Source organism: Anastrepha obliqua, chromosome 1 (assembly GCF_027943255.1).
Source record: "Anastrepha obliqua isolate idAnaObli1 chromosome 1, idAnaObli1_1.0, whole genome shotgun sequence".
NCBI classification, from domain to species: Eukaryota; Metazoa; Arthropoda; class Insecta; order Diptera; family Tephritidae; genus Anastrepha; species Anastrepha obliqua.
This window is the reverse complement of record NC_072892.1, coordinates 61,614,140-61,736,035: the sequence shown is the minus strand read 5'-3', so window position 1 is coordinate 61,736,035 and position 121,896 is coordinate 61,614,140. Positions and strand designations below refer to the sequence as shown.

The window sequence follows — 121,896 nt, the reverse complement described above, 5'->3', positions numbered from 1 at the left end:
ACGCTAAATTATTCGTCCTAGTCGGCAGTCACGCCCAGTAATTTTTCCTTCTTTACAACAATTTAAGTTTGTTTCATTATGGTTTTTGCGTTTACTCCAATTAAACGTTACAGAGTTACACAAGTTTTAAAATGCCCTAATTTCTGTTGACTCCATGCGCATGTCACATGACTATTTTCGTTCCTTCGTATATAATTTAAATTCCTTGGATAACCTCATTTTAAAAACACACCACTGTTAAACATCCACCGGCTTAATGCGTTCGTAACCTGTTGTAATCAGTCCGCGTTGCAACTCTGGTTTTACTTTTGTAATTTTCTCATTCTCCCTTTTTCTGCATTTGACAGCTTGATCAGTTTAATGGTGAAAAAATGCCAACCTGTAAAATATCTTTGCGTTTGCGCTGTTTGTTGTTTGACAAATTAATTAAAATTCAAACAAATGACCGCTAAATTATAAAGTGTAAAATAAAAATAGTAAATTGTAGGTGCAAATCATTTGAATGTAAAGTGTAGTGTTTTTGAAAGTATGGAATTGTTTCAAAATGCTGGGTAGCGTAAGACTCATTCCAAGGACGTTAAAACAAAAGAAAAGAGGCGTAAGGAATTTTCTAATTATGTGAATTCATATGAATGAAATTTCATATTAAAGTACTAAAAATCGGAAATCGCAAACCTAAAAACGCTGCCTTTTTTTGAGAATAACAAAGCATTGATCAAAGGTATCGTTTAACAAAAATAATTTGGTCACCAATCACATACCTCTTCATTTGGTAATTTGACATTTTTTCTCAATGAAAACCGGACTGGTTAGTTCATTTGTGCGTTCGCTTAGAAACAGCCATGGCCAATACAAATAAGAATACGTAAAACGTTGTGTATGCAGGCTCTGTTACAGCTAAAGCAATCCAGTGCCGAAGAGCAATTAAAAAAACACGTAGAAAAACAATAAAAGAAAAAGTGTAGAAACAACAAACGTGTAGGCCGCAGCAGCCAAAGTGGTAAGCGGAGTACCGCGTTAGGTGTGTAGGAAAAACTTGATTTTACGTGCCTCCCTTCATTGCTTTGCCGATACAAAAACAGACAATAAACAAACTCCAAACTATTAACTTGGGATTTTTTGTGCTGGTGAATGATCTACAAGTGCGGCTGCGTACTCTTCACAACGGTTGATAAAGAAGCATTCGCATTTGTGCACCGATGGCCCACCATAATTAAATCTAAGACACGCGACAAGCAAGTTTACCAACTACCTTTGGCGTGTAACAACAGTATTGTGGAGTTTGAAGCTATCATCATTTTAAATTTGCGCGCTCAGTGAGATTGCAGGTTAGCAACCAAATTTAATTTTGCCATCATGTTCGTGTCATAATTAATACCAACTTTTTTTCAGTTTTCACATCAATTATGCATCACCATCATCCACTATCACCCTCACAGTCTGCTGCAGGTGCACCTTCTGCTGGCAGCAATGGAGCGGCCTCCGCGCTGCCTAATGTAAGCGCCAACAACACTGTAGCTGGTCCTGGCAGTGGTAATGGGCCCAGCACTAGTGCAGGCACTTCACATGTGCAGCAGCGACGTCGAAAGAAACGCCCGAACTATGGTACACGCACAGTGGAGGTTCGTCGCGGTTACAATGGATTCGGTTTTACCATATCTGGCCAGCAGCCCTGCCGTCTATCGTGTATAGTTGCCAATTCACCAGCAGACCAGGCTGGACTACGCGCTGGTGATTTTCTAATATCGGTTAATGGTTTAAACGTGTCAAAGTTACCACACGAAACTGTTGTGCAATTGATTGGCAATTCATTTGGCAGTATACGGATGCAGATAGCTGAGAACTATTACTCGGATAGTTCGGATGAGGAGAATGCAGCGCTCATGCTGCAGCAACAATCGGCTGTCGCGGGATTGAATGGTGTGCTCTCCAGCCAGTTTGGTTTAGCTGGAGGTGGCGCACGCGCTAAGCCCCGTTATCTGCATCACAAAGCGAAGATGCATCGATTGCGCAATTCGCCACAAAAGAAGCGCTCTGTGACTTTACAGCAGCAACAACAATTGGCGCGTGCCGAACAGCTTTCAAAGTGTGTGTCTGCACTCAAACCGATGGAACTACAGAAATTGCGTCCGCTCATTGAGGATCTACCGCTGCCTGCAGGTGGATCTGCGTATGTATTGCCAAGTGGTAGCGCACCAAAAGTAGCTGCAGCTGCTGTAGCAACTTCGTCCAACTCTGGCGCCGACTTGGCAAATGTAAATGCCATGGCGCGTGCACCGGCTGCTGCGTTGGAATATCGCGCAATTGTCGGTTATTTGGGCACTATCGAAATGCCGAAACAAATTTCGAATAGTTCAAAATTGCAGACAGTCCGCTCTTGCATACGCAAATTACGGCAGGAAAAGCGGCAACCCAACATGGTATTAATGACTATACTGCCCGACTGTCTGCGTCTACAAGCGGCGAACGGCAATACACTTGCAAGTTACGCCTCTGAACGCTTAAACTATGTGAGCTCATCATCGGAAAGTGAGAATCGTTTCTTCGGTTTGGTCACCAGTGCCGTGCACACCTCACAAATGGACGAAGAAGATGAAGATGACGACGATCTGCACAATGACGCAATGAATGCACGCAATGGTCAAGCAGCAGTAGGTGCTGGTGGCAATAATGGGAATGCGCACATCAGTATTTCGAATAGTTGCCATGTTTTTGTAGTGGACACAAAGTTGTGTGAGCATCAGACGCATATGCCGCGCGCTGCCGAATTTCGTATACACTGTACACGCGATCCCATATCAAGTCTGTGCCTGGAGTTCCCAAATAACTCCGAATACGTCGTGAATCTCATACGCAGCATGTATACAATGCGCATAATGCCACCGGTGGTCAGACATCATGCGGCCGAGGATCTTATGAATGGAGGAGGTGGCGGGGGGCCAGCAGCGGCTGCGCATTCACCACAGCCCAGTAATCATAGCGAGATCTCAACAACCACATCGAATTCGGATTCGGGCATAGGATTTCACAATGACTGCAACAACATCTCTGATCGCATACTAGTGGTGGACTTTCCCGGTGCGCCGGAGCTACGCATGCGGCCAATGAGCGCACGTCCGATGGGCATATTCAACAACTTCGACAATGTTATAGATAAGCGACCAGCTGCACGCGCAATGCCTGAAGCGAACACACCACCCGAGAGCGCTGCTGGTGCATCCAATAGCAGCAGCGTGCATTGCCAAGTGGCATGTCCAAATCTACTCGCTAACTTCAATCTCATCAAGAGCCCTGCCACGTCGCTACAAACAACACGCTCTTGTGATGATGTGCTGGCGTTGGTCGAACGCAGCGCAGACGATGGCGAGGCAGCCATTTTAGATCAGCAGCAGCTAGCCGTACCTCATGCATCCATGGACGATATTTCATTGCACTCTGCCGCTCCCTCAGCGTCTGCCATAAGCTGTTCCGCTGCTGATGATCATCTCTTTCTACATCCTGCCGCGTGTATGCTGGCGATGCAACATCAAAAACTACGTCCCACTGCAAGCCAAGTGTATACGTTACTGCAGGATTGCCTATCGCGCGCGCGCATTTCACGGCAATCAACCGCGGATACGTTACATAGTAAGCAACAAAATGCGCAAAGCAGCAGCATAACTGGTGCAGCTGCACCACCGCCAAATAAGCGGCATTCAATTGGCTTTCAAGCATCAGATATTGCGCCGCCGGCTTCAACGCTCACTGGCGGGAATTTTGATACGAATATATGGAAAAGTTTGCAAGACTTACGCGATAATAACGGCAAGGAACAGTCAAATGTGCCACGCATGCTGGATGGCATCAACAGTGAACCAGATCTGCTGGTAAGTTCGTAAGCATATACAGAGTGGATTTTAATGAATTTGCTACATTAGTCTGATAGTTAAAAGAATAACTACTTTTCTAAGCGTTTCTTTTTGCGAATTTTTGAGTGTCGAATGGCGATGACCTTATCTTCCATAAGAAAACACTTTGTGAATAGATTAATTTAGATAAAAATCGCAATTTAAATTTCAAGATTTAGCGACTGATAAGACACAAGAATAAAATGTACTAAACAAATAATTTAGGGCCGTCCTCAATATTAAACAACTCGAAATCCAAGCCCATTGTGGACATGAAACATGAAATGATAGAAAATGTTTGAAAAAATATTTGGGAGGTTATGAGTAAAAGATTAAGGCCAGTAAACAGTGATGAATCTGCGGGGGTGGGGTATATCTTGATGGCATGGCCGCATTACTACTCTTGATACTGTTTTTGCATCATTACTAACCTCTGTCAATGTCCGTGAAGCTTCACTCTTTATGCAAATTGCATACATAATCGCTTATCCAATTCATGATTCCTGTGAGACTGATTCCGGTTATTGGTTTTAAACCCTGTGGGGTAACCGCTGATCTGCGGTTGGCCAATTCATCGCCAATTTCATTTCCTTGAACACCGCGGTGTCCTGGAACCTATATAACTACAAGCTTATTCCCTATTGCAACAGAATTGTGCTCTTCTTACATTTTTGAACAATATTAGAAGTTTGCTTTGCATTCTCCAGAGCCCTTAGTGCAGCCTGATTATCAGACTCCAATCTGTTTGCCGCTACATCTCCTCTCAATGATCCATTCTGCTACTTTCAGAGTGACAAAACTCGAATGATTTCAGTTTTGATAAGGGATTATCGAAAAAGTTCTCCTTGTTGGAGGCCACACAAATTACTGCACGAATCACCCCGCTCTGAATATATGGAAAATGTGTACGGCACTTCATACATTGAAATTTTACTTTTGTTAATACTTTTTGTCTATACAAACTAACGAAATTGGAAACGGTACTTTTCCGTTTCGACTTATTTCTGGCGTTTAAGTTGAATTTATTATTATAAGAGCGTACAATTGTTGGCGCATGCCGATGATATCGACATCATCGGCCTTAACAACCGCGCTGTTAGTTCTGCCTTCTCCAAACTATATAAAGATTCAAAGCGTATGGGTCTGGCGCACTCGCGTATCGGCACCCACGTCATTGTTGACAGCCATGATTTCGAAGTTGTAAAAGACTTCGTATACTTAGAAACCAGCATTAACACCGATAACGATGTCATCCTTGAAATCCAACTTAGAATCCAACAAGTGCTACTTTGGACTAAGTAGGCAATTGAGTAGTAAAGTCCTCTTCGACGAATAAAACTAACACTCAGCGATGCTTGGAGTGTTTGAGAGAAAGATTCTGCGTAAGATTTTTGGACCTTTGCACGTTGGCAACGGCTAATATCGCAGGCGGTGGAATGATGAGCTGTATGAGCTTTACGACGACATAGACATAGCGCAGCGAATAAAGATCCAGCGGCTACGCAGTAAAAGTGTTTGATGCGGTACCAGCTGGTGGTAGCAGAGGAAGAGGAAGGCCTCCTTTGCGTTAGAAAGATCCGGTGGAGAAGGACTTGGCTTCACTTGGTGTGTCCAACTGGCGCCGGTTAGCTCTAGAAAGAAACGACTGGTGCGTTTTGTTAAACTCGGCCAAATCGCGCAAGCGGTTATAGCGCGAATTAAGAAGAAGAAGAAGTTGAAATTTCAGCTTAGGTGTATTAAAAGATTTATAGTAGAATTTTATGGCAAATATTTTTGTAGTACATTTTAACCCGTTACGGCTATATTTTGCTCTTTCCCTCAAAAGAGTACCCATCTGTTGAGGAGTTAGAAGGCTAAAATGCTTCACAAATATGTTGCTCGTAATTTTATTTATTTTTTTTTTAAATAAAACTGCTGAACAAATCATACATCTCATATCTAAGGATTACATACATAGTTTCCGATGCCGGGTTACCTCAAGAATGCGCAAAAAATGTAAAACGTTGTTAAGGGGTCATAAAATTTGACGTCTAATAAACTTTCAAATCGTCGATACACAATTTTTTCTTCTCCCCTCTACTGGAATATGTTCCATATAATATTTCCGAAACTTTGTTATTTTAGAAAAACTTAAATTTTGTCTTATAGTGATTTAAAAAATATTGAAAGCAAAATATGAATACTAATTGGTTCTAATTGTGTGGCTACCACTGTATACATACATATGTATATAAACGCTCATGCAGTCTGAATTATTCGTGCTTGTCAATATATTTCTACCAGTATTCGCTTTTGCGTTTTTCCATTTCCTTATCAGCAGAAACTAACTGATAAGCTAACAAAAAATTCTCAAAACTTTAAGTGAGTACACTCGAAAATGTATCAAAGCTCATTTGGTTGTCCAGTCAACGTATTCATGCCATGCCCTATATACCTATATATATAATTGGCGCGTACACCCTTTTTGGGTGTTTGGCTGAGCTCCTTCTCCTATTTGTGGTGTGCGTCTTGATGTTGTTCCACAAATGGAGGGACCTACAGTTTTAAGCCGACTCCGAACGGCAGATATTTTTATGAGGAGCTTTTTCATGGCAGAAATACACTCGGAGGTTTGCCATTGCCTGCCGAAGGGAAACCGCTATTAGAAAAATGTGCCCTAGAGAGCATAGAAATTTTCGAATTTCTCGAGAATTTTAGCCTTATTCAAAAATGCTTGAAAATTTTAATTATGATTCAAAGGCAAATTCTCCAAAAAAATATTCAAATATATTTTGTTAGGAAAGCAAATTGAATTTAAATCCAAACCTTGGAGCTTTCACAGGCGTCAAGGCTCAATAAATTTTAAGCTTCTAATCCAATTTCGCTTTTCTTAATTTCTTAGTTGCTCAGTTTTGAAGCATTCTGTAAACCGCCGGCGTTTCTATACATCATAAACATAATCTCATTCTCTTTTGTAATCAAACTTTTCTTCGGTAAAGCATGAAAGACAGTCAAGTGATAAAATTGTTGGCCATCTATTGCGATCTTGGTCCTACCCAATCCTTCTGACGCTGATCTGCTGCAATGCTTGAGACGTGGTGTGAGATGTTTAGATTAGATAGCACTCACTATCCTTATTGGTAAGAATGAAAAGGATTTCAGTAAATGGATAAGCTAACAAGAGATGATTATATTGCCTTAGCTATTCGGCTCTATAGTCTTACGATTAGGTACTGAGTGGGTAAATTAAGAGCGAAGCAAGTATTGGGGAGTAATAGAGGGCTTAGATACTTGAAACCATTTTGTAATACTTACAACAGAAAGGACTTTCAAGTATTTGGTTAGTCTAACATTAGGCTACTTACTGATTACTTACCCAGTCAAAATTGCACTTTCGCACATAGATCGCTTAGATGCGTCTACAGAGAGGGTTACATTGGCACCTTTGGCTTAAGAATGATGAGCTGTCAGAGCATATTTTCTGTAAATTTACAGCATTGGGCAGACAGCGATTAGAACACTATAACTCCTGTGTAATCTCGAGGCTTCGGGTTGCTCTTCAGACCAAATACGGCAAATTTGCTTATTTATGTAGCCATTAAGCCAAAAACGACCTCATCGCTGAGCACCAGAAGTTGTCAATGAATACTGAATAAATGATGTATTTAATTTGACAGTAGTTACGCGAAATCTGTCAAAAAAAACCCCCTATTGGAAAAGTACCTCCAATCTAATCACTCTTTACAAGATACCCTTAAGGTTGCGGTGTCCATTCATTTTGCCACTTCCAGTATTTTATTTATCCATCCAAATTATATTACAGTTTTAAAGTTTCTCACCTCATAGAGGTACAGATATTGAATACTTAATCACCAAATGTTTAAAAGCAAAAACATTATCGAGCATGCAATCTTCACTAACTAAGCATACCTCCAAAGAGCTGGTAGCGTTCATGCGTGGCGGCGCTCGACTTTCGCAAGACGCCACTATCGCCAGTCAGTATCCCCTCACCTCCCTGTTTAGAGACATTTTTTCAAGCGAATTTTTGCAAAGGAAACATGATGAGTGTCTATGAGTACTCAGTAACGCGACTGCTATTCCAACTGACTACACGTAAACGTCGAAATAGCTCCTCGAAAAAGCTGCGCGTGTTCACTAAAAATATAGCATTAAAAGAATTAAGCGCAATTTGTGTAAGACGACATGCAGTGGTTGTGATTTGTAAAAAAAAGACAAAAAAATGCGTGGCTGTGATTTGTAAAAACAAAATCAAGAAAAACTCTGATTTTTTAATTTTACTACATACGTACATATCCACATGCATTGCACTGATAAAGGAAATAATTGTGTATGCAAATGTGGTAATTTTTGAGATTTGTGTGAGCTAAAAAGACAGAATAAATAAGTGGCCACTCCCGGTGGCTTGTGAGTTCAGTCGCGTCAGTGGGGTCATCACTTAACTTGGCGGTTATTCATATGGGAATTTGGTGTGTGGTATCTTGATATCTGCATACATATGTATGCGTGTATACTCCCTGTAGGCGATTGGACTATTGCAAGACTAGTGCGGTATCAGCTCTTTTATAGACAATACCAGTTTTGCTTATTATAGGGTGCTACACCAAAAAACAAAAAATTGCAGGTTTTCCATCAGAATTATAAAGTTTATTATATTCTAAAACTCACCAAAATTGTCTGACCAAATATTGAGATTTAAGTGAGATTCGAAAATACTTCCAAAAATGGAGTTTCTTATAAATAAAATTAGTTTTAAGAATTTTTTCCCCAAAAACCAACTCAGATGATAGAAGAGTTTAAGATTAGAGCGTTTGCATATGTTAGGTTAGCTTATGTGAAGTGGCTGTCCCTCGACGCACCTAGGCCAGTTAGAGGCTCCATGTGATACCACCTTAACTATCCTAGCCTTACTCTACTTGGTCCTCTCTAAACCATTTTGTGGTCTTTATAAAGCGTGTTATGCTAGCTAGTTTGAGATTCGCAACATCCGCAATGTTGTCCAGAAAAGCGAGACCGAGCAATCTCAACCGTTTTCTACACAGAGCCGTGAGCCCGCATAGAAGTTGTTCGACTGTCTCTTCCTCGTCTATATTGACAGCGTCTACAATAGTTATTGAATGGTGTTCGTAATCTACTGCCTTGTCTTCCTACACCCTTTTTGGGTGTTTGGCCGAGCTCCTCCTCCTATTTGTGGTGTGAGTCTTGATGTTGTTCCACAAATGGAGAAACCTACAGTTTCACGCCGACTCCGAACGGCAGATATTTTTATGAGGAGCTTTTTCATGGCAGAAATACCCTCGGAGGTTTGCCATTGCCTTGCAAGGGGCGACCGCTATTAGAAAAATCTTTTTCTTCATTTGGTGTTTCATCGAGATTCGAACCTACGTTCTCTCCGTAAATTCCGAATGGTAGTCACGCACCAACCCATTCGGCTACGGCAGCCGCCTATGTCGAGCTTGTCCTGACTAATTTGAAGCGAGGAGCGCAATCTAGCTAACTCATCCATGTTGCAGTTACCTTTAATGTTACTACCCTAATGTAGATGTTGGGCTCTATTAGAGAGACGAAGCATTGCCGTTATTTATGGCATAAGATCTGATTCATGCGCTTGATAGATAGATACAGTAGCACTTTCGCATTATGATTCTCTACTCGCCATAATACCTCATGCAGACCCAGTTCTTTCAACAAACCTAACACGGTACTTTTCTAGCCGTATCAGATGATATAGCATAACATTCGAGAAGCGCAAGTGATGATTTCTCCGGAGAAAATCGCAGAATCTGCAGGAGTCGTTAGACCATATCCCGAGTCTGTGCAGATGACTGCGTAGTCTGCAATGACCAGAAAGAGTGCGAGTAATTTAATGTACCCCAATCAAGTGCCGACTAATTTCTCTGATTGTTCATTTATTCGCATAACATCGATTTTTCAGGACATCCATTTAAAGTCCAGCGTAGTCAACTTGTCCAGCGTAGATCAACCAATTGAGGTTATAAAGACGGCCTTAGTGTGCGAAAAAGTAATCATTCGAGGGGTTTTACGGCATGATGTGACATCCTGCAAAAAACAAAGATCATCTATGGCAAAAAGTACGTGGTTATCACAAATTTACAGCGCTCACTGCTTCACAAGATGGCGCTCAGTAGCGTTTTCGGGAAAAATGGACCACCACCCCAAAATCTGCGACAAAGTTTCACCATCTATATTTACATTGGCTTTTCGATAGCCGGCATTGAAGGATTTCCGATTTGTAAAATATTAAAAAAATTGTCTGTCAAAAAAGATGATTTATCTGCCGAATTGAACGTCGAGTTCGAGCTTAAATTAAGAAGCAATAACGATTCGGATGAGCGTTTGCCTTCAAATGATGGTAAAATTAAACTTTGTAAGCGAAAAATTCTCATAATCAACAGTCGTAGAAAATAAGTAAGAACCAAGATGCCCAAATCTTAGTCCCGCGAGAGCAAGGCAGCTAAGGAGAAGGTGCCGAGATGTATCCACCTCATTCTCCATACAGCTGACGCAAAAAGAACTCGAAGTAATTCCAAGTCTTATGGCATGCATTCCTCGCTGTTAGCGACCTGTGAGGACACCCACGAAGTTTGGGAGCTGACATTTTGTCATCCTCAGAAGATCCCTCGACCGCCTCCGATCCACACGTGGCCAGAAGGATTTCGCGACCTTACACGTCTGTGTACTTGCCCAGCTCTCGCCGAATTGATCAGAAGCCCATCGTTCCAGGAGTAGAGCGCAGGTTATGAAGGGGATCACAATCCTCTCCTTTCGCGGATAAACTATCTCACAGGTCCCGTGTCTGGCCAGCTCATCGCATCGCAGTTTCTCGCAATGTCGCTATGACCAGTTACCCAGATGAGCCTATGTCAAAGAATTCGGATGCGAAGTCAAACCAGGCATACCCTGGCCAGTTTCGAATGCACCGTAATTGATCCCAGGGCCCTACTGGTCGCTTGGCCGGAGTAAATATTTACTTCTAGCGAGAAAGCTGCCAGTGTTGAAATGACCTGTGATCATATTTTTTTAATTCGTACCATTTCGGGTAATAGGCAACTAATTCACTTTTGGTCTACATTCCTATGCATGAAAGATGCACATGACTGCAATTTGTTGCGATTTTTTATCAAGAGAAAGAAGAAGAAAAGAAAATTGCGAAAGCGAATATGAGTACGGAAAAATAGTGCAAATTCATGCTGACCAATCGCGCTGACGTCATCGATGTTTTGATGTTTTGTGTTGATTTTGTTTTTAATGTGATTTTTCCTGTTGTCGCTCCCTTTGTTTTTTTTTTTTTATTTTTGTGTGCGCAAGGGATTTTTGTGTCGTCGTGTTGCGTTGCTATAATTGTTTTACAACCTCTATTCTACACAATGCAATTCAGTACATTAATTGCTTTAATTAAATTTCAACCAATTAATAAATTTACACAAACAATCGCACTCGGCCAGCGCGAGTGTCTGTCCCCAGATGCTCAGTTAGTCAGTCGACAGCCCAAGTGACTTAGATACTGCAACGACAATATTTTTGTTATTGTACTGGAATTGCTCAAGTGACCTTTTGTCAATTTGTTGCTCCTTGCCGCGCTCGTTATCGTCGCCACTATTTAGGTGTGCGTTTGTGTGTGTGCGGACACATTTTTCGATATAGTATCTCATAAATTTATGTTGTTATTGTAACTCGTGCTCGCATTGCTACTCTGATCGTGTATGAGATTTTCTTTTGTCAATCAAAAACTTTTACGTTTCAGTTTCTGACGACTTGTGGTTGTGCTGGCAGGTCAGACTTTTATTTTACGCGCATGCAGTTGCGTTGCCATTAAAAAGTAAAAACTAAAAGCTAAAGAAAAATGTATTATTATTATTTTTTATTAAAATAAAATAAAACAATAACCAAACTACCATCGCCAGTGCGCTGTGCTTGGCTGGCAGGCCCAGCTGTGTTCTAATTAGTGCCTAATGTGCCGCCGTCCACGCGCATTTTTTTAAATTTATTTTGTTTGTGTGTTTATTTGAGAAAACTTCCGATGCTGCATACTGCCACGCCGCCGATTACTTCCTCAATGCAAAATTTATGGCGATTTATTTTCAATTTACAAATGTTTATTGTCAATAAAATATAAGAAGTATTATTATCATCATTTATAATTTTTAATATATATTTATATCTTCGTTTAAATTGCAAATCCGTGTGTGTGAGGTTACCAAATTTTAGAGGAGTGCATAAAACTGTCTGTTGGTGCATCGTTCGGTAGTGCCCGGATTCGACCCATTTCAGACTACTTTTAGAAAATATTTTTTTATTAATGACATGCAAATCTCATTTTAGGCACGAATGCCAGTTACGAGGTTTTGCAAAATCATGACACGCGATTCTGCTCAGGATGTCAAATAACGAAAATAAAAAAAAAAATTTATATAAAATAAATTTAATAAAAATTAAACCAAAATATTACCAACAAAAAGTTTAAACGAACAGAATAATCAAAAAAACAAAATCAACACTAAATAGGCATAATAAATAAAAAATGACCACAAAAGGTAGAAAGTAAAATTGCAAGTTATGAAAAAAAGTACTGTAAATAAAATTTTTAGTTATGGTACAGTAAAAAACCACAAATAAGAAAATTTAAAAAATACTGTCGAAAAATATAAAATTAAAATAGGTATGTACGAGTTCGAGTATATGCAAACAAGCAGCAGAAAAAAGTTTTTTTTTATTTTTTAGTTACACACAGATAAAAATAAATTAACAAAAAAGGCAAGGATTAAATCTAAATATTAGGAACATTTTGGAGCAAAAGTGCAGAAAATAATATTTTCAGTTACGACAAAAAACAAAAAATGATATAAAAACTAAAAAATTTAGAAAGTGTTTAAAATAGTGCCGAAAATTCGAAAGTATAATAAAAATAGTATCAAAATAATATAACACAAATTGGACATCATGGGTAAAAAAAATTTGCACAAGTGAAAAACGTACTTATTATTTAAAATAGCAAATTTCATTGAAAATAACTTTACATGAAATCAAAGCAAAAAATTTTAAATGATGAAAAATCCAGTGAGGTAAACAAATTTTCAACAATTAAGGCAAACAATAACACATGGGCTGAAAAATCCCGGGCCTAACAAAAAAAAACACTTTTTTTGTTCAAAATTTGTTTCGTTCATCAACGTAATTTCCATCAAGAACAACGCAATCATTCCAGCCCCGCTCTAACATTTCAATACCACTTTTGTAGAACGATTTATCTTTTGGCTCGAAATAAATAGACTTCCGTTTCAGCGGTAACCTCTTCATTCGAGCGAAATTTCTTACCGGCGACTATTTTTTTTAGGTCTGCGAACAGCCCGTAGTCGTTAGGAGCCAAATCTGGGGAATGTGGGGAGTGGTGGAGGTGGGAACCATTCGAAGTTGAATTGATGTAGTTTTGCCATTGTTCAGCATCATCAACACGTTTTTGTTTTTGGTCAACAGTGAACAAACGCGGCACCCACTTTGAACAGAGCATTATCATAATCAAATCCTCATGCAATATGAAGCCGACACGTTCTTTTGATATCTTTACGATGTACGATGGGTTTTTTATGTTTTCTAGTGTTACCGCCTCATTTGGACTCGACTGATACACTGCGTTGTGCATCATCGGTGTCTCTACGACCACGTTTGAAGTCAGCCAACCATCGTTTTATTGTTGTCTCTGATGGAGCGGAGTCCCCATAACACTTTTCAAGCCATTGCTTCGCTTCAACGGTGTTTTTTCGCCCATTAAAAAGCCGTGTAAAATTATAGCACGAAATTCTTTTTGATGCATTGTTTTGTAAAAAAGAAAAGTAGCGTCACTCTTAGCATAATAACACACGAACAATGAATAGAATGTGATGAAATTTTAACAGCTGTATTTTTATGATTAGTACTACCTGAAAAGGAGGTAAATGCAATAAAACTAGTGTAATTTATATGTTAGGCCTGTGATTTTTCAGCCCAGGTGTTAAATATGAAATTAATGAAATTAATTAATTAATTATGAAAACAAATTAATTTATGATCTATAAAATATTCCATCTAAAAAATCTAAGTCCAATATGAAAGAATTTAAAACAGAAAATTTGAAATAAAGTAAAATTAAGAGAGTAAGCTTTAAAATGTGTGCGCTCGTAATATTTTTTTTCATTTTTTTTTTTTCAAGTTTATAAAAAATATCAAAATCATATTTCATTCAAAAATTGATCAAATTCGTAAATTAAGCTATGTAATATAAATAAAGGCAAAAGCCGTAGCAAAAAATAAAAAAGGAAAATATTTCATTAAAAAAATTTTCAAAACGTTAAATTAAATGAAAAAGAGCTGTAAAATAAATATTTGCCCAAAACGTTACAATACAAAAAAAAAAACAAATCTTCAATGGAAAGCAACAACACTCACATCACTTGCTCACTCACCCCTCTAGTGTCTGGTACATTTGAGACAGTGTAAAATTAACATAAATAAAAATCAATACCATTTTGAATGCATCAAAATCACAACCACCGCGCAAATACTCGTAAAAACAAGTATTTACATTACTAATTACACATTCGGTACGCGTTTTTTTTTAATTTGTTTTACTTTTTTATTATAATTTTTTTTTTTTTTCAACAATTTCGCAATAAAAGAAAGTACCGCCTTACAACGGGCTTCCTTGCGCTGATGTGTTTGTTTACATTTGAAGGGCGTCTCACGCACAAACTCACTTCCCACTCTCACCCCTCTAGGCTGTTCTCCTTATCACCATTTTTTGTTGCTGTGAATACTTTATGATGCCGCCAGCGGTAATGAGTTTATCGACTGTCCAAGTTTATTTGTAAACAAAACATCCCACATACGAGTACATACATATAAATTACTCTACATCAACCCACCTACTACGTGTGCGCGTGTACAGTTGTGCGTGCGTGTGCATAATTCATCTACGAATGGATACAATATCTGTTTTGTGCAAAATTCTTCAGATGACACCCTCACTCACCTGAACGGACAATGAACAGTATGTTGGAGCTCGTTTGTGGTTTATATTCGGAGGAGAATGAGCCGGTAAGTGGTAATCTTTAGTGCCGCAGATAATCTGAAATGCAAATATAACTTAGTGCGCAAATAGACCCATTGAAATTGATAAGTGATGACTACTAATTTCGCCATATTGATTTTACCAATACAGAAGACTAATGTTATAGAGACCTATTACATTTTTTAAAAAAGTTTACAAAAACATCGTTCAGTATTTTTCAATGATTTTTCCTTTTTTAAATAGTAAGCTTTCAGTCAACTATAGAACCTCATTCAAATGGCTGCTTTCGCTGGCTCAATTTAATTTTCAAGGAACTCTTTGCGAACCTTTTGCATTTGTATTTAATTTTTATTTAGTATTGGTTTAATTCTCAGTTAATGACCGCAGAAAAGTTAATAGATGAACTGAGAAAGCGTCCCCAGTTATGGGATATGAAAAAAAAAGCGGTTGCGTATTTGCGGTTAGAATTTGAGCTAAGAATTTTTATTTATTTATTTTTTACCTTGACAGCTAAAATAACATTCGTTAGAAGTTCAGTTTTTGATTAGATATTTCATAAATTGGTCGCTTTTCGGTTCAAAGAATTTAGAAAGTACCGAATAGCCGAAATTTTGATATAGAAATTGGCCACCAGGGGGCTGAGTTTGAATACAGTACAACAATTCTGCTAACTTCATCCATGAGTTCCACTGTAATTGCTTACATATGTTACGCCCTCCATCCAGAGAAACTCACAAAAATGGATTGACTGAATGGACTACTGGACTAATTGACAAAAAGCCTGTTGAGATTTAATAGCGAAGTTACAAGAAACATGATGGGTGTATTAACTGGTCATTGTTTAATAGGTAACCACGCCAGAAGGATAATACTCCTATACTACGATTTTTGTAGAAGCTGTCTTAAGGCCGTCGTCTCATTTGAAATGGTGTTTTTTTGGGTGTTTCTTTAAAAGCGTGTAAAACGGAATCGAAACAAGAAATTTTATTTTTGTTTTAAGTATGTTATTTTTTGATCCGTTAGAAAATAAAAAAAAATGTTTGCCATACGAGGTTCGTTCAAAAAGTTGTCAGTCTTCTAAAGAAAAGTATGTCGCTGGCGACACGGATTCCAGGACTTACAGGTGACACCCAAAAAACACCATATCAAATGAGGCGAGGTCCTTAACACAAGAGAAGAGGAAGCAATCAGACACCTCCTATGCGAGTGTGAAGGTTTAGCCCGAGGGAGATTTCGCACTCTTGGTACTGCATTTTTAACAGATGTAGCAGATTTAGCGCATCTAAAACTAACGAAGCTTTGCTTGTTTATAAAATCTGTAGGGATAAGTTCCACAATAGATATACTACAGGTCTAAATTTCTCTTTGCGACAGCCACCCTACCTACCTACCTATGCGCGTTGGCCGTTAAAAAATTCTCAGCGCATAAAAACATATGTACATAATATAAATCATATGATATATATGTATGTGTATGTGTGTGCATGATGGAGTATACCATTTTAGCGTACAACAGTAAACCACAATGCTAATGTAAATTTTTTAATGGTGAAAAATTAACTTGACCACCAGAACGCACAACCTTTTGCATGCATTTAATACGTATGGTACGCAGGTATGTTTGTATGTACATGAATATATGTATATGTGTACACCAGCCAAGTGTAAAATAAAGCACATTATTAAAGTCAAATGCGACAAGTGGAGTCAATTGCAATTATGAACTTTAAATTTTTGATTATTTCCCATGAACTCTTTAACTAAAACTGTGTGCTTCATAAAATTCAGATGCCAGCATTAAGGGCAAAAGTGCACATACCGTGGCCAAATTGTAACGTATTTTTGCCGCACGAAATGTCCATGCCAGAACTAACAAAAATGTTCCCCTGTTTTTAAACATTCACGGACATAATAAAAAAATACATACACACATGCATATTTATAATTAATAACATACATCTACATGCATGCATATGTGAAGGTATTTCGCGGTGGTGGTTAGATCCTGTTGCCACAGCGCCGACATTCCTATACGCCCTTACATGTATGTACATACATATATATGTATACGCCATGCACTGTGCTTAGAGCACTTCCACCTGTCACACTGGCTTTGGCGCGCGGCAGCGTCTAGCATGCGCCACGGTCACTGCACACACAATCGGCTGGATTATTAGAGTGTTTTGTGTTTTAGAGCGTATGAGCGCCGGTTGCAACCTGTTACCCTGAAATGGCGCATTCTGTGTAGCAGGTGGACGTAGCAGTAATGCAAAGCGATTTAAAGGCCTTTAATTTTTTTTCTTTTTTTTTATTAAAAATCTTCGCTTAATTTTTATACGGGCTTTCTAACAGATGGAAAATTTCCTGAAAAAAATTCATTGATTCGATAAAATAAAGTATTTTTAGAGTCTTGATGAAATGGAGGTGCATTGATAAAAACAACAATAAATACATAGGCCTTGAAAAATATTTAAGAACAATACGTTGGCAGCCCCAAATAAGAATATCTTACTGAATGCGGTATATAGCTTAGTGAATATACGAAGGTTCGAATCTCCATGACTGAAACAGCAAAATGAAGAAAAATTTGTTCCTAATTGTCGACAGACAATGGCAAATGGCAAACCTCCGAGTGTATTTCTGCCATGAAAAAGCTCTCCATAAAAACCAAGTCTTTCGGAGTCGGCTTAATACAGTAAGTCCTGCCATTTGTAAAACAATATCAAGGAGGAGTAACAACACACCACAAATAGGAGCAAGAACTCGGTCAAACACCTAACAGAAGTGTAGGAGCCAATTATTTATTTATTTTTACCGAATACAGTGCTATAGCGGTGTTTTCTAGATTTGCATAAATAGTGTGTTTTAATAGCTTGAGAATTTAAAATAATAATACAAAACAGAAATGTTGTTGGAATGATTTTTTTTATTATAATCTGGTGGAGAATTCATGGATTTTTTTTTTTTAACATGATATCCGGCATACGTCCGCCGCGGCTACGAGTTACATAGTCCATTCGATTTCCAATTCTTTCCGATAAATCTGAATTATAAATTTAAATGAGCCAAATTAGCGGTGTCTTCTTCAACACTTCGCGCAATGAACTTCGCAAAGAGATTTATTTTTTTATTTTTAAGTAAATTTTCACAATTTAGAAGCGTTGCTCTGGCGTTAAACGATTCATAATGACTAGCCAAATCTTACTGAAATGTCAAAAAATGTCAATACGGATTGCCATTCTCAGCTGTCAATCCAAATTTAGTTTTAATCTCATATTTTCACACAATGAGTATTGGACCTTATTGCCTTATATCGTGTGACGCTACATGAAATTTCCTCGATTTTCAGAGTAAGATATTTCCAAAAAACAAAAAAGAAAAAAATTTGGTTAAATAAGGCATAGCCAGAGCAGAAATACGATTTTTTGGAATACGAATTATTCGTCATGAAGATCTATATACTTTTGCATGCGTTTGAACCAATTGTCGAAGCACTTTTGCCACTCTGAATGAGGTACCTCCAAAACATGCATTCTGAATGCCGCAACCGCTTCTTCAGGTGTCGAAAAACGTTGACCTCTCAGTTTGTTTTTTACGTACGGGAATAAAAAGAAGTCATTCGGTGCCAAGTCAGGACTATACGGCGGATGACCCATTAATTCGATGTTTTGGGTGCTTAAAAATGCAGTTATTTGAGCCGATGTGTGAGAGCTCGTATTGTCCGGATGAAGAGTGATCCGTCTTTGGCGATTGGTTTTCCTAATTTCTTGGAAGACAACTGGCAAACAAATGGTTGTGTACCACTCAGAATTTACTGTTCTGCGCTGTTCTAGTGGTACGGTTGCGACATGTCCAGTTTTTCCGAAAAACAGGCGACCATTTGCTTGGAAGTGCTTCGTGCGCAAACAACTTTTGTTGGATTTGGCATCATCACACTCATACGGTCGACTGCTGTTTACTTTCGGGCTCATACGCGTAAATCCATGATTCATCACCTGTCACGATGTCATAGACGTGTTTCGAAGCCCCGCGATCGTATTTTTTGAGCATTTCCTTCGTCCAATCGACACGAGCCTTTTTTAGAGCGATTGACAAATTGTGTGGGATCCAACGCGAACAAATTTTTTTGAAAGTCAAATGTTTATGCAATATTGAATGCATGCTGGTCCAACTAATGCCTAAGATTGTCTCAATCTCACAATAGGTCACATGACGATCTTGCAATATCAGTTCGCGCACAGCATCAATGGTTTTCGGAACAACAACTGATTTCGGACTACCTTCACGAAATTCGTCTTGGAGTGAACTACGACCACGATTGAATTCACCATACCATGAATAAACACTGGTCCTTGATGGAGCTTCATCGCCAAAAAATGAATTAAGTTCATCCATGCAATGTTGCTGAGTTAATCCACATCGAAAGTTGTAAAAAATAATCGCACGAAAATGTTCACGATTTAATTCCATTTTTGGACCGAGATGAATCTTTTAAGTTACTGTAAACAACACAAATAGCGCTGGTATTTCAAAACGTTCTGAGTACGTAAAAGCCAAAAAATGTCAAACTTTGCGATCTAGCTGTCAGTTGCCAGATTGCAACACCAGGGTTGCCAAATCCTGCCAAATAAAAGGCACCCCTCGTATCACGACCGCAGCTTTATCGAGCGACCTAATTCAATACGAGGATTCCCTTTAATAGTTTTCGCCAATTTCAGAATTGACTGTTTTAAGTTTCTTTAGTAGTAAAGTTGCGATATGGCCAGAGTTACCGAAAAATCCAGGCGATCATTGACATTGAGGTGCTTCTTCCGTATTTCAAACATATGGCTCCACGGCGGAGAATAGAAGTAGAGGGAACACCCAGGCATATAGAAATTATTCCGCAGTGTATTTAAACCCAATGATGACATTCAAAAAAACTGTCACAAATGGCAATATACTTTCAGAAAGTCTACCAACTCTCAACGATTCAGGTTAAAGAAGGAAACATTTTGGCACCGCAATAAACGCGAACTCATGTGTCTGAATGGAAGATGAGACTGGCAGGAGCTCCTCAGACTTCGCAAAACTTAACCATGCACAGCCAGGAGATTGTTAGTTGGCCACATCTTTATCAGGTGACATGTGAACCTTTTCAGCGCTCATCACTAAGAACGATAGATTACCTGGCAATCCGAAGCAAAATTGTAAGAGTAAATTCGGCTGACACGTCACCGAAGTTTCGGCAGCCGAATTCTGCCCGCTCATTTCACACGTATTCACACGCTCATCTAATTAGTTGTTGTTCCGACAGGAACGAAGTAACTGATTTGTTTCGTATATCGCCAACACAATCCCAGTTTTTTGTTTTTTGTTAATAAACCGCCGTCATAAGCTAGATAACATCAGCAAATCAGCTGATTCCTTCTAAATCGTTCAGAGCCGGTTAACGGTCTGATGTTGGCGAAACCTCTGCATTCTGTGCTTCGTGGTTCACCACAATGATTTCTGTTGTACCGTCGAGTGCAAAGAAGGGGCTGGAACTTAAGGATAATTCTGGAAAAGAAGGCAGGAATTTGTGGATTCCCAGTTTCTTAAGTGATCTGAGCAAACATGAGTTAAAGATACGGCAATTACGTTGACTGGTTCGAATAGGAAGGGGACTTGAACCATGTTAATCTTTCGCTTAGGTATGTCGATGTAGTCTATAGACAACCACTTCAACCTATCCTAATCTTACCAAGATCTCATATTTTCGCCGCTCAATTTTGAAATGAGTGCAAGTGGAACTGAAATCCCCATTCGATATTACGGTAATCGATAACGAATGAGTTTCTAAATTTGTGTACAAACATAACAGGGTTTGAGGTATTTTCTGTAATACTATTATCATCTAGCCACTTAATCGTTCCTTTCCTGTATGAATTTTTTTGGCTGAAGGTCGTTTGATTTTTCGACCTATTAATTTAAGCTTTCAAAATTAATTTGATTACTTCTGCACATAAATTTATTTATTAATCTCTGCAGAAGTTGCCTAAATTTGTTCAAACGCTTATTTTATACAAAAAATAATAACTTTAAAGTAATTCAAATTCCTATCATTTTCAAATTTTATTTCAACAAGTAAGTTATTTCAAATTGCAACAAATCTACATTTACTTTGCATTAATTAATGGCATTTCGTAAAGTTATTAACGCAATGCAACTGACGGAATTTTTGTTTTTGTATTATTATTTTCCTGCTTATTTCGTTTTTAGTAACCATCTGATATACTCGTATGAAGGTATGCCTGCTATGAGTAACCACCACCACCGTCACCAACACCACGGCACAGTACTCATATAGGTGTATCAACGAAAATGCCAGTATCGTTTCACTGTGGGCAATCGTTGATAAAATCAAATGAAAATTTACTGAAAGCGGAATTGTTTTTTTTTACTGGTATCTATCAATACATGGCTTTTAACAAAATATTAATTTTATCATTTTTTGCTTTTATATCTGTATATCTTGATCTTGCGTAGACAAATTTAATATTTAATTTTATTTAATTTTTTTTAATTAATTTCATTAAGATGTATTCTTAAGATAAATAATTATTAGAACGAAGCTGGTCGATAAAATTGAGCAAACATATTTTACCAGAAATCAGATTTTGGCCTACATATATTTGAGGTTATGTAGCATCGTGATTTCGTTATTTTTTTCATTTCTTGTGTTAAAGGACCATGAGACGCAAAATTAATCACCCAATTTTGTTTTTGAATAACTTTTTTTCTAAATAAAACACAAAATGATTTTGGGTGATGGAAATCTTTATTTTGACCTTTGTCTGTTTGTATACTATTCTGTATCTGTATCTAGTTCACAAGTGTCAAATATGATTGACGTACGACGCCATTTGCAAAAATTATAAATCTTCCGATAGGATGATTAATTTTGTGCCACCTTGTACAAGTCTTCTGCTTTCAAATGTCGTTGAATTTATTCCAATATTGAAAAAACAGGTGACAGTGAAATAAACACACGTCACTTCGATTTGATGCGTAAAAATCGAATGCTTCCCCTCGTTCTTTAAAAATGGCAAATGGCGTTACATTTTAAGATAAACTCAAAGAAGTCATTAAGTGAAAAGGAAGAGGAAAATGTATTATACACCAGGCTTGATTCTTCTTCTTTTGCAGCTCAATGTAGCTTCGAATCATTTAAGCACCATCCCTATATTTCAGGTTTAGGCTTTTCAGATTTTGCAAGAACTCGAAAACTCCATATAAAAAACGTCGAATAATTTCAAGAAATGCTCAAATTAAATTTATCTTATAGAATACGCAGTTCTTAAGAATTGTGCTACGCTTATTACAAGTATCTTCTAGTTTTTTAAATTTCTTTGTTTTGAGCAAGCACTAGTCAGCTCAGGTTTGACAGAGTGGTCATCTTCTTCTTTGAGACAGCCAAGTATCAAATGTCAAAATTTCTTTGACGTTTTCCTGGAACTAATGGCAAAATTTTTATATTTGCTTTTTAGAAGTCTGTTTTAACCTTAAAACTGCAAAAAGGTCTTCCAGGAAAAAATTACAGAGGATGTTAAAGTGAAGTTGGTTATTTACGACTATCTTGAAGGCGAAGGTAAAATATTTTTTTTTTTTTTTAATTATCGATTGATTAAAAAAAATTATGAATTAGCCCCAAAAAAAAAAATGATTTATTTTTTATTTTTTTTTTATTAAAATCTAAAAAGATAATGTAAGAAAATTTTTTATAATTTAGATTTTAATAAATCTAAAATAGATTATAGTAAATTTAAAATCTAAAAAAAAAAAATTACATAAATAAACAATGTAAATATTTTTTTAATTAATAAAAAAAATATTTTTGGAAGCCAATTCATAACTTAACAATTTTTTTTTATTATTTTTTTAGAAATAAAATACAATAAAAATAAAAAATATTTTACATTATTATGATTATTATTAAACGATTCATGATGACTTGCCAAATCTTAATGAACAGAAAAAGTCAACAGAGTTTGCCATTCTCAGCTGTCAAACCATGGTTATCGAATCGATAGTTCTCTTGCCGCTATAAACACCCGTTATATACCATAAATATTTTTCGAAAAATATCTCCTTTTAACCACTGTGCGCCGCAAGTATAAAACAGCAGTAACAAAACGCTAACCACCAGCATTACTGTGTTTCAGGCTATACAATCAGTTTGCATACACTCACACACACACGCACACAATCAAATGTACAATCCGGCGATACAACTTAATGCTAGTTTCAATTTCAATTTTACTGATGACTTTTTTCGCTTTTTACGCTGTTGTTGTGGACTGGTTGCTGACATTTGCTTAGTACAATTGACTGTTGTTCGGCATTTAGCGGCTGCTTTTTGGTGGATGATTAGTTGGCTTGCGCTGGCGGTTGTAAACATTCGACAAATTCGTGTAAGCCGCAACTCTGAATCAGTCTTTGAACGTGACCCAAACGTGGTAGTACTTACATAGCCGTGTCCGGTGGTAATTCGATTGTATGCGTACGACAACGACGCGAAAGAAAGCTAATCGAGCGCAAGCAATATTAATGTGAAATTGTTTAAGTATTCCGAACGGAATACAACGCATTGATTTGTTTTTGTAAAAAGTGAATAATTTGCACAAAGTGAAACGCTGAGTTGAATTTTCAAAACCAAAAATAAAATAAAATTAAAAATACTAATTAATTAACAATTTAAGTTTCAAAAAACCAAAGGGCCTGGTGGTTAACAAATAATTTATAATTATTTTCACTGTGAAAAAACAAACAAGAAAAATTTAGTTTGTTTGCAAAAATGAATTTGTAAGTTCATTTAATTGATAACTAAGCGAATCATTTGTTTTAAAGTCAAGTGGTGTTAAATTTTTAATGGAAACGAACGAGCTAAAAATTAAAAAAATAAATTTTAAATAATAATTTAATTTAATAATTTAAAAAAATTTATGTTGGGGTGTTTCTCAAACCAACGATAGTGGGTGGTTTGAGCCACAAAAGACATAAAATTGCTCTAATTTTTTCGGATTCTTTTATTTAATTTTTTTTATGTTTCTGTTTTTTTGTTTGCTTGAATTTTTCTAATTTTTTTTTGTTTTGCTCGGATTTTGTTTATAGCTTTTTTTGTGTTATAAAATATAAAAATAAGCACTCATACTCGTCCCAAGCACAAACAATTTGTGTTCTGTACTACACAAATTAATTATGAGCCAGGTTGTTACAGGAGCTAAAACTTGCGTTTATCAGTATAAATCAGGGTGAAAATAGTAGTCAATACAGTCTCACAAAAAAGTGCAGTCTTATTATAACTCTAAAGCTCGCATCAATTCCTTCGAAGTAAGTCGAGTTTGTTTGAATTTTCAAATAAATTGAATACTCGTAAACGGAAAAATCCCGAAAAAAAATATTGCAAATAATTAAAACTATTAATTTTTGATATGGCAATACTGGCTTTTTAACAGAAAAAAGTCACTTACATTCTTAAATCTTTTGCATCACCGCTCGAAATGCGCAATGTACTCAAAATACCTTACGTCCTTAAAGCTTTGCATCGGCAAGACTTTACTGTTTGTTCTAATGAAAAAGAATATTACTGGGCTACCAAAATTATTTTTTTTCCTCAAACTTTAACAAAAAAATAATTTATGGTGTATTAGTCCAGCGAATGATGCAAAAGGGTTACGGATATTGCTTGGAGCTGCGTTTTTCTACTCATCACTCACTTAACCCCATTGAGCCTCCGTTGCTAGCAAGAATAAAGCGGCGAAAGTCAGCATGGGTCGCTTAACTGGTGATATTTTCAAATTCTAATCCTTATTAAATTTAGTACTCATTTTACTGCTGAATACTTTCAATCAATGTGGCATGCCTTTGTTTGACTTGACGTGAAAGTTCAGCGGTGTTTTTACCGATCTGGTTCGCCTCAATGCCTCAAGTCAGCCAAACGTTTTAGATCCATTTTGTTGGGGGCCTTGAAAATGGCTTTACCTGTTGATTCAGAGAATAATATTGTGAAGTTCAGCACCAAGTGATAAATAAAAAAAAGAAAAGTAAAGGGGAAGAAATCTAAAGGCTTCCAATTCAGATTTTTTAAATTAAAGAGGCCTTTAGATGCGTACTTTGTTTTGGGCACAAACAAATTAGCGAAAAAAGTTGTGGAATCCGCTACTACTTAACCTGAGCTTTTTTCAACGACTCTGCAAATAAACTAAGGTTAGGTTACACGGTTGCCTTCGAAGTAGGAATGGGGTTACTTGGACAGTGACTTTAATTCGTTTATTACTTACTACCATTCGACGAAGAAATAGGGGTGGACAGCATGGAGAATAAGGATGATATTTGAACGATGACAATTAAGAATTACGCTACATGAAAATTCTTCACACGCCTAATATCCAAACCTAACATCTCTTTAAACGTATTTAAAAAGTGAGATCAAAGCTGTATGATTCTTAACCTCATGTGAATGCAAGTCAGCTGAGGAACAGGTGCAGATATGGATTCTCTTCATTATCCGTCAGTTGAACTCGAATGTATATATTAGTCCGACCGCATGGATATCTATCGCGTGGTGGCCGGTTTAGTTATCCACAATTAGCGAGAGTTGCGGCCTTAGAAGCTACTTCTAGCGCTGCCGATCCCGATATGGCTAAGGGACTCGCGGCCTTCCATGCCAGGGTTTTCGACAAAATGACTGATTGAGGCCCACCAGTCACTCCTACCTTTTCATAGCATTTAGAAACCAGCTCCCGAGTTCCCTGAGCAACCAGCTCATCAGTCATAGAGTTTATTGCAATGACTCTGTCAGCTTTTACCCACACAAGTTTTATAGCGAAGTGATCAGATGCTACCGAAAGGGAAAGCGGGCATTCACTTATTAAGCATACCATTTGTGAGCCTCAGACCTTGATAGCCGCCTGGCTCTCAGAAGTAATGTTTATCTACTTGGGCACAAGAGATCTAAGGGTCAAAGTGCAAATCTCCTTTTGCTCTATTTTATTACTTCATTAAAGGGTATTACACTAGGGAGGAATCAATCGTCTGTTTCGTTAATAGTAACTACTTCTGCTTCAAAACACTGCAGTGATTCTTTAGTATAATTTTGGACTTTATCGGGAGCTACTTGCAGATGACTACTTCACCAACATTTAGTTTCAACTTCGAGCGCTCCAAGAATAGGTTCGCTAAGCCCTATTTCCAGATGCTTTGCTCCCTTAGGAGACTCCGTTGGGGAAGAATCTGCTGCGTACCAATTTTGGTATTCAATGGTTAGCTACCTCCTTGCACGAACTGAAAGTTATTATGAATTTTAGAGTGCTTGTACGGAAATTAAACTTAAAGCCCACCCATATTAAGCATATCGCGGCGGTAATGTCTTCAGGGTTGTCCGAAATTAACCACTGTTTCCAATTACTTTCCCTTTGTACTTTCTAAATCTGTTTAGCCAACATAGCTATCGAATCTTCGCAGGCGATGACTCCATATACAATAACATTCTTAATTTTTTAATAGTTTCATAAAGCCAGTAAGTTAAATTAGGTGAAAAGCACCACTGTGTACTCATAGCCGCCCTGCAGACATAGGGAAACGAATTGATACGACTTTTTCTTAATCCTCACCTCAATGTAGAGTCTTCACAAACATATTTCTGTCGGAAATTAGTCGCAAGTATTGCGAAAGCATTTCCCAAGTAATTGTCGCATACATTGTCGCGGTGTTCAGCCGACCCCTCCACCTATTTGTAGTGTGTGTGTTCATGTTTTTCTATAAGTGGAGGGGCCTAATGTTCTATGCCGCCTCCAAACGGCATTTCATTTTTTTATGAGGAGCTTTTCCAATAGAGAAATATGACGGCCGTTTGAATAAAAACTAATATACTTAATTGTTTATTTTTCGACATAGTCTCCTTTTTTTATTTTTCGACCAAGTCTCCTTTTAGACTTATACACTTCGCCCAACGCTGTTCTAGTTTGTTGATCCGTTCAGAATAATAGAATTTCTTCAAGTCTGAAAAATTGCCAGTCGTTTCCGCAATCAGTTCCTCGTTTGAATGAAATCTTTTTCCTACCAACCATTTCTTCATATTGGAGAACAAATAGTAGTTCCAAAGATCCGAGAGAGCCAAGTGTGGAGAATAAAGGGAATATGAAACGAGTTCCATTTCCATTAGGGTTCCATTTGCTGCTGCGTTGTCGTGATGGAAAAGGAATATCACCAATTTCCTCGATTGGAATGAATGCCAAACACAAAGAAATAGACCGATCTGGCTGAAGTTTGGTGTGTGTGCTTCCAACAGTTGCTACTAATTAAACATAACCTCGCTACGCGCCAGTAGTGGCATCTCTCCGACTTTGCACGGACTTTTCAAATGACCCTCGTACACTCAGCGGTTTTTCATTGAAATTATTAGAAAACATCTGTTTTATTATTTAAGCTTCGAAGCAGGGCCCTGCCGAATAATACTCACGCAAAAACCCATTCAGCGCGCCCCCATGCCAATTTCTCAGAAATTTTAAGACCAAGAAAGAATAAAAAGAAAATTTGTTCCCATATATTATTGCCATTTATGTGAATACTTGCTTACATGGAATTCCCGTTAGAACCGATTAATTAAGAATTCCACCCCACCACATTCTTAACGCCATGCGTTCACCGCGCTGTCACTTTCAACGCATTATTCACCTAACAAATTTTGGGATTGAAAAAACGCGAACAGTTTTACTTACCTCACTAATTTTTCAATGAACAATTTCGGTGAAACTTGTGCTTTCTTCGCAATCAATTTTCTTTTTCTTTTTTTTGCAATAACATATATTGCCAAATTCAAATCATAATACCGAAATAATTCGTGAATTACATTTTTAAGTCGACATACAAATAAACGAAGAATCGCACCGCTAATCTATGAAAAACACAGCGGAATTGTTTACTATACACTTAATAAATACTTAAAAAAAAAGTTTCTCGATTTAAAAATAACTCGAAAAATAATAAACATTTTATTATCGTACGAATCTTTGACGTTAAAATATTGTTTAGTGTATTTTTTCCACTGAAATGCTCACACACCATGACGCCGTGTAAAAGAGAGAGGAAACTGCAAGGGAAAACTATCACGAGGTTTTACTAAATTCTATTGAATAATAATAGAAAATAATAATTAAAAAAAAAAAGAAATAATCATTCGCATTTTTGCTGAAATATATTTTCATATAAATAAATTGGGATTTCTGTTTAATGCCAAAATAATACCAATCAATTAACAATACGCAGATTACTAATAAAGGAAACAATTTTCGTTCGAACAATGACGCCTCGGGTGACGCCACTAACTATTGTACTACACATCTAACAATGCCTGCCTAGCCTCACCAGTCTCCCCAGCGGTTGTCTGGTGATAATTAATACCACTTAGCGGTCATAAGCAGTTTTCTACTGCACAAATAGTGAGCGCTAATCGAGGCTAATAGATGCCTAAAAGATGCGAGGCAAGAGTGCGACGATTTATTTTGCTTTTAGGCTAAAGTGCCAACAACTGGCGGCATTCCAAAAATACCTAAAACAGTTCAAAATACCGCAGGTGCAAAATATTTTTAAAACGCAATGTGTGCGCACTGGCAGAAATTAAAGCAGACGATCGATTGGCCATAAATTTACGCGAAACTTGGAAGTGAAAATGTTTTGAAGAAACACAAAAAAAAAACAGCACAGGGTGACCCATCTAGCGTTTGGAGTCCTCGTATAAATAAAAGACGCTTGAATATATTTCAATTGATTAATTTTTCTATTGGAAAGAGTAGACTTTTGCATTAAATACATAAACACCATTTCTATCAAATGACTTTAACGGCTGACTTCACAGCAGCCCATTCCGTTTACTTAGTTTCTCAGTACCTTTTTCCGAGTTGTTGGCCGCCGTAGCCGAATGGGTTGGTGCGTGGCTACCATTCGGGAGTTCGGAGGTTCGAATCTCCGTAAATGAAAATGAAAAAAGATGGTAGAAACAGTTTTTTTCTAATGGCGGTCGCCCCTCGGCAGGCAATGGCAAACTTCCGACTCCAGACTTTATCCATGCTCAGTACATCGGATCCATACAACCTAAGTCTGATTCTAGAAAACACCGAACAGCTTCAAAGAAAATGCTCTGCAGTAACTCTCGCGACAGGATATGCATATTGTGCCGCAAATAATTCCCATGGTAGCCATATGCTGACCACAGATGTTGTGCGCTGTGATTACACCCACCACTACCCTCAGGGGGCGGAATTCAAACGCTTGATAAACCATCCTGAATAAAATGCCTATTGAAACAGCAAAAAACACACACTTCGTATATAAAGGGTAATCCAACTACACACTTGTTTTCAAGAATAATACAACCCAGTAAAGAAGTATCTAACCAGCACCAACTTTTCGGAGTTTTACTTCAAGAGAGATGCCCATTTTCGCTTTGAGTATACGTTACACCAACGAGCGAATTGTTACTGAATTATCTGAAATCAGCAAATAAGCACCCCAAAACCTGCATCAAACAGTCATTCTCCGCAGCTGCATGACGCCTCTCCATACTCACATCCGATCCTCACATGTGAGAATTTTGTTTGTCGTTGCGGTGAAAATGAGCCTCGTGAGTAAACATGATTTTTCGGCCTAATTCGAGATGTAATTCAAGCTGCTCTTAGAACCAAATTAAAAAGCGATATAAAGTGGACAATCGTTAACCTTCAAATACTGAGCTCTTTCGACCTTACTTGGGAATAATCTCAGATATTTGTGCAAAATCTTGAAATCAGTGACGAGTCGATGTTTCCACATTTTCGTCGCATGATGTGACTCCGAAAACTGTTAGTATGGCCAACTAGCATGTTGTTCAAGTCTTAGCCTCATAAGAGTAATACTGCTGTGGTGCAGACTAAGATACTCCAGATGCCCTCTAAGTTAGATTGAATCTCACCACTTGGAAATCTATCGCAAGTTGCGGCTATGTTAGCCTTAGAAGCTCGCTGGAGTGGCTCCGATCTTCACGCGGCTCACTTTAAAAATAAGCCTGTAATATTTGTGATGTTATGCAAGCACAAAACAATTCGCATAATTCTAAAGAGGTACATATAGTAAGTTAAAAAAGTTTTGCCACAGTGAGCTTGTTTACATTCTTCGCAAAGTTTTACATGCCAATTTTTTTCGCTAATTTTGTATAAAAATGTATAATTGTATGAACTATCTTCAACAAAGCAACACATTTCAAAGTTACAAAATTTATTTATAAAATAATAAAAATGAAAAATTATGAAATTTTCAACCAATTCGAACGTCTTACTCAGAATTTAATATTTTTTATATATATATTTTATTTATTTTTATTTGCGCAAATTTTATATAAAAATTTAGTTCGTACTATAACAAAACCGACATACATATTTCAAAGATGCAAAATTTATTGATAAAACGATAAAGAAATGAAGATATTCACAACAAATTTTCGAGCTTTTAATCAGAATTTTTTGTTTTATTTTTATTTTATTATTATTATTATAATTTTTTTTTATATAAGCAATTTTTTAGCATATTAAGTTCTAGTGCACGTTTGAAGTTGTTGAAAATTTCCATCTATTTTTAATATATTTTTTTACTGACGATCTTATACATTTTCTGCGATTCAGCTCTTGAACGCTTGAGACCATCAGCAAAAAATTTGTAAAAGTCAACGTGAATTTCATACAATACTTGCGCTTTGCTCCGCTTGAATTAAATGGGCTATAAAACTGCAGGTAGGTAGGTAGGTAGGTAGGGTGGTTGTCGCAAGACACACTTAGACCTTCGGCAGGTCCATTGTGATACCACTGGAGCTTATCCTTACTCTACGTGTTCCTTTTCAAACCATCCGGTTGCTTTAATAAACGAGCAGAGCTTCGTTAGTTTTAGATGGGCTATGTCCGCTACATCGGTTAGAAATGCTGCATCGAGAGTACGCAGCCTTCTCATAGCTAGGCTTTCACACTCACACCTCTTCTTCTGTATTAAGACAGCTTCTACAGAAATCGAAGTAAGGGAGTCCTAACCTTCTAGCGTGGCTGCCTATTAAGCAATGACCAGTTAGAACACCTATCATTTTTCTTATAGATTCTCTGTTGAATCGTAGCAAGATCTTCGATCGACCGCTGTTCCAGTTCGGCCATGTCTGTCTGCTTAGTTCGCATGTTGTGAGGTTTTGCCAGATTGTATTTACCTTTTTGATGGTTTCCCTGTCTATAAGTAATTTACAAGTGGCTATGGGCATGGGTATCAGCGCCTTATCCGGTTCGAGACCGAGCGTTGTACCGGTTCTTGCAAGTTCGTCCGCCTTACAATTTCCTGCAATGTTTCTGTGGCCTGGCACCCAGATAAGGTGCACCTTGTAGCACTTAGATACGTCATCTAGTAGTTTAAAACATTCTAGAACTGTTTTTGACGAGTGTGTTTTTGATTCCAGCGCTTTTATTGCTGCTTGACTGTCCGAGTAAATGAAGACTTCATTTGCGGATAATACTCTCGTTTTTATCTCTTTAAGTCCCTCTTTTATGGCAGTGACTTCCGCCTGAAATACACTGCAATGATCAGGCAAGCGAAATGATTGGCATACTCCGAGTTTGTCGGAGTAGACCCCTCCGCCTACTTGGTTGTCTAGTTTTGAGCCATCTGTGTAGATGTTTAAGTCATTTATCTTGACAATGAGCCCGTTATCCCATTCCTCTTTGGAAGGAAATACTGTGACAAAGGATTTATCGAAATTGATGTCCTTGGTCCTACAGAAATCCGTTGTGCTGGGAATGCAGGGGAATTGTTCTAAAATTGAGGAGTGCCCTCTTTGGTACGTTCTGAGTAGGCCGATTTCTCTTAGTCTGAAAGTTGCTTTGGCAGCTGTTTGCTTACCGTACTGCTCTATTGGTAGAATGTTAAGAATAATATTTAGTGCATCTGTGGGTGTGGTTCTGAGGGCCCCGCAGATGCAAAGACTGGCCATTCTTTGTTCGTGTGCCATGGTTCTTTTGACATACAATTTATCTAAAGCTGGCCACCATACTAATATGCCGTATGTTAGGATTGGTCTGACAATTGCCGTGTAAAGCCAGTATACGATAGATGGGGAGAGACCCCAACTTAGTCCTATTAGCTGTTTACAAGAGTATAGTGCTATTGTCGCTCTTTTTACTCTATCTTCGACATTTGCCTTCCATGTTAGCTTTCGGTCTAGTATTAGACCTAGGTAGCGGGCCTCATCACTGAATGACAGTGCCGTTCCACCTAGAGTCGGAGGAGTTATATTTGGAATTTTGTGTTTCCTGGTAAATAGGATGAGTTCAGTTTTATTGGGGTTGACGCTTAGCCCATTTGCTTTTGACCAGTTTTCAACCATGTTTAGTAAATCCTGCATGACTTCTATGAGTGTATTGGGGAATTTCCCCCTTACTACCAAACTGCATATCAAAACAAAAATTTCCTGATTATTGCTTAGATTTTTACCAAAGTTTAAAACTTCGATTTATACGGCTTTTCTTATACTAAAAACTATATTTGTACACAAAATTAATAAAAAAAGATTTAGCATGGCAAACATTGTGACTATTGTAAATGAAAAAGAACTGCCAAAACTTTTTGGACTGACTGTAAGAAGCTGTCAGTGTCAAACAAACCAACGGCACAAAAACCCACTTATATTTGCTACACCCTGTATTTGTATATGCGCAACTGCTGATTAAATGTATTGTTGTTTGGAAATTTTTCGAGCAGATACGCAATCGACGTCACATACCGTGGAAAAACACAAAAACTGGGAGCAATAGAAAAATTGGCTTCTTCCCTTAGCGCTTTTAAATACACGTCGCTCCCTAATGTATGAGCGTAAGGCGAAAATAATCAATACTTGCGAAAAATGTAAGCTATTTAAAAATCAACTAAGTAAATAATAGAGCTGCAAATTACCCGAAAACCATAAACAAAACATTATTTTGCAATAAATTTGGCGAAGTGCTCGTAATCACCGTGCAAACGCCAAATCAGTGCCACGCACCAGGTCTAGAAGACATTCCTGAAATTCCATTCAAATTTATAGGCTTGCGCTTAGAATTATCAAAATACAGAATTACGTTTAGTTGTTGTTTTATTTCGCAAATTTCGTTACACGCCGCCCTGCAAGTCAAATAATTTCCAAACACTCTGCAATGCGCAATTAAATGAAATCATACCCAATAATCCATAAGCCTTAGGCCGATCAGCTAGTGATGAGTGGGTACGAAAAATATTGCCTGTGCGTTGAGGGTCATTAGAATTTTTTAATTAGCGAACATTTTTATATCAGCATTGCATTTTACTGAAGCGAATCGAACTTACAAATTGCTCATCCACAAGCGTTCCAAAAGCATTCGTAAGCATTCATAATTATGTGCCAGTGTATGTGCATATGGCTTTAGCCAGCCTGAATCTGCGGTCTATTTTCGGCGCACTTACTAATCTAATTGTTATCGTGATTTCATTCAAATCTTTATTTTGCGTGCTTTTGCACTAAGAGGGGGTTTCAAGCTATTCTGCATAGGTTTTTCTAATTCTACGAAACATCAAATATTTGACAGGGTCTATCAAAGGGGGGCGCCGTGAGCGGGTGAACTTGTGCGTGACTACTATTAGTTTCTTTCCGAGTCTTTTTTGCATTAAACAACGACTTAAAGTAACGCCATGAAAAGAAATCCAGGGAGTTAAATCGACCATTTCTAGAGATTAGGTGATTGCTAATCCAGTCCTTAGCGGTAGGATAATCACCTACCCTGTCAGAAAGCAAATGGGTTAACGCAACCAACGCAATACTAAGTCTTGTCGAGGCCCTATGCTCCCGAGTGGAGTGAGCAAGGAAAAAAAATGTACTCCTTCAAAGTATCATTTATTTGAACTGCTATATGGCATACGTCACAATCTTGTCAGAACTATAAATCACTGAGGTCAAAGTCAACAATATGGACCGTAAGATAAGATGGTGACTATTTCCATGCCTTACATCCAACACCAGCAGACATTTTCTTCAAACATTTTGCAGAATACAATCGGAGAATTTTTGGTGCTTCAAATGGTCAAGAGTTTCACTTTTTGCGTCAATTTGATTTTATCAGATTTTTAAGCAAAATTTGTCATAATTGGAGCGAGAGAACAGACTCCCAATTCCAGTGAACGTTGTGCAATCGACTGGTTCGATTTATTTTGAACTAAGGCGACAATTGTTTCGGTACTTTGCCCCCTTGGCACAGGAACATTTAATAAGGAGTATGTGGACTTGAATTTATCCAGTGCATATGGTAGGGAAAGACAGTTTGGTGGGACGCTTATGCGACCAAGAGTTGAAGCGACCACCAAACTATTATAATAGAATTTCGGTAGTAATTTTTTCAGTATTTGCTCGTTCATAAACTTTATCCTCATCATCTACATAAATATAAACTTTAATTGGCATTTTAACATAAAAAAATATAAGTGTTAAAATATTTAATTGGGATATCCCCAGTTGAAGCCCCATTTTATGTATGTATTTTCATCAATAGCTGAGACTGGTTTTAGAAAATGCATGACAACTATGTTAATGAAGTTACGGCAGTCAAGGTTGTATGATATATGAATTATGTGACTCATGGAACATAACTATCAAGATAAGTGGGCTGTTCGTACCTTTTTACGTCTTCCTCAAAAGGGCTCCAGCTGTACGGCACTTTGTGTCACACAGCACATTCAATAATAAACTCGTTTTTTTATTCTTTGTTTACTTTCCATCTCTCGGCGATATGTATTATTTTGTTGGTGTTCGTCAGCCTCCATTAAGGTACATGTCTGAACAGTGTAAAATGAAATAGAAGCACGAGTGCGTTGAACAAAGTTTATTAAGCATTCGTGCTTATATTTCATTCTACACTCAAACGCTCCTATTTAGAACCCCTTTTCAATCAGACTGAAAATTTTCATTACTTACAAAAATTTTCTCCGAATACATAAAATTTGAATTTGCGTAGATTGTTGATGAGTTCATATAGTTTATGAATTAATTTATTTGGCTTACAACATTTTAAGTAGTGATGCTGGTATTGTGGCATGAATAGGGCGAATGCCTTCCACTTTTAGTTAGCCTTCGCGTGAATATTTAAGACCAATTGGTGAAAGTATTTCTATAATAATGTCTACTCATTGTTTTTAATTAGGGCCATAAAACCAGGTGCCTATACCTTTTCTTAAAAATATTTATTATATTTACTGGATTATTTGGGAAAAATAATATAATCATAGCAAACATGTTTTTTAGTATTAAAATATGATTTTTCTTTTCCCAAAATAACCACAAGCCAATTTGATTAGATCACGACGGACTTTTAAAGGACGGACCCCTATTCCAGAAATATGAATTGGTAAAAATTAAACTGTTGGGAAATCAAATTTTGATATTTATTGCTTTATGAAAATTGTAAGGTTTAGTTTCTGATATAAAAATTGTTTGTGGTTTCTTTGTACGCATGGTCGTCTGGGTTTTGTAACATATAACATAGAACGTCCAAAGGTGAATCGAATCAACCTACAAAATCGAAATTGGAAAATTTGGCACATTCATGCATCTGGCATAAGTAAGACATATATCTTTCAGACTTATTGTTGTTGTAGCAGCTTACCAACACTCTTGTCCAACTTCGCTCAGTTATTCCTTCAGTCATCCATACCTACATCCTTTGTTTAGCGGTTGGCCGAGCTTTTTCTCCAATTTATGATGTGTATTTCGATGATGACCTAAAGACGGCGAGTACCTACAGTTTCATGCCATCGTCGCACAACAGATGGTTTTTATATTTTTAATTAATACCTATAAAAAACTTCACGGTGCGTAAAATTTAAGAAAAAAATTCCAATTTCAATTAAAAAAAATTTTATTTTAAACAAAATTGTTTTGCGGAAAAAATTTATAACGCTCTTTTTATATCTTTTTTTATTCAAAATTAACGTCATACTTTGATGTTAACCAAATTTTTCTGAAAAAAAAAAATTAACTTGCTGCAAATAGGAAAATAGCAAAACATTTCTTCTAATCATAACACACATAACGCCGACGTAAATAACAGTTTCCTATATTCTTCCCGCCCTTTTCAGTAAAAATTCCATTCATAAATTGAGAAATTATTTTTTTTTTTGCGTTTCAGCTTCATAAACAAATGCAAGATTTTGCTGATTTTCTATATATTTGAATAAAACATAAGATAAAGTCATTGCCCATTGACCGTGAAACGGTCGGGCATCAAAGGTGCACAGATTTATAGATTTTGATATAAGTTTTTTTTTACTTTTGCTTTGATTTTGCTTCACCTTGTAACCATTTCATGATCGAATTTTATATTAGTAAATCAATGAAATATTTTACTCGGCGCCCAGCAGCAGCAGGTGGAATGATTTTGGAAAATTAATCAAAACAAAAGTGTTTGTATATTAACTGTATATCAGAAAAACCCTGACTGCAATGTGAAAATGGTTTTAATAAAGCGTTTTTCAGTAAGAGCGCTTCAACTTTTGAACTTTTTTGAATAAAACACAAACGGTTTGACTTTTTGAACTAATTTTTTTTTTTATTATCGAGTTTGAACATATACATTTAAGTATGAAATTCAATTTCTTTTGCATGACCACCGCGTGCATGTTTTACGAAGTCCAATCGTTGAACCCAATTTTCGACCACTCTTTTGCATAAATCGGCCGAAATTCCAGCAATTTCGCGTTCAATATTGGCTCTGAGCTCACAAATCGTCGCCGGCTTGTTACTGTAGACCAATGACTTCACATAACCCCAAAAAAAATAGTCTAAAGGCGTCAAATCACACGAGCGCGGCGACCATTCGACCGGTCCATTTCTGGAAATAATGCGCTCATCGTACTTACTCTTCAACAAATCAATTGTAGCATGTGCTGTGTGGCTTGTGGCCCCGTCCTGTTGAAACCACATGTCGTCGAAGTCCATACCATTCAATTGCGGCCAAAAATAATCGTTTATCATGTCGCGGTATCGATTTCCATTCACAGTAACGTGGCGACCGCCGGCATGTAAAGCACACCAAACAGTTACTCTTTGTGGGTACATTGGTTTTTCGGCAATCTCTCTTGGATTATCTTTCGCCCAAATGCGGAAATTCTGCTTATTGACGAATCCACTGAGGTGAAAATGTGCGTCCTCACTGAAGATGAAGTGCGCGATATGCATTTTGATTTGAACGCCCGTTTTCATAATAAGCCTGAATAACTTTAACGCGTTGCTCAAGTGTGTAGCGTTCCATGATGAAGTGTATACTAATGAAGTTTACAAATGACAAGCGAAAAATAAAAAATATTGCGTCGTTCGCCCTCCCTATCAGAAAAAAGTTGAAGCGCACCTATTGAAAAACGCTTTAGCTTTGCAGTATTCACAGTATTTGGTAGAGCTTTTTTATGGGCTATCAGCTTACAATCAATCGAACATAGGCGGATAGGTCAACAAAATTTATGAAAGAGCTTAGCCAACACATGTCAGCATCCTTAAGTAGGAAAGTTTGTCTATTGTAAACGTTTCTCCAAAGCTGTGTAAAAACTATTTCTTAGTTAGCAGATACCGGTATTTTTCACTGGAATCCCCCTATGAAACTTTTAGGGACTACTGAGCATTATCTCTGCTATTATTGAAAAAAAAAACGAATCTGAGGATTTCTTCGAAAATTACAAAAAAAATTAAACTATTTTTCCCTAAAAAAAAATAAAAAAAAACCAAATTAAATTTTTTTGAAAAAAATTTAAAAAAAATTAAATTTTTTTGAAAAAAATTAAACACGAAAAATTGTTTTTAAATAAAAGAAAAACATTTAAGGTATATTTTATCTTAAAAAATAAAAGAACCGAAGGTATTTGGCTTAAAAAACTTCTCCTAAAAATTTTCAACATTGAATAAATCCCTGAACTATAAAGTTTTCTTAAAACTTTTTTTTATCAAATTTTTTTCAGTTTACTTCTCCTTATACACAAGACTGCAAATAAACTAATATTCCAAAAATTTAAATCCACGTCCAAAATACTTGGGCCTTTTGATATCAAATCGCTCTTTATCTTATGAAGCCGTTGCGTTTTGAGAGATTCAACTGTATGCCCTTGTCTGATTTTTTTTTCAAATTGTATGGATTATGCCTTATCGATATTATGGAGTGTTCCCGTCAAGCATGTTGTATGGAAAAAATGGTTTTTGTTTTTTTTCTATTCGCACATATTTAACCAGTTTACTTGTTATAGTTACACACATACATACATGTATAAATATATGTGCATATAATAAATTGATGGCTGTAAGGTCGTTGGGTTGTGCTGAAATGAAGCAAAATTCTCAGTAATTCGTTCGCACAGTTTTTGATACTTTTCCATAGAATTGCCTGGCATACACACAGAGGTACATAGTAAATGATGCAATAAATTCAACACCGCATCATTTACTCAACCAATCTATAGGCTTTTACAAAACAATTATCCCAGCGAGCATATTTTTCTATAGTATGTGCATACATACATACTATATACATGTTCTTATATACATGCATACATATGAACACACTACATTTTCATACATACCTTTTTAGATGCATAGATACACACCAGGCAATTAGTCACACTTATTGACAAAACTTTTTTCACTATGACTTATTTGTTAGCCAACAGCTCTTCCATTACTATTTTTATTTCTATTCCGAATGACTGTCAGCAGTTCCGTCGCATTTTAATTATCACTTTCATAATCACGAAATAAATTTTTTTTTATTAATTCAAGTGACAACAAGTCGTTAGTCGTTTCTTCTTTTACGAGCCTTAAACTATGGATATGTATGTATGTATTTACATAGTTGTAAATTTTTTTATATTCAATTTCCTCACGCATTTTATATTATTCTCATGTAAACATGTACTTATGTCTATATACAGGGTGGGCCAAATGAGAGCTATGAATGTTTAACTTGTATATATATACATATATAATTGGCGCGTACACCCTTTTTGGGTGTTTGGCCGAGCTCCTCCTCCTATTTTTGGTGTGCGTCTTGATGTTGTTCTACAAAATGGAGGGACTTACAGTTTTAAGCCGACTCCGACCGGCAGATATTTTTATAAGGAGATTTTTCATGGCAGAAATACACTCGGAGGTTTGCCATTGCCTACCGAGGGGCGACCAAGAAACTTTTTCTTAATTTTGGTGTTTCACCGAGATTCGAACCTACGTTTACCATTTGCGCTTTATAAATTAGATGGCAACGCATACACTAATAATTTTGATTGAAGCCTTGTTCATTCTTTTGAACACATCCTGTTTGTTACCGATATCCTAACCTTTAATAAATTTGGTTATTCATTTCACTTGTTTCTAAAATTATATGGCAACGCTTTTTATAATTGTTTTTGGATTAAAGCTACTTAGATATATGGGTATACATAATTTTTTACAATTAATACATTTTTGTAATCCATTTTACATTTCTAAAAAACAGGTGGCAGCACCAGCTAAAAATATTGTTTTCTTCAAGCTTTCATTTGATACATATACCTTAATATTTTTGAGATATAACTTATGTTTTTCTTAAAAATATTATCCTTGGTACCCGTGCTGTTAATTCCTGTCTGATTTTTAATAAGTTTTTTTTTTAATACCAACGTGTGGCAACACCAGCTAAAGATATTGTTTTATTCAAGCCTTCATTTGACACCTATACCCTAATATTCAACTGAAATGTGTGATATATATTATATATATATATTTTTTTATAAAAAAAATCAGGTGGCAACGCAATCAAAAAAATTGGTTTTGAGATATATTTTTCTTAAAAATTGTTGCCTTGGTACCCATGGTTTAGTACCTTTGTCTGTTTTTTAATAAGCTACTCTTTTTTAAATAACAACAGGTGGCAACACCCAACTAAAAGTATTTTTTCGGCAGTAATACAGTGAAACCTCGAACACATCGTCAGCCAGCTTTCGTCCGTCCAAGAGAGGTGTCCCTCAAAAAAGGGTAACTTCTTCCGATACATAAGAGTTGGGATAGAGAAAGTGTCCACTTAAGAGAGGTCTCTGTTAAATATATCATACTACTGTTCGAACATCCCATATTCTTTCATAAATTAAAAAAAAATTACTAATATGTAAAATTACTATAATTACATTTTTTTCTTAACCCTTAACTGGTATCGTGGGGGCCGCGCAGCCCCCACGCGTTTTATTTTTTTGAATTATGATTATTATAAATTTTATTTTATTGAAGTATATGAATAAAAACTTATTAATTTCATAAAACAAGCTTGTTATTTGTCCTATCAAAATAATTCTTGAAAAAAATTTTAGACATTTGTATCCTAGAATCTAATTTTAATAGTTCACTAGTTTCGTTAGTCAAATTTACGATACCAGTTAAGGGTTAATTCTATTATTCTTATTTTTTTATTATTGTTTTATTGTTCGCACGTCTCATATTCTTTCATAAATTTTTCCAAAAAAAAGTATGGCAAAAAGAAATTTTAAATTGTTAATTATTACTATGATAAATTACTTTTTTTTTCTTCTTTTTGGCATAGACAGAGCTTAGTTAATTGAACCATAACCTAAAAAAATAAACAAGAATCTATCGAATCCATGCATTTCTTGCGGAAGTTTTTAACGTTCGAGTAAAAAGTTACTTGAGAGAAAATGTCGAATCCGAAACTAATTTGCTGTTCCACAGTTTGCCATAAAAAGTTGTCGATCATTGTTATATAAGAACCCCCGAAAAAGGTGTCTAGTGTTTCGCCTCATTTTCGATTACTATTACGGCTATAAGAAAGCAACAAACAATGCATATGGATGGGTATTGCTATTATTAAAGCAGTTTACTAGGCCCTGCTGCCTACCAGTGCGGTGTAGTCACCGATCGTCATTGTATCACTCAGCTGGAGGGGTGTAATTGATGCAATCTAAAGTTTTGCTTGTTGACATAACAACTTGAATGAAAATACGCTTCATTCGACATCATCTGCATCATAGCATCGTTGGCAGGAATAGAAAAACATATGTAAATATAAAAAAATATAATTTTAACGCGTTTATATTTTCCCAAGGACACAATTACAACCTGCAAAAAAAGCAAACAATTGTGTTAGAAAAAAAATAAAAAAAACATTATTTGTGTTTCACATTAGTTGTTCTTAGTTGGCCCACCTTGTACCTAAGCCACTCACTTAATAATTATTCATGACGTAAACTGCATTAACTTTTTGTATTTCAAACCGGTTTCTTGACACATTAACAAAAACCCCATTCATTAGCGCACCTCAACAGCTCACCAGTTCTGTCTTGCCGGCACGATTTGGTCTGTCCTGTCCTGACGTCTCATTGATTCGTCATTGGTTTTTGTGTGTGACTGTGTGGCCTACACACCTTTGTATGTACATCCTATGTGTCTACATAAATACATACATACATATATTTTCATATTTCATATATCACAGGCACTGCATAATGTCGTCTGACACCTTCTGCCACCTCCACAATACACACACACATTCCGCACAACACTCAAGTGCCAAAAAATATATTTGTATGTATTTTCTACTTTCACACACTTGCACATACATACATACATACGTATATTCAACCCAAAACATATGTGCTTATGTATGTGTAAGTCTAAATTCCACTGTCATGATAATCAAGTAATTGAAAAAATATTTTCATAAAATCATCATGCAATCAATGAAAAGTGAGCAATGAGCGTTTAATTGTTTGCTTTATTTATTATTTGTTCATTCAGATAAGCTTTGCTTTTATATGAATGAACTTGACGATATTCTATGCTATACTTTAACTGTAATATTTACATAGTTTGTTTTGATGTTTATAAATTCCATTTTTAAAAATAGAGTAACGTTTTTTTGATTTTGAAGGCTTCATTCTTATAATACGAGTAATAATACGTAATATTTGTGTGAAAAGTGCAACCTTCACTGGTTTAGGCGTTTTGTTTTTGCTGCATAGAACGTAAATTTTTGTGGCGTACCAAAATATCAATTAGATTTTTGAGAAAGTGTTTCACGGTGAATATCAGGGTTGGACATTTTGCACTACCCTCAAATTTTTCAGTGGAACTTACAATTACGGTTTCATTATCACAAAATCTTCAGTTTTTCAGTGTTTTAACTATCCGCATTATATTGCGGACTATATTGCATTAATTATTTACCCTGGCCAATAGCCGTTGGTAGTTTTTCAATGACTGAAGAAAATTAATTTTTTTTTTTTACAATTTATGATATTGTGATGGAATCCATAGCCTTTGGGCACTTTTCGATGGCAGCCGCCAAGTGCTCAAATATAAAAGCTTTTCGAATAAGAGGTGTTATTTTTATATTCAAAGGAAAATGCTTTTTTTTAATATAAATGGTCGGATGTTTATTTCATTATAAAGAGGAAGGTATGCCGTTTATTGTGGAAAATAATATCAGGCAAATGACCACCACGACCACGCTTACAGGACAATATCCTTTTCATGAAATTTTCCATAACCGAATTGCAAAGTGGCTCCCCTATGTCCTCGATAGCCTCACGAATTCCATCTTTAAGGTCTTGAATCGACCCTGGGCTGTTGGCGTAGACCCTTCTCTTTCACTTGGCCTCAAAGAAAAAAGTCACAAGGTGTTAAGTCACAAGATCTCGGTGGCCAATTGTAATCACCTCTTCGAGAGATAAATAACACAGTCTTGAAACTTTTCCCGTAAAAAAATCAATGGTTTAGTTGCTTGTGTGGCACGTAGCGCCGTCTTGTTGAAAGTAAACGTTGTCCAGATCAATACCATCCAATTCCGTCCATAAAAAATCTTAATCATCTCTCGATAGCGCAATGCATTCACTCATAACACCTGTTATTGGAATACCATTTACTTCAATTTATAAAGGATTTTTCACCTGCTCAGTAAACACCCTTTTTGTTCTCGGCATTCTTCTTGTTGTTGTTGGTTGTAGACTAAAAACTAGAACAATTGCAAGCAACGGAGTTGCTATGTGTGAACACGACGTGAAACACCAGAAGAAAATCCGCAAAGTTGAATGCGATCTGGGGTGCTTGCCCCATGCAGGTTGGCTTTGCTTGCTGTTCTTGCTCTGATTGGCTCTGAAAACTTGTATAGCCAAATGAGCACTTTGACGCTGTCATAACAATCAGATGATTCGTAAAAGGAAAAAGGAGACAGAAATGTTAGCCATTTTCAATAATACATAATACATTTTTGAATTATGAATTTAACTAGAAGCTGTGAAAAAATATTGCTAATTTTTCTTTTAATAGTAAAAATGTACAAGATAAGACGCCAAACACGCCAAAGGCGAAAGTTTTGGGTGCGCGAATTATATTTAGATCAGCTTTGCGCAAGCTTGCAAGAGTCGAGGAACAATTCAAGGATGATACCTACTATATACATCTATGCTTTTCAATGACATTCTTTAAATTTTCTTCAAACATTTTTGAAAAGCAAATGTAAATAATTCGCCTAAAATTCACAAATGAAGCTAAACCAAATCAAATTAAATGAAAGGCAGGGGTGGGTGTTCAAATCCTAATGTCAAAAGCGTTGCAAATAGAACATTTAGCTATTGAAACTTCGCGGTACTTTCAAGCGCTTCAAGCGGCATATATTTCATATTGTTCTATTCATTCTGTCTTCTTTTTGTTTGGCTGTTGCCCAGTGAAATTAATCATAAAAACTGTAAAGTTCGTTAGTACAATTTAGAAAATAGAAACGTAGCACATATACAGGGACATATGTTAGCAGTACATGATGATTGTTTTTTTTTTTTAATATTTACTACAGTGGCCACACAAACCTTTGCAATTTTCCCCCAAATTACTGGGGTTTAACTTACCAAATCTTTCTAAAAATTAAGAACTCTAGAGAATAGAAAATAATGCTTCATAAATGAACATTTTTTCAGCAAAAAATTATTAAAAAATCCGTTTTTAACACCAAATCCTACGATTAGCACCATCTATTCGGGCACATGTCTTTCTGCTAATTCCAACTCTACTCTGACGCTCCAAACGAACATCCTAGGCAATAATAATCAATGTTTTGGTCATGAGTTAATTGCTTATATTTAGCGCACATTTTTCAAGTCGTTATGTTTAACGCACGATTTCTCACACAAACACATCTAATAAAGCAAAATAAAAATTTAAATAATTTCGACTGGAATAGGAAAAAACTTTCCTCCGAAGGCCATGACTGTATGTTTTCCGAGTCGTTATGTTTAACGCACGATTTCTCACACAAACACATCTAATAAAGCAAAATAAAAATTTAAATAATTTCGACTGGAATAGGAAAAAACTTTCCTCCGAAGGCCATGACTGTATGTTTTCCGAGTTAGATTTTTTACATTTTGTTTTTTATTTATTTTTGTTTTTTTTTTTTTGTTCATGCTTTTACTAAAACCATATGAATCAAATTTTTAAACTTTTCGCAAAATTTTAAAACCTAAAAATTTTCATCTAAATTGTAAACTTTTTTAGCAAAATTAGTAATTACAAATTTTAAGTTTCTTTTTCGGACGGTTTTATGCCCCCATTCTATATAAAAATACAGTTCTTGTGGAAGAAAAGGCGTAAGACAGTTTACAAAAAATAAAAAGGAATTAACTCGAGTTGTCAGAAATTACACTTGTGCCCTCACCGATCAGATTATGTCCTAGGCACACCTTATTCCGATAGATCTGCATATCAAGAAGATAGCAACCGTGAGTGCATTTAGGTAAGAGGAAGTGGTTCGCTGGAAGGAAAACACGTATCGCCATGTCAGTCTATTATTGCGGCAAACTCAGTACACCCTGAAGAGGACTGATTACATCGTCCTGACGGTAACATTCAATAGGAATTTTGCCACTCTCTTTCCATCTCAGGAGAAATGGAGTAAGGGATTCTTACTGTACGTTTTTCTAGTGTCTGCAGTGTCTTGCAGGCAAAGGTACTGGCAATTGGGGAAGCTTGTAGGCTACTAATCGCAAACTTCTCTTTTAAGTGTAATATCGCTGTTCCAGGCACTGGATTCGGCTACAACAACCTCTAAATTGGTGGAACAAAGCAGGAATTACCTTACCACCTTGAGTGAAAACCATAACGTTATCTTATTCCGGGTCCCCAAAGTGGCAAGAGGGAGATCTGCCATCTATTATACCTATCTTTATTATTCCAAGGCTAACAATATAAATAGTAACCCTCGTACACTACTCTATGACGGCATTTACTTGAGAATGAATTTTCTTCTTATAAAAATGGGAAATTTCTTTGTAATCTATCAAAAAAAAAATCAGCTCTCTGAATTGGCCCTTCTAAAGAAATGTGTGCTTAGTTGAATTTTCTCCATAATTTTCTGAATAAAATTAATTGCTTGCCATTTTTTGGAAATGTAAATAAAAACAGGTGTTTTTGCTTCCGTTTCAAGTGATACATTGACGCGTGACTCAATCAAAGAATTCTCATGAGATGTTCAAATAATTGTTTTGACACGCAAGCAACAAAAAAAAAATGTTAAAAAGCAAATAGATAATTTCAGCCGGATACAAGAATAAATCTTTCGTTTGATTGGAAACACTTTTAAAGAAAGTATACATTGCTGTTAATGAAGAATTTTGCACATATGGATTTTTATGATTTTTTTTTTAAATTTTTTTGTATTTTTTTTTTATTAATTTTTTTTTTTATCACTTGCATACCTCTTTGCATATGGATAGGGTTTTCGCATTGCATTTGAGGACAGAAAAAAGATAATAAGAAAATGAATCGATTAACGCAACTCTTTTCACTGACATTTGCGTATTAACAGGTTGAGTAAGCGTTGAGGTGATCGGGATCGTGCTTTGAAGCACGTGTGCTACAAGTGAAGGAACCCTTACGAAAAAGTATAGCTAGAATGCAGAAATAGTCAATGAGTAATGCAATTGAAAGCTGCATTTTATGCAAGCCACGTATAACAAGTGGGTGTGTATGAGTTTGGGTCTGAGCGCAAGATTAGCGAGACTGATTTTTTGTATTTAATTATTTTTTTTATTTTTTTTTATTTTATTTATTTTTATTTAGTTTTTCTTTTTTATTTATTTTATTTAATTTTTTTTTTTTTTTTTTTTTGTTACGAAGAAATGCCCGCTCCTATTCATACGCGCATACAATTCTTCGGATTTTCTATTTAATTCAATTGTTGCCTGCATATAGCATTTTAATTATGGCTAACGCGATCACACATCCATATGCGCCATATTGCCGATATTGAGATTTATTTACATTTATAGGGTATTTTTCCCCCACCGGCTTCAGAGAAATGTGCAATGCCAATGTTAAACGAACGATCTCATCAATCGATCGATCGATTGTTGGAGCGTTGGCTTGCGGGCGTATATAGGTGAGCAGGGCTGGTAGTGGAATTTATTTAAAACTGCTGTGCAACGGCGAAAAATTCAGTTCAACGCTGGCAAGCAGTGCGTGAGCAACATCGCAAAACTTTGCAGAGCGAAAAACTGATAAACGGCAAAAAATAATATTTTAAAAATCTAAAACAAAGAAAACTTAAAAACCCAAAGCGTATTTATTTGCAAGTTCAAAATTTGTATACTAAATTAACATAGAAGGATAGAAAACTCAAAAAAATAATTTATAAATTTATTAAAAAAAAAATATTTCGTTTTTCATAACAGTCGAAAAACACTGAAAATATGTACAAATCAATAGATGAAAAAGTCACGTTTGAATTCGGTAAATCGTCAAGGAATTTAAAAACAGTTGAAAAACAACACCCCAAAGAACTCCAAACTGAATACAAAAACACCAAAGTGCGCGAAAGAAAACAACAAAACATCCAAACCAATGCACAAAATCAAGACACAAATGAACAGAATCAAATATTAAAAAAACAAAATACACTAACAAATCAACAATATTTAGCAAAAAGTCGCCTAACTCAGCAAAAGCGGGATATCTGCTTAGAAACCAAAAAAATCAACAAACAAAACCAAACTCCCTTTCAAAAAGTCAACGGCTCCCAATCAACAAAACCGCGCAGCATCGCCAAAATGGTGGAGCGCTTTGTCGAATCACTTAGCCACATCAACGACTCTGGAGCCTTCGACGCCAGCTTCGAAATCAAGCGCATCCCCGACACACCACAGCGGCTGCTGCGCCATCGCTGTGTCACTGAGCTCGATCGTGAGTGTCTTGTGCGTTTCGTGAGCGACTTTGAAGCGCGCCAACTGAAGAACCAACAGCAATCAGAGCGCCCTTGTCGCCGCAACAGCAGCAGCAGCGCGCGCAATCAAACACCCAAAGGTTCACCGTATTTATGTCGCAAAGCGAAAGAATTCTACCAGAATGTCTTCTACAGTGGCAATACAAGTGCACAGAGCAGTCGCAGCAATTCGCCGCGCGCACCACAACTGTCATGCAGAGCCAGCACGCCCGATAGCCAATCCACACACTCCGATCACGGCTATGCCGAAGGACAAACGCAAGCGGATGAACTGTCTGTAAATGTAACGAAGGTTGCACAAACAAGCAGCTGCAGTCGCTTTCAACGCTCACAATCCGAACGCTCCAGCTATCGTTCGGCTGCCAAAGTGTTGCAATTTTTCTCGGGCAAAAAGAAGTGCAAGCCAAATAAGGTGGAAGAGGATGCAACCACAGCTGCTTCACGCAGTTCAACGACATCACCGCTGCCGATGCGCGCAACGTCACTCGGCTGTCAACCGCTGCCGCATTCCGATGTGGAAGATAACAACGAAGAAACGTACTGCTTTGTTGGTAAGCATGACGACGACGACGATGGCGCTGATTTTGTTGTGGAAGCTGAGGCTGAGGATGAGCATGATGATGGCATCTCTTCGGCTGGCTCGAATATCACACAATCCAGCAGCAGCCGCAACTATTCGCCAGACTCCTCGTTTGAGTTGCATCCGCCGTTAGTACCCACCTTCAAGGTGACACCACCACAACTTTGCAAAAGCAACCGCTGCAATCCCGCCTATGAGTTTGCGCGCTTTCTACGCGGCTCCTTCCATGCCAAGCGTGCATCAGTGACGAAGCTACGTCGTTCCATTAGCGATCCCGACACATTTCAGCAACAGGATTTTACGCAACCGCAGCCGGAGTATCAGCGCAGCAAAAGCAACAGCAAAAACCTAAAAGGCTCGAAGTTCGCGGAAGCGACGAGGGGTATAGCAGAGGCGACGCTGATCTCGAAGGCGAAGATGTCAGCGAATGTTACATGCGTGAGTCACATCTAACTAACTCCTACTTTCCCTCAACAATTCACCCCCGCTCTGCCCCAATAAGCAAGCCGAGCAGTGTGTCCGTAGTGTTGTTGTAGTTTTAAGGTTTAAGTTATTTTTATGACTCTTACCAACTAAAATGGGTTGACTGCGTGCGGCACCCAGCAACAGCTAGAACAACAACAATATGCGCCTCAATGACGTATATGCTCACTTTCCGTATTTGTTAATTTATGGGCGATGCATCCATTTTCCTGATGCGCATGTATTAATTTTTATTTCTATATTTTTTTTGTGTAATTTGAAAAGTCAAATGCTCGTGCATTAATTTCAATGAAGTAAGAAATTTTTCAAATAACTGTGTAATGTTACATAAAATTAATTTATACCTCGCACCATTCATACTTCGGCCTGAGCGCATTGCGTGCCATTGGATTTCCTTCCATCAAATTCACCACCCAAATAAAATAAGTTTTACAACAACAACAACATGCTGATGTCTAAATATACCTTTTTAAGTGTGTTCGTGTTTGTAAGTGTATGTTAGTTTTAGGAAATTGTTAATTTTAATAGAAATTTAAGAGATTCGCCGAATTTGGAAAAGTGTTAAATAAATATTCACTTTAGCATTAAATGAAATAAAATAAACAATATGCAAAAATTCTGGAATATACAACAGCTGTTCTTCATTTTCGCAATTATTTGATGTCTTCAAAATTCATTTTTTTTTTTTTTTTAATTTAATTTTGAAATTCTTTTATTTAATCTACAAAATTTTCTAGATTAGCAGTGCAACACCTGGCGGCTGTCTGTTATTAGGTAAATGCATTTCCGAAGAAATTCAGGCCTGTTCTGCCATTCAATTCCGCAAAATATAGCCTAAATTTGAAATGAGTTAGATTGAATGAATGAAAATGAACGAAATAAAACAAATTGATTCGATCTTAGGTTAGGTTAAGTTAGGTTATACTGGCTGGCCAAAGTCACGCAGAGACTACTTTGGTCCACAGCGATACCAGATTTGAGTCCCTTTTTTTGTCGCTGCATTACCACTCGAGCGATAAGAACCTCCACTTTGGCCCAGAACGGTGCTGCGGTCGACTACTTCTAGCGATGCGCCATCCCATAGGCTTTGGCGCATTTTGACAATCTCCCTTAACCACTTCACGGTCGGCTCAGCCATGGATTTAATGAATTTAACGCCGCTGAACCAGCCAGCGCCGTCAAACGATGACATGGGAGAATCTGGTTTAGCATTCATTTTTGCGATCATGGCGTCCAATAGTTTCATCTATACTTTCATATAATTGTCTTGTGTCATTTGTCGAAGAGCATTACTGTGGTGGACAAGTGCCACGATCAAGTGTCGGTTGGCCACCATCTCTGCCATAGCTGCTTTAGATGTGAACGCTTACGGCTCTTTAGAATGGCAGTCTTCAATTCGGTCCAAAAAGCTCGGTGGCGCCATAGACATAGAAATAATTTTAAGGGGTTGGCAATGCGACCTCATGGTCTTTTATGCACTCTACACATCACAGTACCTCATCCAGACACAGTGCCCTTATTAAATTCACGGTAGAGCTGGGTGGGATTGAGCCTATGTGCCTTTCTTCTAGCAGCAATTGGTCGACATTTCTTAACTTTCTCCGCGCTATATCGCTGCATTGAAGGTGCATTGGGGTTTCCTGGGATTGGTCGCAGAAATGACAAGAATCAGTAGCCCATATCCCAATCATGAACAGACGACTGCGCAGTCTGCAATAGCCTGTGAGAATGCCCGTGAGCATTTTCAGTTTATTCTTGAGCAAGGTAATAAGTTTTCTAAACCTTTGGATTTCGCCTGGCGCAGCCCCATAGTTTGGTCCGAGCTAACCTCCCGTGTGCATAGGTGAGATCGTATATCCGAGGCATTGTCTTGTGTTGGTTACGTTAATCAGATAGATTACTGCCAGGGTAGGTGATTAATCTGTCGCTACCAGTAGAACAATCAGTTGAGTGGCGTTCCCCGCTTTGCATGCTGTTCGTTGACTTTAAGAAGGTGTTCGACACAATCAGCCGAGACTCAGTATGGCTGGCTTTGAGTAGAAAGAGAGTTCCCGCAAAGATAATCCGCGTCATCAGAGCCCTTTACGAAAACTCTGAACTGGCAGTGTTACACAGTGGCAACATCAGCGACCCATTCAACCACCAACGCAGGCGTAAGGCTGTCCCCTATCATCCCTTCTTTTCGCCCCTGACCAAAACAGGCATCGTATGGGGTTTCATCAGACATCTCGAGGACCTAGACTTCGCCGATGACATCTGTCTCCTCTCTCTCAAAAACTCACTGACATGCAAGCGAAGGCGAACAGACTAGTCACGCTGACATGCACTGTTGGGCTGGAGGACAGCATCGCCAAGATGAAGTCTTTAAGAGTCAACCACAAAAAGCCAAGATAGATAATAATTGACGGGTGCCCGGTAGAATTTGTGAATGTAGGCTGCAGGCTGAACAAGCGTTGTGGAGATCAACGAATGAGAAGTCAAGAGCAGAAAGTGGCAGTGGATAGGTCACACGCTTAAAAAACCACCAGATAGCATCACGAGAATGGCACTGGACTGGAACCCGCAAGGGAGCAGAGGTCGGTGTCTGCCTAAGATCGCTAGGAGAAGGTCGATGTTGTGCGAGCTAGCAAATGCCGACATCACATGGGACTGCGCAAAGACAACAGCTCAGAATGGTATTCGGTGGAAGAGACTTGTCGAGGCCCTATGCTCCCCAGCGGAGTGAACAAGGATATATAAAAAAAAGTCCCCTTAGCTCTTCACTCCTAAGCTTCTCCTTGATGATCTGTTGTCCCATAGCAAAGAAGGGCTCGGGTTCTATTAATAACGAAACCTCTCTTGCCAATGCGCCCGCTGCTTCATTCCCAGTTATATCCCTTTATCTTGGAACTCAAATTATCCGGATGCGATTGCGCGTTCCGAACAGATTTAGTTTCTTAATATACTCAAGGACCTGTAAGGACTTAGTCTCACAGGATCATTATTGATTTTTTAAGTTTTTTGTTTTTATTCATTTATCTATTTTTTTTTTTTTGTGTCTTGCTTCATTTTTTTCGTCACTGTATATGTATGCATTCTCTATTTTCTTTTCCTATATAAATTTAATCATAAATTCAAGACACTTTTCATTTCTACGAAACTTTTAAACAAAAGCAAAATTTCAAATTTCACTGTCTGCGCGCCATTTACGATTTTGCGACATTTTCTATTTGGATGTACAGTAATTTCTGATTCATTTAGCGTAGCACTTTGGTTGCTAAACACGGCACGGTTTGTGAGTCTAAATTTGTTGCTAACCTTTTATGTATTTGGAATATTCATTACCTTTAGCAAATTTCTTAATTGGAATTATTCATTCGTTTGTTATGCAATAAAGTGGGGTTGTCACAGGAAATTAACCAAAAACAACATATGTTGATATATAAAATGAAAATAGTTGTTTCCCTAACTCGATACCCAGTGAATAGAAAAATTTTCCACGCGCACTAATGCACTAGGATTTGACTCTGTTCAGCAGTACTCTGAGATATAGATACATACCATATATACCAAATGTTCCTCCATCTACACATGCACTCGACTATAACTGAAATAGAAATTGAGATATCTAGCAAAGATTGACCCGCCTTTCAATCTGGGCCAAAGGTATGTTAATACTGAGAATGATAAATAACCCCGCCATCTTCCATATAATATGCAAAAATTTTCCAAAAAGTGGGATAAGTAATTTGAAAGAACGAAAAATGTACATATGAATCAGAATTTGAGAAGATGTGCCACCGCCCAATGTACCAGTATCAAAATTTTGATTGTTTCGTGAAATACAGTTGAAAAAGTATGTAAAAATTTTATAATTGTACGATAAAAAATTAATGAAAATTAACTTTTTTTTTAATTATGACGCACCCGGAAACCTTTTTTATTGACTGCTTTCTTCTCAATTACACCCTGTTGCAAAATTATAAACACACCACAATTTCTTTTTATTAAATTATTACAAAAAGTTTCACTTCTTTTATAAAACACACCACTAATATTTTAACACAACCGCATAATACAAAGTTTCAAACTTTATGCAAAAAAAAAAAAACTTCATCGAAACTTTTAACTTTTTAACTAGAATTTTTTAGAAATAGACTATGGAGTTTTATAGTCCATTGAATTTTAGTGCAAGTTTAAAGTGACTACAAACTGCCGTTGATTTTTGAAATTGTTTTCACTGTGGTGTCACGCCTTTTCTTCCATACAAAGTACGGAAGAAAAAGCTAGGCACCATCAGCACGAAATATTGCTAAAATTCGTCGCATTTAATAAAGAGGATATGTAGGTTTTTTGGGGCCATTGCATTTAAGCTGGAACAGCCCTTTCGGTTATAATATAAAAATCCACGTTATAACAATAAGGACTGTTTTTTTTTAATAACATATTTTGGCACTTTATCAAGACTTTATCGGCGATTCAAAATACTTAATATCTTTTTAGTGTTTTTGAGAACGAGAACAGCGTCAACCCCATAGCATAGTATTTTCCAGCACCATGTTGATAACTTCCTTCAGGGAATAAACGCAAAACTAACACCAATCAGTCTAGAAGAGTCACTGACGAATATTTTATGCTTGGCCCAATCGTTTCGTTCATCACACTTAAAGGGCTTTTCAATGCGTTTTTGTTGAAGCAAAACATTTTCACAAATCACAACTAACATTTTACCATTTAATCATGTCTACAGAATCATCTTTATCATATTAGCATTATAGTCCGGGGTGCACCATTGTCTCCTCTCCAATACGTTTCCATTCTTCTCGACAGCCCGCTTTCGCTCTATGTTGTGAGGTTCTCATCTTTCGTATATCGTCTTCTACATCTTGCAACCATCGTCCCCGTGGCTGCCCTCTCCTTCTTGCTCCTTCAGGATTTGATTCATCCACTTTTTTGGTCGCTCTTTCACTGCTCATTCTTAGGACGTGTCCATACCACCGTAATCTTTGCAACTTTATAAACTGCGTTTCAATTCGTCCCGCGATTAAAACACTGAGCTCGTGGATATACTGTACACGGTATGTACCATCTTCTAATCGTATGGGGCCGAATATTTTTCTGAGAATTTTTCTTTCAAATCGCGTCAGTAAATACACGTCATTAACTTTAAGTACCCATGTACCACACAGCCGTAGATGAGAACCGGTATTATTATAGTTTTGTATATCTGGAGCTTTCGTTCCTTTGATATCAATGAAGACTTCATAAGTTTGAAATGGCCAAATATGCTGATGCCTGCCTGAGTGTGCTGAGTACTCGTACTGCGCCTAAGTATATTAAACACTTGCATGAGAGCTCAAAAATATAGCTTCCGATTCTGATGTGACTATCATGAAAGAGTCTTGTCATGTATTTCGTATTTTCTTTATTTATCTTGAGATACGCTGGTTATGTAGCTGGCATTCTACGGAATCCATTATTTAATCAATTTAAAAAAAATTTTCTTACAAATTGCTAATAAACGCTGGCTTTAAATTTCACTCTTCAATTGCAATAATATTTGTTTGTTTATTTCTGTCAGCTGATTAAGAACTTCGAACTAATTGTTTTTAGTTGGCAACACAATGGAGAGTTACGAACGGATTGCTGCGCAACATTTTTTATATTTTTGTGTATTAAGTGTGCCGTATTTTAACAAGTCCTTAATTTCAAGCTATAAACCCTCTAAGATTACTTTATTTCATGAATACCATCCCACCTCAAGGAAATATCTATCTATTTAGAGCGTTTTTTAATGGCCAAACCATACGTTTTACTTCAGCAGTATTTTCGAAAGTTCCTAGATTCATTTGCAAGATGTTGGAACACTTTGCTGTTGTTGTTGTTGTTATCTTGCGCTATTGTATTGTAATTTTATATTCCACACAACAATTCCATTTTTTTTACTGAGCTGGGCGTAGCTCGATTTCTTTTAATTGAGACCCTTCTATTTCTATCTCGTTGTTGCCAATCGTATTGAATTTTACTACGTTGCTTTGCTATTAGTTTGTCAGCTTGTCACCCAAGCTATCGGGGTATGTATCCAGAGCCCGTATAAAATTTTCTTTTTGTTTCTATTTCCAATACTTTTCCGCATGCGATTGTCAACTCACACACATTGTTGTTGATTTTATCTTTATTGCATTTTGAATTAATTTATTTGCCACTTTTTCCTTCTTTTGAAATTTTGCCTGGTCTGAAAAAATAAATTCTTCATTTTATTTCTTTATTTAACAGCAAAACTTTGTACATACTCCGAAATCAGACTTTATCTAAGTTTCTAACAATGCATTATTGTGATTAGTCTCTATTTTTTTCTAATGGATTATTTGATCGGCAAATGGATTTTGAAAAGTTTGAATTAAAACTTTTTTCGTGACAAAACGAGCGCAAAAGTTCGCTAGCAAATATTATTTTTCATCATCTCCTGTTTCACAGTGACATAGAGGCCACAAACACCCACTCGGCTAATTTGCTAAATAATCGTTTATTGTGATATTGAACTTGGCGCAATTTGGCTTAAATACAATTTTTTTATTAATTTCATTTTGAATGTGGTGATAATCAACCTTTTTATACTTTCATATTTTCCAATACATTTTCTAAACAGCAATGGACCTCCATTGCCTTTATTTGTGCCTCTTAACTTAATGGACTATGAATAAGTTCGTGCGGTTTTTTTTCGAAATTTGAATTTCGGATCATTCCCATGGCTTTTAAACGTTTGGAAATGGTTGATTGATCAACTCCCAAAGTTTTTGCAACCTCTTCTTGCGTTTGAGCCGGATCTTGATCGAGCAATTCCTCCAATTCGGTATCCATGAACTTTGGCGGCGCGGCCAAAATCACCACTTTTAAAGCGTGCAAACCACTTCTGGCACGTTCGCTCAGCTAGAGCATGCTCACCATAAACTTCCACCAAGATACGATGACTTTCGGCTGCTTTTTTCTTCATATTAAAGAATTCCCCGCAAAAACACATTATTTGGCACGAAACTCGACATTTTCAAGTGTGGTAAAAATATTGTTGTTTACGCTTCAAATAAAAAACTTATACTGACGTTTGTGCCTTACGACAGTAGCTCTCCAATGAATGTTTGGAAATGTGGATCGATGGAATAATAATCAAGTTACGCCATCTGTTGTAAAACCGCACGAACTTATCCATAGACCTATTAGTAAAAGTATCGTTCTTTTTATTTCGAAATAAAATAAAATAAAATACTAAAAACTCTTTGACTTATTTTACTATAAAACTAAAATTTAAAAAAAATACATTTATTTTGTCAATTCAACACCAAAAGCATCTGTAATAAATATCATATAATTTCCCTATGATAAATTGAAAATCTGGTCACCTTAGAAATGTGCACACACATGCGCACTCACACTCACATTTCTCAATTATCGTTCGACCATTCCGTCATATCTCACCAGCTACAAGCAATCAAAAACACACTACCAGCCGGCAAAACTCTATACAACACTTTCTAAGAAAATTGTTTAAGAGTGTGCACTCCCACTTTCACACATGCATATACATATAAATTCCTCTCAATTATCAGTTGAACTTCCATGTGCTTAATAAATAATAAAATGATATAAAATAAGAAAAAAGATAAGATGAGCAACGTGACGTACTTACATGAGTAAACACGATCGAGACTCGAATCAGAGAGAGTGTGTGAGAAAACTGAATAAACATATTTTGAATAGAAATACGCTCTGACTATCACACTATAAAGCCAAATAAAAGAGATTAATCGTTAGCTGCATTCTCGTGGCACATAATGCACCGCCGGGGAAATTTGTATACACAAAACCACCAACTATTTTTGATAACAAAAACATTTAGATTATGATTTGCCTATTTTTATTTTTTTACTTTCGATCAGTGGTATTGCGTCGAAAAAAATTGTAATACAGTTCATTGCCGTGACATGGGGTTTTGACACAGAGCCTTATAAGTCAAGCGAACGTAACTAATCACTAAAATAAATACTGACGTTCAATAACTCCAAGTTACTGGGGATGTCTGTTGGAGGAGGATGTTTGTTCTCCTCCCGCGATCGCCACTAAGGTCCAAAACCTCAGCAAGGTCCTTAAGTCGCTAGTCGATAGTACCTGGAGCAAAAACAAACAAATGGTGCTACCGACATTTAGGGTAATCGGGGGCAAATTAGGGTGCTTGACGCCCACTGTTCGCAAAAACCTGACGGAATCTTACAAGTATATGCAGTGATATATAAATATACATATATTCAAACTCCGAAAAATCTTCGTCTTGTGCGCCACCTTCGGCAATCTATACTTTGTGAATTACTTTTAGATGGAAAACCTGCGGCGAGCATAAAATATCAAAAATGTGGAAGCAGGCAATAGAAAACCGCATCTGTTATGAGCGCTTCTTATAAAAAATATTTCCCTTAAAAGCCAATTCCTCCCTCCATTTTGAGGACAAAATGAAGATATTATTTTTATGATTTTTTTTTTAGTTTATATTTCAAAATTCCTTCCTTTATTTTTGTGGGTGAATCAATAAGAGTCTGCCACTTCACATCCAACATTTTGCAAGAATTAGTTTTCGTAAAAATAGAAAAAAATCACACAAACCTAACAAAAAAGTGAAGTATTATTTAAGTGGAATCGCAATAGCAAAATTGCATGAATTGGGTTCCGCCATCTAGCATATCCACTGGTTTTATCCCACTACGACTATTTCTAGTTTCGAAATGTCAAAACATTGATTTTTCCCTAAATTTGTGTCGAAGGAATAGGTTATTGAGAAACGCTCGTCTTTGAAGAACATTTCAAAATCTGAAAAACGTTGAATTAAGCTCTGCGAGCTTATGGACTATTATGGAAATTAAATTTTACTTTTCTAAATAGGTTATCTTATTTCATCCATATCTTATTCCCATTTTCAGAGTCTTATTGAACCCACCCACTTAAAAGTTACTGCAATTATGTTTATAATCTCAGCGTGATAATGAAGTTGAGTAGCTATTTATTGTGAGAACGCTTACTCTTGCATTACTCTCTCATACTGTCGCACATTTTGATTTCTATGATCACTCTGAAGCGCAATCAGTTGAGAGCAGCTGATAATTTGCAAAAGTATTTGTGACTGTTTATAAATTTTTTAAATGTTTTTTCATTTCCTACAACAAATACTCATTCACTCTCAGCTAACGTTGTGTTTGTTTTACTTTGCTGTCTTTGTTCCAGAGGCTTTGTTTTTGCTTTCGTTTTTTTTACTTTTTCAATTCACTTTGTTTTTGTGGGGGGTTTTGAGCGCAAGATTTACTCCGCTTACTGGCTTATGCGTGGCGAGTTTACTTTTGAAGTCAGTCAGTTATTGTCGGCAGTTCAGTTGCGTGGTTTTGTTCGCTTACTAGCTGAGTTGTTTCGATTGCTCGCCCGCTCGCATATTTGGCTTGAATTTGCCAACATCGTTAAGAGTTCGAATTGCGGTGTAGTGCTACGTCAAGCGGAACGCAGTACATATATACAGATAATATTTATTTAGTACGTGTTCAGCAGTGCTGGTGTGTGTTAGGTTGTGATTTATTTTATTTTTCATATTAATTGTTGGTTGTTTTTTTTTTGTATGTGTCTTTTTACTTCAATTTTATTTGTATGTTTTTCTGGTAGTGGCTGCCTGTCAACTTTAGTACTTTATCGCAGCTGCAGAAAAATAAAAAGCAAAAATGGCTTGACTTCTATTTGTTAAACAACATAACTTCACATAAAAAGCGATTACTATACAAATTTTAGTGGAAACGAAAAAAATTGACTGTGCGTGCAAAATAACAAAAATTCTTAGCAGATAAAAACATAATCAACCAAACGGTGCAAAGAAGTATTTTTATGGCACATCTGCCAGTTGCGGCAAGCTGTTGTTGTTTTGTTATTGTTTTTTTGTTTTCTTTCGTTTTTTATTTCTGCCTTTTAATTTACGTTTTATCTGCCCCGTAATTTGTTCAAAATGCATTGCGTGGAGATAAATCTGAAAAATAATTACACAAACTTCTCACGAATTGCTATTCAAGTCACACAAAAGCAGTGAAAAATTAAATAAAACGTATTTACCCACGAAAAAAGAACCGTCATATTCTTATAATAATTTTTCATATAATACACAAAATATATCTGCCGACACGTTCGTGGTTTTCAGACAATTGTAAACATTCTCGTTAACTTGTTAAGCGCCTAAAGATACTCATTAATTAAGAAAACCAAAATATAGTTTGATATTACAAACAAAGTTTTAGCAGTAAAAAAAGGCGTTGGTAGAAAAATTATATTTGTAAATCGCCATTTTTTCCGCGGATGTTCTTAATTTAACACCCGAAATAATTGGCAAATAAATGCATTTTACCAACAATGAACTCAATAGAATACAAATTCTTTGTTTAGCTAAAGTAAAAATATTTCGAACATTTGCTCATAAAAATTTAAAGAGAAAGAAAAAATAAGTTTAAAATTACCAAGAAGTTTTTGAATTAAGACAATAAAAAAGTAAAAACTATTTGTATTTTGTGAAAAAAACAAAATTATTTTGTGGGGAAAAAATTTTATTTTGTGCAAAAAAAAGTTGTATTTAAAAAAAAAAAAATTTATTTAAGAATAAATGATGAACACACCTTGGATTGGATACGTTGAAAACTAAATTATTTCAAAAAGTAGATTAAAAACATTTTTATAAACTGAATTGAACCTCAAATCAATTAGAACTGCATAAGTGGAATACCAAAGTTGATGCTCAAGATTAAGCTGCATGGAGGCTGATAGTATTTTACAAAAAAATATATTAATTTCCATAAAAACAAGTATCCAGTAATTTATCTAATTGCGAAAAGATTAACTCTCAATAAGAGAGTGTTTGAGAATTATTTATGACTTGCGAAATTTGAAGAAGTTTGTTTCGCACTTGTTGGCCATGCAACAAAACAAAAATGAATGAGAATCAATGGCAACAAAAAAGTAAAAAATAATAATAATAAAAACCGCATGACATTACCACTATTGCGCAATCACAATCATCTGGTAATCTAACGAAGCTACATATCTGCATACCGTATTTGCATTGTTAATATTTGTTATTGTTTCTCAAAAAAGTAGAGAATTGCCTATCATTGCCTGTATTATGGGAATAAATTTGTTTGTATTGTATTTAAGAGCAGTATACAGTTAGAATACTAGGACTTCGTCTCGGTGGCATATGCCTGACTGTTTTGGACTACTAACTTCGGGTTAAAATGCAATTTTAATTATGTAATATATATTAAAATTATTGAAAGACAAACCTTCAAAAAGACCACCCAATTTATTTGCATGAGTAAATTTTTTAAAATAAAATGTATGTTTATTGTCTGTCCTTAAAACACAAAATTTACTTAATGATTAATCTTCCTTTCAATCACATGTGCGGAAGTTGTCAGGCGGAAGGGGGAAAGAAAGTATTTCCACTATTTATGCGGATATCCAGGTCTGGCTAGAGCTTTGCTCTTTCGGTAAGCCTTTCTTACAGCAAATTAGTGAAATCTCAAGCGTAGAGATAAACAGTTTGCTGCTATACTTGGCTCTCGCGAAATGAATCTGACAGAACAATAATACCAAAAAACAAAAAAAAACAACAAGACATCGCAGAGAACAGTAGTAGTAAAACGGCGCTAGTCACTAATTAGGATTATTTCAATAGAAATACTCAGCCACATCAACAACAACAACAATGTATTTTATATATAATATTAAACATTTTTTGATTTTTCTGTGGTAGCAGCAACAACATTTATTTAATGCCGGAGCGATAGTTTAGGCACAATTAATTTCTAAGTAATCTTCAAGATCAATATCAAGTAATATGAATTCAAGAAATAGAATAGAATAAAAGAAAAATTTTAAAGTAACGGCTTCATTTTAAAAAATCACAAAGCATCTACCAGTGCATACATAAATAAGTGCAAATGTATAAAAATTTATTTCCATGCAAGATGAACAAAAAATAGTCTCTAACTCGACTCATTTACGTCAATTGCCAATTGTCATGCACAGGCGTTTGCCGTTTCGCACAGGCAGTCGCAGGCAGGCTTTTAAATATTCTCAACATCAACAACCAGCTAGGCACCAGTACGGCGTTCAATAGTCAGACCATCAGTCAGTCAGTCAGCTATAAATCCTCGTAAATATTTTTCGTAATGCTCATTTTGCATTTCATCAACGTGCGAAACATTTAAATACACAAAACAGAAATCAAACAATCGCAAAATAAAAATAAAAAAATCAAAATGAAATACTCATAACATAGATCCGAACATTTGTGCGAACAAAATCCAACTCATCCGAATTCATCAGTAAAGTCATTGAAACGGGTACAAATTAGCGGCAGGCAACAGCCGCATTTAGTCAACAACAAACGAAGGTAGGAGAGCCGTGAATAAAGCGAAGCCTTGCTTTGCCTTGCCGTGCCTTATTTTACTTAGCCATGTGTCGCGCGTTAGTTTCTAGGTATGCCAATTCGACCGTTGTTTTCAAAAAACTACAAGTAAATAAATATGTGATGCCAGTCATTGACTCTAGTTTTGTGCAAATATGCATGGTTTTGCGTTTTGAATGCTAGTACATTTTATAAAGGGTGGGTCATCGGCTGATTTCTTTGATTTTTGTTATTTAATGTTTCATGTCTATAATCGGCTTCTAATCCGAACCCACCGAATTATAGTCACCCACAAATCCATTCGGTTACAGCGACGGTTTCTGACTCTTTCAATTACTATTGCTAATTATTCGGCCCATGCAGAAAGTAATGCACCTTAACATTTAGATTTTTTTTTTGTTTTTTGTGGATTTTTCGATTGTTTTTGTATATAGCAAAAATGTACAACAACTTCAAGGAAACATTCTATTGTATTAAAATCAACAACTTGAACCTATAAAACTGCATACCAAAAATTCAATTTAAATCCCGTGGAATTGCGATGAAATATTTGTGAATTTTTGTGTAAAGTTTGAAATTTGGATTTTTATGGTTTTTATTAGACAATGAGCCGGATGTGCACAATTTTTTGCACCAAAAATATGGGTGGAACTGCGATTGTGGTAATCATCATCATCATCATCGTCGATTCTATTTCTCCTACTCAGTAAAACACCTCCATCTGGTCCTGTTTTTTTGCAAGAAGCTTGATTTCGTTCCAAGTTTTTCCTGACGTTTCAACTTCCTTCTGGGCCGCTCTCCTCCAAGATATTTTTGTGTGGCCCGCCTTGTGAACACCTTGTGGATTCCAATCCAGTGCTTAACGACAGATTTCATTTGCGTCCTTGCGAAGCGTATGCCCAATTCACTCAACTTTCGCAGTTTTACCATGTTAGCTACCGGCTTAATTTTGCATCTCTCGTATAAATCGTCGTTACTTATGATGTTGGGCCACCAGATCTTCAATACCCTGCATAAACATCTGTTCACACTGTTGTGATCATAGCTTAAGATATTGTGATGATTTCAGAAGAGAAACCTAGACTTAAGGTATGTAAAACCAGATATATGAAGATTAAGAATAAGGACAAGCATCAGCGTATCAGACAGCGTGGGTTTGAGTACACACAACATATGTATATCAGTAGTCGAATATTATTTCTCGCACCCAGCTCTAGTTGCATATTTTATTTTTTAGCATGAAATGATGTGCGAAATTAGTCAAGAAAAACATTAAGCCCAAAAGAAGCAAGAGCCTAATATGATGTGATGTGAATCGAAAAAAAACTCCTATTTAATCTGAATAACAAATAGGTTTTTTTTACTTACTTTAGATTGACTAGTTTCCCGGTATAGTTTTCAGAATTCGCTTCATGCTTGAAAAGACAGGAATTTCTCCTGTTTCCCACGAGGCATTTCACATGCGTATGCATATTAGTGCATGTGTTCATACATATATAGAGGTACATACATATGTATATGTATGTGTAGTGCCTAATATCATCGCACGGCACTACCTATTGGCAACGCATGGGAAACGTTTCACTCAAATGACTTCTGTCGCAGATACAGAAACAAGAAGGAAATGTAGGCTTTGCCACTACCCCGCTCTTGCCGGAAGGCGATATCGCTGTCTAAACTCTTACTTACTTCTTGGAATGTGTAGCAGCTTTGGAATCCGTAGCCATCCACAGTATTTTATTGTTTATCTGTGAGTCACCACATTGGGAATTATAGTGGGAAATTGGGTCCTAACTAGTGGTATCACAATGGGCCGCCAGGTTGGACCCCCTGTGGAGAGTGGCAACCGCCACACTCTTACAAATATGGCCATTAAAATATACGTATAAGAGAATTCATGAACATGTCCAGTAGGGAAGCTCACAAGTATTAAACTGCTGCTAGTAAATGTAAAGGGACTTTCAAAATTCGCGCCCACATTTTGTTTTAAAATAAAACATGTAAAAATTTAGATTCTTTCAGGGTTCACGCTTTTTATTCAACGCCTCTTAACAATTAAATGTGAAAAATTAAATCATTTAATTGTCCACCCTGAGCACCTCTACATGTAAAATCCGCCAAACAGTCGATTCATGAATGCCTAATTGTTGAGAACGTCGAGATGTCGATGTTGAAGGTTGCTCAGCAACACTTTGCGCTACAGCAGCAATATTTTCAACAGAACGACCAGTTTTTGGTCTGCCCGTCCTTTTTCTATCCTCGACAGAACCAGTTTCATGAAATTTTTCCCCCAACCTCTGAACTGCCGATTGAGTCGGGCGATTATTTCCACCAATAAAATCACGAATTTTGCGATATGTTGTTCTCAGACTGAAATCCCCAGGGACAGAGGAATCGAGGCAGACTTAGGGGCTCATGATGTCGTTACACGAAATAAAAGCAGTGAACAAACACCTGACGTGGTAGCAATTAAAAGCAAAAGCAGGAAACAGAAAAGAGTGGGCAAATTTCATTTTAATCCTATGCTCCACAACGGAGCTCGAAGAACAATGATGATGGTGATGATGATTGTTCTTAATGGTCAATCATTTCATTAAATTTCAATAATTTTTTATCGTTTAATTTTATCGTCCATGGTAAAAATTGTGCATCTGTCTACTTGACAATTGTAAAAGAAAAAAGGTGAGGTCTAGGAATTCTTCACTGCCTACATCTTTTGACAGACCTTTTAGAATCATGGCGTTTCTCTTTTTCCTTCTCTTGGGTGTAACACTGACTAAAGTAACACTTTGGAGACTTTGATTCGACAACATTTTATGTATTTTAACATAAAGTAAATTTATTATTTTATATTACAATTTTCGAAAAAGGCACATTAACTTAAATCTGCAGAATTCAAGACTATCACATAATCTCTCCATGTATCCGAAATTTTAGTAAACTCAAAATCACGGTAATACTCGTAATCTGCAAATAACGAAGAAAAACTCTATTTTCACTTTTCGCATGGTTTGGCGCATGAGTAGCGAAGTGATTCGTAATTGAAATAGTGACTAGCGCTGGATCCCAAATTTATTTCACTACTCAAGGTTTTTCCTACTGACAGACGCTTTACCCGCTTCAATACTTTACATGCATCGCCGTTACAAATTAGGCAGGTAAGAAGAATCGTAGCTCAATGGAACTGTAAACAAATCACAAACTTTTGCAACTAGAGTGCAATAATTTCTTACACACTAGGAGATATAGGGCTGTTCTAGGTTAGTGACGATGCAAAATATTTATTATTAGTATCGAAGCGAACATACGAGTATCGATGACATAAAAATAATCGCTCAGATTGTGCTTATTGATATCGAAGTTTAGTAGTTAAAAAAATAAAAATTTCCGTAAGCCATTTACAAAAATTAGCTTTTTAATGCTTTCGAAGTCTTTCGCAAGGAACTGAAGTGGTCGACCCCAACAAATGTAATTTCATACGCCTGTATATTCTTGGGAAAAAGTTATTTAATTTTTCTCCCATTCTTAACTTCTAGTGGATTGCTCTTACTTGATAATTGAAACTTTTACTTGGTTCGCAACTAAATTATCGAATATTTGTACTGGTATCCCTAAGTAGATGCAATACTGTGAGTGTCACTAGAAATCGTAACCTATTTTTCGCATATTTATTGTTTATAAATTTTTTTTGCTAATTTATTTGTTAAAACATAGTTCATATTCTCCAAAAATTGTATCAAGAAAACAAAAAAAAAACAAAAACAATTTTATGAAATTTTCAACAAAAAAGGGAATTTTGAAAACATTGAAAAAAAATTATAATAACTGTATAACTTTCAGTACCTCCCACTAAATAGATAGAAATACAAGACGCCGCAAAATCAATCATCCAATTTTGTTTTTGAATAACCTTTTACTACATAAAAAAATGATTTTGAGTAATGGAAATTTTTACTTCACTTAAAAATAATAATAATTTTGGAACTGTTCGTTCAAACTGCCGTTCGAAAAAGAATTCGCAGAAATCCCTTAGGAAGCAAAAGATCATGTCCAAGGAAATGAATGTATCGACCAGATTCATGTTAAGACTAATTAGAGATGAAAGCCTTCCGTCGACCAACTGGTCACCTTTTGACAACGCGCTTGAAGAAAATTAGACTCGACAGATGCAAGCAGCTTCTTCGGTAGCACTCAGTCAACGGCCCTGAAAATATTCTTTTCACAGATGAGAAAATTTTCATTGTTTAAGAAGTTTTTAATAAGCAAAACGTTCAAAATCTTCTAAAACCACAAAAAATTTTGTTCCAATGGTTCAGCGTGACCACCATTTGGTGCGCGTTTGACCTTCCAACAAGCTTCCGTTCCAGCCGATAAGGCAAAACCTGCCCAACAGTGGCTATAAAACCATATTCGTTTGAAGGCTTGTGTAAAAGCAAATGAAAATTTAAAACTTATTTTTTTAATATTTACATAAAAAAAGAAGTATTATAATTTCACATCTATAACGGGCTTAACTTGTAACAGAACTTATGGCAGGACTAAGTAAATCTTCCGATGGCGTGATTAATTTTACGTCACCTGTTACACCGCCGTATGCAGTTGCATTTATTTAGTGTTCTGTCTTGATTAATAGCGCTCTGACTTTTTACCTCGACCGTAGTGGAACTGAGGAAAGTAGCGAACTTTCGCTTTTTTACCTTTTATTTTGGAACGCTGTAAAACGTGACTGACTTCTCCAAACAAAAGTTGTCAAACAAATTTTTTTAAAGGTTATGTTAATAATATGACACGAGGTAATCTTCTTTTAATATCATGAAATATGGCTCATTAAAAACATTTAACGGAAAGCATTCACAACTTTTTAATCACTTAATACTAACAAATATATTTGTTAAGTAATGCAAGTAAATATTTAAACTTCAAGAACACAGAAAGGAGTCCCCCAAATATATCTCGAATTTCTCGATATTGGTCAATAATTAGTCATTAAATGTTTCTCTGAAAGTGAAATTGTAAATAAAAGGGAAAAGAAAGTAAGGAAAGACAAATAAATAAAATAATGAATGAAACCTCTTCACTCTTTGCCGAATTTCCGAAACACTTTTTACCAACAATCGCATTTAAAAGCACTTCTTCCGCACTGAATGGTGTTTTTCACACCTCAAATGACTAATTCTTAACAAATATGCATCGTATTAGTTTATTGTTTTGAGTTTCCCTTGGGCAGCACTATGCGGCATTGATTGTTATGGCATTACATGCGCTTTGAAGTTAATTAAAGTTACCATTACCGCAATACTTCACCGCTTCTCGACTCAAATTACGGCATAATGCAAACCATTGTCAGGCCACCTTAGTACAGGGCCGGCATATCGGTTAGCAAAGCCACACAAAAAAGGTGTTAAAGCAAAACGTAAAATGCTTTGACTCCACTTACTTATGTACACACACATATATGGATGTATGTATGTAAATACATAAACGAACATATTTGCTTACTCATTTTACTACCGGAGTGCATATTTTCCCAGCAATACCGTATTTCCTTATTTCACAGGCATTTTTTCTTCTTCAGCTAAATAGTTTACATTTCAAACTCCCCTCCCTCTCTCTCTTTGCTGATGTTGCTTGATGTATATTGTACGGCTTTTTAATATATGGTATTTTCTATTATTTATTGTTACCACTGTTGTTTATGCAAAAGTCTTTGGCCAGTGTGGCGTGTAAGATTTACCTACTTCCTTTTGCCATAACACACAAACTTACGTATACATTTGCACGTACTTTTATTAACTCTTCTATGTGGTGTCGTATTACTGCTGAGAATGGAAACCTTAAAAGCATCAAGTGGACTGTGGTTCAGGGAAGTGGTGGAAGCTTGGCGGTGGTCTGCCTTGCGCCCAACAGATATCTACAGTATCAGTTTACGAAATATCGGATGCAAATAAAAAATGTAGATGTCACAATGTCGTTTCTTTTATTAAAACAGAAACAAGGCGTTAGATGAACAAAAATTAATAAAAAAATGTTATGAGCTTCAGTCCAATTCATTTATTTTGTTTTAATTTGGAAAAGCTACAATAGTAAAAGCGATCGATCTTATAGCTAAATAAATAATAATTGACCCCTATACTTTTGGTAGGTGTTTGGCCAAGCTCGTTCTCGTTTTGTGGCGTGATTTTCGATGTTGTTCCACAAATAGAGGGAGTTACAGTTTTAAGCCGACTCCGAATGACAAATGGTTTATTTTATGAGGAGCTTTTTCATTGCCTGCCGAGGGGTGACCGCTATTAGAAAAAAAACATATTTGGCTGTTTGATGCACGGAGATTCGAACCTACGCACTGCGGTAGTCACGCACCAACTCAATCGGCTACGACGGCCGATCTTATAGCTGATGTCTCTAAAATCCCACATCTCCTCATCAAACTTCTTTCTAGGCTTCAATGACACTTTAACACGAGTCCTTCGAGTACTCAGCCAAAGGGAAACTCAGCAATTAATAGATTTCTTTGGCTTTGCATTCAAATAGAAACGTATTCTTAAATATTTCTGTAATTTGGGGAAAAAGGAAAACCTGTGAGAATGCCAGTGAGGACTCCAAGGAAAAACTGAGAATCCTCACTGGCGTGTCATTGTCCTCACTTACAAGTCATTGCTCAGCTATCTGCACAGCTTGGCCATATGCTCCACTTACTCATTGTGTCTGTGACCAGTCCCCAGAACTCCAAAGCACCTTCTTCTCGAATGTTATGCTATAGCGAGAAGAACGATTTGATATCTCGGCCGGATGTGGACGGAAGAAAGGATCATACGTTCGGCCCAACCCAGCTCCATCTTAGGTTTATTGAGGGGTTTGGATTGGGTACTGTGAGGAGTAGAAAGCACAAAAAGCCGTGGAGTCGAAGTGATTACCTTATTTTCATTAATTAATGTGTTCAACAACCTCGACCCGGATGTCCCACTTTCATTGGCTGCTCGCCACCTTTACAGATCTCGTAATAATACTCAAATATTGAGGTATCATGAAAAAGAAATGTCTCACTCATTTTCATGGCGCCAGTAAAAAAAGAAATACGCAAAAAAAAACAGACCCAATACCATACTTACTCGTGTTACTAACTACAGAGTTCCCAAAAGCGAATTAATTTTCAGCGACTCCGTTAGTTGGGTCATATTTTTGAATGAATTCGACCGCTCCAGATATAAAAAGAAAGACCAAGTGAAGAAAAACTTGACTGTGTTTTTACTCCAATTTGCTGAATTAAGAAATTCGGAAACTGGTAAACCAGCATAAGCACACAAAATGGGTTGAGCATTTGAAGGACTAAAAATTCACGTTTGGTGCGAGTAAACTCTGTTTCACCGTAAGATCCCTATCCAACCCGTTGAAACACAGTGACAGGGTGGCAATCATATCCGATGATTGTGTTTCGTTATCGGACCCGAAGAGTCGCGCGAGCCATTGCATTTTCGGATAGATAGAGCGAGCTGGCGTGCAGCCAGAAGCATGCACAATCTACCACTCACTTTCACCAGCGATGAAGTTCAGTGGAGCATCAGGAAGACAAAAGCCTCCAAAGTCACGGGTTCTGACGAGGTAAGCATGTTCATGCTTAAAACTTAAGTCGCTCCTAACGAAACAGGGTCGACCGTTAGATGAGATAGACGACAATGACCGATGGCTTCATTACACTGGGCCACTAGAAATAATTACCGTTTCGTTAAAGTCAACAAAAATATTTTAAGCTGGACACCATGCCACGCCTTGTATGCGTTGCGACTTTCAGCTATAGAATCTTACACCTAAATAAGGCATTGGGAGTCCGAAGTATAGAATGCTGAGGTATGGCCAACATGAGACCGTTAACCGGCTCTCAGTGATTTTGAAGAAATTAGCTGATTTACTGACGGAACCGGAGTTGACAGCGGTTTGTATACGAAAAAATTGCAATTGTGTTGAAAATATGCGAAAAAAAATCAACGCAGCCATCACCCATCTCTCTTCGTTGCCATCTAAACACCGACTGATTAGACTGAGGAGCGGGCAGCCGAAGTTACTCTCGCAATTTTGCTTCGGATGGCCAATCCTTGATTCCCAGCGAAGCGTTAATCACAAAAAATCATCAGGCATTCGGTAGGCCTGAATCCCCCGCCCCGAATCAGGCAACTCAAATTGTTTGAATACTGAACTTTTAGTTTTTAGTTCTGTGGAGGTTTCTTAAAGACTTAGATCATTTATTTAAAGAGAAAAGCTATCGAATATGATGGTCACGATTTGTAGTACTACATTGTCGGAGTTTTCTACGATCGAGTTTACTGTTCCGTCTGTTATAAACTCCGTTGGAAATCTCTTGTACATGGGACGATTGTTCCAAATTGATAATCACTTAGAATTTATTTCAAACTGTGATTTAACACACAGTTATATTTATCTTTTTATATGCATACACACATTTACTTATAATCAAATCTCGACCACATGTATATGTATTTATACATATACACAAACATACATTTATACAAAATAAAGCCATTATTGATAGCTCTGCAAAAAATATCGAATGTGGAACACTCTAACATCAACAGCAGCGATCAATTTGTTTTCGCTTTACTTCTCGCAGCGAATCGACAATTTCATGCAGCAATCAAATGCGCTTTACGCTGAGCAAAATAAATTTCACTCATTCGTTTGCACGCTTTTTCCGTTGGCGATTACTGTTTCTATGATTATTGCTGCCATTAAAATTTTCATTATATTGAATTGCAAGCAGCAAAAAAAAGAAGCAACAAAGCAAATCGTAAAAAGCAAACTTTAAAATAAACATGTATAGGAATTATATTAAACATTAGAGTGGAAAAAAGCAATTGCAAGCAAATATTAGAAGTGAATGGACGCTCAATAAAGTCCATTGTCCACTCAGGCATATCCGGCGTAACTAAGCATGCATGTATGTATGTATGTGTGTATGTAGCAACAGATGAGAGGAGGCGCGCACCAATAGCAGCAAACGCGACAATATTTTGCAATCACGCCGCATAGTTAGTTGTCGGCTGTTTTATAATTTTGGGTTAGCGACTGAACGTTGAAGCGGTCGCACGCATAACTGTCCCGGCCATGGGAGTCTGGTGGTCATGTCATGGAACCGTTCATTATGCGCCAGCGGCAATACTAGCGGTAATATTCTTGATTGGTTTATATAGGACACATACGCGTCACAAGGCATTGCGCATGCAAATATGTATGTAGGTGTGTATGTGTGTGTACGTTTTGGCAGAGATTCTGTGTATTGGTGTATGGCCGCTAGCATTATTGGTTTGGTTCAATGGTTGCGATGTGCTGCTCTGTGGGCACAAATTCCAATTGAGTTAGTTTTTCGTATAATTTTCAGTCAAATATTTGAATATTTTTGTGTGTATGTATGCAGTTGCATTTGCATGTATTTATGTATGTATGTGTGCACAGTATATATGTGTGCAAACTAGATGCGAAATGTGTTTTGAAGAGGAGCAGGTTAATTAACTTAAGTTAGAGGTATGCTCTCAAATAGTGTTGCCACATATTTCCAATACAACAACAAAAAAATGTATTAAAAACTTGCGTAAAATATCTCAATATTGTATTTCTGCCATGAAAAAGCTCCTCATAAAAAATATCGGCCGTTTGGAGTCGTCTTGAAACTGTAGTTTCCTCCATTTGTGAAGCAACATCAAGACGCACACCACAAATAGGAGGAGGAGCTCGCCCAAAGCACCCAAAAAGGGTGTATGCGCCAATTATATATTGGCCTGGCAACTAAGTAATTGCCGATTTTTTTAGAAAATCAAAGACAATTTTTTCATGGAACTAAATAACTGGCGGCCGCCGTAGCCGAATGGGTTGGTGCGTGACTACCATTCGCAATTCACAGAGAGAACGTCGGTTCGAATCTCGGTGAAACACCAAAATTAAGGTAACCATTTTTCTAATAGCGGTCGCCCCTCGGCAGGCAATGGCAAACCTCCGAGTGTATTTCTGACATGAAAAAGCTCCTCATAAAAATATCTGCCGTTCGGAGTCGGCTTAAAACTGTAGGTCCCTCCATTTGTGGAACAACATCAAGACGCACACCACAAATAGGAGGAGGAGCTCGGCCAAAGACTTTTTGGGTCTTTGGGTGTACGCGCCAATTATATATATTATATATATAAATAACTTTATTCTGCAAAGTATTGAACGTTCATAAAACGAACCAGAAGTTTTTTTTTAGCAAAAAACTGAATCAGGATCGATTTGACATCATCATCATTATTGTAATTTTTACCATTCAAGGAGTTTTGTAAAGATCGAAGCAAAAAGTTATCAAATGGTGCAAGATCAGGAATATATGGTGGATGTGGCAAAACATCCTAACCAAGCTCCAATAATTTTTAACCGAGTGGCCAGATGTGTGTGGCCTTGCATTGTCAGGATGGAATACAATACTTTTTCGATTTGTCAATTCGGACCGCTTTTCTTCAACTGCATTGTTTAATTTCGTTAGTTGTTCAATATAAACATCAGAATTGATCGTTGGTTGGGAATACAAAGTAGACAATTCCTTTGTAATCCCACCAAACTTATAACAAAACCTTCTTTTGATGAATATCAGCTTTTGATGTTGTTTGAGTTGGTTCACCTGGCCTACTCCACGATCTTTTCCGCTTGATATTGTTGTCCATTTTTCATATCGCCAGTTATCAGTCTTTTTAAAAATGGATCATTTCCATTACGTTCCATGTATCGAGTTTTTGAACATAGCCAAGTTGTTTTAAGTGATTTTCAATGCTTGTATGTGACACATGAAGCTTCTCTACAATCTCACGTGTTGTACTGTGACGATCCGAATCGATTATTGTTTTGATTAGGGCGTCATCAACTTCAACTGGACGACCAGAGCGTTTTTCATCTTCGAGTGAAAAATCACAAGAACGAAATTTAGAAAACCAATTTTGACACTGAAGTTCTTTTAAGGCTTCGACACTATAAACAGCACATAACTTTTTATGAGATTGCGCTGCTGTTTTCCCCTTTGCGGCAATAAAAAAGCAAAATATGACGAAAATTTTCCTTTTGATTTTTCATTTTTTACGAACGCCAAACGAAAACTACGCAACCGATCAAAAACTTATTTTACTGATTGTCAGCTGAATTACAAACTATCAAATAACAAAATATGTTTTACATTTGTACTACGTCTACAAACCTAAAAATTCAACTGAAGCAATCTATGAGTGAAATCCCAATTACTTATTTGACAATCCAATATATATACATACATGTATATATAAACAAAAACATTTTATTAAATATGCAATGGACTAATTTACAGGCAACAAACAGAGAATTGAATAGTGAAATTTTGCAGAAATGTCAAAGATGACATAAGAAGTACCCTCTAGGAATTATTCTAGGCGCCACTTTCGAAAGGCCCTTGACAAGTGTATATCACCACAATTAATTTAAGAGTAATAAGTAATAAAAAATATTTTTCAATAACTTAATTTGTTATAAGTTTAACCATTTTATAATAAAACCAAATTTATTTTTGAGAAACTTCTTAGGCGTCAATGGACCAGCGAATATGGAGAGTAAAATTTCAAGGCCATGTAACGTTTTGGGCATTTTCGTTCCGCGAGAGAGAAAAAAGATATAACGTAGAGGAAAAGGAGAGAGAGAGCTATACCTTATATACATATATCTTAAATACACTTTAGGCTATTTTTCCTCAGTTTTTCCTTGTGGTTGCTAATTTCTAGTGAGAAATAACACTGCCTACTTTTTGTCGCTTGTTTGTTGGTGCAAACTTGTAGGAAATATATTTTTGGTGCCTACTTTTTGGCGTTATATTTCCTTGGTGCGTACTGTTTGGGGTGTTTTTGGTCCCAATTTTTTTGGTGCCTACTTTTTGGCGCTTATTTCCATTTCCTGGCTAGTGCTTGTGCGTACTATAAAGTTTCGTCGGGTTTATTGGTTTTGTCTCGCGGTAATTTGTGCCGTTGATGCGGTCCTGGAATCGCTGCGTTTGTGCGGGTGATAAACGCTCTGAGGTACCCGTTGTTGCCACGGTTTGTGTCCGGCGTTTACCTACACCGGTCGACCCTTCTCCGTTTTTTGTAAATTTTGTCTATTTCTATTCTCTGCAAATCATGTGAATTTATTTATTATAGATGTATATTCTTTCTCTCTCTCTCTCTCTGTCTCTCTCTCTCTCTCTCTCTCTCTCTCTCTCTCTCTCTCTCTCTCTCATTCTCTCTCGGGTCTCTCCCTCTTTCTTTGTCTGGCTTGAAAGTTTCACTTCTGTTATGTGTACTACGCTACACGCCCTTTTTTTAATATATATATCACGTTTACTAGTGCAGGTTTGTAAGTAATTAAATATTATTTTGTATATGTATATATAATATGTTTTTTTAAATTTCTTTATATATAAAGGTGGTTAAATTTCAAGGGCCGATGTTGAATGTGAATCACACCTAAACGTCAACGACACCGTTGGACTTCTTTCTTTGGGGTTATTTAAAAAAAAAAAGGTGTACGTCGATAAGCCAGCTACAATTCAAGAGCTAAAGGATGAGATAATTCGGCACATGAACGGCATAGAACCTCAATTATGGCTCAGCGTCACCGAAAATTTGAACCATCGGATGGAGGTGTGCCGCCGAGGCCGCGGCGGCCATTTGGCCGATATTTTCTTTTATACGTAATTGAGCCATAACAATATTATCATAACAAAGAGAAATGACAATAATTTCCTAAAAAAATTGTATTTTATTCAAAATCAACACCGGCCCGTGAAACTTAACCACCCTTTAGATAAAGAACTATTTGCATTTGGTGGTCTTTGGAGGTGTACCGCCGAGGCCGCGACGGCCATTTGACCGATATTTTCTTTCATACGTAATTGAGCCATACCAATATTATCATAATAAAGAGAAATTACAGTAATTTCCAAAACAAATTGTATTTTATTCAAAATCAACGCCGGCCCTTGAAATTTAACCACCGTTTATATATTTTTTTTAAATGTTTGGCAAAAAATGTTTAGTTTCTCATAATGAAAAACATCCTACTCAGACTTTTTTCTTATTTTCTCTTTTCTTAGCGCAGAATTCTTGAAACTTCCATGTCGAGACTCCCATAACTTTTCAAGTTTTACTCAAATACATACAGCGAACAAATGGATGTACCTCGTATAATACGTGCCATATAAAACGTATGCTAGCGCTTCTCCAAAGCCGTAAATTGCACTGATTTATCAGTGGTTCGTTGTACGTATTTTTATGCATATTTTATAACTAGAAAAGTTATTAGAATACCAGTATGAAATTTTGAGGGATTACTGAGTTTAGTCTCAGCTATAAAAAAACCAAATAAGAAAGAAGTAGGAAATTGTTTTTCAAAAAAAGCGAACGAAATGTTTCCCATAATTCTTTGACAAAATAAATACACAAAAAAATACTTTTCTAAATATACTTTGATTTTATTATAAAATGGTTAAATGTATGATAAATTAAGTGTTAAAGAGCATATTTCATCCTAAAAAATTATAAATTTTTTTTTCTTGTAGATTATAAATATAAACATATTTCACTTTAAAAAATTGGATACCAAAATTTTTCATATTGAATAAATCTCTACAGTGTTACAGTGTTTTTTTCTTTCTGTTCTTTTTATGATCAAGCTCACAAATAAAGGAATTGTCGACAATGTCCAAAATATTTGGATCAGTTGACATGAAGTCGCTCAATTTAGAATCAGAATGTAAAATATTATAATATTTATTTCGCGATCCATTTTTTTTTTTCGGACAAACTCATGGCGAGGCCGATTTATAATTTCCGTTAATCGCAGTTTTGGTTCAGTTCGTTTTTACTAATTTTTTTTTTATTTTTTTTTGCAAATTTTTTTTTTTTTTTGATTATTATTTTAAACTGAAAATTTTGCTAAGGTTAACAATGAAACTGAAATAGCTTCTTATTTGCCTATGGCTATAGTAGAGTTATTTGCTTCTCAATTACTTCTCGCCGTTGACGTGCTGTGCGCTGTTTTTGGGATCGTGTGCTCATTTAAGTGCCACATGATTTTTTTTATTTTTAAACAATTAGCAAGATGAGTTCATCTTATGTTACGACAGCGGTTCCGTTAATGGCATTCTGATTTCACTGCAACCATTAATATTTCTTTTGAAGGCAAACTCTTTTTCGCATGTTTCTAAAAATCATTTGAAAACGTAACGGTAGCTAACAGTTTTAAGATAAGATTTTAACTGTTCCTTTACGGAGTTTACAAATCGTTAAAAAATATATTAAAGAAAAATCTTAAAATGCAAATGGAAATCTCCATCTTCAAACGAAACCTCACATTCCGACAATTATTTGTACTTAATTCTACTGAGCCTAAAAAAAGCAAAACGGCCAAACTACACAGCAGTGGCACCTTAAAATACATAATTGGGAGGAGCTCTCCGAAATATTGCTTTGACTTACCACTTTTTGTAATTTGATTGTTTCAATATTGCATGCAATATTTAGGTATACAAAAAAGGTAGCGCAAAATTAAGGAGCTTAAAAAAAGTGTATTATTTAAAATAAAATTTTATTATTGTAAAAAAATTTTGATTATTTTTTTTTTAATAGCTTGGTTACTAAAAAATATTGGGTGATTGAAACCTTTATTTTGACCTTTGCGCGCTCCATTGCTTGTCTGTTTGTATGCTGTAGCTGTCTAGTTCAGAAGTGTCAAATATGATTGACGTATGACGCCATTTGCAAAAAAATCTTCCAATAGGGTGAATTTCGCGCCACCTTGTAAGGATGCAGATTTATGGTTACTGTTGAATATGCTGTCAGCGACAAAATAAAGTGTAATAAAGTTTTGACTGTTTATTTATTTATTTATGAAGATGAATTATACTACAATAAAAACTTTATATCGCAAAGATTAAAATTTTATACAAAATTTATAAAAGTAAGTACTATAAATATCATCAAAATGTCAGACTTTTCACTTAAGGCACACTATATTTTTCTTATATGGAGGCAAATACGCAACCCGTCAGCGAAAAAAAATGGAAAAATCAACACTGTCACTTAAAACTGCAGTTTGTTATACCAAAATTTAATGAGTTATACAAATGCATGCCCAGAATTTTTCTAAACTTTTCTCTGACTAGTTTGTATGAAATTTTAATCTCGATATGTGCTTTTGTAGTAGACTGAATAAATTAAAAAAAAAAATAATAATAATAAAAAAACTTTTTGTCAAAACTTGTCAACATATGATGTACACATTATTTTGGCGCTGACTGTACTTATTCATACAAATGTATGCGTACTCATAAAAATCTAGAAAATCATCACGTATTCGATTGTAATTTAACATTTTTCCCCCTTTTTTGTAATTTACTTAATTATTCGCATCCAACCAATTTAGCATTAAAATTGGCATCCATTATTTCTTTTTTTTCATATCCATACATTTGATGATTTTGGTTATTTCTTTTTGACTTCCGGCTAATTAGGCAACAGTCAGTCGGGCATATGAACCTACGTACATACATATGAATATGTTTTAAGGCTAACCTCTTTGCTGCCCTTTGGCTCGTCTCATCTCAGCCGGTTGCCGCAGCGTTTTTACATAAATTTAGCCACAAAGCATTCAACTTGAAAAAAATGCGGGAAGTGTCGTCTCAAATACTTAATTAATTAAACAAGAGTGGACATTTTTTATTTAAGTTTTCTGAAGTGCGTATGCAATAGGGCAGTTAGTCGATTAAAGAAGTATAAATGCAGTAGGCATTCGTTTTCAGAAAATTTAGATTTGATATTCTGATAGTTGCATAAAATATAATTAAAATTCTGTACTTCAGCAATAAAATGTTTGAAAAGTAAATTATGAAACATATGAAAACATTTAAATAAAGTTATTTATATTTTCAATCACCTTGTAAAGCAGTTTATCTACAAGGTGGCGCAAAATTAATCACATTTACTTGAGAATTGATCATTTTACTCGGTTCCCAACTAAAATATCGAAAATTTGTATTTGTATCCACAAATAGATGCACATACAGTGAGTGTCACCAAAAATCATACAGTGAGTGTCACGAAATCATATTTGGTTATTTACAATAAAAACATAGTGATTACTCTCCAAAAATGGACTAAATGAAAAACTTAAAAAAAGCGTTTACAAAACTCAACAAAATTTCACGAAGTTTTCACTCAAAATGTTTAAGGGAATGGAAAGCGTCAATTGTATCTAAAAAGATAATTTTGAAAACATTGCAAAAATAAACCAATAAAAATACAAAGTGGCACTAAATACTGAAGCCTATTCTATTCGCCACATCTCTGCTCGGCTCACTTCACGAAAAGATTTCGAGCAAGATTTAGCAGCTCTTTTCCAGCGCTTCCAAGATATTTTTATTTATACCAGTTGCTTCATCTATTCGCCACTCGCTGACGGTTGGCGAAAAGAAGAGGTTTTAAATAAAAAAATAATTTTGGGCGATGGAAATCTTTATGTTGAACTTTACACGCTCCATTTGCTTACACCCTTTTTGGAAGTTTAGCCGAGCTCCTCGTCCTTTTTGTGGGGCGCGTCTTTAAGTTGTTTCAGAAAATGGAGGGACCTACAGTTTTAAGCCGGCGATATTTTTTATGAGGAGCTTTTTCATGGCAGAAATACACTCGGAGGTTTGCCATTGCCTGCCGAGGGGCGACCGCTATTAGAAAAATCTTTTTCTTCATTTGGGTGATTCACGGAGACTCCAAACAACGTACTTCGAATTCCGAATAGTAAGCACCAACCCGTCTATTTGCATTTGCAAAAATTATAAATCTTCTTCTGGGTCAAACCACTTCTCTACAAAGGTTTGCCTTTTTAATACTTCAATTAAAATTTAAATGGTTATTTAGCGGCATTTGTTTTTTTTATTCGCTGCGATCCTAACCTGTTTTGCTTCCGCTATTCACTTATAGTAATCAAGTAGAAACAATTTCTCATCAAATTTCAGGCATATGAATTGCGTTGTCAAGTTTGCAAAGAGCTTCGACTTAAAACTACAGACCTACCTTATTTTTCAAAAATATTCGCCTGGGGAAAAATAAGTCCATTATTTTTGCGTAAAATGTTAACGCAAATGGTTTAAAACGGTTTGATGGTCGATCTTTAGCTCCTGGGCGATACTACGACTGCTAACATACCGATAAACTTTGATTATTTCTGTGATTTTCTTTAATATCAAAAATACCAAAACGTAATCGACTGAACCAAAATTGTACACAATTTCAACGGCCGAGCTTACATTTTCGCCTTTATCAAAGAAAAACTGTAAAATATACCGATTTTTTTCTTTACTGATATCCATTGTTAACACCCTGTTATTTGCCACGGAACAGAACAAATAAAAATCAGCAAAATAATTTTTTTAGTGTGAAATGTCGTCTTGACAACGAGCATAAACTTTAAATTGTTTGATCGATACTTTACGAAAAATCGATCACTGCAGCTATCTACCGAAAAAATAATGGATTTCTTCTTCCCCAAACTTATATATCTTTTGAAATTCACTCCAGCAGCATTCCCCGAACATTTAAGCAGAATGCTTATGCAGGCGCTGCTCATTCAATATTTCAGCCGCCGCCACTAAGCTTTGCCATTTTGAAAATGTTATACTCGTATGAATTCGAATAGCGGTCATTATTCTTCACGAATTGTAACCTCTAACAGATGCGTGGGCCTAAGCAACCCCTCATTTAGAATTAAATCCTCATTACTAAACTTATTTTCGACTGACTTCCTCGCCATCACTTTGGGTCTACGCCTACGCTTATTTTTTGTCCTCATGTTTGTGGCAAATTGCTGATTTCCGACACTCCAACCACTTGCCGGCGTGCACCTACACACGCCTGGACTGGCATCCCCATATATACATATGTATATATGTAGATGCATGTACATATTTACATTTCTGCTTGTCATTATTTGTCGTATGTTGTTCATGTGGCATTGTTTGGCAATTGTAGCATTGCTGCAAAACGTTTACAACAATACTGGTGTGCCATTGTTAGCAACAACTAAAATATAATGGTGATGACAACAATTTGTGTGTTGTCAATGCGACAAACAATTGTTGCAATTACTGTAGTCATTTGGTATGTAGTTGTTCCGTTGCTCTTTTTCAGTTCATTTTCGCCCCTGCCTCATTTGCAATGTTGCCGCCTGTCGTCAGTCGCGTTTTCACAAGCACACCCATCGCCTGCCTCCACTCAATACGCCGCTCTATTCTCCAACAGTATCTCAAATCGTGTGTCTGCTACTCGGCTGTGCTCAACAACCAGACTAAAATTTTACCACTACTTTTGACTATTGTTGGTTCTATGCGACCTGCGCTCAATTTTTTTTTCTTCACAATTTTTTTTGTGTGCTTGTTTTGTGAGTGTTTTCAATTAAGCTCGACTTTCATACATTTTTCATATGGACTCAAAATGCCACTTTTGTATTTCTAGCTCTTAGCTGTGTCTACTTTGCCTCCTTCACACCCTTTCATCGCACTACCGCTCTTGGTGGTTCGCATATACAATCGCCATGATCATCATCGTCTTGTTGCTGTGTTATTGCTGTTATTACTGCAGTTACTCTAATACATACACACACATATGCACACACAGACACACACACTTGTACTTATATTTTCTGATATTTTAGCGCATAAATATTGTATGACCTCAATTGTGTTCACTTTCCTTCAGCGCGCACTTGACGCTCAGCTCATTGCGCTCGGCTTACAAAGCCAGTCAGCCGTTCAGTCATGCCAAACAAACAATTGTACTAAATGTATATGGACAGACAATTGGTTCAAATGCAGCAATAAGCTCGTATATTAGTCAGTCAGTCTGACAGTCTGGCAGTCTATGGCACGCCTTGTTGCCTTGTTGTGCTGTCGCTTGTAGCGTCAGCGACGAGTGCGAATGGCGACTTGAGTACGCTAAAGCTGTGGATTTCAGCGAGTTTGACCTGTTTTGAATAGCTTTTCATCCACTTTGTGTTCAAATATTCAAAAGATAAATATGAACAATATAGAAGATGTAGTACAAACACTTAAAAATCGTTTATTTACCCATTAATTGACTTGAGGGCAGTACTCTCAGTTGAAGAAGAGAGTTTTCTTTCTTTTGTATTAATGTCTGAAGTGGGCCGCACTTGGCAACGTTATCGTCAATGTCAGTCTATGGAAAGATGCTGAAATTTTCATAACCGGAAGCTTATGGAATTTTTTGTAAATATTTTTGAACTCAGGGTCAAATATGTATGTATGTATAAATACATATATAGATTAGGATGGCTCAAGAATTTGTTTTCTCTTGATGCTAAATTTGTTTTATAGTCAAAAAAGAATAATATTGTTGTTGTAGCAGCAGCTTACTAAACCCTGTGTGTGTGTGATGTAGTCACCTGTCGTCTTCATCTAACTCAACTGTAGACCCAGAAAGCGTGCTGTTTCCGCAGGTTGGGTCGAGAGGGAGAGGTGTGTTAGATGAATGGGATTGATGGGGCATGTGGAAATGTGGTTAGTGTCATGCGGATGCTGTACATATATTGGGTATGTGGAGATCGATTATGGATAGGTAGGAGTTGAACCTGCTATAATATCTAGAACGCAATTGGGCCAAAATTACGCTAGCCTCACCAGGAAGCTGAACTCTTCGTATGCAATAAGTGGTGATTGGATCCGATAACAGCTTTTGGGGGGCAGGAGTTTAGGAAGATGGTAAGGAAGGTTTGCTCACCTTTTCTGCGCATACAACCGCTATTGCTACTAAGGTCCAAAATCGCTTGTCCGCAGTACTTGGGACAGTGATTCGCTGTGCAAAATACTGCTAGCAGGACGACCACGGGATGTCTTCTGAAATCCCTCTGCAACAAATACACAATGAGGCATCAATGCTTCCTGTTAAGGAGAACAACAAAATGCTCAGTAAGCAGTTTTTCTTTTGTCACTACCGCAGGTGCCACCCCTGAATGCATTTGCTTGAGCCTGAGCCATCTGCCCGGCACGTCAGGAGACATCTCTTGAACTACACTGACGAGATCCTGGACAAAATAAAATTACAACTACTGGACCGGACAGTATACAGACTAACACTAAATGGCATTCATCGGGAGACCCTTGCCACCTTCTTCGTTCACATGGCAGCCGGTTCTATCTTACCGTAATGACGAGCGTTTTTCCCGATCAAGAGCTGCCATTCCAGTAAACTAGCCCTGTCTAGTGCACTGTACCCCACAGATATTTAGTCTTCCCTTTTGATTTCCCTTTAAAAATGTCAAAAAAATTAATCCCTTGCTTTATTTAAAAAATAGTAAGTAACTTAAATTATTTTTTATAGGGAGCTTGAAAACAAATTTTTTTTTTCATAAATAATCAAAACTTTGCAAACTGTCGCAGTGCTATTATACTAAAAAAAATTAAACCCTTGTTTTACTTAAAAAATAATAAGTAATTTAAATTATTTTTTTATGGGGAGCTTGACATTTTATTTTTTTTTTTTTTAATAAGTAATCAAAACTTTGCAAACTGTCGCAGGCTGTAATAATAAGTAACTTAAATTATTTTTATGGGGAGCTTGAAAAAACATTTTTCTTTAAAATTTTTTTTTAAATAAATAATCAAAACTTTGCAAACTGTCGCAGTGCTATTATACTGACCACGTCTGTATATATAAATATGTATTTCTGCACCATGAAAGTCATTTCATAAAATAAAATTACACCGCCCCTTGTAACCTTTCGTTTTCCTGCTCTCGACAAACTGTTGGTAGCCGCAGAATACATTTTGGTTACAGTGTACACTATTATTTTCCAAACAAATCGGGCAAATTTGCACCCCGCAGGTCAAAATACATAAGAGCTTTTTCCGCTACCGATCGGCCTGCCCAAAAATAAAAAGCAGCGAAACTTCCATGAAGTATTTGGAAATTGTATTTACTTCATTCTTCGTTTACATTTTTTTTAATTGGATTCAATTATCTTTTCACGCGATGCTCGTTACAACATGAAAGGAAAATTAGAAATCGGGTATTAGGAAAATATCATTAATCTTCATAGCCAAAATGCGGTTCGGTATTTCGAACAATGCCGCAAATACACTTTCAAATAATCAGGCAAAGCAAGAGAATCATCTTTGCGAACACAAATACATGCACACTTACAACTGCACCAATTTTGCTCAATCTTAACCATGGCGAATTGCTTCACTGAGGAAAACACTTGTTGCACGCTACATGTTGCATGCCACATTCACGGTTACTCCACTCCAATCCACTTGATGTCTGTAGCGGCTGTGGTTTTGTTGCTAGGTGTGGTGCTGTATTGTGCAGTCGTCAGTACCGCCTATTTTTTCAATCATTTTCCAATAAATACTTTGCCATCATTATTTTCCTCTTCTACATCGATTGCATCAATATTCTTGTTGGAAGTGTGTTGGCGTTATTTTTATTGTCTTCTGTTTCGTTTTTTTTTTTTGCTGCAGATGCTTTGATTTGTAGAACCATTTGTTGTGGTGTCGATGATGCGCTGCTGGCAAATGGGTCACGCCGCTGTTTCAGGAGACTTTCAAAATCTGTTGTATATTAAAAGGTTTTATACCTATTTTTACCATAATTTTAGTAACCGACACACACATTTTTCACTATCATACTGGCATATAATACGGTACAGTCGTGGTCACAAAAAGAGCACATCGACATTGTGGCAAGTTCTTACTATTTACTTTTTTTTCAAATTTATTTATATATAATTTTTTTTTTTTTTTGTAAAAATATAGCTTATACTACAACAAAAACCGTATAACACAAAGCTTTACGCTTTGTACAAAATTTTAAAACCCACCAAAATTTTTAGTCAGAATTTTTAAAATAATTATGGGTATGCAGTTTTGTAGCTCATTAATAATAAAATTTCAATAAATTTAAAATCCAGCAGCTGCTCTAACCTTCTGCTGAAGTGATGAAATCAAGCAAATCCCTGAGGTTTGTATGCCTTTTAAGACGTTTGATCACTATCTAACTGCCTACCTTTTTGAGGAAGCGAAATCTCCCAAGCTTATCAAATGTGTCGCCATGTCAATTGCCTAGATTCTGTCTTGAAAAATGATGCAGTAATCTGACCTTATATAAGTTTCTTTCAATGAGAGCTGCTGGGAAAATTCCTCTGATCACTTTCTACTACTCATTTCGGATGAGGAGAGAATTCCATAGGACGATATTCGATTTTAGGTCACTTCTGAACGCCGCTGTTATGGACGAGATCTGATAGTCACATCTTCTTAATTCTACCATTGTGCTGTTTAATATGGCGCAGGGAATACAAATACAGCTCGCGCTTTTGCCATTGCGGAAAAGGCATTGACACTTCGTATATTTTCTTTTTGTAAACTCCCAACTGCACAGTAACGCACCTCCGAGTTTGACAGGTTTCGCAATATAAAAATCAATGGCTAAATTTTAATCAGCTTCATTTCACAAATCAATAAGCAAAGAAAAAATTAGGTTCGCAGTTGGAAGATTTTACTGAGCTGAATTTTATCGAGCCGCCAAACTTACCAGATCCGTGAAAACCCTTACTATTAAACTTTGAAGGCAGCTCGCGACATGAGAAGTAGCCAGTCAGATTTTCTCTGTAGGGTACATATTTCACCTTTGCGTATGTGTATGTATGTGTGTGTGTGTGCATTACTACGCAATTTGCTTCGTTTTAACTATTTTAGTATAATTTTCTGTGATTAGCACATGTTTTCTTTTCCATTGTACTTCGATGTTGCTGCTTGTTTTTCTTCACAAGATTTACAGTTGTCACCGTCATTGAATCACGTCCACTCATAGTTCAAGAGTTTATCTTATTTCTTGGTCGGCGGCAATGGTGCAATGTTGTGAGATTAAGTAAGATTGAAGACCAGAAGAGGAAGAAGTAAAGAACATACATACATATGTGCATATGTATGCGTGACTGAAGCTTTTTATATATTTGTGTATAGTAAGTCAACTAAATAATAACCTGGTTTTAATGGTTTCGCACATAAACATTCAGAGCACAGTGAGCGAGATGATTAGCAGCTACGAGGGAGAGATGTCATGGGCTCTCAAGGATGGCCGGTTTGGCCATCTGAAGCAAAATTGTGAGGATAACTTCGGCTGCCACATCACCAGGAACTCGGCACAAGAATTCAGTTGTCACACGTATTCACACACCTATCCAATCAGTGGTTATTCAGACGGCAACGAAGTAACATCAGCGAAGGCTATGTTAATTTTTTCGTATATCAACAACAAAAACTGAGTTTTTTTCGTAAACAAACCGCTGTCTTAGCACCACTTACGTCAGCTAATCAGCTTCCTGATTCCTTCAAAATCGCTCAGAACTGGCTAACGGTCTTATATTGACCACACCTCTGCTTTCTGTGGCTTCATACGAAATATTTTTCTCAAAGTTTACTAAACTTCGCAATGGCGAATTAAGCCCATTTCAGTAGAAAAGATTATCTTGCAATTCGAACAAACGCGGACGGCTACAGAATCAAATGATATATGGAATTGGAACTGTTCAAAAGAACCTGCAGAAAATTTGTGCGTACCTACATACTCGTATTGATAATAATATTGGACTAGCCCATACATCGTTGATAGATGTTTCTAACAGGCTCAGACTTCATAAATGGAGAGACCTAATATTGTATGCCCCTTTGGAAAGACCGACTTTTCTGAGAAGCCTTTCCATAACGGGACTGTGGGTTTTCCATTACTACCGAGAGGCGAAACAACTTCTTGGTAAGCGGCCACCGTAGCCCAATGGGCTGGTGGGTGACTACCATTGGGAGTGTGTAGGTTCGAATCTCAAAGAAACACCAAAATGAAAAAATCGTTTTTTCTAATATCGGTCGCCGCTCGGCAGGCGATGCCAAACCTCCGAGTGTATTTCTGCCATAAAAAAGTTCCTCATAAAAAGTCATCTGCCGTTCGGAGGCGGCTTAAAACTGTGAGTCCATCCATTTCTGGAACAACATCAAGAGGCACACCGCTCAGAGGAGCTCGGCCCAACACCCAGTAAAAGGTGTAAGCGCTAATTACATATCGGGTGTTTTTTTAAGAGCTTGAGAACTTAAAATGATAATACAAAAAAAATATTGTTGGAATGCATTTTTTATTATAATCTGGTAGATAATATCATGGCATTCATTTTTTAAATTTAATATCCGGTATATGTCCGCCGCGACTACGAGTTACATGGTCCATTCGATCAATCTACCGTCTGCACCGTCCGTGCGGCAAGCTGGGCCGTCTTGATGGAACCCATGTCGACGGTGTTTGGCTGATTAATTTTTGGAATAAAAAAATTCAGTCGACACTGTTCAATAACACTCGCTATTCACTGCCTCATTTCGAAAGAAATAAAGATCGATGATGATGCTCTATGAACTTCGCGAGCAGATACATTTTTTTTTTTTCAAAATAAATTTCCACAATTTGTAAGTGGTATTCTGGCGTTAAACGATTTATGATGACTTGCCAAACCTTACTAAATATATTAGAAATGTCTACACGGTTCGCCATTCTCATCTGTTTGACAAGAATAGCCCACTGTGCTTTTAAGATTGTGGAAACTTCATCTCTGTTCTGTTGATACAATGAACGTGTGGAGCTGTTCGATAGGTTTCAATTACGGTCATCCTTTCTTTTTTATTTTTTATTATATTGTCACTCATATTTCTATAGTCGCAATTAATCGCAGCAGAAGATTGAGCAAAAAAAAAACGCAAACACTTGTCTATTAGTTATATTTACGACACTGTTAATGGTAAATGAATACTATTGTTCTCTTCTCATATTTTCCAGAATCCAAATCTTCCCGCAAATGCCTCACCATTCCGTCGTGCCTGGGGTCAATCGTCCTTTCGCACGCCACGCACCGACAAACACGCCCACCACCACCAGCAACATCAACTGCAATTGCAGCAGCAATCCGGCCAGCATCAGCATCTCAGTCCACTAGTGCGTCGTGCCTCATCAATGACAGCGTCCGACAATGATGTCTACATCAAGTCCATGCATCATGGTAGTTACCATGATGAGCTCAAGCAAGCGCGTAGCCAACATCAGATAGCTACGGCAGCGGCAGCTTTGGTTGCCGCACGAAATGCCAATACAGGGGTAGCCATAACAGCGCCACAAACGTCGACGAACGCCGCAAATAATGGCAGCAGCTGCACTGGTCAGCTAAAGGTGCCACAGCTGAAGACCACAAACGTGTCCGCCACAGATAATGGTATCACAGGCGTGGCTGCCTGGGGTACAGCTTTTGAACGGCTGCTGGAGGATCCCGCTGGTATGCATACTTTCGCCGAGTTTCTGAAAAAAGAATTCTCAGCGGAGAATATCTACTTTTGGACTGCATGCGAACGCTTTCGTGCACTGGAGAGCAGCGTGGAGCGTGCGACGCAAGCAATGACCATCTTCTCGAAGCATCTGGCAAATGGCGCTTTGGAGCCGGTAAATGTCGATTCGCAGGCACGCAATCTGACGCAAGAGAAGCTGGAGAGCGCAGACACAGATCTCTTTGCGCCAGCGCAGAAGCAAATTTTCAATTTGATGAAATTCGACAGCTACCAACGCTTCATACGTTCCGATATGTACAAAAGTTGCTTAGAGGCGGAGGAGAAGCGTCAGCAGTTGCCTTATAAAGCGGAAGATTTAGATGAGTTGCTAAGAACGCCGGCGCATCAAGCAGTCACAGTGAGCAGTGCTGTGTCGAAGGTGAGTACGCTGAGCTGCAATAGCATTGCCCAAGGTTTATTGATTTATTTATTGTTTTCTTTTTTTTCTTCTTTTTCTGCAGCTGAAGAAGTCCGCCAGCAATGCAGAAGACCGCTGCCGCAAAAGCCTACTGCCTTGGCATCGTAAAACGAGCAGCAACAAAGCGCCACGAGAACCCGCCGATGGCTGCGCTGACAGCAAAACTTCAAATAATAAGTTGGCTCTACTCTCCAGCCATTCGCTCAAAGTGGCACCCACACAGAATTCTCAAAGCGATATACACAGCTCACGCTCCTCACTCTCGTCTTTCGATGGCCTGTCAGGCGCATCCATACTGCCGGGCACGTGTCGCGTAATCTTGAGTGACGCGTCAACAACAATGGTGCAAGCGCGTCCAAACGAAACAGTAGGCCAGCTCGTAGAGCGTTTGCTAGAGAAACGTGGCCTCACCTATCAATATTACGATGTTGTGGCCAAAGGCACCACCAAATCCATAGATATGCAAAGTTCGTCACAAACGCTCATTGGCAAAGATGTGCTCATCGAGCAGCGCGTCGCCTTCAAGATGGATTTGCCCGATCGCAAAGTGATATCGGTGAAGAGCAAACCCAAGAAGCAGTTGCACGAAGTAGTACGTCCCATTCTACATAAATACAACTACGACATTGAGGCGGTACAAGTGGTGCTGCGCGAAACGCAGGAGCCCGTCGATCTTTCACTGACTGTGACACACGCCGATGGACAGCGCCTGCAGGCTGTATGGTTGAAGCCACCGCCATTATTGCTTAGCGGCGACTATCAAAACGGCAATGGTTGTGCAGCAAAAGTCGCAAAGCCATCGGCTTCGGTGAAGAGTGTCTCCTTTCCGTGCACTGTAAAACAGGTAAATGGCGGCACTGTGCGTAATACGAATGGTAATGGACTTGCTGTGGCCTCGCTCTCATCTCATCCAACACAGAGCGCTTTGGATGAGATCACCAACAAAGTGTTCACTGAACTGATGCAGGTCAAAGTGGAGGCGGCCAGTGCGGAAAAGCCATTGGCAGCAGTTAACAGCAAGGCCAATGATCTCGCTTCGCTTAAGGTGAGTCCGCTTGCAAAGTGCTGGTTGCCTTTTATTGTATTTACTCACGCATTTACTTTTATTTACTGTTTAGTCCGAAGACTGCGCTTCGGAAACTTCATCGATTTTCGAGCGCATTCGTCGACGTGACACCAACATCGCTGGCCTCAAACTGAAACTGAAGAAGCGCTCGACAAGTAGTCAACATTCCGAGGAGACAAACCAAAGCAGCCATACAACAGCTAGTAATGGGCAATTGGCCGCACCAATGGCGTCCGCCACAACATTGGATGTAAAGAAACCAATTATTGCTAAGCTAAAAGCAGGCGTTAAACTACAAATGCCGGAGCGAGTAGCTGAAAATCAAGGTGAGTGTGATCAACAGTGCTTTATAGGTATTCTTGGTAGATTTTCTAACATATTTCAACTTTCATCATAGTCACGGTTTCAATAACATCGATTTTTCTCTCCCATTCCGCAGATGAACTACTCGAAGGCCTAAAACGTGCCCAACTTGCACGTTTGGAAGACCAACGCGGCACAGAGATCAACTTTGAATTGCCCGATTTTCTAAAGAACAAAGAAAATCTCAACGCCTCAAAGTTACGCAAAGCGCGCGCTAATCTTAGTCCGATCAGCAAATCCTACAATGCTACTACGCATCCCACACCTGCACACGCCAGCATCACCCCCACCTTAGCAACCACTGAGGAGCTACCCTCACCGCAGCTAGAGCGTCCACAACCCGCACCACGTCTTTCCATTACTAACAAACTGAAAGCAACCACACCTGTATCACCAGTGAAGCCAGAAGAAGAGCCGCCAGCACTACCGAACTCACTTGAAGGTCATCAATCGCAATCCACCACACCGCAAGCGAATACTTCTAATTCATCATTGGAGGCTGAATATGCAACGGCAACATTGGCAGCAGCAGCAGCAACGGCAGGTAGCTGCAAAGGACCACCGCCGTTGCCACCCAAACCAAAAGTTTTGCCGATCAAACCATCGAATTGGGGTGCTGCTGCTGCTGCGAGTATGACGACCTCGTCCACAACCACTTCGCCCACAACTCCCTCAATGGCGTTGCCCTCGTTGCCGATGGCTACACCTAAGAACTACACTACAATTGGCTTGTCTACTGGCGCTACAGCCATGGCGGAGGATGCTACAATGTTGCTGCATGTCGCCAGCAAATATTGCACTCCTAATGAAATAGCGCCGCGCAAAACTCATCTAAGCATTGCGTCGGAGCAGCCGACATCGGCACGCTGTGCATACCTAGAGGAGCCGAGTAGCAGCTTTGTGTAAGACAGAGAGAGAGCGAGAGAGAGAAAAAATGAAAAATCAGAAGTAGCTCGAGTATAGGAGATATAAGTTAGCTTCCATGTTCCACTTCTATTCTCCCCAGAGCCAAAATCTTATATGCCCCATGCATACCTAAGTCATATACTATATACACTAAAAATACCGCTCGACTATACACCCTATAATTTTTAATAATATGCATTATTCGCATAATTCATTTTTAATTCATTGGTATTATATTATGATGCTTTTACCAGCTTACTTGTAAATATTTTATTTATCAATTTTTAAATTTTTTTATTTATAAATTCATGTAATACATACATATATGCATACATACATACATATCTGAAATGTTAGTGAAATGGAAAGTTTCACTAGAAGTTAGTCTATTCGTATTTAATCAACTGAGAAGCAAGGGTATTTAAAAATATTTCCAACAATAGCAATAAGCGTTAGAGGTAAGAACCAATTAAAAAAATGTGTAACTGTAAATATATTTTGGAAACAGCGAAATTTTAGGCAATAAAGTTATTTTATATATTAAAATCTGCGTCGTGCATAAGATTTAGGGAAGGCTTGGGTTGTTGGATTCATAGAAATGTCTTTGTTTCAAAAAAAATATTTTATATCTTTGCTGCAAACAAATATTTTATTATTTATTTTAACCGCGAGTCTGTTCGAATCTTAAAAAAAATAATGGTTTACTTTTCATTACATTTATCAACGAAGCAAAGTGATGGAGCTTAGCTTAGAAACTTAACTGAGGTTTACTTTGTCGTATGGGTTGGTGGTAGCTAATCTAAGCTACTTTACTGAGTTGTTCAATAAGTTTTGCCGTTCGATAAGAGAGGGCGTTGCCTATTTTTTTTTCTTTTTTTTTTTTGGTACATCCTTCATATGCACGTTTGTGAAGTTGACATGTCGCAGTATTTTCTATAATTGAAAAAATCAAGTGATTGAATTTTTATTTTTGAAAGGTTTAAAAGCAATGGGAATTTATGAACGAATATTGAAAGTGTTTGTACACTTTTCGTCATGACTTTTCGCCATCAATCAGTAGAGTAGAAAGATGAGTCGCTGCGCATACACGACGTCGTACAAGCCTTGAAAACAATCCACGTCAAGGACGTCCAAACACAGTAACGACATCAGAAATCGTAAAAACAATACAGGATATCGCGTTGGAAAATCGTCTACTGAGTGAAAGATATTTGGTAGAAGCCCTAGGCATCTTATTGAGTAGTGTAAGCAATGTTGCGACTGAAGCATAGGGTTTCAGAAAGCTGTGTGCACAATGGGTGTCGCATTCGCTAACAATGGGACAAAATCACATTCGAATGCGACTTTCTCAGCAACGTTTAAAGCATTTTCGAAAAGATAAAATTGATTTTGTGGATCGATTCATCTGTATGGATGAGACTTGGGTCTATCACCATGATCCTTAATCAAAACAGGAGGCTAAAGGGTGGTGTGAATGTGGATCTTCGGCTCCGAAACGAGTTCGGGTCCAGAAATCAGCCAAGAAGGTGTTAGTAGTATCTGTTTTTGGGATGCGCCAGAAATTTTGTTTCTGGATTATTTGCAAATTGGTAAAACAAAGAATTCTGAATATTATTGTAACTTTTTAGACCAGCTGAAGAAAAAAATCATGAAAAGGGAGCCAGTTTGTAAGAAGAAAAAAATTATTTTGTCACAAGAACATTTTGACAATGGCTAAGCATCCGCCGTATTCACTAGATTTGGCCTCTAGCGAAGTCCATCTATTTCCAGGCTTAAAATATTCATGCGTGGAAAGCGTTTTTCAGCAAATATTGAGGTCATAACAACTATGGGAGCGTATTTTCAAACCCCTCCAGATCCACTTCAGGGTTGGAATTCATAAATTGGAATCTCGTTGGAACAAAGGTATTTATGTTCAGGGAGTTTATACTGAATAAGGAATGGTATTTCGAACCATAAAATTGTGTTTTTCTTAGCGAACCGCAAAACTTATTGAACAATAAAAAATTAAATACATTGAAAGTTGCAGCGCACATACAGCCCGCGTCAAAACGACAGCACATCAACATTTTGACAAATTTTCTCTATTTTTTTTTTTAATTTTCGTTATTTTTATATAAAAGCATGGCTCATTGTCTAAAACAAAAAATGATGCATACATTCTGTCAAAAAAATATCGGGAATTGTTCTCTTAAAAAGCGCGCGACAAACACATATGTATGTCTAAATTTTTTTTGCTGGAATGTTGGTGCAACTGTCCTATCGCGGAGTTTAAGCGTGATCTGTCAATTAGCTTGTTTTTGGAATTTAATTATATCAGTCAACTGCAGGTATGCTCTGCGATTTTCACTAAGAATAAAAATCTCGAACAAAGAATTTGTCTTAAATTTTGTATTTTGAACGGGGTTTCGTGTGCCGAATCATTGAAAATGCAGAAACCTATGGCGAGTGTGTTTTATCAAAAGCACGGGTCTACGGGTGGTATAAGACTTTTTCAGAGGGCTGAAAAGTCGTTCCAAAAGACTTGAATTTCTTTCAAAAAATTCATCGGAAGAAGGTGGCCAAAGACATGCTTGAGCAAGTGAATTCAGAACGTTTACCCAGCGCATCACAACAGGTGGTGAGATGTGGGTATATGAGTTTGACATACAAATCTGTCAACAGGCAGCTGAATGGCTCTATCCACATGAGCCGAAACCCAAAACCTCCGTCAAAGTCGGTCAAAAGTGAAAGTTATGCAACTCGTTTTCTTTGATTTTCATGTTATTGTGCACTCGGAATTCGTTCCAAATGGTTCTACAGTAAACAAAGAATACTATTTGGACGTTATGCGACCTTTGAGAGAGAATGTGCTGGGAAACGGCCCAATTTGTGGAAAGAAAACTCATAGATCCTGCACCGTGTGAACACTTTTTTGACCAAAAACTCGACAAATATCATCAAACAACCACCGTATTCACCGGATTTAGCCCCCTGTGACTTTTTCATTTTCCCAAAACTTAAATTGCCACTCCGCGGACACCGCTTTGAGTCGATATAGACCATTAAGGAGCATTCGCTGAAGGAGCTGAAGAAGATCTCTTCAAACGGGTTCAAAAGGTGCTTTGCTGACTGGACTAATCTTTGGCATATGTGTTTTGCTTCGATTGGGGCCTATTTTGAAGGCGCCAAAATAAATTTTGATGGTTAAACAATTATTTTGCGTTTTATTGAACAATTCCCCGTAACTTTTTGACAGAGTGTAAATCCATTTTTCAAATTTTATACAAAAATTAGAAAAATTCCACAAACTTCAACACAATTCCACGGTTTTCAATTAGAATTCCTAGACGAATTTTTGGTATGCAGTTTTATAGCTTGTTAAATTTTAGTGCAATAAAGTGCGAGCTTGAAGTTGCTAAAAAAAAAAACGTTTCTCTCGTAAATTGTTTGTGATTTTTGTAAATAAAAATGTGAGCGCTAGTCAGGCGGCCCTGAAGCTTTTGTCATCCTGTGAGTTTAAGTCCTCACTGGTCTTTGTGTGCATCGAGCAACTGAATCTGTTAAGTACGCACAATCGCAACCGGCTAATTTCGGGCGGGGAAGGTTGAGACATATCGGTCATTTGCAGCCTGAAGAAAGGCACATACGCTCAGTCCAAGCCAGCTCTGCCTTAAGTTTAATAAGATAACTGGGTCTTGATGAGGTACTGTGATGAGTAGAAGGTACAAAAAGCCATGACGTCGAAGTGCAAACTTCCAATAAATCTAAATCGAAATAAAATTGACGTGCATTCGTTGTATGGAGAAAATGCACAAGACCGTCAGCGAAAAAAACGGTTTGTTTTTGTCAAAAATTAAAACAATTTTTGATTCACTTAAAACTTGCACTTTATTATATCAAAATTCAATGGGCTATAAAACTGCATACTCGATACTTCAGAAAATTCTTATTAAAGTGAAAAATTTTGATGAATTTTTTTACTAAAATTACCACAAAATGTCTTTCATGTGACTATAAAAGGGCATATCTTAAACTAGCTTTTAATAGTATTTATTCTCTCTTAATTTCAGCATAATATTTATCTACTTCTGTGATTAGGTTATGAATTTTGGCACCCTAGTCTAGCAAAAAGTCACGCATTTTCTTCATATAAAAAACCTTGTCCTGCAGGGGTTATGTGAAATTTTTCTAATTTTTGTCTAAAGTTTGGAACTTAGATTTATATAGTTTTTGTTAGATAATGAGCCATACTTTTCAATCAAAAAAAATATATAACATATGTATACCACCTGATCAAAAAGTTCCCGGAACAACCGCCAGGTGATGTTCTAAGGCAACTGATTTTAGTTCTGTTTGGGTTTTTTGTTTAGTTGCAACAACTGTGATTAACATTTCTAGCAAAATTTGGATAGCTCCAAATGAACCAAGAGCAAAAAAAAAGTGGTGCTCATGGTTTTGTGGAGTACAACGGTATTTTACAGCGCGAATTTTTGCCAGAAGGTCAGATAGTTGATAAGGTTATGCGTTATGAGGCGTTTACGTGTAGTCTTTTTCCAAAAAAAGAGAGGATTTGTGAGAATCAGCTCGTAAATTTTGCACCATGATAGCGAATCGTCGTACAGTGCCATTATTATCGCCGAATTTTTGATCAAGCACGAAACGAATGCCATGCAACAGCCATCAATTTCATCTGATATGACGCCGTGCGATTTTATTCTGTTTGGTTGGGGCAAAGATCGGCGCAGGTGAGATATTGTAATTCTAATATTTCTGTCTGTGTACGGAATGTATGGAATGCAAAAGAACGAGTTGTTTGTTGGCTTTATAAGCGATTAGCGCTCGTGCTAATTTGCATGTTCGATGAGATACTGAGCACTATGGGATCATATCAGCATATGACAAGCTTCGATAAATTGCATGTAATTGAAGCTGCCGCCGTAGCCGAATCGGTTGGTGTGTGACTACCATTACTAGAGCACGAAACACCAATTAATAGGAATTTTTTTTTGTCCAATAGCGGCAGTCAATGGCAAGAATGTACGAGTTTTTCTGGAAAGGCTCCGCGTAAAAACAATACGCCATTCGCAGGCGGCTTAAAACTCTAGGTCTAAAATGCCGGATATCATATTTAAAAAATAAATGCCATGAAATTATCTACCAGATTATAATAAAAAACAATTCATTCCAACAATATTTCTGTTTTGTATTATCATTTTAAATTTTCAAGCTCTTAAAAAGAACACCCGATATAAGTACAAAAGTTTGTTTTAAAAAGCTTTCAATAACAACGTATCGGGTTAATATTATCTTTTATATCGCATATGCATATATAAAATAATATATATTGCAATGGTTATTGCTTGTGGCCACAAATTTAACTTTAATATTTTCACTACGTACAACAGCTCTTGCACTTAAAAAGATTATTGATACAATATTTGTGCTCTAAACAATGGAATTGTAATTCTTAACAAAAATTTGTTTTTTTTCTTAATTGTTGGTATAACAGTAATTTTATTATCTATACAGTTATTTCTAGAAGCATTAGAGAGCAACCAATGTAAAAAAGTACATATAGTTTGGTGATATAGATTAGAATAATTATAGTGTCTGACTTTATACCAATATCTTAGAAAAATTCTTCTCTAAATTCCCTATTGCAAGTTTGGTAATGTACGAAGTGTATTGTTAGCGCCTAAAGTTATGCTATGTTTGCATGCAAATATATATCGATTTTTTCGTTTCCCTTTTGTTGGCAAATGATTTATTCGAACGTTCAGTTTGTTAGATTTCTATACACATAATTGAAATCAATTCGTTAAAATTCCCAGTTATTTGATAACATTTATTTAATAGTTCGATAATCTAACAATTTGATTCTAAAACCTGCCAACAAAAAGTACAATCAAATGGACGGACTTGCCGTCGTCGGCTTTGCCTTGCTTTCACTATCCGCTTTCACATCTGACGCTGACGAGGACTCCGCTTGAATTTGCGCCGGCTCCTTTTGAGTTGGCTGCTCCGCACCGGGCTCTAATTTCGTATCACCCTCAGCTAGTAATTCCACTGCTTCTTCCGCCTCTTCAATCACTTGATACGTAATAGGCGCTGGTTCTTTGGGCGGCAACCAATCAGGTATGATTTTATCGTGCAAACGCCATTGTCCATATTCATTAGAAATATGTTTTTCAAATACCACGTATTCTAATACATCTTTAGCTACGATTTCACTGCCATGCATTAAACGTCCGAACCGGTCGTAAATAGCTAACACTTGTTGTGTGTGAAATCGCACAGTAACTTGCGCATACAAATTTTCCTTGCTGATGATGTCTGTGACGCGTGCATGTACCACGCGTGGCGGTTCCAAAGATTGCAAGAAACGCCAGTGGATGGTCTTGTCACGCACATTGTGCATCATTTCGGGATAGCAGCGTTCCGTAACATATTCACGCAACTGATGTTTATTTTTCGCCGCCATTTGTGTGTGCGCTGCAACATAGATATCCTGCGCTTGACTGGCAAAGTCATCAGTGCTGAACTCTTCTTCATACGCGCGTATTTTGCGTACTGCCATAAAACTTTTCGATTTCTTTTCAAGGAATTCAAACTTTTGTTTGGCACCCGTAGAGGAAATGATTGACTTCTTGCCATCGCCTTCTGGCGGCACATAAGGTTCAAAAATACCGCCGGTGCAACTAATATGGAAGGGTCGTTCTAGCCATGGACGTGGTGGCAGCACACCTCGTTTCTTTAGGCGGCTACGTATTTCGTCTTGCGTCAAATCGCCTTGTTTCTCTTGGAAGTTAGGTAATTCTACCTTAACAAACTTTTGTGAACGTAGCTTCTTAAATTTCGGATTCCAGTGTTTGGTTTGGCGGTGACGCAATTGTTGTGCCTGTAATTGCAGCAATGCTTGCATGGCTGGGGGTTGCATGAGCTTTGGAGAAAAAACAAAATTATAAGTGATTGAATTAGGGTTATGGTAGAATGTTTCAACGCATGATTTGATTTCAACAACCGTTACTTACCTGCAATATTTTAATGCCACAACGCGCTGAAGCTACAAGTTCCATTTTTACGACTATTTTCAGTAAAAAATGCTGGAAAAATTAGTCGATGTAAAATTTACACAACGATCCTAATCAGAATTCACAGAGGACATCAAATTTGCCGTGCGAAGGGCAAGAATAGGGAAACGTCAAAATTAGCTTATTTGATTAGTGCTGTGCATTCGATAATAACGAATGAAGGTAGTGATTTATTTGTCTTTGTACCTTTTTCAGTTTGGTTTCAGAGAGTTGTTTTGAATTCTACTTTAGAATTTACATTATAATTTCAGTAAGTTTAATAAAGTTGCAATTCAAATTCAGAAATTTCCAATTAAAGTTCAGTAAATTTCATACTCACTGTACGATATGGAGACTTTACATATACACGTGTGGTATATGTTATATAAACCAAAATGTGAACAACAATATATTTCTAAAACCGAATGCATAACTTGTACATATGTATATCGGAAAAAGGGGGCACAATTTCCAAATCGCTTTTCTCCGGAACCACAAATGCTAAGATAATACAATATGATACAGTTACACAAATTACCTGTCTTATAATACGTTCACATATAAGTAGCTGGTTTACCTTTTCGCGCTTAACTCAAAATCCGTAATTAAAAAGTGCAATTTCTCATGAAAAATGTCTCTCCGAAAATCTTATAAAATAATCCTAGATAATAACGATACTTTTTGACATACAACCCTGTGCTATCAATAATTATTATTACGAATGTAAGGAGAAACATCAAAATAAAAACTAAATGAAATGGATGCCGGCAAAAAAAAGGGTCTGTAAACATAATTCTACTACAACTTTGTTAAATATTATTTTTCTTATTATTTATTATAAAATGTAATATAGAATATCCCATGCGCATTGCTGCCATAATTTTTGCAACCTCAGTAAACGTCACATACGGATTTCCTCCAACTGTTTAATATTAGCAGCCTATTGCGTAATAAAATTAGATATTCCTTCTCCTTGTATATTCTTCATACCGTTAATAATACAATAATTACAGAAACCAAAAACACCGAAATATTCCACCAGAATAATTTCTATGAAGAAAAACCTCTCAAAGCAATATTGACAGGTGATTGTCGATTTTGCAGGTAATCTGCCATATGTGAACGGGTAGATTAATTTAGTGGATTTATAGGTGATTAATGCATATGTGAACGTATTAATATGATGAAAAGGGGTAGGTATTGGATAAGGGGGCGTAAGACCTCCCATACAAACTGAAATCTTCATATAGTTTTTCTCTGGAACCGCTCATGCTAAGTATTGAAATTTTATACAGCTACATAAATTACGAACGCCGTTTTTAAGGCGAAAAGCATAATGTGTTGGAAAAGGAGGCGGGGTACCTTAAAAAAATTTGTATGGATCTCTTCAAGGGTTTGAAAAAAATTGACATATTTTACCACATTATAGATTTCAATTAAAATTGAATAAATCATACCACAATTCTCTAATAACTTAAACAAAAAAATTGCTTAGAGCGGACAAGCCTCCCATAACACTTTAACCCTCCCATAAAATATTATTATCTTTGTTTTACACTTTTCTCATAAGCGCACACCTGCCGTAATCAGACAAAATTTTCAGTCCCTTAGGTGTTCGCGTAAGAGGAAGTACACGGTAATTATAATTCGTGAATTCGCAATTTAATACACGGCACTTAATTTGTTCTATTATGTTTAATATAAGAATCACAAATTTGAAAGTCACAATATTCGCCAAGCCATTCAGTACAAATTCACAGCAAGTGGCTTCTCTGCTTTTTGTTTGTTTATTCGCGGCACTGACCTTATTGGTTGTCAATAGCACTAAAAATGAGATTCCGATTATCGGACTGCAGCACCTTTTGTGTACCGTGGATTCCCATCACCTTTTGTGCATTGTGAATATTCCAATTATTATCAATTTACGTTCTCTGCAATTAGCACCAATACCAAGAAGAAGCATCACAGATTATTGATTTGCATATTCACAATTTTCAATTCAAGTACGCAGCAGTGAAATTTTTAATCCTCCAGGAAAATGTAGAAAATTTGGGTATAATCGGGCTTAAAATCGAGTGTTGGTGGACGGTATTTCAGTGAATATTAATCCTTCTCAAACTACTTGCACATTTGCACATTAAAGTCTTTTTTAATTGCTGTACAGTTCATCTGCATCATAAACGTTCCTACCAACACTAATTTTTGGGCAATACTACAATAACCAAAAATTAATTACACAAATACAAGACACTGACCGTTTGTGATAAAATTGTGATGAGTGGTCTATAATTAAGTTCGATGAGTACGGCGATACAAATATCCACTCCGACATAGTGTCGTCGGCGGAGGACATTGAAGCATTCAAGTGTGAACCTTGCCAAAGGCAAGTGAATGAAAAGAGTCACAGAGGCAAAATTGATAGTTATTAGAAAACAATGATTTTGTAAAATCTAAAGTCCTAGGTTCAGTGAGTGTGATTAGGCCGAAAAAAAAAAAACAATGAAAATAACATAAATACAGATATGCGACCATTTTGATTAACCAAACCGTAAATAACTGTCAAACCAGGAGTCAAGAATAAACAAATAATTTGAAATCACAAAACATTATATCCAACTGGCAGTAAAATATATTTACTATATTCATCCAACTGAATTGACGTATACATACATACAAAGAAAAATCTTCAATAGCCTGTAGAAAACAACAAAAAGTTTGAAAATTAAAGACATTCCGCAACAGGAAAAGTTATACAAGTTATAATCTTTGTTCCCAAGACAGGAGTCGAAACTTACGATGTGGTGAGGGGCATTCCCGTAGGGCATGATGTCGTATTGGAACTCGTGTCGGCTTGGAAATAATCTGAGGGCGACTCATACATTCCTGCGACTACTATTATTCTCTTGACAAGGAGATACCATAGTTCATTACTTTTACTCTACTAATCTAAATGTTGATTTTTATTTACCACTCCTTGGGAAAATTTATAAACAGCGGTGTGCATAAAAATACTGATTCTCAACAGTTGATAGGACTTTCGAACTTTTTCTATAAACCAGCCAAATTTTTTTCCATAAACCCTCACAAATAGAACAAAGAGGGCAGGATTTAATAAACTTGAGATGAACCTTAAAGAAATCAAAATATTAAAAATAATGCTTTCTACAAATTATAATCAATGCAGATAGGGAATGACCGATAACTATATACATGAAACTTTTCACTGCAGACTCTTTACTGGCATTAGAATTTAACCTGCTCTCCGAGATAACACTGGCCGATCTATGCAAGATCTCTCAATTGGCCGAATGTTTATTAGAAATCACTCAGATCAAAGTAATACCGTCCACCTCACTCTCTCGTTATATAAAACGCTACAGAAGATATTATCTTCACTCGATTTGAAAATGCACTAATAAAAGTATACACAACATAGCAAAACATCATAACCTTAAACATAGCTACCTAAATAAACTCATATAGGAAATTATCGATTTTCTTATTTTCGTCAGTCACTTTCGTGTTACACAGAAATAACCTTAGGAGCGGATATGGGAAACCGGCCACTCTAATTAAAACACAAACAAAAATTGGGTATTGCAAACAACTAATTAATAAAAAAAATCGTGAAAAAGTGAAACATTTATTCGAAACGAAAAACATGGATTTCCCACAACAAATGGAAGGTACGAATCAAATTCTGCACACTTTCGCAAAGTGAATATTGACTTGAACGAAAAAGTGGGTGGTTAGTGGCGACGGGTGGTAACAGGCAAACTGCAGCAACAGTAGTTCATGATGGCTCTTGCATTTGAGTGCAAATAACTTAAATTCAATGGAGTGGGTATACGATCCCGTTTCATTGTGCTTGAGATATTGTATTCATTGCCTCTGCATTGCCCGTTGCCGGTGTGATGCTAGTTGAATATTGATTTTTGCGTAAAAGTGCATCTATATCACATCCAAATCGAAATTACTTACATTAATTATAACTATTTTTTTTCTATTGTTTAAGATCATGAAATGGTACAATAATTGGCACAAATTGGATAACAGTTTTCCTAAACTCGAAATATTAAAAAAAAAATCCTTTCTACAAATCCTTGCATATAAAGTGGATATACCTACAAAATATTCAAACGTGTATACATTATTCATATATGTACATACCTATTTTTAACTACGTATAGAAATATTAGTGGAGCGTCCTCCATCATCTTTCGATGTCATAATGGAATCGCCTTTGTGTACTGTCAACACTTTCGATCGAAAGGGACAAGCTAACAAAACAGGCAACAAGTTTGAAGCCACTTCGACGTTGGACAAAATGAATTCAAGTATGAATAGCACATTGGAGGACACGACGCCCAGTGATTCTGGAGTGCAGATGATGGATTCTGAGTCCAGTGAATTTATGGTTGAATCAATCACTTCACAGACAGGTTTCGAATTCGAAGAATTAAAAGCATATAATGCACAAGAGCGGTCTGGTAGCAATGAACAGGTTGCTGTTGTGGCAGCGCCGCCACCTCCGATCGAAGAACGTCATTTCGTTAGTGCAGCATTCGAAGAGATTTTAGCTGGCGTGGACACTAATTCGAATGTAACCATCATAAATACGACAAACGATAACACCACAACTAACATCCCCGTCGAAGATGCAATGACCACAAGCACCTGCTCTACATTCGATACCACAGAAAATATTGTATATCGACGTAAAGCGCGCAAAGCAACCGTTACACCCAAGGCGCCCAAAAAGCGCGTATCCTTCCACGAAGATATACTCAAGAATACTCGCACCGACAACATACACATTGAGCATGGCTTCATTACCTACAAATCGGGCCGAAAAGCACTTCAGCACGTTGGCGTTGCAGGACGGTATTCATGGTGCTCAGAAGGTGATGGTGGCGCTGCCGGCGGCGCAGCAACACATACAGAGCTTTGTGCGCATGCGCACGAAGATGAAGCGGAACAAAATAGTCGCGAGCAAAGGCGGCGATGTGTGGTGTATCGCAACGCTTGTTCTGACGTGCTTGACTATGGAAATTCTGATGTTTACGATATGGAGGAACAAAAAGCATTACAATATGATAATTCAGGTGTCTTTGAGTATGTACCAAAAGAGCGTAGCGGTGTAACAGATGGTGTTGGTGTGGGTAATGGTGCTGATGGGCAACAGGTGTTGTATCGGTGCTCATGCTCTAGTTCGAATTCCAGCTTAGACTCAGATGAAAATGACAAAAACTCAAACAGACAGCAGTATGGGCAAGCGAAGAGCAATTCATGCGATTGCATTGGCATGAGCAATGCCAACAATAATATAATTGGTGAGTCATCATTAATGAGTTTAACAAAGCTTTCCATTATCATAGCATTGCATTGCGTAGGGTGTAAAGAATGCTTACATACGTAGTTAGAAGCATGAAAATAGATTTCTATAAAAATGAATTCAATTAACACGAAGATTTTTAAGCAGTAACAATGATTTATTATGATTCGTGAGAATGAATTTGGCTCTGAAAATGTAGGCTTAGCCAAATTTGATTTGGTAAAAAGTTCACAGATATGTACATTTGTATGTAGTTTAAGGCAGATATATATACTTACATAACTTTTTTACAGATAATATCAGCACACTAAAGACTTTTTTATAACCGAGTCCTTGTGTCCAAGAGTATTATAATAGTGTTTGCATAACGGCTGTATGTATTAGCATAAAGGAATCGAGATTAGATTAGATTCTTTATGAGGTTTGCAATTCGACCTGATGGCCATTTGTGCGCTCTACTCATCTCACTACCTCATCCAAACCTAGTTCCCTTCTTAAACTGAAGATAGAGTTGGGTTGGATTGATCGTATTTGTCTTTCTTCTAGCTGCAATTGGCCAAGATGTGTCAACCTTCCCGCGCTATAGCGCTGCACTCCAGAAGAAGGTCTATTGGAGTCTCCTAAGACTGGTCGCAGAAACGACAAGAGTCCGTAGACTAAATCCCGATCATGTGCAAGAAATCGCGAGGGATATAGACATATATATACAAAAATGCTCAGGATGATGATGGAGTAGATTTAGCGGTCCGTGCGATATATATGTATATATATATATATATATAATTGGCGCGTATACCCTTTTTGGGTGTTTGGCCGAGCTCCTCCTCCTATTTGTGATGTGCGTCTTGATGTTGTTCCACAAATGGAGGGACCTACAGTTTCAAGCCGACTCCGAACGGCAGATATTTTTATGAAGAGCTTTATCATGGCAGAAATACACTCGGAGGTTTGCCATTGCCTGCCGAGGGGCGACCGCTATTAAAAAAATGTTTTTATAAATTTTGGTTTCACCGAGATTCGAACCAACGTTCTCTCTGTGAATTCCGATTGGTAATCACGCACCAACCCATTCGGCTACGGTGGCCGCGCACGATAACTCGTGCAAATATATTTCAATGAAACCCACTTTTTTCTCTTCGTTCGAGGTACTTTGGTATTGAAAATGGGCGAAACCGAGCAATAACCACGCCCACCTGCCATATAAAGGTAATTTTCAAAAATGGAAAGAAATGTATCTGCTCTGTTATAATTAAACATAATTACTTACATTTGATAAAAGTGATAAACCCAAGAAAAGACACACGATGAAAGAAAACTTTTCGTAACTGGTCGGTAGGTAGGTGAAATGGTTGAAGTTCCATTCTGGCACTCCCCAGGTAGCACTAAAGTGTCGTTTCGATAATATTATAAGACCTCCAACAGGCAGAGCTGTTGATGAAATGGAGAAAGTTGATGAGATTTAGGTTGGCACACTGCCCCAGGCTGTCGAAGAAAGAAGCACCTAGTGACCTTAATCGTCTAGATGCCAAACCTGGAAATTTAGAGAGAAAGTGATCAACAGTATCCTTCTCTGAAAGATCCCACAGCTTCTGCAAATAGGGTTAAATGGTAAACCTAGCTTTTCCGCGTGTGAGCCCATAGCTACATGTTTGGAAATATAATCTCTCCACCTCATTTACATCCGACATAATTATTATTGAAACCGGGTAAAAGCCTCGCTCACTTTGTATATGCTCAGATTAAATTTCCGTCCGTCCACTTGATGTTACAAGCACTCTAATTGTTTATGAGTTTTTTCGTCTGCAAAAACTAACAGCCAGCCTAACTTAAATTTTACTAAAATAGGCGCGGCATTTAAAGTTCGGTTCGGAGCCATGTTAGTCTTTCTTATTTTTGTTTTTTTTTTGTCCTTTTTTTTTGTTTTTTGTGTGAATTCCTATTTTCATAACAATTATTCGCAGAGCTTACAGGAACCTCACCTTTGAATAACTTACTGAACAATTTTTTTTTCTCCGTCCTCTTTAGGCGATAACTGTTACTTCTCTGAGCCAAATATCGACAATTTAAATGAGAATAATCAGAAAAAGTCTGTGTGGAACAAGGAGAAGAAACCAAAGTCTAGTTGTTTGAAGAAACCTAAGCGAAATACCAGCATCATCTACGAGCAGGATCTGAGCACACGAGTCAAAAAATTCAACGTACATGACATGAATCAACTAATCGACAATAGCAGCAAAATGATAATTGGCTCGTTGAAGAGCATCTTCACTATGCCCCTACCAGAACGTGGTGTACCCGAAGGCTCGGAAGATCTGCAATCAGTTGCCGAGTGTATACCAGAGTTGGAGCAACAAACCCCCGAGCACAAATCATCCAAACTAGCGGATGAGCAATTTGTTTCACCTCCCTCACCACCACTCAAACAAAAACCCTTCTTAAGCAAAAGTCTTGATGGCTCCAAAAAGTCTCAAGGTGTTAAAAAGTTTGTGCACAATGTTGACGAGCAATTGCGTCGTAAAAACGACGATGAAATGTATGCACCTACACGTCAAAGCAGCTCTGAGAAAACCGCAACAACTGACACGCCTAGTAGAGTTCTGCAAAGACAGGAAGAAATCGACGCAGATCAACGCACTGAGCTACTGGATGTTGTCATGCAAAACCAACTGAGTGCTAAACTTAATGATGCCGTCATAGCTACGCAACAGCTGCAGCCAGCAGCTGAACAACCGCCACAATTTCGCAATAAATTCATTGTTAATTGTGAGAGCACCGTTTTCGAGCACACAGGTGTTTCCTATTGTTATGACACAAATGAAATGCTTGATCTTGATTTGGATACGGCAGGCAATACGCCTGGCAGTGTCGCTTCGAGTTTGCTATTGGAAAATGATACACCTATTGCACAACCGGAGCCGGATCAGTTGCGTAGTGCCTTTAGCGCTGCACCAATCGCAAAAACGTTCTCCAACTTCTTTCGCAGTCTCAATAAAGATTCAACTACAACACCCAAGGCAAAGAAACCATCAGCGGCTACCAGCGCTATTAACGTTGTAGAAAGTCAACAGAGATCAGGCGTTGATATGAAGTTTTGTGAGTGGAAATTATATTAACATTTTTTGATTAAATTTTAATAAGCTATGCATTATTAGATATCAATTTGAAAAATTTGAATACTGAACAAAAAAACTGAGTATTGAAACTCGTGTAATACTAAACTATTAGGCGTTTAATCTCAATTTACCGCAAAAGCGTGTTTATATTTGTACTAAAAAACAATTTATTATTTTTTTATAAGTACAATTATTTTGTTTTTGAGTTTTGAACAAATTAAATTTTTATAACTTGTAAAAAATTTGCATAATATTATTCACTCTCTAGCGCCAAATGCCCACAGCAGCCCTTTTACCGATACCAGTGAACTTAAGCAATCATCCAAGCATCCATTACCAAATACCATCTCTTCATCCACAATATCCGAGCTAACTAATACGAGTGCATCTTCATTACCGCCGACACAGTCGAAAACGAACAGTGCCTCACTTACTGTTGGTAGTGCAGGCAATAGCAGCATTAACAGTCTGGCTATAGGGCAAGACTTGCGTGGTAACCTCGAAAAGCAGCAGCGTCACTTACCTTCGCCATTGAAAAAGCGAGCTAGTGGCGGCAACTTGGCCGCACAGCCACAACGTTATGGCACAAGTCTTGGTAGCGCAAGCAATACCTCTGCTTGCCCACCCGAACCGTTCTTGCTTAGTCCTGATCTCTTTAATGGCGGCAGTACCATCGGTTTAGCAAATATGTCGACGGGTGGCAGTGGTGGTGCGACTGGTGGTTACATAGGCGTCCGTGGTGGTTGTGGCCGTGATTCGAAGAGTACTATACTTAGCGAAGAATTTGACGATATTATAACCATTACGACGGATACGGATAAAAATGAAAGCGATATTGTTATTGTGGATTATCCCAGTGAGATTAGTGAAAGGCAAGCAATGAGTGACTATGCAAATCTCTTGAAGCCACCACAGCCAAACAATGCAAAGACATCGTTGATTAATCGCTTTTTGCGCAATGTCACACAGAAAAAGATTCTCGAATCTTCGATACGCAAAAATAATTTCTTTGCAGGTAAACTGCGTAGTGAGCAGCGACTCTTCTCTGGCAATTTATATGTGCCAGGTGTGAAGCCAAAGAACTATGAACTCATTGACGATTTGAATGCCGAAATAGCAATGGAGATTGAAATGTCGGGCGCTAATTCGCCGCGACGTGAATTGGCACAGATTGACGATATACCAGGTGATGCGTCGCGTTTTGAGCTTGGCATTGGTGAAATATCTATTGATATTTTTAATGGCAGCTATTTGCATATACTGCGCGATCCTACAGAGCAGCTTATGAAGGTGAGTTAGCAGTAGAACAACAGTAGAGTAGCATAAAAAATGTCCCCAGATACTTTTGAGTAATGTTGCTTGGCCGAATGAAAATCGATGCCATTTAGGAGCGAACCAGTCAAATATTTGCATATATTTTTATTAAATTTTGTTATTAAAATAAAAAAAGTAATGCTTCCCATAAATAATCTCTAATATTATTATTAATTTATTGATTCTGATCTTCAGGTCTTCAAATTGTATACCGGCTACAGCCGAGAAGGTTACATGACGCCTGTATTGGTCTTTCTTACCGATCGCAAATTATACGTTACGGATTTGGTGCGAAATCGTTTATGCTCTAAGTTCGTGCTCTCCTACGCTGAGCTGGATGTGATACTTGTAAGCTTGCATGCATAAAAATAATACCAGTATCTTTGAGCCGCTTTTTTCACCTTTCCAGATGGGTCCCTTCGGCAACACGGTTTTACTCAGCAATAGCACACGTGACATGCAACAGGTATTACTTGCTGGTGGGCCTTATCCCGCTGACGGTTTGGTTGCTAATTTGGAAATGTGTGCTCGGCGTAGTGGCTCTTCCTTGCCCGCTGTTGGTCAGCTGTCGTTTGCTCACCTCGCGCCCTTGCAAGAATTCGTACGCGAAAATTCATCGGTAGGTGCTGAAGACACTTGGATGTATTATGCGGTGGTGAATGTGCCAGCTGGCTTTTTGGGTAGCGAACAAGAGCCTTTGGGACCGCATGTAAAGGGTTTTCTTATGCATCGACGTATCAAAGAGCACCAGTCCAATTACAGCGGCAGCAAGCACATTTGGAATCCCGGTTATTTCTTGTTGAAGTAGGTTATACATCATTGTCGGTAGTAAATACAGAAATTAAGCTTTTTTCTTTGCTTTCGTAGAGCTGGTGTGTTGTATATGTTCAATGACTCTACTCAAAAAATACCCAGTTGGGCTATGGCGCTTGCCGAATGCCAGGGTGCGCGTCGCGCCGTCAAAGCAGGACGTCCACATTGTTTCGAAATTATTTTGAAAGGTCAACTATTGCAGTTAGCGGCACCTGATGAGTATGTGGCCTCCGAGTGGCTGCAAGCGCTACTGCAGACTGCGAGTGGTGTACGTTTTAAATGCTAATTTTTTTTATATTGAATGACCGTGTATTTATTTTTATTTTTTTCCCAGCTATTTGAAATGCAGGAGAAGCATAAGACACTTGGTTGCACGCTGATAGTTACACAAAATCATTTGATCACTTTACGTGAAGATTTTTCATCGCCACTGAAGCAAATTAAAGCTGATACTGAAAAGACGCCAAATGCCTTTGCAGATGTTGGTAAAGACTTTAATATTGGTATTAATGATGAATGCAGTCTAACAGCAGGCGATACAGGAAGTTTGGTAAGGAAAATTATACTTTTCAGCCTATACGTAAATTTCACGATAGTCTACTAGAAAGTACAAAGACTCCCGGACTGATGGACTACACTACACCGCCTACACTTACCATCACAATGTTCACGACCCTCCTACCCTCAAAGGAAGTGTGGGAATGAGATGATGTAAGACAGGGCGAGTCCATCCATGTATACACAGATGGCTCAAATCTCGAGGGCAGGGTGTGCGGAGGTATATATTCCGAAGATCTGGGGGCCCCTTCAGTTTAGTCGGCTCGCCGACTACTGTAGTGTCTTTCAGACAGAACTGATGGCAATAATGAAAGCCGCGACACTGTAGAGTGTGACGCGATTCATTTTCACTGAAATCCAGGCGGCGGTAAAATCCCTCACAAAGCAATCGACAACCTCCAAGATAGGCATGAAATGCAGCGCATCTCTTAAAGAGAGGCTTAGTCATTTCAGTTAAAGGTAACATTGAAGGTAACTGCAGAGCCGATGAATGGTTTTGGGAGAGATAGGGACAAGTTTCCTAGGCGGCATCACAATGGACTATGAGCCTGAGTGCGTCCCACAGGGCAACAGCTTCAACCGAACCTAAGTACAAAGACGCGCCCAATTATACTGATGGAGTAAAAGCTATTATTATTGTGACTGCATAAACATTCTTCATAAACTTTTATGACAGTCCTTGGGCGGATATAAATTCGAGTCGCTTCGGTAACGTATAACCGACTGTCGGCCTTCGCGCCGGCAGAGATAAAATACATTAGAGATCAACATAGCCTAAGCCGTAAAAGTCCGAATCTCTCTGTCGTTATTTCTTACTAGATTTGGCGCATGGCCGATAAAAGGCAGCATCCATGCAATTTAACAAGCCAGATCACCGCTTCTCGTTTATCGAGCTTTTTCAACACACCGAGAGCGTTGTAGGGAACAAATTTATTTCGCTGATAAGTTATGTGAAAGGAACAGACACCGCTGGGCTTATCGGCTATGATAAGACAAGACTAAATGAAAGCGTGTTCCGCGATGCTGCGCCAAGAAGAAAATCAACTCAAAGGCGGTGGCCTCAGGAATGAAGTGCACGATAACTCAGTGCTTCACACTCCGGGCAGTGCGGCGTTGTAAACACGGTCGGGGGACCAACGTATTGGCCGTATTCGTATACAAACCGCCAACATACCCCTTATGGCGTAAGCGAATGAGCTGATTCCTTTAAATTCGCTGCAAATCTTAAATCAATCTATGTTTATATCTACCATCTGATACATGTTGTTGTAGCATAAACATTCACCATATATGTTTGGGGATAGTCCTTGCCCAGATATAAATCTGAGTCGTTCCGGTAACGGAATGTCTGAGTTATCGGACATACCGCTGGATTCATACTGCGACGACTTCTTTAGGTAGTCGCTAAAAATTGTTTCTTCTGAAAGTAAAATGCCCTTTCACTAAAAAACAAATCTTAGATGACATACAATCTTGAGCTAGTGACAAAATGTAAAGATTAGATTTCGATCAAGAAACTATGCAGCCACAGCTATCGCCCTTTAGTGCTTAACTATACAAATTTTTCATATTTTCTTACTTATATAATCGCCTTCATATCCATCTCCCCCACAGCTAAGTTCCGCAATGAGCACACCAACGCGTTTTGCACAACGCTCCTGTTCATCTATGAATTCTACACCCACTAAACTCTCACAGCTCTCGCAATCCACAACCACAGGTGGTGGCAATACCACACATTCAACCTCTACCAATGCCACCACCACGAACGCAACCTCAATGGGCACCACTACCAACATCACCAACTATTCGCGACAAATACAAACAGAATGCGCCGCTAAGGTGGCCGATGAGCGTTACTCGAATATGTATAGCGTTTATGGCAAAGATTCGGGACTCGAGATACTCACTTGCGCGGATATAAAAGAAATGACTGGCATTAAGATACCATCGCACAATGACACATGGTGGTGTGTTTTGGAATTTTCTTGTCAGGAGGTGCGCGAAAGCACCGACGATTTGGTGATCTTCTTTGCGAGCAGCTCCGAAATGCAACGCTTTCTGCGGCTACTTGAACAATTGTGGCAGGCAAAGAACGTAAGTAATTGAATAGAATGAATGATTGTAAAATAAGATTTAAAAATTTGCTCCTTATTTAGAATGATTTATTCCCTATAACTGTGTTGGATGAGGAGGACTTGATAGCTGAGCAATGCACTATGCTTTATATGGATATAAACAGAGCGTGGGAGCCACTTTTATCCGCCGCTATGGGCTATCCATTGTGAGCCGTTTAAAGGGAGTGTGCAGACAGTTAATGAAACAAAGGAAATAACAGTATATAAACGTATTTTTGCAAGTGAAATAAGAAGAACGAAAAGTGATGGTGACTATTAATTAAGCATAAAAAGGCTTTCAAACTCTCAAAGCTTAACTTAAACTTAATTCATATATGAAATATTTGAATGCATATTTAACACATACACACACATATTCATGGAGAGTAACGAATACAAGAGGAAAGTTGTTTAACAAGCAAAGCAACTAGTTTAAGAGAGAAGAGTTGAAAATTATTTAGATATGAAAGTATGTAAAAATGCTGCTTTTTGTTCGTGAAAATATTTATTTTTTTTAACGTACATTATAAATCATTGTTTTTTGCAAGGTGCTTAAAAAGTTTTCGTAAGAAAAGCTATTGATATTATATTTATTTACGAAATGTTTCACTCCTTCGCTCGTTTTGTGCGTAAATTTTCTCTAATATTCTCGCTAAATTATTTCTTTACTTATTTAGCTAGATTTCTTCCTACAATTTTTGCATATCATTGCAGCTAAGATAATTTGTTCAACTCAAATATTCATTAGTATTGTTGTAAACAACAAAAATCACACTTGAATCATTTCATTCAACATCGCCATTAAAATTAAGATATTATTTTTATAGTGAATTGTGATATATTCATTTAAGTTTACATTTGTAACTATTTTTTGTTATAATATTTACAAAGTATTGTGATTATTTGAAGTAATCTAATTTGCGATCGAATTATTCGCCATTCGTTTGTAAAGTGAAATCAAATATTTTATATTTAATATAATTTTTTTTGCATGATTTATATAGGCTGGTGGGTTGCCCACAAGGATGATAGATTATCAGGTTTGGCTTTCAGCTATGGTGAAAAATGGAATGGAGTGAGTAACTTCGCTGTCACGTCACCAAGCACTCGGCAGCAAAATTCTGCCCGCTCATTTCACGCGTGTTCACACACTCGCCCAATCAGTCGTTGTTCAGACAGCAACGAAACAACATGAGTGGGGACTCTTTTGGTTTTTTTTCGTATATCACCAGCACAATCTCAGTTATTTCGTAAAAAACAGCGGTCATAGCCGCGCGTACGTTTGCCTATTAGCTGATTCTCAAATTCGCTGTGAGCCGGTCAACACCTTCTAAATTTTGTTCACCATGGATTGTCCATAATTTGCTACGGTGATAATTTCCTTTTTAAGTTCGTATTAGCTCTGTTAAGAGATGCTGTTTGTTGTGTAGTTGTGTTAGTGAATATTAATTCTTCTCAAATTACTTGCACATTTAAACATAAAAATGAATTTTTTTAACTTTTGACTACCTTAACTACATCTGGAAGCATCGTAGCCTCGTCGTTGAGATGTTGCAAAGGAGACATCTACTTAGTCCACTGCGAATCACTAGTGTCAGGTGACCAGATGGGCGCAGCGTAATTCAGAACCGACCGGCCAATTATTTTAAATGTCCCCGACCACATTTCTTTGTCTTTTCCCCAGGTGCAACCGGTTAGCGTTTCGAGTATCTTTTTTGCGATTTTGGACCATAGTGGCAATTGCGGTTGTAAGCGCCGAGAAGGCGAGCAAACTTTTGAAAGTGATCCCCAAAATTTTAGGGTTGTTTATAGTCGTTATTGATGTGTGTCGTCGACTTTCGCCTCTAATTAACCTCTTTCGTCCAGGTGCTAAGGAGGGCCGCCCTGGATTTAGTAGGTGAAAGCTAGAGACTCCACACAGTGACAAAGCGATAAAGGCTGGCGAAATAATAGTTCACTTTGGAACACAAGCCATCTTTGTCATCGCCGGATGTCATTATCGAACAATCGTTAGCGTAGGCAGCTTCGAAATATGTATAAAAGTTGGAAGGCAAGAGTGAATGAACACCACCCTGCGGCACTACTTACTTTATCCTCCTTTGTTTTGATTTTCGGTCTCGAAAATGACAGTAATTGTAGACAACACAAGTAGTTCGTGGACCACCTTTTTTTTAGTACCGGCGGCAGGGTCGACTGTTATATACTATCTAACAGCGTGGAATGGCTGACGGTATTGAAAGACTTCGACAATTTCTCCTCTCGCTGGGAGTGGTTTTGGTGAAGCTCACGATTAGCCTGTGTATTTATAGCGGTGAGTGCTGTGGTGGTATTGAGCACTCGGCGTAAGCCATGCTGATTTGTAGACGGGGTCAGTTTTTTCGTGAAGAGCAGCAGTAGGAAGGCTCAAGTGTTAGTACAGTACAGCCACCAAGGTATTCAAAAATTAATTTATACACTTTTATGAAATATAAAATAATATATACTTTATTTGCACTTTTTAAATGTCAGAATAATTTATATGCACTGAAGCATCATCACTCGATGCTAAAGTGCGATATGAATGAAATTTTTTATTTTTTTAAGTTCTTTGCGTACAATGACTCAGAAAAGTCATCACTCTTAATGTAATATTGTAACAGTGTTTGGGCGGATAGAAATCCAGGTCGTTCCGTTAAAGTAGAATCGACTGTCATGACAACGAGTTTAAAGTTGTAGTCTCAGAAAATATTACCAACTTCTTAGGTTGCTGGTTCTGGATTTGACTAGGCACTTCGTTGTAGGAATTGCAAATTGTAAATTTTTGGAGAATACCACTGATGTGAAATCCTTGACCTGCATATAAATTCGTGTAATTTCGCTTGTATATAACTGGCTATCGCGTGGAATCGCTTAGCGGCCTGCAGTATTTTTCATATATAAAACTGAGATAATTGCAGGACTGTATTTTCACGGATGATTAAAAATTATTGATAAATGTACTTCAAACACTAAGCGTTTTATTCACAAATCATCCTTGACTCCAAATGGAATGCTGTTAATATAGAATTGAATTCTTAACAAGTTGAAGTATGGTAATTTTGCGAGGTAGTGTATTTCAATCAATAATGCTTTCATATGTAATTTGTTAAATTTAAATTTTACACACTTATGTACTCCACTGTATTTAGCTAGGCTTGCAGTTATATTTGATGTGTTTTTGCATCATTTATCGCTTTCATGTTGTGAATTTTTTTTGCCAATTAATTAACTGTAAGTTCATTTTTATTTAATTCTAAGCTTACATATTTTTGTCAGCGTTGTAAGTTGTGCATTATTTTGGAAGATGTGTGAGCGTGCGGCAGCCGTACAAAATGCACTTGTAGAAAACCGCACAAAAAAATAAATTAGTGAAATAAATGAGTAAGAAATGAAGTGAATACAAATTTAGGTTCTTCTCAAATGGCAATTGTTACTGCGAACAAAATAGTATAGCAGATATATTTAAAAATATTATTTTTTCTATTTTTTCCAATGCTCATTTAAAAGTAATTTGGAGAAAAATGCATATTTCAACTAGTGTATGTATATCAAAAAGCATAATATATATAAAAAAATGCTATATTATATATATATATGTACTAGTGTACGCCTATGCAAAACTCGTACAATAAAACAAATGAAACAACAACAATATTTAAGAAAGTAAAAGACAAGTATTGGTATTAGAAATGGAGCGTTGGCTAAACGGAAGTCATGTGCGGATGCGGGTATTTCTAAATACATATATGCACACATACATACATACATATATACAATATAAGTTACATAAGTTCTAATATAAATCAAATTGAAACAAAAGATATATACAATTACAATATGCGATACGTGAATGGTATTATTATACATACATACATACACACTTACAAATGTCTTGTCAAATGTTACAAGTTTTCATACTTCATATACAAACTGTAAAACAAAAATATTTATATAATAGTATCCTCTCTACGCTTATATTATTTAATTTTAAAGCAGAATTTTTTTTTTTTTAAATTTGGCAAATAAGTTGTTTCGAGTATTTTCAATAGTGACGTACCTAAAAAAAACAAATATGTCGAGAAAACGACCTTAAGGTTTTCAATTAACTAATGACAAAAAATGACATATTTTCATCTAATGAAATGCCGTTATAGCCTAGACAGACGTTGGCGTTAATCGGGGCCAACGACTTAATTCGGAATTATCTCAGGAATTAGGTGGAACTAATGCGGATTCTAGTTGTCAACTTAAGCAGATTAGGGGAATTTTCGATGGCAAGATTGCCGAAAAATGACAGTTAATATCTATTGTGAATGAAAAATAATGGAACTTTTAAAGAGAGGGACAAGAGAGACCGCCGAATAGGTTGGTGCGTGACTACCATACGAAGTATGTAAGTTCGCTTCTCCGTGAAACACCAAAATGAAGAAAAAGTTTTTTTCTAATAGCCGTCGCCCCTTAGCGGGCAATGGTAAACCTCCAGCGTATTTCTGACATGAAAACCCTCCTCATAACCCTCAAAATCATTTGCCGTTCGGAGTCGGCTTAAAACTGTAGGCCCCTCCATTGGTGGAATAATATCAAGACGTATTCCACAAATAGGAGGAGGAGCTCGGTCAAACACCTAACAAAAGTGTACGCGCCAATTGTTTATTTATTTTAACAAAAAAGACTGGATGCAATGCTAGTTTGCACTAACACGTTCGGAAATACATTAATTGTTTTTATATTTCGGAGCAATTTGGGGAGTTTAAGATTTTGCTTAAACAATTTTTTTTAGTATCAGTGCAGTTTAAACCCTATTTGTTGTCTGCGGTCCATTTTTTACTGACAAAACTATCCAATAAACAAATCAGCTGTTCACTAATTCGGGTAACAACCATCTGACACACAACAATTTTAATCCGGTAATCCCGATTATCGCCGTCGTCTATCTAGATTATAAATAGATATCGCCATGAATTTTTTACCCAGCATAAAAGCAGACTTTTCGATGATTTCTGCATACTTATCAACATTTTTTTTGTTTTTTGATTATGTCACTACACTATTGAAGCTATCGAGCAATTTGTACGGCACACTATATTTTGTATATTTATATTATATTTAGTTTCATATATTCTTTGCTAAAGAATTCTGAATTTCGATTATAGCGAAATGAAAATCGCCGCTTAAAGCAAAATGTGTTGCCTTGTGTTTAAACACTGAATAAATTATATTTGCGCTTATTTAGTTTAAAAAATTACACCAATGAGCAAAAGTTTATTTTACACTAAAAATATAAATATTTACTTGGCCTTCGCTGTAAATTACAATTTTGACTAAAGCTTACTTTGATTCATGGAAGACTTTCGAAACTCAAGTCAAGATTTTTCAAACAAAAAATTCGAGTTATGATGTTTTGATTGTATTTTAAATTTATATTTAACTCTTAAGGTATTTAGACATGGTCAAATTTTCAAATATTTTTATAAGTGCTAGTAAGACTTTAGGTACTACAATACAGAAATGCTTATTTGAAAATTCTTTTCTATTTTTCGTTTGAACTCTGCAATCGACAATCGATTTTTCTAGTTTTTGAATTGCATAAAATATTGAAATACATATTCAGATTATCAGCAAATAGTCTTCAAAGAAAACACAAAAATTAAACAATTATGTGATTCAAATTGGATTCAAACAACACATGGAAAAGCATTTTCTTTCCCCGAAAAAAGCATCAAAAATTCATCCCATTATTACGAAAATAATGCCATACGCCCTGTGAAAATGTTGCGTATTTCTCATGAGCATAAAACGAAACGCTATGCAACACTAATAAAATCAGTTGTTCGACTTTTTGTTTAGTATTATAGAAAAATGTTTGGCTCATATAGACGTGCAGCATTTATTTGACATTTTTTTTAAAGTTTGTAAGACTTACGAAATGGAGCAGTCATTCAATGATAACTGGTGCATGCACACAGTTAAAAAAAGTCAGTTGAATATCAATCACGCCCACTTTTTGTAGATGGTAGTTAATACCACACACACGCCTAGGTAGAGTACAAAACAGTTTGAGAGAAGATAAGCAACCCTGTCAGAGCGTAGGGTGAAATAAATGCAACCAAGGCGAGAATCTATAAACGGTGGTATTGTTCATCAGCTCATTGGTGCCTGATTATCACAGTGAGAGTATTTGTATTTTCTTTCCCTCTTCTTCCTTCAGCTGAAATTTGACAATAGCCCCCCAAATTGTTGTATTTGTAAAATCGATATCTCCTTGAATGAGATATTAGGTCTGTTCATCTAAAAATGATCCAGTAATTTAATCTCCGAGAATTCGCTCTCAAAGAGAAAAATATCAAAAAAAGTACATGAACAGAAATCCAGTAACAATTTGCAAGTTTTATGAACAGCTGATTTAATTGTTGGCGGGAAAACCTACAAAAATTGAAGACTTTTTCAACTAAGGTACCTTGTATTAAATTAAAAAAAAAAAAGATAAAGCAAATAAAATGCGAAATAAGGAGCTTAGCATTACGTGATTTTATCGCGTCGTCATCGCTGTCAGTTTAATAAGATTCCATTAGCAATTGCATTGTTGCAATCACAGCTTTCTTCATATTTTTCTTGCTTCCGTCTTTGCACAATCATAAAACACAAAAAATGCCTTCAAGGTTTTCGTTTCGTATTTCGGAAACTGCAGCAACGGTGGCTGGAGGCTGTGGTTCACAAGTACATATAGTACTTCTACATCATTGGGCGATATACATATGTTAAATAAAATAATAAATACGTATATGACTCCAAATACGCTTTATAAATTTTATCTAAAATATATTTACTTACATTCTCCATTTTAATCACCATTTTTATTTAAGTATAAAATTTACTACTCCATAATTCGTGTTTATTTTTATTTTTCGATCAGCTGTTTTTCTCCCTTGCAAATTCTTAGAAATAAAAAAGTATACCTTCCCCTCAAAATGAAATGTAATTTTTCTCTCTCACTTTCCCCTACTTTGCCGGTTCTTTTGGAAGCATGAACGTCATTTGAAATTTCACGGGTAAAAGATACAAATTGTAGAAAATTGGGAGCCAGTTTGACCATATCTAGTTTTTTATCTAATGCTAAATATTTAAATTTTTTTATCGCTAGAACTGATCGACTCTAGGCGCAATTTTAAATAATCATTTAATTTATTTTTTACGCCTATTTGACTATTAATGCGTGATTTTTTTATTTGCAGTGCTAGAAAATTTAATATTTTTTTGTTATTTTTTTTTTTTTTTACACAATACATATTTATTCTTCTCAAGCATTAGATGTGCTCTTCCAATTTTTATTTGCTTATCGTGCAAAGTTGTCAGTCGGTTAAAACTTTTTGCTCCGAAATACATTTTTTTCTCGCTTTTGGGTGTTATTATATTAAATGCGTAATTTTTATGAACAAATTTTTCTTTAAGAAATACGATATTAAAAACATGTATGTTGATTGGTATGAAAACATTTATGCAACTCATACTGTAATAAAAAATAAAGAATAGTTGCGAAAACCAAAAAATAGCAAATAAAAATATGGTTATTACCAAAGAATATCAATTGATTGTGTCTTTCATTTAATGTCGTTATTACTATTCGCCATCTGGATCCAAGCTCTTCTCCTCGGATTCTTCGTGTGAAGGAAAGTATTGGAAGTGAATAAAACTCGCCTAAAATTTCGATTACATTTGGCGTAACGAGATGGAAAAATATGAAATATTAACTCCTTATAGAGTGGGTAAGAGCTGAAATGAGATGCTTGCGACAGTAAAAACGCCTGAAAACTCTACCAAACAACTCGGCAGCTCATAAACGTGGCGCAAAATTAATCGTTCATTTTTTTTTTTAAACTACTTTTTTACTAAATACAAAATACAAAAATAAAATAAGAATTTTGAGTGATGCAAATCAGTATTTTGATCTTTACGCATTCTATTGCTTGTCTGTTTGTATACTGAAGATATCATTTGCCGTTCGGAGTCGGCTTAAAACTGTAAGTCCCTTCATTTGTGGAACAACATCAGTCCAGAGAGGACTTTACTACTCAATTACCTACTTAGTCCAAAGTAGGACTTGTTGTCAAGAGAGATTCTCTGTTGGTTTTCCGCAGTAGGATTAAGTCTTTTTATTTGTGCTTACAAGGTTCTATCAACGTTTTGTGTGAAAGGTCCGCCACTAATGAATTAATTGGCCGTTATCAGTATGGTATGGTTTAGGTCTGGTTAACCCATCATCGAACACAAATCCTATCTAGGAGAAGACACGAACAGAAAAAATCGGCACACACCATATCTTTGTTTACTTTAAACCAGCTTTCCAAAGCATGCTTATCTCGAAGCAGAATTACATTCATCAATGTCACCTCCTCCGTGAGAATTGAAAATAACCGGTTGATCCAAACAATGTTTCATGCAAGGCATCTACTTACGGTGTGACGTCTTCTATCAGATGCTGGAAAAGACTATTCCAGCTGCAAAACTAAATCGCTCAATCCCGATCTTCTAAAAGAGTATCATATAATCACCAACCTTTCTCGTCACTTCTGGTTTCGCTAAACTGGATAAAGAAGCAAAAAGACCTTGAGCTGAAGAAGGTAAAACGAAATAGGTACCACGTGTCATCAAATTAATAATCGACGCAACCGTATTTCTCCGACCACGACACTGCTGACTTAAAACAAGAGAGGAATTCATCTTTAATAATGTCAGCTTTAAAACCCATTATATCATCCCTTTTGCCAGCAAGTGTTACTTTGGAGTAAATAGATAATTGATGAGTTAAATCTTGTCTCTTAAATCCTGCACTTTATGAGTCTCTCATCCAGTTCATCCTAATTCGCAGAAAATTCGACGATGGTAAAAAGTTGCCTATAGTAAACAAAAAATATCTAGCGGCTGTACCGAATACAAACACTCCAGCCTTCAAAGTGCTCGTTGAGGTATTTGCTTGAAGAAGAGGTAGGCTCCATACTTTTTGCCAATGCATAGTCATTTTTCCGCGGTTTGGGATTGAAGACTACACTGACTTTCCTCCATTGAGTGGGGACGTGGCCAAATATAAACAAACGTTAAAAGCTCTTATTAGAGCCCCTAGAAGCCACACTTAAGCATCTTCGGGTACACACAATACGAGCCCGATGACTTAAAGTCGTCGAAAGAGGTTAAAAAAAATTTGCTAACCCCTTAGACACCAGTTTATTCTGATGGTTCTTTCCGTTGACTTGTCCACTTCCAGGAATTAGCCTGCTACCCAGAAAATGTGTTTCCAGGAGAGTGTTGCATGTGCCCAGCAGCTACGTGGTATAAAATTCGTTAAGTTTTCTTAGAGATTCCAACCTAACCTAATTGAAGTAGTTTGCACAAGTAGTTTGTCAATATAACGGCAGAAGTCATAATAAGAGCTTAATGTAATGTACGAATTTGTCTATTAAGCTGCCTCTGTCCGATATTAGATTTTCGGACCATCTTTCGAGTTTTAAATGCCTCATTCGGAAGTCTCCTGAACTTTCTATTTGAGAACACTTTTTTCAGCTCGCATCTTCTTAACGGCAAAACAGCCAATCAAAGTACTCGTTGTCTTAGATTCGCCTCATCAATTGATTTAAAACTTTTGAGTTTAAAGAGACTGGTAGTAGTACTTCAAGGAGCATACCAAACTTCTCCTAGCACATGCTTTGGAACTTGACAAGTGTCAGTTTGTTTCCTATATTCGGTAATACCAGCCCAAGGACAGAATATAGTCTATTAGCTTGTCCCACGGGAGTTACACTTCGTGCTACCCCACAGAGTGTTTTGTCAATTTGCGTTGCAAATAACTATTAGGTCCATACCATTTTAATCGGCATTCAGAACGATTCAGTTCATCGAGATCTGAACTGTGCTGATAATTTCAAGCTTTCAAGATAATAGGGAAGTTACCTTAAAACCTATTTAAAATTTTCCACCAAACTGACAATAGGGAAAGCGAACTAAATACACATTTAAAAATGTTTATTTTCCTCTAACTAGTTTATTTTCCAACCTTCAGAAAGCTTTTTCTAATTTCATTTAGCTAATCTGCGAACCCATCCTTTACTGCACATGCGCTCAACAGTCCATCTACACTTCCGTTTGGCATGAAAACAAAACAGAATACAACCATCTGCGCGACAAACAATCAAACTTCAACCTTTAAGCTTAGGGTATGTGAAGGATACTCGTAGAAGAAATGCGCAAGTGAGAGAGATAAAGAACGGAAACAACAAAAGCGTGTTTTCCACGAATTTGCCATTACCGCTAGACTCCAAAGCGTTGGTTATAAGGCGGCCACTGCCATTCAACGTTCGACGACAACAATTTGAGGACGTAGCAGTGCAATTAGCGGAAATAGCTACAACCGGATGCATTGTTGTTGCTACTGTATTGTATTCTATTGCATTTAGTTGACATTGATAATTCAGCGTGTTTGTGTGTGTGTAGTATGTATGATGATAGCGACGTACAAAATGCATTTAAAATAAAACTGTTAAGAAATAAGTTTTTAGTAAGTTTTAAATAATATTGGGAAAAAGTGCGTCGAACAACAAAAAATAAATAAAAACAAAACAAAATCCATTCGCAGACATAAATGTGATTTTAAACAAAAACTAGACATAGGTGTATGTACACATATATACATATACATACGTGCATGCGTATGCGGACGCGTGTATGGTATATTTAGTTGTATTTGTGCCAATTCGTATTTGTGTCTGTGTATTTGTTTGTGTTGAAAAGTGAAAAGCAACCCTCCAGGCAGGAAATCCATAAACACAAACATACGCAAGCACAACCACTCGCTGAGGTACATATGTATGTATATAAACACACACATACATATACTAACTGTAAAAGGAAACCACGAACTACCAACAACAGTAACAATAACACCATCAAGTGTAGAGTTTAACTTTCACAGTGAAAAGCAAAAATGGAAAAAACAAAAACACTTGCCAACAAGAAATAACAAAAATAATAATTACTACCACTACTACTACTATTATGTACCGCTAGAATTTACTATTCTCGTATTGGGAACTCTCGTTAATTTCAATGGCAATTATATACACTCTCTGTATATTTTGTTATTGCTCTCTTTCGCTGTTGAGCTGATGAGCGCGCATACTCATCTCTTTTTAGGATTTATTTTGTGTTTTGCTCTCATTTTTTGAAACTCTCGATTTCCGTATAGCTGCGTTTATTACATACGTGTAGACTAGTCAACAATTTGATTAACAAATTTTTAGCTCTTTAATTTAAATTCTAATTTATTTATTTCTTTCGAAAAATCGTTGGCATCTGATGCATTCTTTGTCGAACTTCAGGTAACTGATAAAAAGATGTCATTATTTTAAGTCCATCTAAACTGTTATAGTCCAGTCATTTCTTTCTCGTGCTAACCGGCTCCAGTTAGACACACCAAGTGAGTCCAAGGCTTTCTCCACCTGATCTTTCCAACGCAGAGGATGACTTCCTCGTCTTTTTTATCACTTTTCGTAAATTCCTTGTGAATTGTTGTAGCCATTCAACCAAATCAACAGGGAAATATATAGAATGCCATTCGACAACTTCGCGAGTGGTCCTACGATAGAGTACCTTCCAAGGCTAACGTACGGAAGACACGGTCTGTACGCCATGATCATTGCTACAATTCTGAAGATGTTCTCTCGTGTAAAAGTTGCTTTCGTTCTGCCATAATTAGTATTTGGTATTTAAAAGTTTTGATGTTTTATTTATATGTTCATCCTGTAGAAGTGCGGCCTTAACAACTGCGCTCCTACTTCTGTCATTTCTTAGCTGGATAAAGAAGCGAAGCGAATGGGTGTTGTAGTAAAGGAGGACACACATCATCAGAAAAATAACCAGCGCATTCGCTTTTCAGCGACCACGTCACAATTGACAGTTGTAATTTTGAGCTAGCAAAAAACTTCGGTTATTTAGTAATCTGCATTATAACCGAAAATAATGTTAGTCATGAAATTCAATGGCGCATCTCTCTTTCCCACAAGTGAAACTTTGGACTACGTAGGCAACTGAGTAGTAAAGAATACGAAGAATGATGACGATTCAACATGCAGATAGTTGCCACATTATCCAATGAAATTTAGTACCACTAATAACCTGAAAACCCACATCACAAACTAGAAAGTTTGACTTAGGGAATCTTTCGGGGATGTATGCGGTGGGACCTGTAATTGATATTATAAATATTTAGTAACGTGTGAGCCAGGATTTTCAGACTTAATGACAGTGCTCTATGAAAGTGGCAATAAAAATGCGTTCACAGTGTCATATCGAGGCCCAGGTTATCAATAGGTAATGATGGCATCTGGCAGAAAACGGAACACCTTCTTTAGAACTGATATTCAAGTACGATGCGTGTGGTATAAAATGACTGTTGTAGACTTTGTAAAGAGGCACAAAAAATAACTGTACATGTCTATGCGACTGTCCAGCAGTGACACGACGCAGACTAAATTACCTGAGAAGCGGGGTTATAGATCCAAACCTCCTGGTTCAATTAAGCCTACAGCAGTTTTAGGATTTA

At 37.0% G+C, this 121,896-nt stretch overlaps 3 protein-coding genes across 12 annotated transcripts; 2 read left to right on the top strand and 1 right to left on the bottom strand.

Moving 5' to 3' along the window:
* Positions 1-380: 380 nt before the first annotated feature.
* LOC129245461 (regulator of G-protein signaling loco) lies at positions 381-89,533 on the top strand. 9 transcript variants are annotated; one of them, XM_054883642.1, is made up of 6 exons: positions 381-1,328; positions 1,393-3,866; positions 85,696-86,613; positions 86,696-87,697; positions 87,771-88,044; positions 88,158-89,533. In XM_054883642.1, exons 2-6 carry the CDS (start codon positions 1,407-1,409, stop codon positions 88,985-88,987), a joined length of 5,484 nt encoding a protein of 1,827 aa, XP_054739617.1. In that variant the 5' UTR covers positions 381-1,328; positions 1,393-1,406; the 3' UTR covers positions 88,988-89,533. The 9 variants fall into 9 exon arrangements, with proteins under 9 accessions (XP_054739617.1, XP_054739632.1, XP_054739640.1 ...); XM_054883657.1 differs by lacking the exons at positions 381-1,328; positions 1,393-3,866 and adding exons at positions 7,975-8,059; positions 14,657-14,975; XM_054883665.1 differs by lacking the exons at positions 381-1,328; positions 1,393-3,866 and adding exons at positions 11,681-11,724; positions 14,657-14,975.
* Positions 89,534-94,787: 5,254 nt separating this feature from the next.
* On the bottom strand, positions 94,788-96,177 carry LOC129245452 (probable 39S ribosomal protein L45, mitochondrial). The gene is made up of 2 exons (XM_054883631.1): positions 96,001-96,177; positions 94,788-95,909 (listed from the first exon to the last, which is right to left on the bottom strand). The coding sequence occupies exons 1-2, from the start codon at positions 96,043-96,045 to the stop codon at positions 94,875-94,877; spliced, it is 1,080 nt and encodes a 359-aa protein (XP_054739606.1). The 5' UTR covers positions 96,046-96,177; the 3' UTR covers positions 94,788-94,874.
* Positions 96,178-99,684: 3,507 nt separating this feature from the next.
* On the top strand, positions 99,685-110,083 carry LOC129245439 (uncharacterized). Of its 2 annotated transcripts, none has more exons than XM_054883618.1 (10): positions 99,685-99,725; positions 100,055-101,372; positions 103,400-104,467; positions 104,756-105,777; positions 105,997-106,149; positions 106,211-106,605; positions 106,669-106,882; positions 106,949-107,164; positions 108,787-109,269; positions 109,332-110,083. In XM_054883618.1, the coding sequence occupies exons 2-10, from the start codon at positions 100,271-100,273 to the stop codon at positions 109,458-109,460; spliced, it is 4,782 nt and encodes a 1,593-aa protein (XP_054739593.1). In that variant the 5' UTR covers positions 99,685-99,725; positions 100,055-100,270; the 3' UTR covers positions 109,461-110,083. The 2 variants fall into 2 exon arrangements, with proteins under 2 accessions (XP_054739593.1, XP_054739586.1); XM_054883611.1 differs by having other exon boundaries at positions 99,691-99,725; positions 100,230-101,372.
* The last annotated feature ends 11,813 nt before the right edge of the window (positions 110,084-121,896 follow it).

Excerpts from the sequence above, each read along its gene's own strand:
- LOC129245461 (XM_054883642.1), top strand. The coding sequence starts at position 1,407 with ATGCATCACCATCATCCACTATCACCCTCACAGTCTGCTGCAGGTGCA. Across the intron at positions 86,614-86,695 it reads TGAGCAGTGCTGTGTCGAAG|CTGAAGAAGTCCGCCAGCAA; the intron begins GTGAGTACGCTG and ends CTTTTTCTGCAG. Across the intron at positions 87,698-87,770 it reads ATGATCTCGCTTCGCTTAAG|TCCGAAGACTGCGCTTCGGA; the intron begins GTGAGTCCGCTT and ends TTTACTGTTTAG.
- LOC129245452 (XM_054883631.1), bottom strand. The coding sequence starts at position 96,045 with ATGGAACTTGTAGCTTCAGCGCGTTGTGGCATTAAAATATTGCAG. Across the intron at positions 95,910-96,000 it reads GTGGCATTAAAATATTGCAG|CTCATGCAACCCCCAGCCAT; the intron begins GTAAGTAACGGT and ends TTTTCTCCAAAG.
- LOC129245439 (XM_054883611.1), top strand. The coding sequence starts at position 99,701 with ATGGATTTCCCACAACAAATGGAAG. Across the intron at positions 107,165-108,786 it reads CAGGCGATACAGGAAGTTTG|CTAAGTTCCGCAATGAGCAC; the intron begins GTAAGGAAAATT and ends TCTCCCCCACAG. Across the intron at positions 109,270-109,331 it reads AATTGTGGCAGGCAAAGAAC|AATGATTTATTCCCTATAAC; the intron begins GTAAGTAATTGA and ends CTCCTTATTTAG.